The 144,179-nt window shown below is 40.5% G+C and overlaps 1 protein-coding gene across 1 annotated transcript; it reads left to right on the top strand.

The window, feature by feature from the left end:
- Window positions 1-6,784: 6,784 nt before the first annotated feature.
- LOC126174881 (corepressor interacting with RBPJ 1) lies at window positions 6,785-98,729 on the top strand. Its single transcript, XM_049921299.1, has 7 exons — window positions 6,785-6,983; window positions 7,591-7,685; window positions 44,457-44,606; window positions 47,475-47,575; window positions 86,602-86,747; window positions 94,506-94,603; window positions 97,907-98,729. The coding sequence occupies exons 1-7, from the start codon at window positions 6,912-6,914 to the stop codon at window positions 98,367-98,369; spliced, it is 1,125 nt and encodes a 374-aa protein (XP_049777256.1). The 5' UTR covers window positions 6,785-6,911; the 3' UTR covers window positions 98,370-98,729.
- The last annotated feature ends 45,450 nt before the right edge of the window (window positions 98,730-144,179 follow it).

Here is a 144,179-nt window from a genome sequence, read left to right on the forward strand (position 1 = left end):
TGCAGAACACTTCTCTTGTATTATCTGTGACTGTAGATTTTTTGGCATCTCATTAATGCACTTTCAGCTGACAAAATTATTCTATGATGAAAAACTCTCTCTTCTACTAATCCAATCTGGTAAGGGTTCCAAACGCATGATTAAGAGTCAAGAATCAGTCAAACAAGTGTTTTGTAATACCATTCTTTTGTGGATGAATTATGTTTCCTGAACATCCACCACTGAATCTCAGAATGGCATCAGCTTTTTCTTCAATACTGACTGTAGTATTTAGGAGATAGGTTGATTAAAAGGGAAACCAATGCTTATAGTCTTTGTAGGTTCAGAGAAAGCTTCTGATGAAGTTGACTGGAACACACTCCTTGAAACTCTGACGGTAGTAGGGATAAAAAGCAGATAAATGAAATGAGCATATGGCATCATTGGTCGGGAGGCCCCAGTTGGGGATGTTTGGCCCCCATGTGCAAGTCTTATTTCATTCAACACCACATTGGACGACTTGCAGCCAGTGATAAGGATGAAATGATGATGAGGACAACACCCAGTCCATGAGTGGGGAAAATCTCCAACCCAGCCAGGAATCGAACATGGGCCCACTGGCATGGGAGGCAAGCACAGTACCACCCATTCAAGCAGGAGGACTAAAATGCAGGTAGCGAAAAGTTATTTATAACTTGACCATAAACGACACTGGTGTTATAAGAGGAGAATCACTGAAAGGGAAGCTGAGAAAGGAGTGAGACAGGCTAGTATCCTTTCTTCAATGTTATTCAGTGTGTACATGAAACAAAGACAGAAGGCAACAAATGAAAATTTGGAAAATTTATCTGAGTTTTGGGAGAAGAAATAAAACTATGAAGTTTGCCAATAACACAGCACTGCTTTTGGAGCTGGCAAAAGACTTGAAAGAGTGCATGCATGGAATGGATAGTGTGTCAAAAGAGGATGTAAAATGGCCATCAACAAAAGTAAACCAAGGGTAATTGAATGTAGTCGAATCAAATCAGGAAATGAGGCAACAATTCGATTAGTAAATGAAATTTTAAAGGTGTAGCAAAAGGACTAGCAAAGTAACTGACTATGTCTGAAATAGAGGGGAAATAAGATGCAGAATAGCAATAGCAAGAAAGGCGTTTCAGAAAAAGAGAAATATGTTAGAATCAAATAGAAACTTAAGTGTTATATCTTCTCTGACCATATTAACTTAGAGTGTAGCATTGAACATGAGTGAAATTTGGAGTTTAAGTAGTTTACATGAGAAGAGAATAGGGGCATCTGAAATATGGTGTTACAGAAAAATGTTGAAGAATAAGTGAGTAAATCGGATTACTAATGAGTGGCCTTGAATTAAATAGAGAAGAAAAGAAATTGTCACAATTTTTCTAAAAAAAAAAGGGGATAGGGTGATGGGTGATATCCAAAGGCAACAAGGAGTCAGTTTAGCATTGGAGGAATGTTCGGGTTTAAAAACTGTAGAGTAAGACAATGGAAACAGGCAGGTTCAAATGGATGTAAATCTCAGCAGTTATCGAGAGAAGAGTCTTGTACACAATAGAGTAGTATGGGAAGTTGCCACAGCCAGTCTTCACAATGAAAACAAGACAGATGTATAAATTATATTGCGAAGGAAATGAGTGAATTGAAGTCTTTGGTATCACCCATTAGCTTTTTGCAATAACAGTGTTCTGAAAGAGACACCATGTTTGCGTATTGGATTCGAAAGTTAGTTTGTTTTGTATTAATCATTTTTGTGTTAATTTTTATGGTGTTATTAGAGGGCACTTTTAAGTGGGTGGTCCCTGGATTTGTGTCATCTGGTGGCAATGTTTTGGTATTTGCATGTGTGGTGAAAAATGTTCAGAATTCGCTGCTCTGATATGTTCATTTCCTTGAAATGGTTGCAACAGTGAAGTTTAGAAGTCACAGGTTACAGTGGTAGGTGGTTGGTATGGAATCGAATATTTGCTTTTTACATAAAATTTATGTCATTGTGGAGTAGTTTATGTGCTGAAGTCACAATATTTGTCTTGCCAATATTACTGTTTTACAGTCATTTGGCAGTTACATGTGTTGGTGTAACAAAGGTAAGAGGTAGAACTCAATTTGTCATGTGACTTGGTTTGGGATGCCAAGACTCTGAGTTCCTGTTGGTGGCATTCAATTCATCGTGTGACTTTGTCTGAGATGCCAAGGCTTTCAGATCCAGTTGTTATGCGGAATTTTTCTTTATATATACCTTGTTTCTCTCGTGTCAGTTTTAAGAAAGGTGTAATAAAGCTATAGCTCTATTTACACAGGAACTTTATCTGTTATCTACAGAAGACATCATTTCAGGAATACAACTTTCAAAGTCGATACTTTTATAGTTGTCATAATGCAGGTTTTCCTTTAACATGCTCGAACTAGCAGAAGGGAGATCATGGAGGAAGGTAACTATTGTTAAAATTATTATTTTGATCTCGTGGTCTGGCACATTCAGGACATATATTGTTCTACTACAATCTGGCAATGATTTTCCTAAATCATTTAATCGAATGCCACAATTATTCCTCCAGCTAGAGTGTGTGGTATGGTATCTTTTTTGCACGCATACCTCTGCTGATGCAGTCAGAGTTTGGATGCTGCGCGGGACTACCATACGTCTGCAGTTATGCCGACATGCCCGCATTTTCGACGTTTAATGTAGCGTCTGAATGCACTTCTACGATTTCGCGTTGTTTTGAGAATTATGTTCTTTCTATTTTCAATTTCCTCTCAAATGGTCAACAATTTACACACCGGTACTTCGGTTGTTGCATTACATTATTTGTTAGTTTTTTTAAAAACGATCGATTATGTCACTAAAAACGAATATATCTATGTATATTACTTACAATCGATGTTTAGTTCTTTTTAGCTTAAGGCCTCCGTAAACAATCAAACAGTTTATCACACTGTACTATGTTTGCCAAACATCTGACAGAGTATGGTGCTGTTTGGTGTGTGTCAAGCATAGATCCTGTCTGCAAGAAACTTTTGGAAAAATGCTCGTTTTACAAGTCCCACAACCGTAATGACATTTCGACGACTGCATGATCGACTTTGCGACAAAGAAGAATATGAATAGTTGGAAATAAAGAGACAATAGTTCTGAGAAAAAATACAAGTTTTATTGCAACTCGTTTAAGCCACAGCATTTGAAACTGTATTCTTAGGCTCCAGCCTCAACACAGTTGGTAAACGCCAGATATTCGGAAATAAAGAGCCAAATATTAGTAAAAAGGCAGAAAATGGATTTTATTGCTGCTTGTTTTAGTTGCATCAGTGCCTAACCATTCCATAGGAAAACGCCACACATTCGTACATAAACAGCGAAACATTTGTGGTTCAGAAGAATATGAATGTTAATACTCCTCATTTCACTCGCAGCAATTTAAAATGTCCTCTTAGATTCCAGGCTAACCACACACTCAAAAGGCGGCGCATATGTGGAAATAAAGACGCATATTTTTGTGAGAAGGAAGAATATGTATTTTATTATTGTTCGTTTCAGTCGCAGGAATTTAAGATATCCTCTTAGGCTCTTGCCTAACCACACAATTGGAACTCGCTAAATATTTATTTCATCCTTCGTGCTCGGACCAGACAATGTAAATAACAAACAGTATTGTAGAATACATTTATTACTTTCAGTAGAAAGTAATAGAACGTGTTAATAACACTGAAAAAATTGCATGTAATGGGATGCGAACCAACAACTTTCGATTTCAGCAACCACGACGTTATTCATTACACTAGCACTTAACCATGCGACGTCTGGTCAGGACCATTATATTCTGTCTTGAAGGCTTGTACCGTTGATGGCTTATGAAGTGAAATTTAAAGACAATGGTGATGCGTTTGTGATAAATTTTCAGTGATTAGCCATAATGAGGAGGCATACTATAAATTGTAAAGTAAGTGTTTTATTCTTATTTTGTAAGTTGTTGACGATAATAATTCTCTCCTAAGAGAGCACTCTTATATGAAGGCACTGGCTGTCGATAAATCGTTACGTGACATTTTATTACATAAATAATTATAATAAATCATTCCAAGAATGACGTGTTTCTGTGAATCTTTGGAACGTGTATGCAACCTTCTGAGAGGCCAGTATCGAATGCCAACATCAGTCGATAGCCAATCATGCTGTTGTCGGAAACGAGAGTCCCGAAATTTTGATTGAAGAAAAGTTTGGCAATAGGGCGGACATTGTTTCGTGAAAATTGTTTTATTATAATTTATCTCACTGTATCGTGAGTCTCAATTGTGGAAATTACTATCAAGGATAAAAAGAAAAAGCACTGACCAATACCAAAATGTTAGAGGTCTCATTTTTTCCAGCCATATATTACGGAGGATTAGGTTCTGAACAAAATATTTCGTGCATAACATGCATGCAATAAAATTAAAGAAACTGAAGTTTTCCGGTTCTTCCACAGGCGATGTGGTCTATATTTTAATGAACTGTCATTGGAGCCGGCCGGTGTGACCGTGCGGTTAAAGGCGCTTCAGTCTGGAACCGCGTGACCGCTACGGTCGCAGGTTCGAATCCTGCCTCAGGCATGGATGTGTGTGATGTCCTTAGGTTAGTTAGGTTTAATTAGTTCTAAGTTCTAGGCGACTGATGACCTCAGAAGTTGAGTCGCATAGTGCTCAGAGCCATTTGAACTGTCATTGGAGGACCAAGTAGATGAGGGTAAATTTTCAGTGTGATGGAGATGTAGCTCTAAACAAGTTATTAAACGCTTTACTGTCCATCTGCAGAAACTGGTGCAATCACGAGGTTTTAAGTGTAACATTTCCATTAACAGGTTCATTTGTATACTTCTTTCTCTTAAACCTTTCCCTGGAGCAGCATCTTTTTTCTTCCTCTTCTTTACACGCAGTGGCAGAGTCTATGTTAAGAAACTCTTTATATGCATTTGTAGCCATTCCTACCAGTGCCAAAATAAGCATATATGAAAAGTGTCTGCTTCAAAACTCAGATTCAATTGACGATCATTTTTGCTACCTGTGAGGGGTTTGTTACACACCTCCATGGCTACATAAGAACGAATTTGATAGACAAGTTTACTCTTTTACTAGTGCCTTAAGGTGTTTGCAAAAGTTCCATTGTCCGCTCGAAAAAAGTTGATGTAATCGTCGGTTTATGAGAGTAATATTTCCCTTAGCCAATTTTCATGGGCGAATTTCTCATTTTAAGCGATTCCCTGGACCAGCAGCTTGTTTTCTTCTTTCAACACAGTACCAAAGTCAGTGCCATGACAACTTTGTTTGCATTTGTGGCCATTCGCACCACTGTCAATATACGCACGAACACTAACAGTGTGCTTCAAAGTGAGGTTTAACTGGCAAACTTTTTTTTATACATGTAAGGGTTTGTTTGACTGATGCTTTGGCTAGGAAACAGCGCATTTGAAAAACAAGTTTGCTCGTATCGATTACCTGGGCTACGCTACAGAGGAAAAAAAATCTAGCACCGCTAAGTACTATATGACGTCGGTAATACGCTATTCTGCCCTCTCACGGAGATCCGGACTAGAACCATCCTAAAATCGTGTTGGTCAGTGGCGTTGTGGGTGTCCTCATTTTGGGCGAAAAAAATAAAGAGCTACCATCTGTTGCGCAATATCACCAGTACCGTTATACTCGGGTCACACAAGGAACTAAGTTCTCTGTATTTATTCATTCACACTGGTTTCATAAACTCCATCATGGAGAAGAGCCATCAGGAACGTAAATGACAGGCAGAAGTTGCTACTGCTGGTGTCTTACGTAAAAATTAAGCTACATTTATATTTACGGTAGAAACCGTCAGTCTTCGCTTCCCTCCAATGCAGCTTGCATATACAACTCATGCAACGAAGACTCAAAACTCTCACAAACTAAAAGCGCTCTTACGATAAGCAAATACATGTCACTAAACCACTGCGTGCAAAAACTGTAAAGTTATAAACCAACAATAAATCTCACTACCATTCTTTCGCAAAAAACGACAGCTGCACCTAAAAGATTACCAGTACTTCAGAAAAATTTTATACGAACTTATCTTAGTAACTCATGCTCCCTATGGCATACAGTACAAAGAGCGTCTGACCTCAGGACGTGGACGTCAATATTTCTCAACGTGTGAAGCACACTACTAATCCTCGTGTTCAACGTGCACTATTCTAACCACGATTGCCACGCAACAACGAAAGTAAATTTCGCGGAAAATACTACTCTCAACCAGATGACTCCACGCTGCATGACGTACCCGCTTATAACAAAGCCTACCTTCGACAAACTCTCCTCAAGAAGTGCTAGTCATCCCAAAGTTTGAAGTTAGATGGCGGGTCCAGAGTTCTTACGCAGACCCAATGGAGATTTGTCAAAGTACTCGATAAGAGCAATGATAGATCCGATATGGAACCCTTTCATACAAGCTTCCAATAATGACTATTTGAGGATGAAAATTTTTAATGTAAACTGCAACACGAGGTTATAAAATATTACAAAATTATTCAAAAAAATACAAATATTTATTTTAGTTTGTGAGTACCTATTATCACATTCCATGGAGTTCCGCATGAGCTAGTGGCTAGTTTAAGAGTCTCTAAAGCGTGATCTAATTCCTCGAAAAAGTTGAGCCGGAAAAAATCTTTTCTCAAATGAGATCAAAAATATCTCTCAAAACTTTACCGAATCACAGTGCAATAGTCGTGATGAATAGCGATAGTTTGGTAACTCGAATGTATTATATCGAACTGTGCAATCGCTGTCACCTGTCACAGGCCTTTCAGTGTTTTGGAGAATGGAGTAGGACAGGGAGAGTGGTTGTGGAATAGTGTTTACGTTGTGTATTTTTATTGTTTATTGTGACTAGTGTTAGTGCCAAACACATATAAAAGATGGGGAAAGGATTTAATAATTATATGTGTAAAAAGTTTTTCCATCCTGCCTCTCGAGATAACTTAAAGAGAGTAAGCGTTTTATGATAGCTCACCAACAATTTCGTTTATCGGAAACTTGAGTTATACCACAAATAGTATGTTATTCTTGATAACCTCTTGTGTTCCGTAGAAGAATTTATATCATGGTAATGTGTAAAATGTGGCGGATATAAATTAGTAACTCACATTTGTATATTTTAAAAAAGATTTAGAGATGGTCAGCGTGCAGCGATGTGAATATAAATCAACTCGTTCAACATCATAACGATTTATCATGAAGAGGTTCCATGGAACATGAAACCAAATTATCTGCATCTTAGAAATTCTTTATTTAGAAATGCAGATACAATGTCACAATTTTGTTTGCATGAAGTTAAAGCATTATACCACATTTGACTGCTTTTGTATTCATTCCCATTTTGAGTATATTACAAAACAGAAAATATTAAAAGATATTGTAAAAGTCATTGCATAGTTGCACCGTGTTACTGTCCTCATTTAATCCAACCAATAAATTCCAACAAGCATCTGTCTCAATATGTAACCACCTATAACACTGTCATTTCGGTATATTGCTTATAGAATTGACACACGTACCTCAATTATTGCTTCAAAAGATGTAACTTTATAATTACAGGTATGGATGGCTGAACAGAAAGCTGATTCTTATAAGAAAAAGCAAGAAGAACTTAGAGTACAATATGAAAAGGAGCAAGATTTGTACACCAACAAGTAAGAATATGTAATTTACATGTAATAACAGTGTAGCACTTTTTATTGTCACAAGTAAATCTGTTCTGGCCTATTGTTAGTATGTATTAATCACATTCCAATTTTCATGTTTATTTTAACACAGCAAGTAAAAGAATGTCTGCCCTTAACTGTTGAAGAATACTAATCATTATAGAATGCTCATGCAAGATTGAGCTAACCTGAGTTGTTCTTTGTTTCATGCAATTAAAGTTCTTTTTTACTCTGCAAGAAAAATCAATCTGAGACCAATCATCTTGTGGTGCAGTTTTTTCTTGTTACGTTTGTGCTTGCTACGAAAATGGGATGAGAAATTCCACCATATGCAAGACACCTGTTTTCCTGTTTTGTTTCACCCATACATGTTTCAGCTCTTCTGTGCTGTCTTTAGTGGGTTTAATTTTTATTTTTAACTGTAAAATTGTTGTTAGGCCCACATATTAACATTTTTGTTCTTTATAACATTATGTCAAAGTTCGATTTATAGCTTAATTGGTGAAAATTGGATGTATGCATTAGTTAATATATCTTACATGATGCTATTGTCCATTTATTTTGGAAGCTATTCTGCTACACAGTATACAACTTGTCGCCTGCAAACAGCAAAATGTAATTTATTTTTTGTTTGTTATGCATTTACGAACGGAACTGAGTCTGTATAAAATTTTTTGTGTGTAACTTACAGTTTTGCGATTGTGGTGCATTCTCCTGTGTTTTTGGTGAAGTAAATAGGCTTACTTCGTGACCTATGGTCGCTTGGCACTGCAGTTTTTTGATTTCTCGAAACATAGGCAGAGTTTTCGTTGCCATTACGTGTTGTTGGGGCTGTGTGGTATTCATTTGTTTCATAGCATGTTTGGCTGAGTGAGGCGTGCAAGTTTGAATTGTATTTGTCAGTTTCAAAGTTTGCTGGGTAGTGGTTGTGTGCTATCAGGTGGCCTGCAAATTTTGAGTGGGAGCTATGCATTTCAGTGCTCTGAGGTGTTCTGTATACCTGGTTCTGAAATTCCTACATGTTTGCCCACATATACAGATTGACAGCAGTTGCAAGTAAGTTGGTATATACTGGACTGGCTGTATTTGTCAGTGTTGGTGGTATTTCTTCCAAGTCTGCTTTGTATTGTGTTGTTGGTTCTGTATGCAATGTTGAGTCCTTGTTTCTTTATTATATTACCCACCCTGAGTGTGACTTTGTTTTTGTAAGTCATTATGTGCCATTTGTTGTTTACTCTCAGCTGATTTGTTGTGTGTGTGTGTGTGTGTGTGTGTGTGTGTGTGTGTGGTGTGTGGTGTGTGTGCGTGTGTGTGTTCTGTGGTTATTTGTTGTTCGTTTTTATATTTTGTGGTTTACTTTGTATACTCTCCATTCTCCTGTGCAATTTGTTTTATTGTGTTCAGTTCTTGTGTGTAATCATGTTTGTTCATGGGTATTTTGTTCAGTTTGTGAAGTAAATATCTGAAGCTGGCTTCTTTGTGACGTCTGGGGTGATTGGATTCGGTAGAACAGTGTCTATGAATAAAGATTTTGAGTTTATGTTCTTAACAGTGCGCTTACCAAACAGTGTCGAATGTTGATAATTTTGTGTGCAGGTGAGTTGACAGCCTTGATATATCTTTCCAAAGCAAACATTTTCCATTATAGGTTGAACAATTTTCAGCTTATTTACTATTGGCCAGTTCGGACATCATAGCCATAGCAATCTACAAAATGTATCAAACAGAGATAGAACAAAACATGTAACGTAAAAAAAATGGACATAAAAACACACAAGTGGCAGAGTTGTCAATTTAATGTTGTATACAGCCTAGTACTTGCATTCATACACCTCTACGCAGCATGGTGCAACAGAGGAGATACAGAAATCAGTCCACCAGCCCACATGCGAAACTATTTTAAAGCATTAACATTATTTGTATCAAATAGTAACATAATGTTTTTAATCCATGCTTGCATGGATTGGGGGGGGGGGGGAGGGGACAAACCAGCGTATCGGGGTATTTGCCCTATGCGGCAATTTCGTGGAGGGGGGGGGGGGTCGTCGGCAAATTCATATTCTCGAAGGAAAAAATGTTGTCTCACAAAGCACCTAGCATCCAGTGCATGTGGGTCTGTCAATTATTCATATGATTTTGAAACGCGTCCCTGTTGGTTTGTGAACATTTTTCAAGACATTCAAAGTTGATTTCTGAATGAATCGTAAGTTGATTTTTGAATGTGTGATATCTGTGCCAGGGAAATCCACATTGAATCAAGAAATAAAGAACTTTCCAACCGACAAAAGGGGACTGGGCTATACAAGCTGAGCCGAATAAACCCAAATGGTTGAATACCAATCACTGTTTGTTTATGTGGTTGATTGGGTGTGCAAATGATAAGTGTTGTTATAATTATTAGCGGAGTCCATAGATTCAGACTATCAGAGTGGAAATAAACAACTAACAGGTAAGAAAGATTACATATTACCTTCCTGGTGTGTCCAAGAAAATGAAATTTTGGCTGAAAGTTTTTTGCCAGATTGCTACACTACTAAGTGCCAGTTTTACTGTCCCCAATTGCAGCCACTTAAATTCTATTCTGAGAATAGTGTGGAAAAATCATAGTACTAACACACAATAATGCCTAACTGGAGAATAAATGCGGGATAACTGAACCGTTGATTCTGGCAGGGTCAGTGAACTTAATCGGAGAATAAGTTTTGACAATGGCAGGAATAGTTACTGAATTAGTGATGACAAGAGTGTTTGTTAGAACGAGGAAGGAGAAGAAATGCATTACACAAATTATATGGAAGAACATGATGTTCCCAAATTTATATAAAAAAATTCCTACCACCACTGCTTTTCGATCTTGTGCTTGAGAAACTGGGATGTATGAGTGAAATGTGAAACTGTTTCCTGACATAAAACTTTTTGCTTGTAATAGGCCTAATAGGCATTTGATATTCATACTTCCTTAATTAAATTCTTTTGTGTTATTTATTTATATGTGGTAGATAAAAATTATCATTTGTGTCTAAACAGTCTCTTGACATGTGTTACAATTGCTGCAGTATTAGAAATGCCTGTTTCGTTTTATCTAGCAGACAGTTACAGAATAGGTGTAATCAAATAGAGAAACCACCCCACTCTTGGGTCTATTCATATTAACTGCTTTTCCAGTATAAGGTAATGACATTTTGATTTTTCATGTAACAAAACGTTTGATGAACTTTGATGAGGTAGCAGATTCTTTCACAGAAGGGAAAGCATGCCATGTAAAGTTGTAGCAAGATTAGAGAGAAAAAACTGCTGGGACCTACAGATTGAAGAAATGTGTACTGTCTTGCTTGTCTCTTGTCTGTACTGGTTTTATGTTGCCTATATTTAATATTATGTCACACAAAAGAGAAAGTTAATAGCTAAAAGGCAATAAAGAGTGGAAATTTTCTGAAGCATTCTTATTCTCCTGGTCACAGTTTATGAGTTTTTCTAAGTGGGTAGGGTGTCAAACTGGCTGACTGGGGATAGGACAGGAACCACAAGATATTTTAATTTCCACTGTCCTGATGGCTTCAATTACAAAATATATACATTTGAATTCCACATAGCAAAATACAGTGACATGCCGTAGAAGACTCCTGTGGGAAGAGGCATGGAACAGCACTTTGGCACACTTACAAGAAAATATTGTATATTACATTTCCTCGAACATACATGTTTCATACATGAAACTCTTCAGAAAAATGTGCACTACAAAATCAACACATTTTGAAAAATCCTTTTTTTTCCAAAATATTGTAGCTCTGGGGTTGTATACCTGTGGGAGAACTTGATGCTCTCTCCATCGGCAAAAGATTCTGGAATAGTCCCCCATTCAGATCTCTGGGAGGATACTGCCATGGGGAAGGTGACCATGAGAAAAAGAGTGAAGCTTCTGTTGGTTGGCTTATAAAAAATACAACTATTTTGAAGATGTACAGAGAATATATTGTCAGATATTTGTTCTGCACAAACACTTCACGGCATGAATCTCTGTCCCATCCCGTGTATATGTCTTATTGCTCTTTTCTGTAGTAGTAGTAGTAGTAGTATTCTTTTTAAATGCACATCAGCTGGACAGCCCCATGGCTCAATTCTGTGATTGAGAAAGGGGTAAAACGTTCCATAATATACTAATTTCAGTGCTTGGCTAGGAACTATCTTTGCGAGCTGGCTGAGGAGATATATGGCACTACTGACTTTTCCGCATACAAAATTAATGTGGTATGTCCACTGCAAATTTTCATCAACATACACACCCAGGAATTTACAGTTACCATTTTCTGTTGCAGAGATATTACACACACTATTCATATTGTTGTGATGAGAACTGCCTGTTTTAAATGTCAGTACTTGAGATTTTGTGACATTCACCTTGAGTCCCTGATCATTGAAGTATTTCGTTACTTCTATTACACCACTAGCAGCAAGAGATTCTAGCTCATTAGATTCACTTCTATACAATAAGATTGACGTGTCATCTGCATAGCTTACAATATGGGAGTTAATGGGTTGTGCAATGTCGGTAATATATATAAGGAAGAGAAAGGGTCAAAGGATTGAGCCCTGTGGTACACCTTATAATACAGGTTCGCTGGTGGACTGGGAGTTCATGATTTTATTATATAGTTTGTATGACAATTTAGTGCTTTGCTTACGATTCAACAGGTACGTTGTTAGAAGATTCATGGCTTGATCCCCAATACTGTAAGATTTTAGCTTTTTAAGAAGTACCCTATGGTTTACCGTATCAAGTGCTCTTGTCGGGTCCAAAAATATACTTGCAGTCTGCATCTTCTGGTCCAACAGACAGTAAACTTCATGGATGAATTGTGTAACTGCTGTGGTTGTACTTAGCTCTTTTCTGAAGCCATGCTGCGAATCTACAAGCAGTTTATGTTTTGTGAAAAAGACACTTATCTGAGAAAGGACAATACTTTCGATTATCTTACTAAAAATGGGAATTAATGATATTGGTCTATAGTTGGAGACATCTTCCTTACTTCCCTTTTTATACACTGGTTTCACTACACTCACCGAGCGAGGTGGCGCAGTGGTTAGACACTGGACTCGCATTTGGGAGGACGACGGTTCAGTCCCGAGTCCGGCCATCCTGATTTAGGTTTTCCGTGATTTCCCTAAATCATTCCAGGCAAATGCTGGGATGGTTCCTCTGAAGGGGCACGGCCGACTTCCTTCCCTAATCCGATGAGACCGATGACCACGCTGTCTGGTCTCCTTCCCCAAACAACCAACCAATCACTACACTCATTTTTGGAACCGTTGGATTCATGTTTTCTCTAATGCTGCAATTAATCAGGTGAGCAAGAGGTTTAGATTTGTTTTAAGCACGCTTTAGTAATAGCACTGGATACACCATCCCATCCAGACGAAAAATTTTTCTTTAGCATGTATATTGCCCTGTGAACCTCCTGCTCATTCACTTCCACAAATTCAAATTCAGTACATTGGGTGATATGGCATCGGGTCTCTACCTGTGAATCTATAATATGGGTTGATTGTTCACCAGAAATGTAATAGTTATTAAAAATATTACATATATTATCTGGGTTTTTTTATAATGTTACCATCACGTCTTATGCTGAATGGTGCCATGTTCATCTTGTTGGGACCTTTTTGGTATTTGTAACTAAGCTTCCAAGATGCTTTGCTTATGTTGTCAGACTGTTCTATTGTTTTGCTGGTAATCTGCTACCTTAGGTTAACAATTTCAGTTTTAAAAGTTTGCTTGGCCCTATTGTATTTTTCCTTGAAAACCTGCATAGTAGTAGCTTTATAAAGCTGGTTTAGATCATGTACTTGCTGTCTGAGCCTAATCAGATTTGTTGGGAGTTTTAGTCTAGGATTACTTCCATTTTGACAGTGTTTAACTACCTTCTGGATTTCTCTGAGTGGACAACTATATTCATAATGTTGCAGTAGCACTCTGTCTTGAGGCCACAAGTGGCCCATCGGGACCATCCGACTGCCGTGTCATCCTCAGTTGAAGATGTGGATAGGAGGAGCGTGTGGTCAGCACACCGCTCTCCCGGTCGTTATGATGGTTTTCTTTGACCTGAGCCGCTACTATTTGGTCGAGTAGCTCCTCATTTGGCATCACGAGGCTGAGTGCACCCCGAAAACTGGCAACAGTGCATGGCGGCTGGATGGTCACCCATCCAAGTGCCGGCCACGCCCAACAGCGCTTAACTTCGGTGATATCACGGGAACCGCTGTATGCACTGCGGCAAGGCCGTTGCCAATGTTGCAGTAGGATTGAGTAGAATACGTTCCATTTCTTATCTGACGCTTTTACCTGGTACACAGACTCCCATTTCTCATTCATTAGTTTGTCTTTAAGAGCATTAATATTTGAGGAATTCAGCATTCATTTCTGTAGCACAATTTTTGGTATTTTAGGCACAACTGAATTTTTGTATTCTATCACCTGACGGAAGTGGTCAGAATAAGGAAAATCTAGGTTACTGTAATTTACCTTATCTATAACATCTTTGTTGATTATAGGATAATCTATTCTAGTGGAACATGTCAGTCACTCCGGTGTCAGAGTTCACTATATTTACAAGATTGTATGAGGTCAGTACATCACTGAGTTTCAAGTTTACTATACTATTTGAGTTTGCATCTATAGTAAAGTAACCTAATATAGTAAGGTCATTAGAACCGGTCTGACCAACAACACTACTGAATTTATCCATAAACAGCATTACATCAGCTTTTGGTGGCCTATATACTCCAATCGCTTTATGCTTTGGTAACTTAAGATCATTACTGTGGACTGCAGTACCTGTCATTTCAGTTGATCCTTCTTTGGTGTGGTGTTCCAGAAAGGATTTTTTTTTAGCTTCTATATCCTTATTAACATAAACTGCCACACCATGACCTTTATGGTTTTGCCTACAATAACTATTTGCTAGCATGTAACTTTTTAATCTATAATATAGTACATGTAGTGAGTGTTCCTCTATGAATATTTGCAGAATGTCTAGTTTGTTTCAGAGATATTGCACATTTAAGTGCATTAACTTTAAGGGTGTTATCCCTTCTTGTTTATTTACCATCTTGCATGAATCAAAGTTGTTTGAATTACACTTTTTATGACATTTTGCATACAATGGTTTTTTAGAACTGACCTGCAATGACTGATAACTTATTTCACAGCCTGACTTTTCTTTGCGTGAATGGGACTGTCATATCCGAAATACATCCCTGAAAACTTTTATTATGATCCTTTATTCTAAAAAAGTCTCGTGGTTGTAGTCAAGAGCAGTTGGAGCTTTCTCCACACTGTCTTTCTCACACAGTTTGCTTATGTGGGAAACTAGCTTGGCCTTCCCTTTCCTGTTTAAGTGGAATCCGCATTCATCACGACTCATCTTACTTAAGTCTATCAAATGTACATGGCTAAATTTATCACACCGGTTCTTTAGCTCGGAATTGTAGTGTTGAATCTCTTTGTTTACACGTGACCACAGTGGTAAATCATGTCGCACTGGCACGTTTGTGATGACAATGTTTGTTTGAAATAGTTTTGGTAATATGTTACAGAAGCATTGCAGGGCTGTCTTGCTTTTGTTTTTGTATACGTTGTTGCCACCGCCAGTAATCACAACATGAGTGGCTTTGTTCAGTTGACTTGTTTCTGTTGTAATATTCTCCACCACTGCATTTAACATTGCACCAGGCTTGATTTTTGCAAAAACTGAATGCTTTGAAGGCATACTTCCACGAAAACGTTTGGATAGATCTTTTCCATGACTGTCGGTACACAGAAGGAACCCTTTGGTGCTTCTTAAGGTTGGTAAGTTCTTTTTTGGTTCTTTAGTGGGAGTTTTGTGATTACTTTCTGGTTCGATTATGTCTGTTGTGTTACTACAGTCCGCTACTAGTGCTGAGAATTTGTTTGATAATGGTATCACTGGGGCTGTACTTACATGTAGTTCTTGCTTGTTTGTTTTTTTCGGCACGCGCCACATTGTCTGCTCAGAATGACTATTAACAACGGTGTTGTCTTGAGTTAGGCGATAATTCCAATCCAGTGCTTTATATTTAGTTTCCAGCTCTTGATATTTCCTCAGAAGTTCTTGATATTTTGTATTGATTGACACCAAATCATCTGTTAACAAGCCTATTATTTTTTCTTTTTTCTTTAGCGTGTTTGTTATTTCGTTTTCTGCAGCACTTACGAAGCACTGTTGGCATGTCCAGTCATGTTCGTCTTTTATATAATTCAAATTGACTTTGACACATTTATCGTGGTACCAGTACTTGCAGTCGGCACACAGGATACCTCTTTTTGACCTTCTTCACGCAAATTTTACAAACCTCACAATCACTTTTTAAAGAAACTGAGACATCACTACACAAAAAATGTTCACTTGACGCCATCTTGCCAACATTCTACAAGTCATGACATGGCATGTCAGTTGTGTATGTCTCACAATATACCATCTGACTTTTGGAAAAATATCATCCACACAATTCCAAAGATTGTAAGAGCCGACAAGTGTGAGAATTGTCACAGTCATTTTAACAGCTCGTGCTCCAAGTTGCTGACAAGAATAATATACAGATGAATGGAAAAGAAAATTGAGAATGTATTAGATGACGATCAGTTTGGCTTTAGGAAAGATAAAGGCACCAGAGAGGCAATTCTGACATTGAGGGTTGTAATGGAAGCAGACTAAAGAAGAATCAAGACATGTTCATAGGATTTGTCAACTTGGAAAAATCATTTGACAATCACAAATGGTGTAAGATGTAGTCTTTCAACTCTAGTGTTTAGTCTGTACATTGAAGAAGCAATGACAAAAATAAAAGAAAGATTCAAGAGTGGAATGAAAATTCAAGGTGAAAGAGCATCAGTCATAAGATTCACTGATAACACCACTATCCTCAGTGTAAATGAAGATGAATTACAGGATTTGCGGACCTAAATGAACAGTGTAATGAATACAGGATGTGGGTTGAGAGTAAATTGAAGAAAAACAAAGGTAATGAGAAGTAACAGAAATGAGAACAGAGAGAAACTTAACATCAGGATTGATTGTCATGAAGTGGATGAAGTTACAGAATTCTGCCAGCTAAGCAGGAAAGTAACATGATCGTCGGAGCAAGGAGGACATAAAAACAGAGTAGCGAGGCAAAAAATGGCATTCCTGGCCAAGAGAAGTCTACTAGTGTCAAACATAGGGATTAATTTGAGGAAGAAGTTTCTGAGAATGTGTGTTTGGAGCACAACATTGTATGGTAGTGAAAGATGGACTGTGGAAAAACAGGAAAAGAAGAGAATTGAAGCATTTGAGATGTGGTGCAATAGAAGAATGTTGAAAATTGGGTGTACTGATAACATAAGGAATGAGGAGGTTCTCCGGAATATCGACGAGGAAAGGAATACATGGAAAACACTGACAAGACAAAGGGACAGATAGTAGGACATCTGTTAACACATCACGGAATAACATCCAGGTTACTAGAGGGAGCTGCAGAGAGTAAAAACGTGAACGTAAACTGAGGCTGGAATACATCCAGCAAATAATTGAGGACATATGTTGCAGGTGATACTGTGATGAAGAGTTATCAGAGGAGATGAATTCATTGGAGATCGCATCAAACCAGGCAGAAAACTGATGACTCAAAACAATTAACAAAGGTGCTACAGGTTGGATATAGAGGAATGTTCGATACAAGTTGTTGGTTTTGAACAGTGACTTAGGAAAAATGTGAGAAATGTTGTAAACAATGTGGCAACTGTAATGTGACATTATTGCAGATTTTTCTTTTCAATCAGGCTAAGCTACAGTTAATTCTGTCACCACAACCCTGTTTTCTCAGTATCACGTTCATTGGTTTCATCACTCACAACCAAACAGTTACCTTCCAGCCTAACCTATACCTTGGGCAAGGCTACAGATCAGTCTGTCATCACACCCAGTCTTTTTTATTTTTATTTATTTAAAACAGTGAATGTATGCATGAAAGGGTGACATGACAGCAGCGATTAACATTACATCGTTGGCCAAAGGCGATGACTCATATTAGACATTCCTCTTGACCTCTACAAGTTTATATTGATAATGTATATCTGTGTGTTATGCATAGATCTCCCTTCTTGGCACAAGGAAGAGGGATAATTACATGCTTCATTCCTGAAATGTAATAGAATGACATTAGTTACAATTTTATAACTAACTAAACCAAATACAGAAATGTCACCTGTGTATTACATACAGTGAGGAGTATAAAATCCACATAGAGAGCCCCACTTATGTCATCATTGTTGTAGAGTTAAATGAGCAGCATATCGATGGTAAGCAATGAAAACCTTGTGACGCCATTTTGTTAAATTTTTCAGGTGAAGCAAAGCAAGCTTATTAAAAAAATAATATTAAGTGCTACATGTATAACTATATAGTAGAAGCCTAGTTATAGACAAATTAGAGAAATCTATGCACTCTCAAATCCCCCTTTCATGATGGAGTTACTGATTACTGTAATTGTGCGAATTTTCAGACAGACAGATTGTGTTACGAGGTTTTCATTGTCTACCATCAATATGTATCTGTAAACAGCATTAAGCAAACCTCACTCCTTTCCCATATCCTCAATTTCCTCTCCTTAGCTGGACTATTGCACTTGTGTGTGTTGTAACACTGTTTTTAAATAGATAAAAAAAATTTACTCACCAAGCGGCAGCAGGACAACACACATATAAAAATAGGTTTTAGGTTTGCAAGCTTTTGAATCCAGTGGCTCCTTCCTCTGGCAGAAGGGTTGAAGGGGAAGGAAGAGGGGTGAAGGAAAAGTACTGGAGACCCAGAGCCCCGGGTCAGGGGAGACTTACTGGGCGGTTTCTGTCTGGTAAGTCTTCTCTGTCCTAGGGTTCTGGGTGATATTTCTGAACTCTGTCCCTGCTCCTAAACCTCACCAGTCCTTTTCCTTCACTCCTCTTCCTTCCCCTTCCAACCTTCTGCCAGAGGATGGAGCCACTGGATCCGAAAGCTTGCATATGTAAAAAAAATTTTATATTTGTGTTGTCTTGCCACCGCCTGGGGAGTACGTTTTTTATCCATCCACTTACATTGTATTGTCAAAAATTGATTATTTTCATTGTTATAATGTTGTTTTTATTTATATATTGTTAATGTAATTGTACAACACTGATGATGCTACTGAAATTTTGTATGTGGTTTTATGCTACTCATTGTATGTAATATACAGCTGACATTCTTGTTATTAGGTTTATTTGGCTATGGCTTTGTGACTAATATTACATGTTCTGTAATGCAGCCATAATAATGTTTAATCGTTTCTTATTTCTTTAATTACATCTTCTTTGATGAACTAGTGAGATTTCATGTTTTGTAACACCAATGTTCACTTAATGCTGATTTTAGATACGTATGAAAAGGCTGATGTACACTTACAGTGTCAGTGGCTCTTGGGTTGTGTACTGATGTTGGCAGTTTGTTTGTGTGGGTTGTAGGCAAACGGGTCATACTATCTGGTAGCCAATGAGAATCACTGAATCTTCTTTTATAAGAAGATATTAATTGATTACATTTGTTCTTGATATGCAGAGTGCCAGAATAACTTTTACTGGTATGATTATTATGAACTGGTGTAGTGCCCACTGCTTCACTTGTGTAGACTGCATTGTCTAGCTAAAGCTGTAGAAGCATGGTGTTTTCCAAATATACTTCCTCCAACAAAGTGATTCTGGTAGCTGGAGTTGAAAGTTTTTGTTAATCCTGCCTTTTTAAATTATTGTGGTGATGTTACCATAGAAATTTGTATTCCCTTATACACGCATTTCTTAATTTCTAATTGAGATAATAAAATATTTTCATGAAAACTTTCATCCCCATTGCACCCAACCTTGGGGGTTAAATTTCCAATTTTTGTTGTTTCTATGAGAAACCAAATATAAATTTTCATAGATTTAGTTTTGAAAATGCCTTCATAATAAGATACTTTCATAAAAAAACACTAAATCATATTTTTTTGTCATTTTTTAACAAGAAACCAAATACTAGTTTTCGTAGTTCTAGCTTCAAAATTGCCCTAATAACAGCTATATCCCTTATTAAATGGTGCCTGTGGCATAAGATCAACACCCTCTCCAAATTTCAAGTTTCTGTTTTTAGCAGTTTGGGCTAGGCAGTGATGAGTCAAACAGTCAGCACATTTCCTGTTATATATAATATTTTATACTTTGTTATGGAGTTTCGTACTAGATGAGCTGACAGCAATGCTTCACAATTGCTTAATAATTATGGGAATTGGATATACACTGCAAACTCCCCCCCCCCCCCCCCCCAAATCCCTCCCACCTGCCGGTTTCCTCCTCCCCCTATCTTCGACCATCTCTTTCTTCTTCTTCCCTCCTCTCTCTGCTCATCACCTCCTACCTCATCTCTCTGTCCATCCCATCTCTTTGTCTATTCTCCCCCCCCCCCCCCCCAGCAGTCTCTCTCTCTCTCTCTCTCTCTCTCTCTCTCTCTCTCTCTCTGTGTGTGTGTGTGTGTGTGTGTGTGTGTGTGTGTGTGTGTGTGTGTGTGTGTGTGTGTGTGCGCGTGTGTGTGTGTGCGTGCGCGTGCGTGCGTGCGTGTGAAAAACATGTAGCCTGTGTCCGACCAAATGCTCATTACAGTATCATGTAAAAATTTGAACTTAATTGGCCACGAGCTTTCAGAGACATGTATATTTATATATTATATAGATTAAAAAAATATTTAATCTGTGTCTGTTCAGATGTTCCTTGATATCGTATACATATTTGAAACAGATCAGTCAAGTTCTTTTTGAGATTTGTGATAACAAGGTTTTTCCTTTATATATAACATTTATTTTTGTATATTATATGTATAATATATGTCCATCCAAATACTCAGTAGAGTAGTGTGTTAAATTTTTAAGTAAATCAGTCGAGTAGTTTTCGATATTTTTGGTAGCAACCTTAAACAATGACTTGTGTTTATACAGTGGTATGGATGATGATGACGACGACATCACCACTCATTACACGTGTGAACAGACACAAATAATATGAAATGTGATTGCAGAAATAATACAAAACTAATGGGACAACTGTGGGAATTGGGCTTAATTGGCTGGGATGAACTAAATACACGACAAGCGCCTAATATTGAAGACATACTGGTACAAACACTAACACAAAAATCAATCAAATGAAACCCTCAGGAATCAACAAAACAACAATGTCAAACCTGATCAAAAACTGGTATCAGAAATTTCATTTATTCAGTACAGCTCAAAGTAAGTCCATAAACCCAAACATAGCTCCAAAACATAGGACCGAGAATTTCACGTGGCCTGTATAGCTCAAATGGAGTGTATAATGCCATGACTTCAGACATAGCCAGTACAGGAAATTTGTATTTACCTATATAGCAGAAACAAAATCCACACTAGCACAAAACCACATACAACTTGACAAATCCAGTATTTAATAGTTCACTTGACCTATATAGCTAAAACGAAATCCACAGTACTACAAGACTAAAACTCTCCCATATAATTAATGTTGAAAACCTAACCTGACCACTGTAGGTAAAACAAATTCCGTGATACCTACTTCTCACAATCCAAAATAATTACCAAAAACTAACAACACTGCCCAAAAATTCATTAAAAATTGCATTGAAACCAATGTTGATATACAATACAAGAAACATCCAGTTATGCACGTAAACACACATGTTGTTGTGATCTTCAGTCCTAAGACTGGTTTGATGCAGCTCTCCATGCTAATCTATCCTGTGCAAGCTCCTTCATCTCCCAGTACCTACTGCAACCTACATCCTTCTGAATCTGCTTAGTGTATTCATATCTTGGTCTCCCTCTACGATTTTTACCCTCCACACTGCCCTCCAATGCTAAATTTGTGATACCTTGATGCCTCAGAATATGTCCTACCAACCGATCCCTTCTTCTAGTCAAGTTGTGCCACAAACTTCTCTTCTCCCCAATCCTATTCAATACCTCCTCATTAGTTACGTGATCTACCCACCTAATCTTCAACATTCTTCTGTAGCACCACATTTCGAAAGCTTCTATTCTCTTCTTGTCCAAACTATTTATTGTCCATGTTTCACTTCCATACATGGCTACACTCCATACAGATACTTTCAGAAACGACTTCCTGACACTTAAATCTATACTCGACGTTAACAAATTTCTCTTCTTCAGAAACGCTTTCCTTGCCATTGCCAGTCTACATTTTATATCCTCTCTACTTCGACCATCATCAGTTATTTTGCTCCCCAAATAGCAAAACTCGTTTACTACATGAAGTGAAGTGTCTCATTTCCTAATCTAATTCCCTCAGCATCACCCGACTTAATTCGACTACATTCCATCATCCTTGTTTTGCTTTTGTTGATGTTCATCTTATATCCTCCTTTCAAGACACTGTCCATTCCATTCAACTGCTCTTCAAAGTCCTTTGCTGTCTCTGACAGAACTACAATGTCATCGGTGAACCTCAAAGTTTTTATTTCTTCTCCATGGATTTTAATTCCTACTCCAAATTTTTCTTTTGTTTCCTTTGCTGCTTGCTCAATATACAGATTGAATAACATTGGGGAGAGGCTACAACCCCGTCTCACTCCCTTCCCAACCACTGCTTCCCTTTCATGCCCCTCGAGTCTTATAACTGCCATCTGGTTTCTGTACAAATTGTAAATAGCCTTTCGCTCCCTGTATTTTACCCCTGCCACCTTTAGAATTTGAAAGAGAGTATTCCAGTCAACATTGTCAAAAGCTTTCTCTAAGTCTACAAATGCTAGAAACGTAGGTTTGCCTTTCCTTAATCTTTCTTCTAAGATAAGTCGTAAGGTCAGTATTGCCTCACGTGTTCCAGTATTTCTACGGAATCCAAACTGATCTTCCCCGAGGTCAGCTTCTACCAGTTTTTCCATTCGTCTGTAAAGAATTCGTGTTAGTGTTTTGCAGCTGTGACTTATTAAACTGATAGTTCGGTAATTTTCGCATCTGTCAACACCTGGTTTCTTTGGGATTGGAATTATTATATTCTTCTTGAAGTCTGAGGGTATTTCGCCTGTCTTGTACATCTTGCTCACCAGATGGTAGAGTTTTGTCAGGACTGGCTCTCCCAAGGCCGTCAATAGTTGTAATGGAATGTTGTCTACTCCTGGGGCCTTGTTTCGACTCAGGTCTTTCAGTGCTCTGTCAAACTCTTCACGCAGTATCTTGTCTCCCATTTCATCTTCATCTACATCCTCTTCCATTTCCATAATATTGTCCTCAAGTACATCACCCTTGTATAGACCCTCTATATACTCCTTCCACCTTTCTGCTTTCCCCTCTTTGCTTAGAACTGGGTTTCCATCTGTTCTCTTGTTATTCATACAAGTGGCTCTCTTTTCTCCAAAGGTCTCTTTAATTTCCCTGTAGGCTGTATCTATCTTACCCTAGTGAGATAAGCCTCCACATCCTTACATACCATGCAATAAAAAATAAATAAAACCATGAAAACATATTTACCAACCAAAGTCAACAATGTAGAAATCTAGCAATCTAATGATAGCAAAAATACTATGCCATCAATGCAACCTCTCAAATGATCAGCCTAGACCTCTGCAACCAGGATTCCCTCTGGATTGCATGCCATGCGTTGTCCTGCTGGCATTGCAACAAATATTGGTTCCTAGTCCGAAATGCAGAAACGATGATCAGTCTCAAACCATCTGCACAAATGAACACTTCACATATGGCAGTTATATCAAGTTTTTTAATTGTGTTCAATGTGTCCTCCGTCGCAGCATGCAGGGACCACTCATTAACTTTGTTATCGTATCCACAACTAACAAAAACTGAAACATAAAATTAAATCTCCTTCCATAAACAACACACCACACTAATGAACCCAAACCCGAAAACAAATATATTTCCCTGATGAAATTTTCACTCTGCAGCGGAGTCTGTGCTGATATGAAACTTCCTGGCAGATTAAAACTGTGCGCTGGACCGAGACTCAAACTCGGGATCTTTTCCTTTTGCGGGCAAGTGCTCTACCGACTGAGCTATCCAAGCATGACTCACGACCTGTCCTCACAGCTTCATGTCTGCCAGTACCTTGTCTCCTACCATGGGAAGGGAAGGTAGTAGACGAGGTACTGATGTAAGTGAAGCAGTGAGAACGGGTCATGAATCTAACCTAACCTAATCTATTTGGGTAGCTCAGTTGCTAGAGTACTTGTCCGTGAAAGGCAAAGTTCCTGAGTTCTGATGATGTCGGTCTGGCACATAGTTTTAATCTGCCAGGAAGTTTCATATCAGTGCGCACTCTGCTGCACAGAAAAAATTTCATTCTGGAAACATCCCCCAGGCTGTGACTAAGCCGTGTCTCCGCAATATCCTTTCTTCCAGAAGTGCTAGTCTTGCAAGGTTCGCAGGAGAGCTTCTGTGAAGTTGGGAAGGTAGGAGGTGAGGTACTGGTAGAAGTGAAGCTGTGAGGACAGGTTGTGAGTCATGCTTGGGCAGCTTAGTTGATAGAGCGCTTGCCAGCGAAAGGCAAATGTCTCAAATTCGAGTCTTCGTCCGGCACACAGTTTTAATCTGCCAGGAAGTTTCAAATATGTTTCCGTAATTGTCTACATCAAAAGCATATATCCCATCACAATCTCTTTCAGTATTATTCATACAAATAGCACTCATGAAGTCCATTAAATAACTAACAGCATTCACAAACAATATAGGAACAAACATCAAACATCCCACACCAGGGCATACCACCACAAACTCATCACATGCACTCTGCAGACATGATACAATTCATATATGCCACACCACCATGATCCCCCCTGCGAGTCCGGGGATTAGAATAGGCCCGAGGTATTCCTGCCTGTCGTAAGAGGCGACTAAAAGGAGTCCATCCCCCTCACGGGGGTAGTTAGCGCCTGCGTCCGGAGACGGACGGTTCCACGACCTATAATCGTGGTCTTTTTGGTTTTTCACTTCTCGTTTCTTCCTTCCTTTTGTTGGTTCCTTTCTTTGCTCTTCTCCACCTCACTGTCTTCCTTACTCTTTCCCTTGACTTCTCCTTGCCTTCTCATTGCCTTTTTCTCCTTGCCTTCTCATTGATTTTTTCTCCTTGCCTTCTCATTGCCTTTTTCTCCTTGCCTTCTCATTGCCTTCTTCTCCTTGCTTTCTCATTGCCTTCTTCTCCTTGCCTTCTCATTGCCTTCTTCTCCTTGCTTTCTCATTGCCTTCTTCTCCTTGCTTTCTCATTGCCTTCTTCTCCTTGCCTTCTCTGGTCTCCGCCTCGGCGTTTGAGACAGTCTGTCCTCTTTCTCCCTCTCTCTCTTCTTTTTCCTCTTCTTCCTTCCTCCCTGTGCGTGCCTGAAGGCCGACCCACGCGTTCGCACGCGTAGCCGGTGACGGGGTAACGCGTAAGTCCCCGCCCTGGGTAGACATGTAAGGCACGCGCGTACCCCCTGGTAAAGGCCAGGCCCGGGGAGGGGTGATTGCCTGAGCTGATACCTTCTGACCATGCCGATTGGTCCCTCCGTCTGTTTCTCGGGAGGTGTGACCTGAGGTGTAAACATTCACCTAAGGCGGGAGTGCCCTCTGAGAGGGTCCCCACAAGGAAGGAGCGCGCCATCGGAGACGCTGGCAATCATGGGGGATTCCTCCGCAGTGGATTCTACTCCATCTCTCTCGACTTCGACCCAAAAACGGAAACGTGACCAGCCAACAGTGACAAAAGTACTACCGCCTGCCCCACAGTTCCTCGTAGTTTCTCGATCTGAGGACGGAAAGGATTTTTCCTCTGTCAACCCTTTCGTTATTCAGAAGGGCGTAGATGCCATAGCCGGATCTGTCAAATCTTGTACCAGGTTGCGTAACGGCACCTTATTACTAGAAACTGAGAGTGCCTTTCAGGCACAAAAATTGCTTCGGGCCACCCTCCTGTACACGTTCCCTGTCCGGGTGGAGGCCCACCGAACTTTGAATTCGTCTCGTGGTGTAGTCTATACTAGCTCCCTCGACGGATTGACTGACGAGGAGCTTCAATCTTTCCTCGCTGAGCAGGGCGTGACGGCTGTCCGTAGGGTCATGAAAAAGGTCAACAATGACCTTGTACCGACCTGGACACTTTTCTTGACCTTTGATAGTGTTAAGCTGCCATCGCGCATCAAGGCGGGCTACGAGGTTATTTCTGTTCGCCCCTATGTCCCGACACCTACGCGCTGCTACCAGTGTCAGCGTTTCAATCACACTCGACAGTCTTGTTCCAATGCGGCTAAATGTGTCACTTGTGGCAGGGATGCCCATGAGGGTGACTGTCCACCTCCGTCTCCTCGTTGTGTGAACTGTCAGGGTGACCATGCCGCATCCTCCCGCGACTGTCCTGTCTATAAGGACGAACGCTGTATCCAAGAAATTCGGGTCAAAGAGAAAGTGTCCACCTCGGCTGCTCGCAAGCTATTTACTAGTAGGAAGCCCACGCTGCTCCCAGCGGGGAAATACAGTACTGTCCTCGCCTCTCCTCGGACTACCCGGGAGGTAGCAACCCAGACATGCGATCTGACCTTCAGCACCACGGTCGTCCGTTCGGCCAGTGCTAAGATCGCGCGGTCGACGTCTCCTCTTCCTCCCATCACCCCACAGACACCAGCCCCTTCCTCAGCCTCTGCTAAGACGAAGACCCCGAAGTCAGATGCACGGGCCTTCAAGAAGGAACCATCCCGTGCAGACTTTCTCCGTACCTTGACCTCCCAGCCTTCGACCGGTACTCCCACCAAACGTCCTTCCAAAAAGGCGCATAGGAAGCACAGTTCTCCTTCTCCGCCACGGCGCATTTCTTCTCCTGCGCCACCCAGCGGTTGCCGCCCCAGGCCGTCATCCGTTTCGCCTGGCCGCACCGCTGGTAGCCGTACATCTGGCCGTTCACCGGCGGAGGAAGCTCCCCCTCCCGGCCATCCTCCCGAGATGGCCGATGACCCTATAGACCCAATGGACGATGACTGTCCGCCTACTGATAGCGGCGGCAGTGCTCGCTCGAAGCCAGGCCCTAAGCGGCCTTCGAGGTGACCCCTTTTCTCATCTTCCTTTTCTTACGATGGCACTTATTCACTGGAATATTCGCAGCATTCGCTCCAACAGAGAGGACTTGAAGTTGCTGCTCCGCTTGCACCGTCCGCTCGTCGTAGCCCTCCAGGAAACGAAGCTACGCCCATGCGATCAAATTGCCTTGGCACACTACACCTCTGAGCGTTTTGACCTACCCCCTGTGGTAGGTATCCCAGCTCATGGAGGGGTTATGTTGCTGGTCCGGGATGATATTTACTACGATCCCATCACGTTGCACACCGGCCTGCAGGCAGTTGCCATCCGCATTACTCTCCCCACTTTTACGTTTTCCTTTTGTACCGTTTACACTCCATCGTCATCTGCCGTTACCAGGGCAGACGTGATGCAACTTATTGCTCAGCTACCTGCACCATTTTTGTTAACTGGAGACTTCAATGCCCACCATCCCCTTTGGGGCTCTCCAGCATCCTGCCCGAGGGGCTCCTTGTTAGCAGACCTTTTCAACCAGCTCAATCTTGTCTGCCTCAATACTGGCGCCCCTACTTTTCTTTCGGACACATCTCACACCTATTCCCATTTAGACCTCTCTATATGTGCTCCCCAACTTGCACGCCGGTTTGAGTGGTATGCACTTTCTGATACATATTCGAGCGACCACTTCCCGTGTGTTATCCATCTCCTGCAGCATACTCCCTCTCCGTGCTTCTCTAATTGGACCATCTCCAAGGCAGACTGGGGGCTCTTCTCTTCCAGGGCGACCTTTCAGGATCAAACCTTCACAAGCTGCGATCGTCAGGTCGCACACCTCACGGAAGTCATTCTCGCTGCTGCTGAATATTCCATCCCTCACCCTCCTTCTTCTCTACGTCGCGTACCGGTCCCCTGGTGGACCGCAGCATGTAGAGACGCTTTACGTGCTCGTCGACGTGCTTTACGCACATTTAAACACCACCCTACAGTGGCGAATTGTATCAATTATAAACGATTACGTGCTCAGTGTTGTCGTATTATCAAAGACAGCAATAAAGCCAGCTGGGCTGCTTTCACAAGCACCTTCAACAGTTTTACTCCTTCTTCTGTTGTCTGGGGTAGCCTGCGCCGGCTATCTGGCACTAAGGTCCACTCACCAGTTTCTGGCTTGAAGGTCGCGAATGACGTCCTTGTGGCCCCTGAGGCTGTCTCCAATGCCTTCGGCCGCTTTTTCGCAGAGGTTTCGAGCTCCGCTCATTACCACCCTGCCTTCCTCCCCCGCAAACAGGCAGAGGAGGCTAGGCCACCTAACTTCCGCTCCTCGAATTGTGAAAGTTATAATGCCCCATTCACCATGCGGGAACTCGAAAACGCACTTGGCCGATCACGGTCCTCCGCTCCAGGGCCTGATTCTATTCATATTCAGATGCTGAAGAACCTTTCTCCTGCGGGTAAAGGTTTTCTTCTTCGTACATACAATCGCATCTGGATTGAGGGACATGTTCCCGCATGCTGGCGCGAGTCTATTGTTGTCCCGATTCCTAAGCCGGGGAAGGACAAGCACTTGCCTTCCAGTTATCGACCTATCTCGCTTACCAGCTGTGTCTGTAAAGTGATGGAGCGAATGGTTAACTCTCGATTGGTTTGGCTGCTCGAGTCTCGACGCCTACTTACCAATGTACAATGTGGATTTCGTAGGCGCCGCTCTGCTGTTGACCATCTGGTTACCTTGTCGACCTTCATTATGAATAACTTCTTGCGGAAGCGCCCGACCGCGGCTGTGTTCTTTGATTTGGAGAAGGCTTACGACACCTGTTGGAGGGCGGGCATTCTCCGCACCATGCATACATGGGGCCTTCGCGGTCGCCTCCCTCTTTTTATTCGTTCCTTTTTTAATGGATCGACAGTTCAGGGTACGTGTGGGTTCTGTCCTGTCCGACACCTTTCGCCAGGAGAATGGGGTGCCACAGGGCTCAGTTTTGAGCGTCGCTCTCTTCGCCATCGCGATCAATCCAATAATGGATTGCCTCCCAGCTGATGTATCAGGCTCCCTTTTCGTGGATGATTTTACCATCTATTGCAGCGCGCAGTGTACACGTGTCCTGGAGCGCTGTCTTCAGCGTTCTCTTGACCGTCTTTACTCCTGGAGTGTCGCCAATGGCTTCCGTTTTTCTGCCGAGAAGACGGTCTGTATTAACTTCTGGCGCTACAAAGAGTTTCTCCCATCGTCCTTACGACTCGGTCCCGTTGCTCTCCCAATCGTGGAGACAACCAAATTTTTAGGCCTTACCTTTGACAGGAAACTTAGCTGGTCTCCACATGTGTCATATTTGGCCGCCCGTTGTACCCGTTCTTTAAATGTCCTCCGTGTTCTCAGTGGTATGTCGTGGGGAGCGGATCGAACCGTCCTACTTCGTCTATATCGGTCGATCGTCCGCTCCAAGCTGGATTATGGGAGCTTCGTATACTCCTCTGCACGGCCATCCATCTTACGCCGCCTCAACTCCATACAACATCGGGGTTTACGACTTGCGATCGGAGCATTTTATACTAGTCCCATAGAGAGTCTTCATGCTGACGCTGGCGAATTGCCACTCACCTACCAGCGCAATATACTGCTTTGTCGGTATGCCTGTCGGCTACTGTCAATGCCCGACCATCCGTCTTATCGTTCCTTTTTTGACGACTCTCTTGACCGTCAATACGGGTTGTATGTCTCTGCCCTGCTACCCCCTGGAGTTCGCTTTCGTCGACTCCTTCAACACCTTAAATTTTCACTCCCTGCAACCTTTCGAGTGGGCGAGAGCCGCACGCCACCTTGGCTCCAGGCTCAGGTCCGCGTTCACCTTGACCTCAGCTCGCTCCCAAAAGAGGTCACCCCCGGTTCGGTCTACCACTCCCGTTTTTTGGAACTTCGTTCGAAGTTCATCAACATGACTTTCATTTATACAGATGGCTCTAAGACCAATGACGGGGTCGGGTGTTCCTTTATTGTCGGGGCACAAAGTTTCAAATACCGGCTCCATGGCCATTGTTCGGTCTTCACAGCTGAGCTCTTTGCCCTCTACCAGGCTGTTCTTTACATCTGCCGCCACCGACATTCTGCTTATGTCATCTGCTCTGATTCCCTGAGCGCCATCCAGAGCCTCACTGATCCGTACCCGGTTCACCCTTTCGTACACCGGATTCAACGCTCTCTTCAGCAGCTGGTGGACGTCGGTTCTCCGGTTAGCTTTATGTGGGTTCCTGGCCATGTCGGTATCCCTGGGAACGAAGCTGCAGATGCCGCGGCCAAGGCTGCGGTCCTCCAGCCTCGGACAGCTTCTTGTTGTGTCCCTTTGTCCGATTTTAGCAGGGTCATTTGTCGGCGCATCTTATCGCTGTGGCATGCCGATTGGGCTGCACTTACCGACAACAAGCTTCGGGCCTTAAAACCTCTTCCCGTGGCTTGGACGTCCTCCTCACGCCCTTCTCGGCGGGAGGAGGTCGTTTTGGCCCGGTTAAGAATTGGACACTGCCGGTTCAGCCATCGCCATCTGCTGACGGCTGCGCCGGCGCCGTTCTGCCCATGTGGGCACTTGCTGACGGTTAGACACATTTTAATGTCCTGTCCAGATCTTAACACACTGCGCCTCGATCTTAACCTGCCAAATACTTTCGATGCCATTTTAGCGGATGACCCACGAGCAGCTGCTCGTGTTCTTCGTTTTATCAATTTGACAAACCTCGCTAAGGACATTTGATGATGTTGTTTTTTAATCCTATGCTTGTCAGTCTGTCTTTTATCGTGTTTTCCCTTTTAGTTATTGTTGTCAACTTGTGCCTCGCGGTGCATTCTTAGAGTAGTCAGGGCGCTAATGACCATTGAAGTTGTGCGCCCTAAAACCACAAAAAAAAAAAAAAAAAAACCACCATGATGTATTATAACATGGCCCAGTTATGTCACTGGTCAAAGCAGACAGATGATACCGAATACTTTAGTTGGGCTAAGAAAACCTGACATGCTGACAGATTGGCCTGAAGCACAGACTGAGGCCCAGGTTAGGCTGGAATGTGACAGTTTGCTGTGTCTCGGTGAAGCCAACAAATCTCAAAACAAAAATTTGATTGCAGCATTAGGTTGATGTGTCAATTTAGTCCAACATATTGGCTCATCATTGCAATAACTTACTTATATGCCATATTCCTGTTTTGTGATGATGTGATTAAATTCTATCTTGATAAAACAAAACAACAGCCAACTTTATTTATGAAACACAGAATAGTAGCAAACAAGCATTCTGATTCATTTTATTCAGTTCCCACCATTCATCATGCAAAGTGTTACCAACATTGACATGCAGTGTAACAGCCACCAACCCTGTAAGTGCACTTTTACATGTCCAATTCATGTAATTGTTCAAGAATTGATGATGCAAATGAGGTTTTTATGTGGCACCTCATACTCACTTTATGGAATACACAGTTGACATTCTTGTTATTAGGTTTATTTAACTATAAATTTGTAATCAATGTTACATGAATTATACGAGGGCAGTTCAATAAGTAATGCAACACATTTTTTTCTGAAACAGGGGTTGTTTTATTCAGCATTGAAATACACCAGGTTATTCCCCAATCTTTTAGCTACACAACACTATTTTTCAACATAATCTCCATTCAATGCTACGGCCTTACGCCACCTTGAAATGAGGGCCTGTATGCCTGCACGGTACCATTCCACTGGTCAATGTCGGAGCCAACGTCGTACTGCATCAATAACTTCTTCATCATCCGCGTAGTGCCTCCCACGGAATGCGTCCTTCATTGGGCCAAACATATGGAAATCCGACGGTGCGAGATCGGGGCTGTAGGGTGCATGAGGAAGAACAGTCCACTGAAGTTTTGTGAGCTCCTCTCGGGTGCGAAGACTTGTGTGAGGTCTTGCGTTGTCATGAAGAAGGAGAAGTTCGTTCAGATTTTTGTGCCTACGAACACGCTGAAGTCGTTTCTTCAATTTCTGAAGAGTAGCACAATACACTTCAGAGTTGATCGTTTGACCATGGGGAAGGACATCGAACAGAATAACCCCTTCAGCATCCCAGAAGACTGTAACCATTTTACCGGCTGAGGGTATTGCTTTAAACTTTTTCTTGGTAGGGGAGTGGGTGTGGCGCCACTCCATTGATTGCCGTTTTGTTTCAGGTTCGAAGTGATGAACCCATGTTTCATCGCCTGTAACAATCTTTGACAAGAAATTGTCACCCTCAGCCACATGACGAGCAAGCAATTCCGCACAGATGGTTCTCCTTTGCTCTTTATGATGTTCGGTTAGACAACGAGGGACCCAGCGGGAACAAACCTTTGAATATCCCAACTGGTGAACAATTGTGACAGCACTACCAACAGAGATGTCAAGTTGAGCATTGAGTTGTTTGATGGTGATCCGTCGATCATCTCGAACGAGTGTGTTCGCACGCTCCGCCATTGCAGGAGTCACAGCTGTGCACGGCCGGCCCGCACGCGGGAGATCAGACAGTCTTGCTTGACCTTGCGGCGATGATGACACACGCTTTGCCCAACGACTCACCGTGCTTTTGTCCACTGCCAGATCACCGTAGACATTCTGCAAGCGCCTATGAATATCTGAGATGCCCTGGTTTTCTGCCAAAAGAAACTCGATCACTGCCCGTTGTTTGCAACGCACATCCGTTACAGACGCCATTGTAACAGCTCCGTACAGCGTTGCCACCTGTCGGAAGTCAATGAAACTATACGAGACAAAGCGGGAATGTTTGAAAATATTCCACAAGAAATTTCCGGTTTTTTCAACCAAAATTGGCCGAGAAAAAAAATGTGTTGCATTACTTATTGAACTGCCCTCGTATTTCAGAAGTGAAGCATGTAATTATCCCAATTTCTGACGCATTGAAATATAAACCCCTAGTGTCTTTGGTAATATCTTTGCTATACATTAGAACAGCTGTTTTGGAGTTTGGTCTGCATGTGGACATACTAAGAGAATAAGTTGATGTATGGAAGCATGTGGATTTTCAGTGGTTGGATGTTAAATACATACTTAATATTGTACATGGCCATCCAACATGTAGTGTAAACATTGTTCTCATCTGATACATATCATGTTAGTTTTTATAAGTGGTTCATATGTAGGCTGGTGGATGTTGCATAGAAGTATACCTATGTAAGTTAGTAGACTGCATCCAATATTAACACTTTCGAGACAGAGCCAGGATCTCACTTGGCCACTGAGTATGAAATCTTATGTTGACAACTCTGCCATTTGGTGTGTTTTTATATAGATTTGTCTATACAAATTACATGTTTTATTTTAACTGTGTTTGCTATGTTTTGTTGGTTGGTTGGTAATGATTATGAAGTCGAAATTCGCCAATAGCAAACAAACTGGAAATTGTACATACAGCTCATAATTTACATATTTTCTTTTGAAAACTGTTGTATGTTGTTTTAGTCATGACACTTGGATCACACACTGTTCTTAGTGATTAATATGTGATATGCCTCACACAAAGCTATACATACTTTGTCAATATAATAAAGGAAACACACACACACACACACACACACACACACACACACACACACACAATTGTACAGTACCTTTTTGTTTGATTCCTGAAATAAGTGCTCTTAAATATTTATCACCATCATGAAATGCTTTTGATTTGTTTTTATACATTATATTTGTCTCAGAATAATTGATTGACAACTAATATAAAATTCTTGGGTTTCCAGCTGGATGGGTTTGTTGAAAAGCACAAGTTTTTGTTGGCTGTCACTCCCATTATATTGTGGCAAAGTGCCAAAGCAGCACCTTATATAGATAATACCTAATACCAGTGTCACAAGGCGGATGAGGATCGAGGGAGAGTCCGCATGTGAGTCCCAGCATAATAGGTCAGCTTCATCTAATGTGTCTAGGTGTCTCTTAGCTGGAAGGATTTGTTGTATATTGTGGCCCGTAACTTGTCCCAACCAGAGCTCTCTTGGTACCTGCTTTCTCTGTTAATGAGGCCATTATTAGTCCTGACTTTGATGTTTCAGGCTTGCTTACAATGTAGTTCTGAAATCCACTGGCATGCTCAAAATTCAAACATATAGCTTTCATCTAAGCTGTTTTCAGCAAATGTCAGTTTATCTTTCTGCCTGGGGCAAATGTACCTGGCACAGTCAAAGACATGCTGCAGAAGCAGTAAACAGTGTTATGTCTGCCATGCATACTACAGCCTAAGTTCACAGAGTATATTGTAGGCACCAAGTGTGTGATGTCTCACTGGACTCTTGTTTGAATCAGCTAGATTGCCAATTTTCCATGATGGTTGGAAGAATGTTTTAATATTGTTTCTGCAGTATCAGTGTAACCTAGTTTGTTGACGGTCAGTGTGGCAGAAATTCCACAAGCTTTTTCTGTTCCTGTGTTATTGCAGACCTACATGTTGTCTGCATTATCTTCTTAATTTGTGTACTGCTGTAACCATTTCTTCAGAAGATCTCTTCAGATGTTGTAGTTTGCTAGACAGACTTTCCAGGTCATTTATGGCCCAAGCTGTATGGACAAGAATTCTAAAAACAGTGTCATATTGGGCTGGCTGGTAGGAGCTAGATGCATGAAAATACAGGTGTTTGTGCGTCATTTCCTGTGTTGAGTCAGCTAATGAGACATCTTGATTCTTCCATACCAAAATGTCAAGAATTGGGAGACAGCCATCATTCTCTACTTCCATAGTGAATTTATTTTCTCACAATTGGCACTGATGTGTCCGAAATATTCATCCAGGGTGTCCATATCATGTGGTTACACAACTAGGACATCTATGTACGTGTACAAATGCTTGAGTCTGAGGTATGCCTTCTCAAATTTTAATTTTCTCAAAACACTGCATGTGTAGATTGCCTTATATCTTCTTCTATGGCAGACTGATATTTCCACCACCCACTTCATACTCACAGAAATGCCCACTATGCTAAAAGTAAATCATGGTGTGAGAGTACTGCAAAGTACTGCTACTTGTGGCTTGATAGTTCTCCGCATGGGAGACAAAATGCACTAATTAAGGCTTCAATAATTTGATGTGAGCTGAATGTGATAATTGTTAAATATTGGGGTGTAACTAATGATGTCCTCTCAGACAGCAGAGGCTACCAAGTGAGCTCTTCATTGGACCATTTCTGACCACAGTATGCTATGAGTGTCCACAAGTCTAGAGATATCTAGGTGACATGTGAAGTGGAGTGTTATTGACCACACTGGGACTCAAACAGGGACCCATCTCCCACCCCACCCCTTGTCTCCATGGACACTCACTCTGGTACCACGCGCTGCAGAATTTGAATCTGTGCCAGACGGCATGGAGGTCGAAGACCCCTAGAGGTCTCTGCATCATCGCGCTGTAAGCCGTGGCGGGGCACGCCTCCTGGCCCACATTTAGTGTGAAGGCACCACAGTGGAACATGTGGTCCTAGCGGCCAATAGCGGCACCCCCAATCATGTATTTAAGCGCCTGCCTCTTGCTCAGCCAGTCAATCTAATCTTGCATGCGTCTCTGGACTTATCGCCTTGCCTTAGACAGCTTCTTTACTTTTTTGTTTTGTGTACGAGTGGACATGGTTTTCTTGTGATTCTGTTGTTTCGATCTTGTTGTTGTTAGTTGGGTCCTTCATTGGTCGTGTCCGTCCTCTCCCATTTGTGTCATTGTTCTCAGGCTGCTCAGTGGGTCCTGCCGCGCTTTCCGTTCTGTCAACCCCGCGACCGTTCCGGTCGCAGTTATAACACTCACTGTCCAGGACACATTATTGCTAAAAATTTTTTAGCCACTCTCAAATCTGAGAATCTATCCATATGCTTGGACCTTAGTTAAGAGTCTGCAGTATGACAACTATGTCAAATGTTTTCCAGAAATCAAGGAATATGGAATCTGCCTGTTGCCCTTCATTCATGGTCCACAGAATATCGTGCAAGAAAAGAGCAAGCTGAGTTGTGTACATGAGCGATGCTGTCTAAGTTCGTGTTGATTTGTGGATAGAAGCCTTTCTCTCTCAACCAAATTTATTGGATTCATACTTAGAATATGCTCAGTAATTCTGCATCAAATTGACGTTAAGGATATTGATCTGTAGTTTTCCTAATTACTCTTTGTATATACTGGAGTTTTTCTTCCTAGTCTTTTGGGACTGGACGAGAGATTTGCAATAAATACCAGCTAACAAGGCCAATACTGAAGAGTTCTCTCTGTTAAACCAAATTGGTGTTCCATCTGGATGTGATGGCTTATTTGTTTTCAACTCTTTCAACTGCTTTTCAATGCCAAGGATGCCTAGGATGTTCACTAAACAGGAGTTTATGTGGCAGTGAAATGATGGTATGTCTGTGTGATTATCCTCGATATGTAATTTTTTGATGTGATATTTAAAACGCCAGCTTTCCTTTTGCTGTCTTGTGTTACCACTATATCAGGCTGGACTCACTTAGCCATTGCATACCCATATTCCTGTGTGGGGACAGCAGCCTGCATGAGGCGAGCTAGCAGTTGATCTCACAGATCTCTCCATTCTGTGTACTGTTCTGCTTTCATTCGTCCCTATAACCAAAAATCTGACGATGTGTGTGTGTTGTTCTAAGAGAGTGTGGTGAAATGAAGTGAAATGTCGTGTGGCTAGGCCCTCCCGTCGGGTAGACCATTCACCTGGTGCAGGTCTTTCGAGTTGACGCCACTTAGGCGACCTGCGCGTCGATGGGGATTAAATGATGATGAGTAGGACAACACGACACCCAGTCCGTGAGCGGAGAAAATCTCTGACCCAGCCGGGAATCGAACCCGGGACCTCAGGATTGACATTCCGTCACGCTGACCACTCAGCTACCGGGGCCGGACTAGAGAGTGTGGTGATCAGTAAAGATACGACTAGAATGGGGCCAGGGCCATTACGTAGTCTTTTGCAGAGCAGTGTTGGTTGCACTGGGCATGAGACAGGGAGATATTAAAGAGGATGTGTCAGCAGTTGGGTATAAACATCCAAACGAGGGAACAGTGTGTTTCACAGTTAGTTGAAGTAGTTATTTCAAATCTTTGCGTGAATGTAACCACAGAATGCACATGTATTCAATAAAATCACCATTAACCCCAAAAGTTTTCAAGTTATTCACCATAGCAGTAAAAATAAATTTGTGGCACGATTTACCACTGAAATTATGGTGTGAAGTGATGTGATAGATACATCTGAATCACTACTTATATTGTTCAGTAAATACAGGTGAGCTGTTTTTTCTGACATCACATTTGTTGGCTTCACTAATGCAGAACCAACTCACCACCACTTTCGAAGCTAAACCATAATCCAGGCCGTGGACAATGCTACATATCAGCCTGTAACTACCTTTGTTTCAAAAAAGTAACAAATAAAAGTATCAGACCTGTATTTGCTACTACTCTTCATGACCCACCGTAACAAGAAATAATCTACGAATAATATCAAATCGTTTCAATATCGGCACTCAGAATAATCACCTCTTTTTTCACCTTTCATTTATTACTTACAATTACTCTACACTGACCCTCTCCCCTCCCCTCTCCTCTTTAGTCCACACACAACTAAAGTATTGCCAACATCTGTACCATAGAGGAAGTGTTCTGTCTTTCACTGCCTATTAGGCTAAATGAAATGGAAATGCTGTTTTGCATTATGGAATGTGGAGTGCTGAAAGTACATTTCTATTCTCATGGGCAGTAGAAATCATCTAGTTGTTCAGTTAACACATTTTCCAAAACAGATATATAATTGTCCTGTAATTCATTTGTACAAAATAACAGTGACGTCTATATACATGCTCTGCAAGCCATGGTGAAGTGCATAGCAGAGTTACTTAGCATGGTACCACGTGTTGGGGTTTCTTCTCATTCCAATCAACTATGAAGCACGGGAAGAATTACAGCTTAAATCCTTCTGTGCATACTGTATTTAGTGAGATTTTATCTTCTTAGTCCCTGTAGGTTTGATAACTATGAGGCTGAAGAATATGTCCAGAATCTTCACTAAATTGCTGCTCCTTGAAATTGAAGTAGGCTTTCTCAGGATATTTTGCATCTATATTCCTGAGGCTGGATATTCAGATTTTTCAACATTTCTGTGACCGTCTCCCATGATTAAAACAAAACTGGGATCATTCATACCACCCTTCTTCATATACATTCAGCATCCTGCTGTAGTCCTATTTGATATGGGCCCCACACACCTGAGCAATATTCGAACATGAGATGCACAAATGATTTGTAAACAGTCTCCTTTGTAGACTGCAGCATTTTCCCAGTAACCTAGCGATGATCGGAAGTCGGCACCTGCCTTACCTGTGACTGACTTATGTGATTATTCCATTTCATATCCCTATGAATTGTTACATCCAGGTATTTGAAGGAGTTGACAGATTCTAATTGTGAATCATTGATGCTGTAGTCATAGACCACTGCATTTTTCATTTTGTAAAGTGCATAATTTTACATTTCTATATATATAAAGTAAGATGCTATTCTTTGTACCACTTTGAAATCTTATCAAGATTTGACTGAATATTTATGCAGCTTTTTTCGGACATAACTTCATTAGCAAACTCGGCACAAAGGATGGGGAAGGAAACCAGCTGTAGTGTCTAAAAGAACCATCCTAGCATTCACCTAAAGTGATTTGAAAAACTCAAAGAAAAATTTAACATGCTTGGGCGGATGAGGATTTGATCTGCCATTCTCCTGAATAAGAATCCAGTGTGTTACTACTGTGCCACCTCACTTGGCCTCTTTGTATAAGTCTAGTATCTCCTGTTACTCATTTTTGGAATGGGTCCCACACAATTGAGTAATATTCTAGGATGGGTGAGAGGAATATTTTTTAAGCTGTCTCCATTATAGATTCTCTACAGTTTTCCAGTATCCTACCAATAAAATGAAATCTAACACCTACTTTACCTACTAGTGAGCCTACGTTCTCATTTTGTTGCTACCAAGTATTTGTATGAGGTGACTGGTTCCAATTATGACACATTGATTTTGTTATAAACTATTACATTTTAGCATTTTGTGAAGTGCAGAATTTTACTTTTCTGTACATTTAAAGCAAGTTGCCAATATTTGCACCAGTTTGCAAGCTTATCAAGATATGATTGAATATTTCAACTACTCCCTTCATACATTACTTCATTATAGATAACTATGTCAATTGATGTTGTTATTAATATTGTCTGCTAGGTCATTATTGTCTGCTAGGTCGTTATTGTACAACATGAACAACAAAGGACCCCAATACGCGTCCAGGTGCCACGCCTAAAGTTACTTCCTTCATTGACTCTCCATCCAAGGCAACATGCTACATCCTCCCTACCAAGTAATCCTCAACAGAATCATTAATCTTCAAACAGTGGAAGATCTGGGATACAATAACAACAAATTGAATAAAGATAAATTAATGCTTACTACATAAAGATGTTCAGCACTGTACAGGCACTTTTTACAATTTAAAGTAAACTAAGCTTATTGCACATTTAATGGGCCCATCTGCCTCTCAGTGCCTCCCCTCTGTGGTGAAAAGCTGTATATTCTAATTCATGTTGCAGTCATAAATTTCGATAACCCAGATGATCATACTTTTGTTAATCAGTTTTGGAGTGATACCAAGTAAAACTGTTTTTGGAAGTCAAGAAATACTGCATCTGACTGCTGAGATTCATAGCTTTCAGAATATCATTTGAGAAAAATGCCAAGTTTGGTTTTGCATGATCGTTATTTTTGGAATCCACGCTGGTTAGCATGGAGGATATCATTCTGTTCAAGATATCTTACTGTGTTAGAGTTCAGAATATGTTGTTGGATTCTAAACAGGTGGATGTCAGTGCCATTGGACGGAAGCTTTGTGGATAACTTCTGCTACTGTCCTGGTAGATGGCTGTGACCTGTGTTTGGTTAAAACTGGAGCTAATTCTACAGCAAACTCTGTGTAGAATATTATAGGGACCCATTTGGGCCCTGGAGCCTTGTTAAATTAAGCTGTTTTTCAATGCCACTGACACTAAAATCTACATTAATCATCTTTGCAGTGTTCCAAGAAGTGAACTGGGGCAGTACATCTGTATCTTCATTTGTAAAAGAACATTTGAAAACAGAATGCACTGTTTCTGCTTTTACTTTGCTGCTCTCAATTTAAGTTCCTGTGTTGGTGTCATCCATGAATGTCTGGACACAAACTTTGGCATCACTGGCAGCCTTTACGTATGAGCAGAATTTCTTTTGGTTTTATGACAGATCTCTTGATAAGGTTCTGCTGTGGTAGTCATAGCCCTCTTGACATCTGAACGTGTTTAGTTCAACATCTCTCTGCCTAGGGCCCCCTGATTTGCCTTACATCTACTATGCAAAAGTCAGCTGTTGCTTGAGAAGTCTTTTTACAGTGACTGTATACCATGAAGAGTTCCTCCCATCATGAATTGATCTCCTAGATATATAACTATCCAGCATATAGTCAACTACTGTTTTTTTTTTAAACTTGAGCCACAGTATTTCTGTGCACTCTTAACTTCCTATACTTAGTATTGTAAGAGCTCCATTGCTTTTTAGAAGTGCATCAACACCTATGGATATACAAGGTGGATGGAAAGTTTTTCCCTCACATTTTTTAGAATATTTTTATTACACAGAAGTTTTTCTATTAAAACATGTCTCTGCATTTAAATGAATGACTTGGGCAGTCATTTGTCCACTTGTCAGTATTTTATATGGTGTTCCTGATTATGGAGACATTCTTAAAGTCATCTGCCAAAACTCTCTGCAAGCACTGCTGTCTTTTCACAGGTGACTTGAGTTCCATTCTTCCTGAACATGTATAATAAATTGGTCTCTGCTACGTTAACAAGGTTTGTTGCAGACTACATCCTGTTGTCTGACCCATGTGAACTGTTTCTCTCTCTTACATAAGAACAGCATTTCTAGATTTGGAAAAGGCCATTCTAAACTGCTTAAGAAGAGACAGGAAAATTTCTTTGCCAATAATAATGACCATTGATGCTCCTTTTTGGATTTTGCATCAACCACATGCAGTTTAGTTTTTCCATAGCCACAGATGCCCCTCAGTACCCATTATCTGCAATCCTTGCTTTGTTCTGTGGGCTGGGCCAATTTTCTGTGTTTCATTTGTGCAGATTTGACCATTTTGTTTGTTGTGCTTTGGATAAAGCTCTCCTGAAGACTCGTCTGTAAATGAAATGTTCATCCTTTTGCTCTTTCCTTCAGGGTTCACATTGCACAAACCACCAGACATTACTCTTTTACAAAATGCATGACAGTCGACAAGTTTTTTTTTTCTGATAGCGTGTGTTTCGTTGGCTAGGAATAAGCATGTTTTCCCCAGGATTATCTATGCGTAAAGTCTGTTATAGTTGTCCTATTGATGGTCTTCTGTCTCTGCTGCTAGTCATCAGACATTTGGTAACTGCCCAAGTACCAATGACAGTTTTATCCTTTGCTGAAACTTCCTGGTAGATTAAAACTGTGTGCCGGACTGAGACTTGAACTCCGGACCTTTGCCTCCACGGGCAATTGTTCTTCCGAATGAGCTACCCAAGCACTACTCACAACCTGTCCTCACAGCTTTAATTCCGCCAGTACCAGATTTTGTTTTTAATGTTTGGTGTGTGTTTTTTTGGTCCTCCAGCTCCTTCACTGTCACTGACATTGCCATCTCCTTTTTTAACTCAAAGTCTAATGATTTTTGATGTTTGAGCAATTTTTGTGCTAAGACATTCCTCTGGTATGTAGACCTTGAATCTGGGAACGAACATGTTCATGTTTTGGTCCCATTTTTTAAATTACACCCTTAAAGGATGAGAAATGCAGGTAACTACAGAGAAATATACAGATAAAATTAAAAATTAGTTTAAACAAGGAATGTACAAATCCATTAAATCAAAGAAAATTAAACTTTCTCCAATCTGTCATTTTTATCTCCCTAATTACAATTTAGATATAACATAAATTATTTTTCTGTTCTTCCATTAGGTGGAAACAGTTGGAAAACAAAAAAATTGAATGACAAACTTTCATTAACTTACCAAGCTCAGGTATGTTAAATTTATGAAAAAGATCAACATAGAAGAAGGGCACTACTGCAACAGTTGCCAGAAACAGAAAAATAAGTGTGTGAATGTGTTCACTATGACTCATCAAGTAATTCAGACTTGCATTAAAGTTTACACAGCCAGCAATGTCAGTTGGTATAAAGGAGTCTTATCTCCACAGAGCATCAAAACTCAGGGACTCTGTTAAAAAAGGGAGAAACTTTCTGACCATCCTGTATAAATTATGGTGACGCACTGCTCATTGCTACAGAAATGAGCTTTGAAATATATTTTCTTCTTTGGCTTCAGTTCTGCATGATGGCTCCATCTTCTGTTTGATCTGCTACATTTATTTCTTCCTCCTGGGTGATGGTGGGGTATTTTTTTTTTTTAAGATAATCTTGCATTGGTTGTCCTTTGTAAGAACTCCATAACTTGTTTTCATTGCGGCCTAATCTCCACATATTGGTTTCGGTCATTGTTTGTTTTGATATTCATTGTGTAATATCTTAGAGGCAACTCATTACATTCATGAATGAATGTATTAATCATTTGCTCTGACAAGGCTATGACTTCCTAAATTCATGCCCTGAAATGATGTCTATTCTGTCTGACATTTTGCCCATCACACCTAGAATAGCTTTTTGTTGCTCACCCAATCTCCACAGTATCCTTGTTAGAGCCAATGCTCCTTCTACCCCCATTTCCCTACCCTATGGCACATTCCCCTGTGACTGGCTGCACTGTAATACTTGCCCTATACCACCACCTGTACCAGCCCTGGATCTGACAAAACATATATGATCAAGGAGAGAGCTGCCTTTGAAACAAGGCATATTGTGTACCAACTGCTTGTAAACACTGTTTGGCCTTTTACATTGGCATGACCACCACCAAGTGCCACTGGCCCCAAAAACCTGCAAAATCAATACCTTTTTTTATATGTGTGTTCTCCTGCCATCACTTTCTATCCAATTTCATTGTGTTGACTGATTGAATTCATTACTTGTTTTTCCGTACTTTCTTGTAAGTGTTGACATCATTCATTATTGAGATTTTCCAACCTATATTGCTGTCTACTTCTTGAATGTGAAATGTTCAACAACAGAAAAACTCAAAGTGGTTAACTTATTAACTGGTATTTGTTCTTAGAATTAACTAGCATCACATGAGAATGCTATGACATTGGTTCTGCTTTGGTTACAGTATTGATTCCCAAAGAAACAATTACCTGATGTTTCTCTGGGATGCACTTTGAATCTCTTACATGTACAAGTCCCAACAAACGAAATACAAATTCAACACACTGTTTCATAACTGCAAGGATATTCAGACCAAGATTGTTCAGAGCAAAGAAGTAAGGAGTAGTTGGACAATATGGGAGTGGTACATCACCAGGTAAAATATAAATTAATTGAAAGTCTATGAAATATGTCTTGACTCTGAAACAATTGAGAATAGAACAGATGTGTATTAGAACTTTTTTGCTTGAAGTCATCTTTTTTGTAAGTGCAGGAATATTGACCTTTACTCTAGAAACATATAATTTAAGTGTAAAGTAAAGTACATATTTAAATTAAAGATGGTACTGGAAAGCCCAGGTAGAATACAAATAATGGAGAGTAAAGGTGACCATTTATTGTATACCTGAGGTACTGATGAGTTGTCAGAAGCTAATTTGTTGGTCAATGAAGGGTTATGTCAGGTGTTGTGGTGAGAGGACAAAAGGGGTAGGTTATGTAGTTCAATAACAATGGACTTGTTTGATGGCTGGCAAACTTCATAATGTAACCAAAATTTGACACCCTTTTCTCTCTCAATTTTTCAATGACAGTGCTGTTGAACATGACATATCAATTGTGGTTGACTCTCTGTAATGTTCATTTCTATTATCTTCTAACCCATGAAGCTTATCAATTTTTTTAAAGTTATATTGTTCTTCTATCTGAACTATAAATGTCTGCTTCTGATTGTTATTGACGTGAGTGTTAGGGTAATTCTTCAGTGTTTGGTGATACATTACTCCAGCTTTTTTACTGAACTGTTGAATAATATATTGAACTCCTCTTAATGTGAAATTTATGGTGCACAGCTGATTCTATAAGTGAAAGTCTATTGCAAGGGACTACTAATGACATCAATCTAAATTACCATTTTTTTTTTTCAAGTAGAGAGGTTGACTGTGATTAATTGTGTACAATGTATGGACATCGACATGTCAAACAACAATGTGGTTCTAGCTTGTCTAGTTGTTCTACGTACTACAAATGACTAATATGTATGTTAGCATGTGGTCATAATAATATGACTCCACAGTGTATTGCCAGTTTGCGTGCATGCAGTTCATTGCATTACGTTTTACATTTTAGTGTGTGAATTTAGATGGTTGGTGAATTAGTTCACTTCGCTGAAATTGTTGTCTTGATGTATTATGTTAATCTTGTTACCAAATAGTTTGAAGATTTAGTTTCATCGCGGACTTCGTGATTTGACACTGATACGTAAGTTAATATTTGTGTATTCTTTTGTTGTTAATAATTTTTTTTTGTTACCAGGGCGTTGCTGAGCAAGGAGAGCAAGGACAAACTTAGTGTCAATTTTATGTATGAACCACCTCCAGGAACTAAAAAAGAACGTGAAAGAGAAGACGATGAGCCAGAGTATAAATTTGAATGGCAGCGGAAATTCAATGCCCCAAGAGAGGAGTGAGTACTTATGAATGTAAATGCATTACTTTTAATTCTTCTGTTTATCCACACACCCAAAATAGTTGACACTTGGATTTTCTCGTATGTTTTCTGTTGAAGGAGAATATTTCCCTTATTAGAAGCTACTTGCACAAATTGATTTATTAACTAGACAGTTAGCCAAGCTTGTCCTTCATATTGCTCACTTGAGGTTTATTGTAAGATAATGTACAATTTTCCTGCCTAAATTTGTGATACTTGAGTTAAATCTGCCTTTTGTGTCAATGCTTTAAAGTATTCCTGTGGTGCATCTCAAGGTATCATTGTTTACACACTGTAACAGTAATGAAAATTTCTGGATGGAAAAATAAATAAAATAGAGAAAGTCAACCACTTACCTGTAGAGAACTGATGTGTCATACATAGAAACATGGTATAGAAAATGGTTAACACTAGCTTTCGAACCCTTGCCATTTTGCTTGTAAGGGTATGTACATTCACACACATAACCACACAGACAGTCAAATGTACATGCTTATGGTAGAGACGGACTGATTATTGAATGTCAGTTATTGAAATCAGTTACCTGGGTAGATGGAGGTAGGGAGGGTGTAGGGAAGGACACAAATGGCAAGGAGAGGGTAACAGAATAATGCGAGGCAGGTCTTTTGCCAGTTGACTAAGCAGTGCACAAGGTGAACAGAGTTCAGAGGGCAGCGTATAGAAGGGTTAGAAAGAGAGGGAGGGGAGGGGAGGAAAGGAGATGATGATGATGAAGAGAGACACAAAGAGAGGAGAGAGTAAGGGAGAGGGGTGGAAAAAAGGGAGGAGAGGGAGAAAAATGGGAAAGAGAGAGAGAGAGAGAGAGAGAGAGAGAGAGAGAGAGAGAGCTCACATAGGGAAGGGGGGAAGAGTGGTGAAGGAAGGCAGGACATGATGGGGATGGGGAAGGAACGGTGTGGATAGAAGAATGGAAGAGAGAAATAAAAAGGTAAGATAAGGCAATGGGAAACCAAGTTAACAGAGGTTTAGACCAGGGAGAATGCGAGAGCTCAAGATATGCTTGTTTAAGTCATTAGAGTTGTGCACTGCAAGTTTGGCAACTGTATGGTAAAATCTGCAGTTTTCCACCATTTTGGAACTGCCATTCACACTAGTGAACAGTTGGGTAATTGGATACTTTTATGTCTACATGCAATGCTGTACAGTAATTGCAGTATAGCTAATATATAATACGGCTGCTTTCGAACATGGCCATACTTTTTATTGGGTGGCAGATGCCTGTCTCTCTACTGCAGTAGGAGGTTGTAGGTGGATGTGTGGGATGGGTATTGCACCTGAGTCAACCACACGCAACTGACCCATGGGGTGCAGGATTGTGAGCAGGATTGGAATAGGAATGGACAAGAATATTCTGTAGGTTGGGTGGGTGGTGGAACACTACTTTGAGTGATGGGGGGTAGGATTTTGGGTTGGATATCCCTCATGTGAGCATGACAGGAGGTAATCAAAACACTGGTGTAGGTTGTGGTTGAGCTTTTCAAGGTGATGGTGATACTCAGTGATTAGAGGAGTGCTGGTTGATGCCTGATTAACAGGGTTACTTGTGTCAGAGGAGGAGATGACACGGGACATGTGATTATGGATGAGTTGGACAGGCTATTGTCTCTCAATAAAAGCTCTGGTAAGGCTATTGGTATATTTTGACAACTTTCCACTGCAGATATGTTGTCCATGGGTGGTGAGACTGTATGGGAGGGACTTTTAATATGAACTGGTGACAGCTGTCAGAATGAAAATAGTGTTGGTGGTTGGTGCACTTGATATGAATAATGTATTATGGAGCCATCTGAGAGGTGGAGATCAGCATCTAGGACGGTGGCTCTTAAGTTGAGAAGGACAAGAAGGGTGTTGGTGTATAAGGACATGACATCAACAGTGAGTAACAAGCAGTCTGTGGAGAAACAGTGAAGGAAGTGAGGAGTGTCTTGAGTGTAGGATGGGGTGTCTTGAATGCAGGATGTAGGCCATGGAACATTTCCTTTTTTTCCATTGCCCTCCTTCATTTTTCTCCATCCCTTCTCCCTTGCTCTCCCTCCCCCTCCTTGTCTCCATCCTATCACCATATTCCTCCCCCCCCCCCCCCCCCCCCACCTCTCTCTATCCCTTATAAGCCCTACCCTCGGAATTCTGTTTGTCTTGTTGTGCAGCTGCTGAGTCATCTGGCTACCCCTCCTTGTATTTTACGTACATTTGTGTGTGTGTGTGTGTGTGTGTGTGTGTGTGTGTGTGTGTGTGTGTGTTCTTACTAAAAAAGAAGAAAAGAAAGAGAGAGAGAGAGAGCAAAAGCTTGGAAGCTAGTGTTAACTGTCTTTTGTTATGTATTTTTTTGTGCTACAAGCCAGTCCTCTATATGTGAGCAGTTGCCTTTCACTTATTTTACATACGATTACACAGTCTTTGTCTTTAAATATTTGCCAAGCATGTATGTTTTACTGGGAAATTTTTATGTACCTTCGGTAATTAACTTGAATATCACAGTTTGAAAAATTGAGTTTATCACTTTCTCTTTCAGAGTTAATCACTGTACAGAAAACTGCACTCAGGAGCAGTCATTAACTGGAGAGAAAAAGATAGAGGAGGGAGTGCAGGCTGTGTCTGTGTGTGTGTTTGTGGGGGGGGGGGGGGGGGGGGGGGAGGGGGAGGGGTTGCGCTGAGTACCTCCTTTGTATAATGAACAGTTGGCTTCCCTTATAAGTCATTCAATCTCCCATTCAAGATTTCATATTATTGAAATAATGATGTTAGTTTAGAACTGGCTGTTTCTTTTTTCTTAAAAACTTTTGCTAATAAAAGTTGTGTTACCATAGATGTTCTTTCTTCTAGCTACTGTAAAGGTGATTCAGAAATTCGGGACCAACCATTTGGTATACAAGTGCGTAATGTTCGCTGCATTAAATGTCACAAGTGGGGACACATCAACACAGGTACTTCTGTTTTTATTTTTTTATGTGGCTATGTAATATCATACTACACCATTCAGTGTGGTGTTAATTAGCTAAAACTGAGAACTGCTGTATTTTATTCATGTTAAATTGTGTAATGTGTAATCTTAACTTTTTGTGCAGTTGTTTGTCTTTTTCCAACTGTTCATCATAGATGAGTTATGTTTACATCAGCTGACACTGAATGCACCACCAGTTTCAAAAATATCATTCCTAAAAAGATTACAAGATACATCAATTGTAATAATTATGCTGGCTATAATAGCCTCCCTAGCAGAATATCAAAATTTTACATGGACTTGATAAAACTACCATTGATCTATTTTTCTAAATGGTCATTGGTTCTGGGCCTGGTTGCTAATTGACTTACTTATGTAGTATATACTATATATAGTATAAAGGACCTGGAAGAGCAGCTGAACGGCATGCACAGTGTCTCGAAAGGAGGATATAAGATGAACATCAACAAAAGCAAAACGAGGATAATGGAATGTAGTCGAATTAAATCAGGTGATGCTGAGGGAATTAGATTAGGAAATGAGACGCTTAAAGTAGTAAATGAGTTTTGCTATTTGGGGAGCAAAATAACTGATGATGGTTGAAGTAGAGAGGATATAAAATGTAGACTGGCAATGGCAAGGAAAGCACTTCTGAAGAAGAGAAATTTGTTAACATAGAGTATAGATTTAAGTGTCAGGAAGTCTTTTCTTAAAGTATTAGTACGTAGTGTAGCCTTGTATGGAAGTGAAATGTGGATGATAAATAGTTTAGACAAAAAGAGAATAGAAGCTTTCGAAATACGGTGCTACAGAAGAATGCTGAAGATTAGATGGGTAGGTCACATAACTAATGAGGAGGTATTGAATAGAATTGGGGAGAAGAGAAATTTGTGGCCCAACTTGACTAGAAGAAGGGATTGATTGGTAGGACATATTCTGAGGCATCAAGGGATCACCAATTTAGTATTGGAGGGCAGCGCGGAGGGTAAAAATCGTAGAGAGAGACCAAGAGATGAATACACTAAACAGACTCAGAAGGATGTGGGTTGCAGTAGGTACTGGGAGATGAAGAGGCTTGCACAGAATAGAGTAGTGTGGAGAGCTGCATCAAACCAGTCTCTAGACTGAAGGCAACAGCCACAGTATAAAACTACCGTATTTACTCGAATCTAAGCCGCACTTTTTTCCAGTTTTTGTAATCCAAAAAACCACCTGCGGCTTATAATCGAGTGCAAAGCAAGCGGAAGTTCTGAAAAAAGTTGGTGGGTGCCGCCACAACTAACTTCTGCCGTCGAATATATGTAGCGCTACACATGCGTGCTTTGTAGGCACAAAGATAAATACTGGCACCAAATCCTCTGCGTCAGTAAATGAATTTAAAAAAAAAAGGTGGAAGACGAGCTTTTGTTCTCCACCCCGAGTTTCGACCACTGCATTTTCATACATTATCCAACGAAGTAAATACAAATTCCGTATTGTTCATCTTCGAATGTAGCAGCATTTCAATGTACTACGAAAATCTGACTGGCAAGACTGTTTGGGATGTTTGTCAATATGGCCAACTCTACGTTATGAATTTTTTCTTACCTGTGAGAAGAGATTGTTGCTAATAGGAACGTTATGAATAGTGAATCACTTGCAGTATTCTCTTCACCATAAGAATAACACAAATATAAACATTTTGCCATGTATTCTTTTGTGTTTGCTGCTATCTCATTAAAATCCTGTCTGCCTAATAAACTACAAAACTAGAGTGAGACAACAGCGAACGCGGAAGAATATACATATCATGTCATTTTTATATTCGTATTATTCATATGCCGAATAGTGATACACTCAGAAATGAAGCACAGCAATTGACTAGATTTTTAAATCTGAGATGACTTTAATTTCTGTGCCGAATGTAATGTACTAAAGAGGCGCCTGCAAAGATTTTCAAACGGAGAAAAATTTTCGCTAAACTCTCGTTCGGAACATCTTCTATCATACGCAGTGTATTATTTGGTTCTTGTTGATCATTTTCAAAGAAAGCAGCAGTGTAAGTAGCAACAAATAGCAGTCTCTTGCCATTGTTTCGCTAATGAGCCAATTCCTCTTTTAATTGTAAGCGGCAGTAGTGCGCACAAAAGCAAGCGATGCCGCGAGCGGCGACAGGCCACAAACATGCACTATCAGAATGCAACAAACAATGCATGACACAGTACAGTAACGCATTTTCAGCTTAGAGTGACGTAAACATCTATAATAAAGAAAACAGCGCTTATCAGATCAAAGAAAAATAAGCTATCAATTCAAACCAGACAAGGCACGTGAAAAAGGGTACCCGTATAAATACGGACGGAGCGCCTGACGCATAGCAATAGCTACCTGGTACAGCTTAACTGCTAAGATTACAACTCGAACCAAACTACTGTAACTGTATCGTCATTCATTCGACCTAAATTGTGTCTCATATTGCAATGGACCAACTTTGTTTCAATTTGGAGGTGCGGCCTAAAACTTTTCTCTCCCCTTGAATTTAGAGTCTCATTTTTCAGGTGCGGCTTAGATTCGAGTAAATACGGTAGACATAAGCAAATCGTTTGAATTACTGACCCATTTCACTCCTTCCAGTCTGTTCAAATGTTTTTGAGAAAGTGGCCTAAGATACGACACTGATTCACATATCTGTGTAGACCTTATTATCTGTCTCTCAGTTTGGTTATTGTAAGGGGTCCTCTACAGAGGAAGCAATACAAGAATTCATGTACGAAGTCTTGCAAGAGATAAACAAGAAAAATTGTCCTGGTGGTATATTCTGCAATCTTGCCAAAGCCTCAGAGTATGTGGATCACAAAATTTGACTTGACAAACTAAAATATTATGCCATTAGTTGGAATTCCTCTTGTATGGAAACAGTCATTGTATGTATTTATTTAAAAAACAAAGATGATGTGACTTACCAATCGAAAGCGCTGGCAGCTTGATAGACACAGAAACAAACACAAACATACACACAAAATTCAAGCTTTCGCAACCAACGGTTGCTTCATCAGGAAAGAGGGAAGGAGAGGGAAAGACGAAAGGATGTGGGTTTTAAGGGAGAGGGTAAGGAGTCATTCCAATCCTGGGAGCGGAAAGACTTACCTTAGAGGGGAAAAAGGACAGGTATACACTCGCATACACACACACATCCATCCGCACATACACGCCTTTACAAATGTCTGCTTGTGTCTGTGTATGTGCGGATGGATATGTGTGTGTATGCGAGTATATACCTGTCCTTTTTTCCCTCTACGGTAAGTCTTTCCGCTCCCGGGATTGGAATGACTCCTTACCCTCTCCCTTAAAACCCACATCATTTCGTCTTTCCCTCTCCTTCCCTCTTTCCTGATGAAGCAAACCGTTGGTTGCAAAAGCTTGAATTTTGTGTGTGTGTTTGTGTTTGTTTGTGTGTCTATCAAGCTGCCAGCGCTTTCGTTTGGTAAGTCACATCATCTTTGTTTTTAGATATATTTTTTTCCCACGTGGAATGTTTCCCTCTATTATATTTATTTATTTATTTATTTATTCATCTTACAGTGTTATAGCGTTTGTTATCTTGTTGTTGTTGTTGTTGTTGTGGTCTTCAGTCCTGAGACTGGTTTGATGCAGCACTCCATGCTACTGTATCCTTTGCAAGCCTCTTCATCTCCCAGTACCTACTGCAGCCTACATCCTTCTGAATCTGCTTAGTGTATTCATCTCTTGGTCTCCCTCTAAGATTTTTACCCTCCACACTGCCCTCCAGTACTAAATTGGTGATCCCCTGATGCCTCAGAACATGTCCTACCAACCGATCCCTTCTTCTAGTCAAGTTGTGCCACAAACTCCTCCCCAATTCTATTCAATACCTCCTCATTAGTTATGTGATCTACCCATCTAATCTTCAGCATTCTTCTGTAGCACCACATATCGAAAGCTTCTATTCTCTTCTTGTCTAAACTATTTATTGTGCATGTTTCACTTCCATACATGGGTACACTCCATACAGATACTTTCAGAAACGACTTCCTGACACTTAAATCTATACTCGATGTTAACAAATTTCTCTTCTTCAGAAGCGCTTTTCTTGCCATTGCCAGTCTACATTTTATATCCTCTCTACTTCGACCATCATCAGTTTTTTGCTCCCCAAATAGCAAAACTCCTTTACTACTTGAAGTGTCTCATTTCCTAATCTAATTTCCTCAGCATCACCCGACTTAATTGTACTACATTCCATTATCCTCATTTTGCTTTCGTTGACGTTCATCTTACATCCTCCTTTCAAGTCACTCTGCATTCCGTTCAGCTGCTCTCCAGGTCCTTTGCTGTCTCTGACAGAATTAGAATGTCACCGGTAAACCTCAAAGTTTTTATTTCTTCTCCATGGATTTTAATTCCTACTCCGAACTTTTCTTTTGTTTCCTTCACTGCTTGCTCAATATACAGATTAAATAACATCGGGGATAGGCTACAATCCCGTCACACTCCCTTTCCAATCACTGCTACCATTTCATGCACCTCGACTCTTATAACTGCCATCTGGTTTCTGTACAAATTGTAAATAGCCTTTTGCTCCCTGTATTTTACCCTTGCCACCTTCAGAATTTGAAAGAGAGTTATTCCAGTCAACATTGTCAAAAGCTTTTTCTAGGTCTCAAATGCTAGAAATGTAGGTTTGCCTTTCCTTAATCTTTCTTCTAAGATAAGTCGCAGGGTCAGTATTTAATACAGTGAAAATAAATAACTCAAAAAATATATAAACATAGTACGTATCTATGGGTTTGGAGGATAGGACAGGTGGTTGGCCAAGGCGTTGAACAAATCATCCTGGCATTTGCCTAAACCACAGGAAACCAAAAGCAAGGTTGCTGGGCAGAGCCAACTCCATCCTCCCAAATGTAAAGCCAGCTTCTTAACAACTGCACTGCCTCTTTTAGATGGTCACTATTGTACAACATTCTGTCATATAAACACAAACAGACTTCATTGCTGCACATGCCAAAAGCTCCACTGAAGACTCTGGATCCCAGAATGTGCTGCTACACCCCATGCACTAACTCCAGTCTGTTTGGAAAACTGGGGATGGAAGACGTTGCAGTGTTGATATTACTACTAAGTCAACTGCAACAGCTTTGGAGCAGATACCTCCTCGTGATGTTCTCGGTTATCGGACGTTCATGGTAACCATGTCTCAAGTTCGTGGTGTTGGTGAAACATCGACTAATTTTTTTTTATTGATAAACCATTGTGTGTTAGGACACGCAGGTCTTGTAAACTCTCTCATGATGATAATATTTGTGTCTTTGTCTGTGGTAAAGGTGTTTATATGAAATGTAAAATAGTTGGTGATATGACTGTATATAATAGTATGTAATAAAGTGGTGGTACATCCACTGAACTGTAGACATAGAGCTGTACCCTTTGTTTTAATAAACTACATGACAGCAAAAAAGAAACCTGGTGGGTCAGTATGAATGACCCATTCCAAACATTCCACACTCTAATATCTTAATATCACTCGTGTGCTCGGTCCCCTTGTTATTAGGCTGCCCGCTCAGTTGGCGTCGCGCATACTAGAGCTCCTATGCGCGACGGCGGGATAAGTGCATCGCCACAGTCGAATAATTTTAAGTCCGTGACCTTGGGTGACGTGTCGTCTATAAATAGCGTGTTTCCGGTAGCTGACACACAGTCGGCAGCATGCCTTGTTGTAGGATACATCGTGTGTTCCGATGGAAGCCTACTATTTACAAATCTATTTTGGATGTGGAGACTGAGTATAACATGAACGTCGGTTCGTCCGTTTTGGTTGATGTGTTGAAAGGACAGACTGTTTTTCGAGGAGGTCGTTTTGATTTTACTTTTTCTGTTACTGACAATCCTGTTGGCCAGTGTTGGTTGACTGTTGCGATAATTCATATTGATACTACTACTAAGTCGACTGCAATGTCTTTGGAGCAGATACCTCCTCGTGATGTTCTCGGTTATGGACTGCAATATGGGATGATACAGGATGTTTCGTAGAATTTTGTGCACCATGTTCACAGGCTTGGCCAAAGTCTGGGCAGTTGCCTGTCCACTACATGTTTGCTTGCCTCTGCTTGACCCCTCCAGCGGTGCTGTGCCCACATCTACTGATGTCGTATCAGTTGCTTTCCTCCCTTTATAAAACTGCAAATCAAAAGCACCTGCATTTTTGAATTTACCAATAGTTTTCTCCTTATCCTTGGCAAACATTGGGCCAACACTTTTTTTCATATCCATTAGTATCCAGAACTTCTGCAGAACTATTAGCACAGAGTCAATGTTCTTGTAAAAGGACTTTACCAGCAACACACAATTCTACATTGAGACAGTCATGCATCTCAGATGCAGTGTTGTCAACTTCTAAAAAATGTTCCCCCATAGGATCAATTCGAAATCCCCCTAAATTTTCCTTTGAATGACCTAAAAATTCCAAAAAAACATTCGGGTAGGAAGAAATGATGATTTTATTTACATAGTTGTATTTTATACAATGCCACTTGTATTGATGTAATGATAAACGGACACTGGCGAATTTTTTAGACTAATTCTTAAGCATTGTGATGATGTTAATTGATATAAAAATAGACATTTTTATGTAAGGATGTTTGATTCATTATTTGAAAAACTTAGTAATGCTGTTTGTTAACAAACTTCGATGTTAGTAAATCTTAGAGAATAATGATAGTGGGAAAAAAATAACGCACAGTACGAATTCTTCTAATTTAACATGAAACAAAAATATTTCAGAAACGATAGAAATGTGCTCTGATTTCAACTTATAAGACATCGAATATTTCGGCAAAGGCTTAAGTATCATGTTGCGTTGTACTATTTCCTGCGCATTTGTGATCATACATATTGACGTTGAATATTTCGAGCATACGAGTGGATGGAACAAATTTGACACACGAACCACAGTCTCTTTGCAATGTAAATCTTACCATCATGATACTTTGAAGTACTTCAAGAGACAGATTATTGTGTAATTTATTTTTAATTACACTGTACGTCAAAAAAGCACATTTGACACTTGCGTTTGATATTGGCAGTGTGAGTTGTGCCATAGAAACTTTGGCTACATTTCCAAAATGCTTTTCTCCAGCAGAATCACAATCTTGAAATACCTCAGTATAAAATTCAACAGAGATGGTTACATTCGACCATGACTTATTCTGCAACTGATTCCATTCCAATTCTGTTTCATTTTTGTCACCGTATAAGTGAGTTCTGTACATTTTAGTGAAAATGACAGACACACTTGGTTTTATTTGAGACAATGCAACTTGAGGATGAAGATAGGCCATCATCTTCAGAATAGACAAATTATTGGGCAATTTTTTTTTTTTTTTTTTAATTTCTCGCTCCAAAGTACAGAGAAATTTCTTGCACCATTCTTTGATCTCGGGTAAGTCTTTTTCGTCGATATTTTGTGCAATGGAATGAAATGTATGCATTAGATGGGTCTCGAAATCAAAATCCGCTAATTCACTGTCACTCACTTTCTGTAGGCTCAATGATACAAGTTTTTGCAGTAGACTTTTGAACATAAAAAATAATTCTTTGAGCAACTTAGTAGGTTCCACGTGGTCACTTTGGAAAAGTAAATTCAGTTGTGTTACACTTTTCAGTACAAATGTTAAGAAGACCAGGAAAGCTTTGAATGGTAATCTTGTCACAATATCGTAAAGCTGTTCAGCCATAAAGCATTTATCTTCCGATTTAGCAAGTTGACAACACTGCTCAGATGCAAACTGACGAACAGCTGTACACACCATATCTTTTCTGCAACTTATGGCACCATCTGGTAGTAAAATTATTGTTAAATTTTTTTGTATCCATAATGTTTCTCCCTTTTTCAATAATATTCCATTCAAATTTGGTGTGATTTTGAGCAATGGTTTGTTTTTTACAGTGTTTTGGCTCTGCAGCTTTAATTGTTATCACCCTGTGTATTAAAATCATAATTGACCTAATATATTACTCTGAGGAACACCTATATGTATAGGTTTCTTGTCTGACAGTTGTTTTACTAAAAAAATTGTCACCAGCAGATATGTGAACACTCTTCATCTTCTGCATCCTATCTTCCAGGTAAAATTGAAGCCATTCCTTTGGTGTTCCTCTTATAACTGGTGCTTCTAGTTTGTTTAGTGGTATGTTATGGTCAATATTGGCAAAAGAGTCAGACAAGTCTAAGAATATACCTGTGACGCAGTCGTTCTTGTCAAGAGCAAGTACCACTTCTTTGGTCTTTGTAACAATGTACCTCGTCCACTTTGGAAACCAAACTTTGCATCATTTTAAAGTTATAACTTAAAGATGTAACTCATTTGCCTATCCTTCATGATTGATTTATTACTTTTTTTAAAGGGAGCTTGTATGCTCTCTCACCAAGTGAGGTGGCTGTGTGGTTAGCACACTGGACTCAAATTCAGGAGAACAATGATTCAGATCCCATCTGGCCATCCAGATTTACATTTTCTGTGATTTTCTTAAATCACTCCAAGCAAATACCAGGATGGTTTCTTTGAGATGGAACAACCAGTTTCCTTACCCATCATTTTCCAATCCGAACTTGGGCTCCATCTCTAGTGGCCATGCTGCAGAGACGGGATGGTACACTCTAATCGTCTTTCCTTGTATTCTCTGTATGCACATCTTCAGAACAGGAACAGAAACTTCATTTATACCTGCTGACTACCTGTTTTTAATTGCTGTATTGTCTTCCTCACTTCAAGCCCTGTCATGGAAATGGATGGCCTGGACCTTTGCTACGACTGCTACCTAGCAGCAGTATTCTTTTCTTCCTAATATTTGCACTTCTCTTGTACGCCCTTCTCAAGGGCAGACACAGCTGCACATTTCGTACTCCTACACCATCGTGAAGGTCTTCTCTCCTCAACTCTGGCAACTGGAACATGTTGCTGGTAGACACAACGAAACAGTCAGACCATGTCCTCTTCCTATGAGCCTTCTTACCAATATCCAGTCCCCAATTTCCCCCATTGCCTCCCTTCATCCTCACTACCTCTCTCACAGTTTGATCCACATGTGCCTGAAGGGCACAGCCCTACATTTCTTGATCCTCTATTAAGCTAGTCTTGTTGCATATTTTGCAGTTCCAAGTGAGGGCCTCGGTAACCTCCCCATAGTTCTCCCACTGCATCTGCGAATGAAACCATTTACTACAGCACACACATTGCATCCCACTACTTACTTTCTTACGGCAACTCCCATTATATCCACTCATGATCTAATAAAATATCTATAGCAAAGAAAAGAAATGTTAAATATGTGAAATTAAAAAAAATATTACATTTATTTCACTATAAAAAGGCCTCCAATAACTGTTGAGTTTGCTACTAGTGTGATTTCAGTAACATCAGACGGATTTAAGCATAATATTTAAACATACTGTTAAGCAGAAGTTGCATCTAACAGAAATTGAAAACAATACGAGAGAAGGAAAGTTGCTACTCACCATATAGCAGAGATGCTGAGCCGCGATAGGCACAATAAAAAAGATTCACACAATCATAGCTTTCGGCCATTAAGGCCTTTGTCAGCAGTAGACAAACATACTCACGCGCGTGCAACTTGCACACACATCTGCAGTCTCAGAGAGCTGAAACTACACTGCGATCAGCAGCATCAGTGCATGATGGGAGTGGCGACTGGGTGGCGGTAAGGAGGAGGCTGGTGCGGGGAAGGGGAAGGATAGTATGGTGGGAGAGGCGGACAGTGAAGTGTTGCAGTTTAGACCGAGTGTAGGAGAGAAGGTGCGGAGGAGGCCGGGGGCTAAGTAGCGGAAAGGAGAGAAATAAAAATAAAAGAAATTAAAAGACTGGGTGTGGTGGTGAAATGACGGCTGTGTAGTGCTGGAATGGGAACAGGGAGGGGGCTGGATGGGTGAGGACAGTGACTAATGAAGGTTGAGGCCAGGAGGGTTACGGGAACGTAGGATGTATTGCAGGGAAAGTTCCCACCTGCACAATTCAGAAAAGCTGGTGTTGGTGGGAAGGATCCATATGGCACAGGCTGTGAAGCAGCCATTGAGATGAGGGGTATCATGTTCGGCAGCGTGTTCAGCTACAGGGTGGTCCAGTTGTTTTTTGGCCAGTTTGTCGGTGGCCGTTCATGTGGACAGACAGGTTGTTGGTTGTCATGCCTACATAGAATGCAGCACAGTGGTTGCACCTTAGCTTTTAGATCACATGACTGGTTTCACAGGTAGCCCTGCCTTTGATGTTATAGGTAATGTTAGTGACCAGACTGGAGTAGGATGTATGGGACAGGTCTTGCATCTAGGTCTATTACAGGGGTATAAGCCATGAGGTAAGGGATTGGGAGCAGGGGTTGTGTAAGGATGGACGAGTATATTGTGTAGGTTTGGTGGACAGCGGAATACCACAGTAGGAGGGGTGGGAAGGATAGTGGGTAGGATCATACTCCCTGTGTCAGTTCCTGTATTTTTGCGTGTTATCTCCCGCACTTTTCCGGTGGAACACGATCTTGCATCTCTAACTACGAACCCCTTCCCACCCCCCACACTTTCTCCCTCCTATCCCTGTTCGCACCCACTAAATCCACCTCATCCAGTCACATCTACCGTCCCCCTTCTCTACGTTTATCCGCCCTCAAACCTGCTACCCACAGTAATATACTTATATTTATTAATGATTAGTTATTCTCTACTTTGACCTTTGTGACTTCTCCCCAATTTTAGTGCGTATTCGCCTTCCACTATCGTCATCTTCCTCAGATTTCATCTCCTTTTTTTTCCCCCTCTGTGCATCCATTTTCTACTTTTCACACGCATTTGGGTGTATTTTTGCTTAATTTTACAGATGTAATTCTACTTTTTTACGTATTTTTGCACATTTTTGCACCACCATGAATGCTTGCTCCTTCCATCTGCGTCAATGCAGAAAAGTTTCCTTATCCCTAGCCAGATCCCAGTCCCACATACTGTTCCTGTGTTGTTGCTTGGCTCATGAAATCCCCCCTAATGGCCTTACTATCAAATTACCCATCTCTGGTTGCCACCCCTCCTTCCGCAGTGACCTCCACCTGTTTAGATTCTGCCAATCCTTAGCCCTCACCAACGTAGTCCTGCAAAACCATATCAACCAAGCCCAATCCTCCTTGCAATACCTTCTCTCCATCCACAAAATTCTCCTGCTATGTAATCCCAGATTCCTGGAACCCATAACACACATTGAAACTCTCGCCCTGCAGGAACTTGAGCAACACGCTCAACACCACCTCAAAAAGCTCTCCATCCTGCTCACTTCCTACTCCCACCTCAGAGTACCACTGTCCACCACTTCTACAACCACCTGAAAACCTCCCCCACACCCCCTCGTAACTGACAAACCTTGTCTCACAGACCTACTACACTTACCCAACCCTCCGAAACTCACTCCCACCGCCACACAGAACTCAAATCCTAAACAGACCCGCAACACAGTCATGAACCTTAGTCCCACAGAAATATCAGTCCTTTCCAAAGCCCTCACCTTTTGCCCCACTCCCAAATTCAGCCATGCAGGACTAGTTAAAGACCTTCTTCCCTTCTCCCAGTCCCAACAGTGGAAAGACATTTTCTCCACCAACCCGACCAATCAGAATCAACCAATAACCAACATTGAACCTTGCCTAACTCAGTTCACTCCTCCATTCAACCGTGATCCACCCCCACTGCCTCCAAATCACCCCCTGTTAACTTTCCAGAAAATCGTATCATCGAACCTTGTCTCATCATTATTCCCCAAATCCCTCAACATGTATAGTAACCTTACAGGCGGAGAAAGAACCACAGTCCACCAATTAAAAACTGATCCTGATCTTATAATCCTACCTGCAGACAAAGGCTCCACCACCATGGTTTTGAATCGCAAGGATTACGGGGCAGAAGGACTCAGTCAGCTGTAAGATACTTCCACCTACAAACCATGCCACAGTGATCCCATTCCAGCAATCCAGCAGGATCTCCAGTCACTACTCAAATTCTTAGGCCCATCCCAGAACCTCTCCCCCGAGTCCATCTCTCTACTTACCCCTACCACTCCCCGCACTCCCACCTTCTACATGCTTCCTAAAGTCCATAAACCCAACCATCTGGGACACCGCATTGTGGCCAGTTACTGTGCCCCCAATGAGAGAATCTCTGCTGTCATAGACCAACAAACCTATCCTCCTATATAAAAGATACCAACCATTTCCTCGACTGACTCTCCACAGTTCCTCTCCCTTTACCACATGGTGCCCTGCTCGTCACTGTTGATGCCACCTCCCTGTACACTAACATTCCTAATGCCCATGGCCTTACTGCTATTGAACACTACCTTTCCAGGCGCCATATGGATTCCAAACCAACAACCTCCTTCCTAGTCTCCATGACCAACTATATCCTCACGCACAATTACTTATCCTTTGAAGGCATTACCTACAAACAAATCCGTGGTATGGCTACGGGCACCCGCATGGCACCATCCTATGCTAACCTATTCATGGGCCATCTAGAGGAATCCTTCCTAAAAACCCAGAATCCTAAACCCCTCACCTGGTTCAGATTCATTGATGACATCTTTGCTATCTGGATTGAAGGTGAGGACACCTTATACACATTCCTCCAGAACCTCAACTACTTCTCCCCCATTTGCTTCACCTGGTCCTACTCTGCCCAACAAGCCACCTTCCTAGATGTTGACCTTCGCCTCAGAGATGGCTACATCAGTACCTCTTTCCATATCAAACCTACTAACCACCAACAATACCTTCACTTCGACAGCTGCCACCTGTTTCATACCAAGAAGGCCCTTCTGTACAGCCTAGCCACCTGTGGTCATCGCATCTGCAGTGACAAGCAGTCCCTCTCTAAATATACCGAGGGTCTCACTGAAGCCTTCACTGACTGTAATTATCCTCCCAACCTTGTACAAAAACAAATCTCCCGTGCCTTATCTTTCCAGTCTCCCACCACCTCCCAAAGTCCCACAGTCCGGCCACAGTGGTGCATTCCCCTCGTAACTCAGTACCATCCGGGACTGGAGCAACTGAATTACATTCTCCACCAGGGTTTCGACTACCTCTCGTCATGCCCTGAAATGAGAAATGTCCTGTCCACTATCCTTCCCACCCCTCCCACAGTGTATTCCGCCATCCACCAAACCTCCACAATACACTTGTCTATCCTTACACAACCCCTGCTCCCAATCCCTTACCTCATGACTCATACCCCTGTAATAGACCTAGGTACAAGACCTGTCCCATACATCCTCCTACCACCACCTACTCCAGTCTGGTCACTAACGTTACCTATAACATCAAAGGCAGGGCTACCTGTAAAACCAGTCATGAGATCTAAAAGCTAAGCTGCAACCACTGTGCTGCATTCTATGTAGGCATGACAACCAACAACCTGTCTGTCCGCATGAATGGCCACCGACAAACTGGCCAAAAAACAACTGGACCACCCTGTAGCTGAACACACTGCCAAACGTGATACCCCTCATCTCAATGACTGCTTCACAGCCTGTGTCATATGGATCCTTCCCACCAACACCAGCTTTTCTGAATTGTGCAGGTGGGAACTTTCCCTGCAATACATCCTACGTTCCCGTAACCCTCCTGGCCTCAACCTTCATTAGTCACTGTCCTCACCCATCCAGCCCCCTCCCTGTTCCCATTCCAGCACTACACAGCCATCATTTCACCACCACACCCAGTCTTTTAATTTCTTTTATTTTTATTTCTCTCCTTTCCGCTACTTAGCCCCTGCCTCATCCGCACCTTCTCTCCTACCCTCCGTCTAAACTGCAACACTTCACTGTCCGCCAATCCCAGCATACTATCCTTCCCCCTCCCCACCCCAGCCTCCTCCTTACCCCCACCCAGTCGCCACTCCCATCATGCACTGATGCTGCTGATCGCAGTGTAGTTTCAGCTCTCTGAGACTGCAGATGTGTGTGCAAGTTGCACTTGCGTGAGTGTGTGTGTGTACGTGTGTGTGTGTATGTTTGTCTACTGCTGACAAAGGCCTTAATGGCCGAAAGCTATGATTGTGTGAATCTTTTTATTGTGCCTATCACGGCTCGGCATCTCTGCTGTATGGTGAGTAGCAACTTTCCTTCTCTTGTATTGTTACATTCCATCCTGGATTTTCCGTTGTTAGAAATTCAAAACAACATGAGTTATTTTCTAAACATTATACAGAGATACCAAATTACTTTTGAGACAAGAAAAAAGACACTAGTGTAGCTATTCAAAGCAAAAATTATATATAAAAATACATGAGGAACATGCACATATTGTAATAAGTGTTGGTTTAGTATGGAAACAAAAATCAGACCTGGGTGAAGACCGTCAGAAATTCAGTGTACCAATAAACTTTCGATATAATAACCACTGAATGTACTGCAAAACATTTTCATGATGTGAAACAAAAAAATTCAATCAAAAAGTATGATAAAAACTTATTTTTTGATGAGCACTGTAATCATGCTTGTCACTTGGCTGCCATCTCGCCAAAGTTTTAACAGAAAGCAGAAGAGTGTCATTGACAGGCTGTGTTAACAAGCATGAAGCTAACCTCAGAATGGTGGAACATAATGTTGGATCCCACAAGGATGGGTACTGGGACAATTCCTTTACTTAACCCATGTAAATGATCTTCCAGTGACCTAATGGATGAGTCAGAAAATTGTATGTTGCGGATGACAGAATCGCGCTACTGAAAGATCCAAGCTCAACCTTAACCAGACACAACTCTGCTGAATGGGCAAATAGTTTGTCTTATTCTGAAAAAAGATTAGTTTATGCAATTTCAGCCAAGCAAAAATGACTGCTAGCACCAGACATAAACATTACTGAACAAACTGCAGTTCATAAAGATGCTGTAATGATGATGATGATAATGATGATGAAGTAACTATATTAAAGCAACTGAAGATTGGTAAAAGCTCAAAATCTGCCTTGGCATAAATAAAAATAAACAAAAATGTGGTTGGTTGTTCAGCATGTTATATCCTCATTGTGTTGACCTAAAGAGAAACTATTTGCTTATTTTTGCATAATTTCATGTCATGTCTTGTGGAAGTATGTTCTGGGGTAATTGTATTTAGAGTAAGAATTGTATTTATTCAGTGGAAGTAAATAATAAGAATACTGTATAAAGTAGGCAACCATGTTTATTGAAGAAGCCTGTTCAACATAGAAAATGTGAGGCACCTTATTGTGAAAGAGTCAGCTGAGTGTGACTGACACTAATATTTTCATGCTAGATCACATCAGGCAGATGTGGATGACACCCTTTATTTCAGAGAAATTGTGTGACTCTCATCTGGCTGATATAAAGTGCAATTTTATTGTGCAGGCAAAGGCTGTCCCCCTCTCCTGAAGCTTTGGACTCAGTGGTCATGGCCTTGTGCACAACAGAAGAAATTGGTTTGAATACAGCAGACACAAAATGTACTATATGTGCTTCACAAATAACACGTTTATTAGTATCAAAAAGTGGAAAGTTCAGGTTCGATTACCAACAATATTATGAAAAGGATAGATTGCTACTCACTGTAAAGATGGTACTTTGAGCTGCAGCCAAAGTCTTCTTCACACACACACACACACACACACACACACACACACACACACACACACAAGCGAGTAAACCTCATGCACCCATTTGCTATCTCCAACCACTGTCAATGTCTAACACTCTTTTCGTTGTGCCTGTCTGCAACTCATCTTGTAACCTTTATGATTAGCAGCAGTCTGTCCTTTTCTCATTTTTTGTTTTGGTAGTAGAGATACGGATGATGATTTCTGAAGCAGCCCAAACACATGAAAGGCTGAATGTGTAACAGTCTTTTCATTGTGCCTGTTGTAATCTAATCTTCTCTCCTGTCTGCAACTCAAAGTGTCATCTTTATGGTGAGTAGCGATCTATCCTTTCCTATTATTTTTTTTAGTATGTTATGTGTACGTGAAGGTCTGGTTTTCATTTTAGTAGAAGTAGTACCGATGACTTCTGAAACAGCCCAAACATCCGAAACACTAATTTTCACAGTCCAACTAGAAGGTACTATCTTGCATTACTTTTTTATAGTCACTCATTCACACTGTGCCAACAACACTTTCGTTCATATGTGGTTTACCAATCTTTCCTCTTCCTCTGTTTCTGTTTGCTGAAATACAACAGCTGTGTATGTTCTTAGTATACCCTTCATCATCTGAATCACAGGACTCCACATCTGATATGGAATAGTCATTAGAAGAAATCTCCTAATCACTGATAACTTGTAAAATGCTATGCACTACTTCTTCACTCAACTTTTCAACAGCCATCTTGCGCACACTAAAGGTATGATGCAAACTAATGCTACCATCTACACTCAACCTCATTGTTGTTGAGGTAACACCCACATTATTGGCTGTGCCTGTTACAAATCAGGTTAAAACTTCCAAAAAATATTAGACATTAGATACCTGCCGAGGTACCAGTCACTTATGTTTAGCGTGGCCATGTAACATTATAACTCCACGTCAGCTACATCTGACTAACACATTCTGTTACTTTTATGTACCTGTCCTAGGGTTTTGAAAGAAGTGTGAAATTCACAAATATTTGCTTCTTTCACTGCTACCAAGTTTGACTAAAAATGAAGTGGCTGCGGGATGTCTTATTTCCAAAAATACTGTGGCAGCCAGAGGGTGAAGGGTGTCACCTACAGTTGTCTGATGTGGCATTTGACTGACATGATGGTCAAAATCTTAAGGATCTTGGAAGTCTTACACTCATTTCCCAATGCATTCACTCCTTTATGCAATTCAATATTATCCATTACAGGTGTGAAGTAACAGCCATTCAGTTTTTTTTCAGTAATTAAAGTTGAATAAAGACACTTCGGACTTTAGGTCCAAGTCTTACACTAAAATCATTGTGGCTGTCCCATCTCACACCACACACTACACCACACTGCGTCTTACTGCTCTGCTGTGGGCTCCAAGTGTGTCAAGTTGACACTTCAGCAGAGATTAAGGAATGGACATGTTTGCAGCATTACGTGTAACTGCAGCAATTGGCTCAACCATAATGCTGTTCCATTGGTACCTGCTTTTCTTCATTTCTTAATCATACTATTGCCAGCCACTAACTACTCTGTCAACGAGATATTACAATTTATAATCATTTATCTGCCCTAAAAATAATTCTATGAAGTTGCTAAGAAATGTCATTTCATTGTCTTTCACTTGTGTGTTCATAATATTTCTATGTTTCTTTTCGTGAATAATAATATCCAATTCTTCTAGCATGTCAAGTTTGCTCCCTTTGTTTTCTGTGTGCAAGATTTGTAAGTGCTGTTCTGTTCACTGAGTATATATCAACAAAATTCTTGTTACATGTATGAGAACAACTGTTCAGTGTATGATACTATGGCTCTAATTGATAACATGAAGGAGAAGCCAGTCACTGATGATTCCCATTTGGTTTCGCTAGATGTTAAGAATACATACTCCGGTGTTTTGGTTATGAAACTGTAGAGGTAAATGACGTTAAACACCATAAACTTTCAAGACAAGAGACCAGCGACTTAATTGAACTATTGAACTTTCACAGGCGTGGACTATGTCTGACATTTTTAGCAATGACCTAGAAGACAAAGCTTTAGTCTGACCTAACCATTAAGGATACAATTGTTTATTATAAATGTTATGTAGACAATACTTTGTTGCTTGTTGGCCGTTCCGATGAGGTATTGATGAAACAGTAAAAAAGTTCAGTGACACCCATATCAAAATTAAGTTTACTGTGGAACATGAAATTGACAGCAGTTTACAATTCCTTCTACATCTATATCTACATCCATACTCCGCAAGCCACCCGACGGTGCGTGGCAGAGGGTACTTTGAGTACCTCTATCAGTTCTCCCATCTATTCCAGTCTCATATTGTTCGTGGAAAGAAAGATTATCGGTATGCCTCTGTGTGGGCTCTAATCTTCTGATTTTATCCTCATGGTCTCTTCACGAGATATACGTAGGAGGGAGCAATATACTGCTTGACACCTTGGTGAAGGTATGTTCTTGAAACTTCAACAAAAGCCCATACCGAGCTAATGAGTGTGTCTCCTGCAAAGTCTTCCACTGGAGTTTATCTATCATCTCCATAATGCTTTCGCGATTACTAAGTGATCCTGTAACGAAGCACGCTGCTCTCCGTTGGATCTTCTCTATCTCTTCTATCAACCCTATCTGGTACGGATCCCACACAGCTGAGCAATATTCAAGCAGTGGGTGACCAAGTGTACTGTAACCTACTTCCTTTGTTTTCGGATTGCATTTCCTTAGGATTCTTCCATTGAATCTCAGTCTGGCATCTGCTTTACTGATGATCAACTTTATATGATCATTCCATTTTAAATCACCTAATGCCTACTCCCAGATAATTTATGGAATTAACTGCTTCCAGTTGCTGACCTGCTATATTGTAGCTAAATGATAAAGGATCTTTCTTTCTATGTATTTGCAGCACATTACATTTGTCTATATTGAGATTCAATTGCCATTCCCTGCACCATGCGTCAGTTCGTTGCAGATACCCCTGCATTTCAGTACAATTTTCCGTTGTTACAACCTCTCAATATACTACAGCATCATCGGCAAAAAGCCTCAGTGAACTTCCGATGTTATCCACAAGGCTATTCCTTAATTTGAATGTTAAAAAGCAGGGCAGTAAGCACACATTTACCATTTGCAGAAAAGCGACAACTGATGCTGTGATTACTAATGATATGTGCCATCCGCAGTCTTATAAAGAACCATCCTTCCATGGTGTAGTGCGAAGTGCATTATACTGACTGCAGCGTGCACTACGCCAAGATCAAGAAGGATAGAGGCACGGAACTAAACATCATCAAAAAGATAGCAGTTAACACTAGTTTCAAAGCATATATTATTAATAAATTGCCGCATAAAGGTAATAAGCACCGAAGGAATAGCTTTAACTGAGATTAAATGAAAATGGTCATGAGTCTGTGCCCACAAAAGACCATGAACATTTTTAAACCCACAGTATTAAAATAGTGTTCCTGACAAATAATCTAATTAAGTATAACTTCAAGCATGATGTTGGTACAAAGATAAATAAGTTCAAGTTTATGAAATTTAATGCACACCCTTGATGCAGGGTATATTGGACAAACGGGAAGAACAATTGATCAGGCACAAGTAAGAGAAAGTTGCAGTCAGATTAAGTATTTATGACAAATCAGTTGTTGTGAATCATGTGTACAAGACAGGCCATCCCATTAAGACGACGACTCACAAAACTTGCTCATAGAAAAGAAAGAGAGGAAACTTGACGTGTTAGAAGAACTGGAGATTGCCATTTGCAAAGAGAAGCACGGCAATATTCTGAAGGCACAAATGAAAGACAACGAAATGATATGAAACTTCCTGGCAGATTAAAACTGTGTGCCGGACCGAGACTCAAACTCGGGACCTTTGCCTTTCGTGGGAAAGTACTCTCAAGGCCCTGAGTTTGAGTCTCTGTCCGGCACACAGTTTTAATCTGCCAGGAGGTTTCATATCAGCTAGAGGCTGATGATCATCAGCTCAGAAAATGAGGAAGAGCATTATGGTTTAGCCAATAAGCTGCAGTTATACAGTAATGCTGTGGACATGTCAGTTCACATTAACTTCCATACAGAAGTGTCAACTTGACACTTTTGGAGCTCACAATAGAACAGAGTGGCCTGGTGTAATGTGCAGTGTGAGATGGGGCAACCACTGATAGATGTCGAAGATTTTTATCTAAGAAAAGAACCCAGAGCCTATTTTATCTTCTTTACACTGCAGTTGATATTTTAGCGTTTTATCTTTAGAAGCTATTTTTTATTCCTAAATTGTTTTTGTTGCTGACAGTAGGAATCATTTCAGTGGAACTGTGATCAACAAAATCACAATACCAGATAAAAATATAATTTTCATATAGACTTTGCCTCCTTGCCTGGGGTTCATGGTGGAGCTATGTGCTTTTGGTGCAAAGATATTCATTAAGATCCCATGTATCATAAAGCAATCAATTGAGAAGCCCACCCCACTAAAAAGAAAATCAAAAACTTACCTCTCTAATTACTTGCCAGCTAATGTGACTATTGTTGTGACTCGCCGATTATTCAAAGTGCCGCCGCGCAATTACGTACGTCCTCTACGTGCGGCGCTGTCTGCCAGCCACGCAGCAGCTGCGCCACCTAAGCAGCCAGCCGAGCAGCGGCCGCTAGACTGAGACTCAGTGTTTAATCGAATGCCGACTTGTACACAGGTCAACTTACTCAGTGACTTATATGTGTTGTTGTCCGAAATATGTGTTAAATTTGAAGATATAAAAATTGGCGACGAGGTAGTGGATTTTTCCTTTTCACCGTTGACTCACAGGGTTCCATGGCTACTGTCGAGCAGCTCTTGCAATATCTCCTTGAACAGCAAACGCTTCTAACGATTCGCGATCGCTATCAGCAAACGCTTCTAACAGCGGCGATTCGCGATTTCGTCGCGGCATCAAATGCGGGGCGTTTCTCGTCGTTGGCTGTACCTCCTTTTCCACCTTCCGACGAGACGGCGGAAGACTGGTCTGATTATGAAAAACGTCTTCGACAGCACTTCTTGGCATTTCATGTCACGGACGAACAACCATGTAAGTCTCTGTTCCTTTCCTGGATTTCACCTCAAATGTATCGGTTGTTGTCGCAGTTGGCTCCTTTGAAGGATCCTGCGTCTTTGTCCTTTTCTGAAATGTGCTCCCTTCTGTCTGTCTATTTTCAAAAGCAAACGCATGTGGTAGCCTCTCGTGTTGCCTTTTATCGTTGTCAAAAACAACCAAATCAGTCCTATCGCGCTTGGGCTTCTGAACTTCACGGCCTCAGTCGAAAGTGTCAATTTGTTACTGACGTTCACAAAGAATCCTATGCCGATTCCATGGTACGGGATGCTATTATCCGGTCGGCGCCCGACAAAGAAGTTCGGCAACGTGCCCTTCAGTTGGCGAATCCGACTCTAGATGAAGTTCTCTCCATTGCGCAGTCTTTTGAAATTTCTCGCGCCGCTGGGGCACAAATAGAGGCGTGGGGTGACGTCGGGGAAATACAACCTCTGTGCGCTGTTGACGACGCGTGCGGCGCGTCCCCGCCGGCCGACGTGGCCGCAGTACGCTCCCACGCGCAGCCTCGGCCTAGCCGTAAACAACCCACTAAGAAACTGCAGCAAAATCTCCGGCAACTTCCTTCATGTCCGCGGTGTTTTACGAAACATTCACGCGAGGATTGTCCCCAACGTTGGGCTGTGTGTCACAATTGCAACAAGAAAGGTCATGTGTCTTCCCTTTGTAAATCTGACCGCATACATGATGTTCATGAACATGACGCTGATTCTGATTCTGTGTTGTCTGTCAATTGCACTTCTTCCCTTTCAGGGAAGTTATTCCTCACTGTCCAAATCCTTGGTCGAGATGTTCGCATGCAAGTGGATACCGGTTCTGCTGCCACTATAATTAATTCTCAGACGTATCTTCAGCTGGGTTCTCCACTCCTGTCCCCTGTCACTCGGCAATTACGGACGTACAATAAACAGAAGATTTCTCTCTTGGGACAGTTTAATGCTGAGGTATCTTACAAATCCGTCATTCGCACTGTTCCCATATTTGTGGTCGACCAGAGCAACGCAGAAAATCTTTTTGGTTTCGATGCTTTTCGCGTTTTCGGGTTCTCCATAGATGACTCTGTCAATATTGTCTCTGATGCTATTCCTTATGCTCAACTGGATTCCTTGTCGACGACATTTTCGTCCCTTTTTTCTCCTGGGTTAGGCCGTGCAAACGACTTTGAAGCTCATATCACGCTCAAACCCACTGCTCGGCCTAAGTTTTTTCGGGCTCGGCCCATTCCTGTGGCCCTTCATGATCGGGTAAAACGGGAGTTGGATCGTCTCACTGCTTCAGGGGTCTTGCTTCCTGTCACTTCCAGTGAGTGGTCCTCTCCTGTCGTTGTAGTTGCTAAGCCCAATGGTGATATTCGTCTCTGTGGCGATTTCAAAGCCACTGTAAATGCTCAATGCCTCATCGACACTTACCCTATGCCCCGTCCTGAAGAACTGTTCACTAAACTCGCTGGAGGACAGTATTTTTCTAAAATTGACCTGTCGGAAGCTTATCATCAACTTCCTCTCGACGCTGCTTCCCAGCAGTTTCTGGTCCTTAACACGCCTTTCGGCCTCTATCAATACCAACGCTTGCCATTCGGGGTTGCTAGCGCCCCTGCTCTCTTTCAGCGATTCTTGGAACAACTATTGCTCCCTGTCCCGGGGTGTATCAATTACATGGACGACATTGTTGTCACTGGCTCCACCACTGAAGAACATCTTCAAAATCTCCACGCACTTTTTAATGTCTTACAGACTGCCGGTCTTAAGTGTAATCTTCAGAAATCACAATTTTTTCAGGCATCTATCACGTACTTGGGGTTTCAACTCTCTCGGGATGGTATTCGTCCGCTTCAACACACTGTTGCTGCGATCGATGCCCTTCCTCGCCCTACATCTGTTAAGGAACTGCAGGCTTTCTTGGGGAAAATAGCATACTATCACAAGTTTTTACCGTCTGCGGCGTCGGTGGCTCAGCCGTTGCATCGCCTGTTGCATAAAAACGTGCCTTTTCACTGGTCCGCGTCTTGTGATGCGGCTTTCCGGAAATTAAAGGCTATGCTGAAACAGGCCCCGTGCCTGGCTACTTATCGACCTGGCCAACATCTTGTTCTTGCCACAGACGCCTCTCAATACGGGGTCGGTGCAGTCCTTGCGCACCATTTTTCTGACGGTTCGGAACAACCCATCGCTTCTACCTCCAAAACACTCACGGATGCCCAACAAAAGTATTCTCAAATTGAGAAAGAAGCTTTGGCCATCATTTATGCTCTTCATAAGTTTGGTGTTTTTCTCTATGGCTCAAAATTTCATCTTGTTATGGATCACAAACCGCTTGTTTCCTTGTTTCATCCGTCAACATCACTTCCCGACAAGGCTGCACACCGCCTCCAGCGTTGGGCTCTTTACTTGTCCCATTTCAATTATGAGATTCACTTCCGGCCAACGGCTCAACATGCGAATGCTGATGCTTTGTCTCGCCTTCCCATGGGTCCTGATCAGGCATTCGATAGGGACGAACTTTTGTGTTTCCACCTGGATGTTGCCGAGCAGCGGGTTGTGGACGGGTTCCCCATCACTGGGGACAGGCTGGCGGCTGCTACGGATTCTGACCCTACACTCTCCCGGGTTTTACGCTGTATTCAGAAGGGTTGGCCAGATCGCCCGTCCGCTAAGACTTCTGATCCGTTGCGGAACTACTACACTTTGCGCTACCGCCTCACGGCTAGGGATGGTGTTATCCTCCTCTCCACTGACAATGCTTCGTCGCGTGTTGTGGTACCTGCGTCTTTGCGTGCTTCGGTCTTGCGCCTCCTTCACCAGGGGCACTGGGGTGTGTCTCGCACAAAATCTCTGGCACGCCGTCATGTGTACTGGCCTGGCATCGACTCTGACATCGCACACATGGTCGCTGCCTGCGGCCCTTGTGCGTCACAGGCCGCTGCCCCGAAGTCATCTTTGTCACAGTGGCCTTCGCCTAAGAAGCCCTGGGAGCGCATTCATGCTGACTTTGCGGGACCCTTTTTAGGTACTTATTGGCTCCTCGTAATTGACGCCTATTCTAACTTTCCTTTCATTGTCCGTTGCACGTCGCCTACCACCGCGGCAACCACCAGTGCTCTGGCTTGCATTTTTTCTTTGGAAGGCCTCCCCTCTACTCTTGTTACTGATAATGGTCCGCAATTTGCCTCTTCTGACTTTGCGGATTTTTGTGCTCGTCACGGCGTTACGCATGTCACGGCCCCGCTGTTCCATCCACAATCCAACGGTGAGGCTGAACGACTGGTCCGCACATTTAAGGCTCAGATGCGGAAACTTCTGACTTCTTCTGCTGCTGATGACGCGCTTCTCCAGTTCCTGCCGTCTTACCGTTTCACCCCCATGGGCGATCACAGCCCGGCTGAGCTCTTACATGGCCGACAGCCCCGCACGCTACTTCATCTTCTGCGGCCTCCCACCTCACGGCTGCGGGTGCCTTCACTTGGCCGGTTCACCGCCGACGACCTCGTCTGGGTGCGGGGATATGGCAGGCGGCCAAAATGGAGCCCAGGCCGCATCTTACGACACCGTGGCAGACGCCTGTATGAAATCCAGACGGACACGGGCGTTGCAGTGCGTCATTCGGACCAGCTTCGGCCTCGGGTGCCAGCAACGCCTGTTCCGAATGCCGCCACACCACCTTTGGCTCTACCTGATGCTCGGGATCTTGGCATCTCTCAATACTCACAACACAGCCCTCTCACCGTCATCGCGATGCCAGCACCAGAACGGACGCCACCAGGAGACGTGCCCATGCAGGAACCGGAGGACCGTCCTCTGTCAGAGTACATCTACTCGCCTCCTCCTCCAACAGACGCCGACACATCGCCCATGTCTCCTGTCATATCAACTGGACTTGCCGCAATGGGCAGATTGGTGCAGGGGGCCCCAGCAGATTCAACCCCTACGTCTCCTGTTATCTCAACCCGTTATCATCGGGGACACTTCCGTCGGTACGGGAAGCCTCCTCCTCGAGACTTTACGGCGAGTCAAACAACGCCTATGGACGTTAGCCATCTCCAGGACACCTCCATCAAGACCAGTGCAACAATTTCAAAGGGGGGAAAAGTGTTGTGACTCGCCGATTACTCAAAGTGCCGCCGCGCAATTACGCACATCCTCTACGTGCGGCGCTGTCTGCCAGCCACGCAGCAGCTGCGCCACCTAAGCGGCCAGCTGAGCAGCGGCCAGCTGAGCAGCGGCCGCTAGACTGAGACTCAGTGTTTAATCGAATGCCGACTTGTACACAGGTCAACTTACTCAGTGACTTATATGTGTTGTTGTCCGAAATATGTGTTAAATTTGAAGATATAAAAACTATCTAAATCAATAGTTCCATATGTGGGGTAGTTACCCCTAAAGAAGTGAAATGAAATCATCTAGGGCTAAAAATAGAAAGGGTTCAATTATTGTTCACTCACAGAACCCGCATAGTTTTAAAAAATTTACATCACTACTTCATTAGACTGATAATTTTTAGACAGGTAGGTAATTCTAAAATTGTCAACGAAGGGCATAAATATACAACATGATGTGGCAGAGACCACAGCGATTGTATTAATGACATTATATGAAATTCATGTGTAGTCGGCAATGATAGCTATCTTCAACTGGCTACTTGTTTCGGGGGGCACGTTCGTTATAGGCTCCAACGAGTTATTCGGTCACTCATTGTGCTTCGTTCAGAAGTCAGTCATTTGTTCACCAACCAAGTCAATGGAATACATGAAGTTAATGCATCTGATTTCAATGCTTAGTCAATGTATTTCAGATTGTTAGAAGAAACATAGAAGAAAATGAGTGAAATATTGCTATTCAAGTGCCAACTGTTGTGTGAGAAATTGCTAATTTACAATACTTTCTTTCATTTATTATTGCACATAAATAGCAGGATTGATAAGGTGTCAGTGGATGTGGAAGATTTTTTTATTTGTATTTGTGGTGCCACTGAAAAGGGGACCACATGAATTTCCCTTCACCAACTTGATTCATATTGACAGGGTGTGTAGGATATGGATATGACTTCAACATATATAAGTAGAAAGACACAACTCACAACAATTTTTGAGAAAATTGGGTTTGAAAATTTTAGGCAAGTGTATATATTTTGTATGGTTGCTAATATGTAACAAGTCCATAGCTGAGCAAATAAGCACTTAGTTTCATAAGCGCAAGGTCTGGATTGAATCTTGCTGCTGGTATTACTTCCTTGCACTTAGTTTTATAAGCATGAGGTTTCTGTATCAAATCTCACTGCCATCTTTTTATGAACTATCTGCACCAGTACTTAATACTGTGCTTCGTTGGGCATGGTATGCCGCAAATTTGTGTGGTGATCAGCGACCATTTATAAATGTAAATAAAGTTTCTTTTGCAAATAGATATATTGAAAAAACCATGCACATGCAAAAATTTGATGTACCTTACATGTGATGTATGTTGCAATAAATATAGTTTTCCATGTTTCTACAGTCAGTATCATCCTGATTCATGCAGTGCTGCAGTTCGGAATCACGGGACTGCTACGGTCGCAGGTTCGAATCCTGCCTCGGGCATGGGTGTGTGTGATGCCCTTAGGTTAGTTAGGTTACTTATGACCTAAGATGGTGAGTCCCATATTGCTCAGAGCCATGCAGTGCTGAATAGGTTACACATTATAATCTTCACAAATGTAGATGTAATAATGTAAATAAAATGACTACACTGATTTGATTGAAAGTCCTCATGTATCCTTTTTTTGATTTTCGATCTCCTTCAAGAAAAAACATTTTACTCATTTTTTTCATGTTAAATATTATGAAAAAGTAAATGAATGATTAAATATTGATGCTTTTCATTGTCTTAAAAAATTTGTTGTTAGAATTATATGGGATTGAAAAATAAACTGCCAGCATTGAGATTTGATCCAGAAACCTCCCACATATGAAACTAAGTGCTTACTTGCTCGGCTGCGGATCCCATGAACACTGGTGGTCCTACAAAGCTTACAGCATAAGCATGCCTATAATTTTCAAACTCAATTTTCTCAAAACTGCTTGAAAGTTGCCTGTTCCTGTTTATGTATGTTAAAGTCCCAGTCGTGCCCTACACACTCTGTTAGTATGAATCAAATCGGTGAGGGGAAGTTTGTACTGCCTTCTTGTGAGCAGTAACCATAAAAAGATCACCAGAAATGACATTCACAATTATAATCCAAAAATTACTTCATAGTAGACAGAACTGCCTTTCTTTCGTCCACCGCTCGTGGTCTCGCGGTAGCGTTCTCGCTTCCCGAGCACGGGGTCCCGGGTTCGATTCCCGGCGGGGTCAGGGATTTTCACCTGCCTCGAGATGACTGGGTGTTTGTGTTGTCCTCATCATTTCATCATCATCCAGGAAAGTGACGAAATTGGACTGAGCAAAGATTGGATAATTGTACGGGCGCTGATAACCACGCAGTTGAGCGCCCCACAAACCAAACATCATCATCAGAACTGCCTTTCACTTATGCTTCAAGCTGGCTTTTTAACTACAGAACAAAAGTTGCGCGTGCACACATGCGCACACGTCTATGATTTCAAATATGGCCATAATTGTAGTTGCAAGCTGGAGATAAAGAGAGAGGAAAATGCATAAAGAAATCTGCGCGAACTATTTTGTTACAATATGATCACTGACGTAAAAAGAGACAGTGTTGACTATCATCTTGATGCAGTGAGTGACTTTGTTTGCAATCATGACATCTAATCATGCCTCGAAAGATAGCACACAGTTTACTATGTACCACTGTCTGCTCTCACCTTTATCATGATGCTTGAGCTCCCCAAGCCACCTCCTGGGCAGAGCTGATCTAGACATGTAGCCTGTGACAACACTCCTCATGTAAAGCATAACAAACACTGACTCGTTATTCAGATTCAGTGCCCATTTCTTTGTCATGTACTCTTTGTGGTACACTTTTTAGCCCTGTAACACAAAGAATAATGTTTGTATCTAGGTTTGGTTGTAGGAAAGGAGATAACTGGCTGTTGAATCATCTTCTGTGCTGTTTAAAAGGTTTCTTTGTATAAAGGAACCAAATCTGCATCTTATGCTGAAGTAGTTTTTCGGAAAATGTTTGACTTCTGCATAAAAAACTACCGTATTTACTCGAATCTAAGCCGCACTTTTTTCCGGTTTTTGTAATCCAAAAAACCACCTGCGGCTTAGAATCGAGTGCAAAGTAAGCGGAAGTTCTGAAAAATGTTGGTAGGTGCTGCCACAATTAACTTCTGCCTTCGAATATGTGTAGCGCAGCACAGGCATGCTTTGCAGGCACAAAGATAAATACTGGCGCCAAAACCTCTGCGTCAGTAAAAAAATTTTAAAAAAAGGTGGAAGACGAGCTTTTTTTCTCTGCCCCGAGTTTCAACCACTTCATTTTCATACATTATCCAACGAAGCAAATACAAATTCCGTATTGTTCATCTTCGAATGTAGCAGCATTTCAATGTACTACGGAAATCCGACTGGCAAGACTGGGATGTTTCTCAATATGGCCAACTCTACATTCTGAATTTTTTCCTACCTGTGAGAAGATATGGTTGCTAATAGGAACTTCTATGAATTGTGAATCATGCGCAGTATTCTCTTCACCATAAGAATAATACGAATATAAACATTTTACCATGCATTCTTTCGTATTTGCTGCTATCTCATTTAAATCCTGTCTGCCTAATAAACTACGAAACTAGAGTGAGACAACAACAAACGCGGAAGAATATACATATCATGTCATGTTTATATTCGTATTATTCTTATGCCTAATAGTGATACAGTCAGAATTGAAGCACGGCAATTGACTAGACTTTTTAAATCTAAGATGACTAATTTCTGTGCAGAATATAATGTACTAAAGAGGCGTCTGCAAAGATTTTCAAATGGAGAAAAATTTTCGCTAAACTCTCGTTCAGAACATCTTCTATCATACGCAACCTATTATTTGGTTCTTCTTGATCATTATCAAAGAAAGCAGCAGTGTAGTAACAACAAATAGCAGTCTCTTGCCATTGTTTCAATAATGAGACAATTCCTCTCTTTTTAAAACTGTAAGCGGCGAACTCATTATCAGAATGCGACAAACAATGCATGACAGTACAGTAATGCATTTTCAGCTTAGAGTGACGTAAACACCTATAACAAAGAGAACGGCACTTATCAGATCAAAGAGAAATAAGCAATCAATTCAAACCAGACGAAGCACGTGAAAAAGGAAGGGTACCCGTATAAATACGGACGGAGCGACTGACGCATAGCAATGGCTACCTGGTACAGCTTAACTGCTAAGCTTATGACTCAAACCAAACTACTGTAGCTGTATCGTCATTTATTCGACCTAAATTATGTCTCATATTACAATGGACGAACTTTGTTTCGATTTGGAGGTGTGGCCTAAAACTTTTCTCTCCTCTTGAATTTAGAGTCTCAAACTTCAGGTGCGGCTTAGATTCGGGAAAATTTTTTTTCCTTGATTTCGAGTCTCATTTTTCAGGTGCGGCTTAGATTCGAGTGCGGCTTAGATTCGAGTGCAGCTTAGATTCGAGTAAATACGGTAGATCTATAGATTAGGGATTCACATCGCCAAAGGATTTGCTGCAGTGTTAACACCGGTTCCCATCAGATCACTGAAGTTACGTGCTGCCGGGCTGGGCTGGCACTTGGATGGGTGACCATTAGGTCTGCCGAGCACTGTTGACAAGCGGGGTGCACTTAGTCCTTGTGAGGCAAACGGCGGAGCTATTTGATTGAGAAGTAGTGGCTCCAGTCTCGTAAATTAACATATGGCCAGGAGAGTGGTGTGCTGACCACATGCCCCTCCATGTGCGCATCCAGTGATGCCTGTGGGCTTAGGATGACACGGTGGACACGGTGGCCAGTCATTACTGTTGGGCCTTCCTGGCCTGTTCGGACAGAGTTTACTTAGGGTGTGCATGTTTTTTTAGGGGTTTGCGTAATTTTTTCCGCCATACATTGTCTTATTCTTAACACTGGTGTTACCGACTGACGGTGGCTTTTTCATCTTTTTTAAAGGACATGATACTCACCACTGTAGGACAAAAAATAGTAAAGGGAAAGGTGGTGGTTATCTATATACCCAACTTAAGAAAAGTGGTTACAAAAATTATCACAGTAGGTACATTCCTCTCTTACAATAAATCATCAAAAAGACTAAAACCGATTTTGTACCACTACGGATTTGCTCCTTGATTAGCAGTTCTGGAGCCATTTGACTGAATGCATGTATTTTCAATTCCTCCAAGATGTCCAAATTGTTTCCCTGACACACGGTGTGCAGAATTGTCATGCTGCTTTCTAATTCCGCCAGCATATGGCTTTTATCTTTTAAATGGGAACCTAATGTGCTACTTTGCTCACATACCTGTGTTGTTTAAACCCCTTTTTGAACTCTCACCCTGTTTGTCCCACATAAAAACATTCACATGATGCGCACTTTATTTTATGTACTCCCATCTTACAAAACTTTAACATGCAGTAAACTTTTTGGCATATTGATAGCCCCAATAGTAAACCACGAGATGGGACAAATGTCTTAAGATTTTATGTTTGATGAATAGTCAAAAAGTGCAATTGCAAATCTGAACAGATCCTTTTGGAATCTTCAGCAAGTCATGCCTTTCCTAGACAAAATATTTTTTCTGCAATTTATAATGGACTTTGTTGTACTTTGTACTACTGCAAGGTGTGTTTTAATGTGCCTAGGTGCAGACACACAACATGTACTTTTAGTTGCTGTTGGTTACGGTTGTAATTTTTAGTAAACATATCGGCATTTGCACAGCCGCAATTCCATAAAGTGGTGCCCCCTTACACCGTGTGGTTTACCTAGCAAGTGCAAGCACACTGAAGCAGCAGTTTTTTGTAGTCCTTCTCATGATGAACATTCCCATTTTCCAAGTTTAAATTATATGGCACGCCTTTCGGTTCGTGAATGTATGAGTAAGGAACAAGATGTAAAGTTATTTTTGCTATGAAATGGTTTTTTTTACACTTAGTTTGATTTTGCGCTTTATTTTTAACATTTGATGTTAAAAAATGTATAAGTGTTATATTGTTTTCACCAGGAAATCTGATGACTGGCAAAGCCTGAAACATGTCATTTGGAATAAATGCACCAAAAAACAACCAGTACCTGTTTGTTTGCAACTATTCAGCTTTTCTAAAATCCAGTCATCTGTATTAATAGTAATGGTCACTTACCTCTACTGGCAGGTTCAGGCTGACATCCATCCAAATTGAATGTGGTATGAGTGCCCTGCTTCCTCTGATGTTACAACGGGAGGAACACGTGTGGTGTGACATGCTCAATGTGGATGCATTTAAACATATTCTGTAGCTATTACACACAAGACTGGTAAATATATCTTCTCTGGTGAGAAAGAAAAACAGGTCTTTTATGATTATAAAAAACGTATTTTGATATGTTAGCTACATTTTGTACACAGGAATGTATAACCTAAAATGCACCAACTGAAAAGCGGAAGCACTGCTTGTATACATTGATGGATTCAAGAGTTGCTCAAAGAAGGAAACAGACATGGGCATGATCTTGTTGACACCTTTGAAAGTGGAGGACACAATAGGATTCAGAAATTCATTGAGGATGACTACACAAGATATTTAAGTATTTTGTGTTTTCTGATGACTGGAGATTGCTTTATGAGTTTGTTGCATTTGTTCAAGGGGTACAAAATATATCAACAAAAGTAATCAGAGTTTGGTTACTCTTGTTTGCTTCATTGATTTTGCACTGACACCACTTTGTAACCCATTGCCAAACATCATTTTGTTTTTATTTGATAATTATTGTCCTTGGGGTATCACAACTCCCATTTTTCTCTTCAATGATCTATAAGTTGCTTGGTTTCTTCACGGTTTCACTCCATACTTAATGAGAACACACTGCAGCAACAACAGTACAGTCAGTCAAGAGGTCACTTCATGAGCAAATAGAAATCTGTTTATGAAACATGTGGTGTTGTGACTTCCTACACTATATTCTGTGTAGCAGCATAGTTGAGATTCACTTGTCACTGACTTACGTCCATACTAGCAATGTTCTGTAACATTAAGTCTGAAAATCTTATTCTGGATAGGATTCAAAATGCCTGCAAATTGTCCCGCAAGCACCAGATTCAAGATGCAATGTCACGAATTGAAGACATAAGTCATGAACTTATTTGAGCTACAGTTCGGATGCAGCTGTGCTAAAATGATTTGCAGCTTTGCATCCCAGTGCATACTTGGCTTAAGACTGCTGCAGCTGCACATTTATTATCTCTGTATATCTTTCTTGGATGTAAACGTGGTGCTCACGCCCTGCCCAGGTCTTCTCTTTCCTTTGCCAGGTAATACAAACCAATGTTGACATCTATATCAGACTTAAGATGAACAGAGTATAGCAATACTATGTTGATGGTTTTGAGATTACATCCAGTTGCTGATTTTGAGATTACATCAGTTTGCAGTTAAAATAAGGGGCATGTTTGAAAGAAGTCATGTGGAGACTAAGTTCGTGCATGGATTCTTCAGGCGACTTTTTCCAGTTAACAGAAGCCATCTAGAACTTCATACGGAATCTGTCTTCAAATTTTTGAAACCAAGAAACCTCCTATGGTAGGAGAGGATGCCATGAAGTCTTAAGAGAGCAACATGTTGAAAAGTTAAACTAGTCAGAATCAGAAGTTGTATCGAGGCCATGAGTTTGAGTACAGTATCAACTATACATGCTTCAAGTTCAAGATATTATCAGAACTAATAGTGATGTTTTGACACCAGCAGTGAAAATGTGCATTCACATATAAGTCAGCACTTACCTTGATAAATTCTGTCACTAACTGTTTTCTTGAACTGTGGAAATGACAAGTAAATGCCAGAGTTTTATGTTTTCCATGAGTGAAGGAATATTTTTAGACTGAAGTTCAATGCAAAGGAGAAATTTTTGCACGGTGTCAAGGTAACACTGAAAATAAATTTCTCTAACACAGAACTAGCAAATTTTGGAGAAAAACTGGTGCTGAGTACCCACTATTGTCAGAAAAAGCAGTAAGATTGCTGATTCCCTTCCCCAAAACTTATAGTTTGCAAGTGGATTTGTGACTATGGCAGCAATGAAAACAAAAGCAAGGAACTGATCGAATTTGGAATCGGAGCATTGCCAGAGTCCAAACTGAATGTAAGAAAGATTGTTACATATAAGCAGTACGAAACATCTCACTGACTTTCATTATTTCTTGGTTTAATGTAAAACCATAAAAATTTTTGTTTTCTTTATTGAATGTCAATGAAACATTGTGTGTTCTGCCATAATTTAAAAACAGGAATGCTCAAACAATCTTTTCGGATCTAAACTTTTGTTAGATAGTAGACTCGGGTATATTGGTTTGTGTAACTTTCGCAGGAAGGTTGGGAACCAGTGACCTAGAGTTAAGGATTGAAAAATTTTGTTGTTATGCGACTGTGAGAGCAGTTCATTGTAAAGCTGCTTGACAAATACATTGGTGACCAAAATTAAAGCAACAAATGGAAATTTTGCAAGGTTGAATTTATTTTACCACAAAACAGTGTAAATAGGTAATAGTAAAGTAGAAACAATGTAAAAAAAATAAAGAACATAAATAACTGCAAATGCATAATGGTAGACAAAAATGTTCTTTATTTTTTCTAACTTAATGGAAAAGCACACACATTCCGGCAACTGGTTAATGTGCTCAGGGGTGTGACCACCTCTGGCAGCAGTCAGGCCTGACAATGTCAGGGCGTGCCGTGAATGACGTCATCAATCTCATGTGGAGGCAATAATGCCCTTCATCTTACAGAGCTGCTTGTAAGTCTTGTAGAGTGGTTGGTGGATGCTGACATGATGCAACCCGTCTCCCTTGTGCATCCCAGACTTGCTCTGTGGTATTGTATAAATCTGGGGAGCGAGCAGGCCATGCCATGTGTGCAATATCTTCTGTTTCCAAGAAAACTTCAAGCACCTGAGCTGTATGAGGTTGAGCATTATCATCCATCAGAACAAAGTCTGGGTCCACAGCACCTCGTAACAACCACAAGTGAGGCCCCAAGATCTCATCAAGATACCTGATAGCAGTTAAACCCTGCCAATTCACCTACAAAATTTCATGAAGAGGTGTTCGAGTGATCAACATAATCCCTGCTCACACAATTAGGGTTCTTCCTTAATACTGGTCTCTTTCCACAATGTTTGGGTCCTGAAATCGTATTTCACATTCCCTCCAGATGCAAAGCCATCGATACTCACTCTCCAGAGCAAGTCTGGACTCATGTATGAAAAGAACATTGCCCATTGTTCAACCGCCAAAATGGCATGTCGACTACTGTATTCTAGACACTCCCTTCTGTGAAGATACTAGAGGTGCACATACAGCAGGTCTCTGACAAAAAAGACCACTCTGCTGAAGCCTTCTTTACATCTTTCGCCTCAATACAGCACGTCCAGTGAGTGCTGCGAGGTCAGAAGTCAGATGCCAGTTGCCGTGCAGTACTAACATGGTATCATTATGTTCTTACAGCCAAATAACAGTCCTCTCTTTCTGATATCACATATGGTTGGCCCAGCCCTGGTTTTCAGGATACAGTTTTGTTCTCTATACACTGTCACGACATCCAAGAAACAACAGAATGATTCACATTCAGCCATGGGGCAAAATCAGTTTGCAACTGTCCTGCTTCCATTCTTCCTGTGACCCTCCACCGCTGAGTGTCTGGTAGGCACTGTCTGTGACTGTGCACACAGTGATTCTGGATGTGGGGTTACCCGGGAACACTACTCCATTTGATAGGTGCCATGATGTCATCGTTGGCATGGTTGCCCATTGCCCAGAGTGCCATCTTCCACGCAGAACACGGTCGTATGGACATCTGCTGACAGTGTGTGTGGTTATATTGTGAATTAGGAAAGGATGGGGAAATAGCAGTTTGTTGCTTTAATTTTGAGCACTAATGTAGTAATATGTTGTAGAGAGGACTCTGTATTTATAGCATTCAGTCTTCGAAAATTACAGAGCAGTCAAGTAGTTAAATATTAAACTACCAGTAGGAGATAACAGCAGATATTTAATATATAGCTAAGTAAGCAGCAACTTTTATGTGGAGTAGCAGCTTTCTGTGTGATTTCATAGTTTCTTTTTAACTGTCATGAGCACTAACAGTATTACACAGTGTAGTGATAGTTTATTCTTAATATGGTGTACATATTAAATTTATGACATATCTGGATCTTTTATTATTGACTGGCTCTGTATCCCTAAAGGTTTCTCTCTTTAATGGGATAGGATCTACAGAATATGATGGACGGATGGAGGAACACACACATACAGTGATGATTTTTCTTATTCCATTGTGTGAGCTTCATATTCCATTGCTTTAGATTCATATGTTTTTCATTAGATTTTAATTGTGGGCAAATGTGTTTATACTACTTACAGACCTCTGTAAACTATATTTGGTAAAATTTCTTAATTAGAAGTAATCTCAAGAGAAATTAGGTTAAGTTGTCCCTCAGTTGTATTGGGAAGATTGGAATCATTAAGTACATTTCTTGGATCATTACTGAGGCTTGAAACACCAACTATATTTTGTTGTGTCATTACTTAATATACTGTACAGTGACTGATTGCTTAAATTATTGCTCTTACTATTACTGTAGTAGCCACTATTAGCATTGATGGTTCCTCGAGTGCCCTACAAAAATGCCTATCACATTAAGTTCCTTTTGCTTAATCACAAAGGCCCATATTACATTGTCAAATATCTTAGATCAGTGATAAAAGCACTTCAGTACACCATTAAATATTTTATGAAAAAATAATTGATAATCTTATTGTACAATGCATTACCAGCCTAACCTCTAACAAGTTATAATTTTACAGCTTATTTTTCATCTTGATTTTTTTTTCTAGTTGTTAATCATTATTATAATTAAATGTTGAGACTTAGGCAAGCAGTCTGCAAGTTTTGCTGCTATCCTCTACTGTCATTTCCTGTGGCAGTCGAGCTCCAACATGTTCCATTGAGTTGATTTTATGTGATATTGGTAGCACTTGTGGAGTGGGCTCTTTGCCAAATTAGTTCTCGGCGGTGTTAATTGGTGTAAAACTTCCTGCTACTTGTTCTGGCCTCTTCTGCAAGTGATCGAATGTTTTTGTTTCTGCCATGCAGAAGTTTCCACTTAATGGGTTCAGCTTGGGAATCACTGTCAAGAATAAGCAGTGAAGCTGCATGTAAAGATGGGAATGAAATAACCCCTTTGATGATGTGACATCTTATCAGTCACAGGTATTAAAAATCATCTCTCATATTAGCGCCAGGCTTTCATGGCAGTTAATCCTGCTAACTGCTGGTGTTGGATTTTTGGTAGTACTTGTTCATCTCCACATCTTGTTTGGAAGATCAGGATGCTAAGAATTTGCCCAAGTCAGCTTTTCTTCTGGCAGAGCTCATCCAATTTCCGTACATCGTCGAGCAGCTCGTTGCCGTAGATGATGTAAAGTGATGGCTGAAATTCATTCAGGGCGATTGGCTGGAGGTATATTTTCAGGTTTTCAACTGAATTGACAATTCCATTTTGTGCATAATATTTCAGGGACTGACCTGCTCATCATCTTTCACTTCTCTAAGCAGTGTTCTTGTATGCATTCCTTGCCTGGGCTCCAACTAGTTGATGAGACGTGGTGCACTATAGACTATTCAAATGTTTTGGGGTACTTCCCGCAGATTGTGTGGTAGGAATGGGACATTGGTAGTGGTGGGGGCTCAATTGCGAATGAGTACTCTGTGATAGGTGCGATCCAGTTCAACAGCTGCAGCCTGCTAACAAACACATACCTTTCATAACAGCTAGTGAGTCTGCGAACAGCTTTATTAACTGATTATGTCAGTATGACAAGCAATTTGACAAGGAATAGCCACATAGACAAAAGATCAACCAAAGCCACAAGATACGAGGAAGAAATGTCTTGTTGTTGTTGTTGTTGTTGTTGTTGTCGTGGTCTTCAGTCCTGAGACTGGTTTGATGCAGCTCTCCATGCTACTCTATCCTGTGCAAGCTTCTTCATCTCCCAGTACTTACTGCAACCTACATCCTTCTGAATCTGCTTAGTGTACTCATCTCTTGGTCTCCCTCTATGATTTTTACCCTCCACACTGCCCTCCAATGCTAAATTTGTGATACCCTGATGCCTCAGAACATGTCCTACCAACCGGTCCTTTCTTCTTGTCAAGTTGTGCCACAAACTCCTCTTCTCCCCAATTCTATTCAGTACCTCCTCATTAGTTATGTGACCTACCCATCTAATCTTCAGCATTCTTCTGTAGCACCACATTTCGAAAGCTTCTATTCTCTTCTTCTCTGAACTATTTATCGTCCATGTTTCACTTCCATACACGACTACACTCCATACAAATACTTTCAGAAATGACTTCCTGACACTTAAATCTATACTCGATGTAAACAAATTTCTCTTCTTCAGAAACGCTTTCCTTGCCATTGCCAGTCTACATTTTATATCCTCTCTACTTAGACCATCATCAGTTATTTTGCTCCCCAATTAGCAAAACTCTTTTACTACTTTAAGTGTCTCATTTCCTAATCTAATTCCCTCAGCATCACCCGACTTAATTCGACTACATTCCATTATCCTCGTTTTACTTTTATTGATGTTCATCTTCTATCCTCCTTTCAAGACACTGTCCCTTCAGTTCAACTGCTCTCCCAAGACCTTTGCTGTGTCTGACAGAATTACAATGTCATCGGCGAATCTTAAAGTTTTTATTTCTTCTCCATGGATTTTAATACCTACTCTGAATTTTTCTTTTGTTTCCTTTACTGCTTGCTCAATATACAGATTGAATAACATCGGGGAGAGGCTACAACCCTGTCTTAGTCCCTTCCCAACCATTGCTTCCCTTCATGTCCCTCGACTCTTATAATTGCCATCTGGTTTCTGTACAAATTGTAAATAGCCTTTCGCTCCCTGTATTTTACCCCTGCCACCTTTAGAATTTGAAAGAGAGTATTCCAGTCAACATTGTCAAAAGCTTTCTCTAAGTCTACAAATTCTAGAAATGTAGGTTTGCCTTTCCGTAATCTTTCTTCTAAGATAAGTCGTAAGGTCAGTATTGCCTCATGTGTTCCAACATTTCTATGGAATCCAAACTGATCTTCCCCGAGGTCAGCTTCTAGCAGTTTTTCCATTTGTCTGTAAAGAATTCGTGTTAGTATTTTGCAGCTGTCATAAAACAAAAAAAAAGAGGGAAAAATATAGTATAGGACACAATGTTGATATTAAAATTCTAGAAATGTAAAATAAAGAACATGTATCACACAAATTATGTGTCAGCCCCCTGACAATCTGTTTGTCCCATGACAACCCGTTCATCAATATTACCTAAATATAAAGTTTCCTTCCCGTGACTCCGTGTCTCTCTTGAAATCGTAAATCTTTAGGAAGCAGTCTCCCCCCCCTTTATTCTCTTTATTGTGCAACTGGAACAGCTTGTGGTTCCTGCAATCCTCTTAAGCACATTTGTAATGCGATTTTTACTTCCTTGTGGCTCTTCTGATATAAATGTAATGGAATAGATGTTATGTAAGATAGTGTGTGACATTACAGATGGAGTTTTTGGAAGTGACACCCAGCACATTCATAGAACTTTAGTTGCTGGATGTCACACACGATGGATGTGCGGTGGAAATGTGCACAGATGTCAAGAATTCAGTAGCAATTATTATAGGCACTTCATAGTAAATTGTGACTTTAGAATAACTAAATCACAGTAGCTCTCCTGATTGCTCATCATTTTTTCAGCATCTGTTTTAGTATTAGTTTCCCTCTACCAGTAAGGAGGAAAGAAAATGTAAAACATTTTGAGACCTGTGATTGTACAGTACTACATATTGGTTATGACTTCAAGTTGCTGTGTTATGACATAATTTGCTCCTGTATGGCATGTAATAAATTATTTTACAGTGAAGTTTACTTTTTAAATTCACTGCCTTGGTATTCAGTTTCGATGGGATTTTTACTAAATGTAAGATTAAATATGTAAATGAATCTCTGTTTGGATTAAAGTACATGCATGGTAAATAAATATGTATCATTTAATTTACCTGTTGGGAACAGCATTTCCTGTCACTCCTTAGCGTCACGTCAATCATCTTACCAGTTCTCTTTTATTTCAGATAAGGAATGTCCTATGTATAATCAGTCATCAAGTGCTGAAAACACAGCTTCTTCTCTTGATACTCATTTGTTGCTACAGCAGATGAGGGAGGATGGACTTGCAATGAAAAAGAGTGCACTTTCTCTCCAGCAGCAGACATCACAGGTTTGTTTCATTAGAAGATAAATCATTAACAGAGCCTGTTTAAATTTGTCCTTGAAAGTTGGAATCTCGTGTTGAATACAAAGGTTTCCAAAAAATGTATAGACATTCCCAGGGGATTGAGGGATGAGACAGTTTAAATATAACTCTAAACTGATACAGACATAAGATGATGAATCCTGATTACCTCCAGCAATTATCTGTTACACAATAGGTCATCATCAGTGTCCAGTCACTTATGATGAACGTGAAATGTTCTTTTGTAACATAAAGTGTTCTTTGGTAAAGATTTCTCAATGCATCTCTTGTGATTGCCACTTATTGCTTTTCACTTTTTTCCTGACATTGTGCCCATGTGGTTAGTTACCTATGTTGCACAATGTGGTTTGGGATTCCAATAGATAAAGTCTAGTGATACTAAATGCGAAGAATGTGGGAAAACCCAAATCCTCCTTTCAATCTTTCCCTTTACTCAAGGCAATCTCATATATCATTAGTAATATCTGCTGTTGTCACTATCATAGAGCACACAAATACAAGGGTGGTTTGAAAAGTTCTCGGAATCACCACAAGAAGTCTGCACTAGCGCAAGAGTTGTTCACATGATATTCATTGGACTGTTGCCTGTAAACACATGCCATGTCACTGCTCTTCCAAGAGAGCTGTGGCAGTGACATGGCTCTGTTGTCATTTCTGCGTAGTGATTTGCAAAGGTGGAAAAAATCGAGATTTGAGCAGTGATTAAGTACTTTGTAAAGAAAGGAATGAAAGCAAAGGACATTCATGCTGATTTCCAGAATACACTGGGGGCTCTGCTCCTTCATATTCAACTGCTGCCAAGTGGACAAACGAATTTAAATTTGGTCAGGAGAGCTTAGATGATGATCCGAGCAGTGTTCGGCCAAGATGTGTCACTATTCCAGAAATCATTGCAAAAGTGCACAAAATGCTCATGGAGGATCTCTGATTGAAAGTGCATGAAATTGCTCACACTTGCCAGATGTCATCTGAAAGGGTATATCACATTTTAACTGAAGAATTAGAAATGAAAAAAATTATCTGAAAGATGGGGTGATGCAACTCTTGATGCTGGATCAAAAACGTGCTGTCGCCATGGCAAGATTACATGAACTAAGGTATGAATTGTTGCCAACCCGCTCCCCCCCCCCCCCCCCCCCCCCTATTCACTTGATATGGCTCCATCAGACTCCCATCTCTTCCCAAAATTGAAATGTTTTCTAGGTGGACAAAGATTCACTTCAAACGAAGAATTGATAGCCAGAACTATTTTACAGGCCTCGAGGAAACTCATTTTCGAGATGGGATCAAGGCACTTAAATATCGGACAAGTGCATTAATCTATAAGGAGACTACATTGAAAAAAAAAAGTTTCAGTGATGTAAGTACTTTTTATCTATTCCGTTCCAAGAACTTTTCAAACCACCCTCGTAGCATGCCAAAGAGATGTGTGGTCAGATACACATGACGAGTACTACTTGCACGTACATGAAACAGTGGTCCACGTAAGACCTTGAGACGACATCTAAATCACTTTAATTTTTGGTATTATGACTTTCTTTTCCACTAGAACATGTATATTACTTGTGTAATAATTCACTTAGTTCAGTATGTTTACTTTTTCTTACGGCTTAAATTAAACCTTATCAGGGCAGAAAATTTCCTTAATGATCTCCTCTTCTTGCATCATGTTTGGAAACTAATCTTTGTACTGAGTTCACTGGTCAGGGTTATCTTTAATTAAGATTTATGAAACTTTTAGGATGTGCTCTTTAAGCTTGTCTGTTTTAATAATTTTGTGTGTGCTGATTGACTACATCATCAGATGCACTCCTGCAGTGATGATGGAATATAATCAATACACCATAGATAAAGAAGCAGTACTTTTTGCTGTACAGTGTCTTGTCTCATCTTCCCTTGTACTCACTGCTTGCATTTCAAACTCATAAGTGCCGAGATTGTTTAGCTGACTTCCTATACTCAAGTCCCCATTCTCATTAACTTTGTCAACACTCTATTTTCCAGCACCACTTTATAAATTGCTTGCAAACAATAGTCATTGTTGTGTTTGGGTATCTGTGTGGTTGTGTGCATGAATGTGTGTACATTTGCTAGAAAAAGAGCTATTGCTCGAAAGCTATAATCCTTTCATCATAAGAATAAACCTGATAAACATTGCACTATGTATTCTTCCACACTTCCACATTTTCTGGAACCTCATTAGATTTCCGTTTCACGTGGGGCTGCAGCCAGGCTGTCTCGAGTCTGTCAAGTAAGATAATAAGGGTACGTTTTGTGCTGTGTGTAGTGCGCACATTGACTTAGTGATAATACAGGACAACAGCTTTGCCATCGCATTTAACTTGGACAGCACTGGCCGGTCAGCTGGTACAGCTAGCCTACAGTAACATGGCCAACTGCAGTTCCCACTAAAGAGAGACGAGCACAGGAGCAGTACAGCTTTGAATGTCATTTAATTTTTAAGCAGTATGAAATAATACACTGTAAATCTCCCACAATACACTCCTTAGATGACTAGATGAAAACCGCGACATGTTATAGGTTTTAGCTAACATATTATTGTAATTAAAAAGCAAGAATGATGAAAATTCCTGAGACTTAACCATAGGGTAATTTTTCTGCATAAGCTGCGTGTAATGTAAGAGAGTATTGAAGGATTTCACTGTATAGTTAAATATTGAAGCCACTGAAGATATTACTTACAGTCAGTTGTCTCGTAATCTCTTAGCTCCTTCCTCATCTGAATCCGAGAAATACATTTCAGTTCTGGAAGTGTCACCTACTACGTTGATAACGAGTCTGTCAACAACAGAATTCACGAAGCCAACGTGGTGCAGCATTTTCTCTTCTTCTTTTAAGATGAGTCATTCTGCCAGCATTCAGCAATGACATATGAAAAAGCTGCGTGCGTTAGTTTCAGTACGTCTGGCAGCTTAACAGTCTTGTTACTTCTCGGGCCAAATCCTGTGGCTTGGCTCCAGCCTCAGTTCTGTTGGGTTCATATTGTAATGGTACAGCAGCAAATGTAGAAATGCAGCATTTGTATTTTGTGCTGGATGCTGTGAAAATGGTTGTTTCTCATGTTTCTACGATATTTTATAAAACGATGGACATTCTCCAAATAAAGAGGATTTGGTTTCTCATTTATGCCTTAAAAATTAAATTGTTATGTTTTCTTAATTTAAACAACTTTTATGAACAGTCTTTCATAAAACACGATAAATTAATAAAAAATTTGTATTTTAAATTTAAACAGGAATTTTGTGTCCAATATGTAATTAGAAACAAGATGATGTGCGTTATTCATAAAAAATGATGATGAATTTTATAATTACAAGATGTAGGTATTTCAAATTGAATGAGAAAAAAAAATGTTACTGGGGAGATTTGAACCAACACCTGAACAACTGCAGTTGGTTCACATTCCATTATGCTACCGACAGCACTACACATTCGTTGTGGATTTGTGTATCAACTGCATTATATACAGCACTGGGAAAACTTCAAAGCGATTATATCTGTAAATTTGTGAAAAACATTAAGAACACAACCTATTTCTCGGCACTTTCTAACCATGTTCCACACATGTGTTTCACTATAGAACAGAAAGCAGCCTCAGCCATTTTCATACTGCGCATTAACAGTGTGACAATCAGAGCACAAAGCTGCAGAGACTGTGACTATATGTGATTTTTGAAATAAAAACTACATAGCTAAAGTGTGATTAAGAAAATGTTGATGGCTATTAATACATTTGAATATATTTAAGTTTCACTTAACGTAACTTAGTAATATGACTTACCAAACGGGAAAGCGCTGGTAGATAGGTAAAATAAAAAACACACAAACACACACACAAAATTTCGAGCTTTCGCAGCCCCCGGTTGCTTCGTCAGGAAAGAGGGAAGGAGAGGAAAGATGAAAGGATGTGGGTTTTAAGGGAGAGGGTAAGGAGTCATTCCAATCCCGGGAGTGGAAAGACTTACCTTAGGGGGAAAGAAGGACAGGTATACACTCGCGCGCGCACACACACACACATATCCATCCACGCATATACAGACACAAGCAGACATATTTAAAGACAAAGAGCTTGGGCAGAGATGTCAGTCGAGGCGGAAGTGCACAGGCAAAGATGTTGTTGAATAACAGGTGAGGTATGAGTGGCGGCAATTTGAAATTAGCGGAGATTGAGGCCTAGTGGATAACGGGAAGAGAGGATATATTGAAGGGCAAGTTCCCATCTCCGGAGTTCGGATAGGTTGGTGTTAGTGGGAAGTATCCAGATAACCCGGACGGTGTAACACTGTGGCAAGATGTGCTGGCTGTGCACCAAGGCATGTTTAGCCACAGGGTGATCCTCATTACCAACAAACACTGTCTGCCTGTGTCCTTCCATGCGAATGGACGGTTTGTTGCTTGTCATTCCCACATAGAAAGCGTCACAGTGTAGGCAGGTCAGTTGGTAAATCACGTGGGTGCTTTCACACGTGGCTCTGCCTTTGACCGTGTACACCTTCCGGGTTACAGGACTGGAGTAGGTGGTGGTGTTGGGAAGGTGCATGGGACAGGTTTTACACCGGGGGCGGTTACAAGGGTAGGAGCCAGAGGGTAGGGAAGGTGGTTTGGGGATTTCATAGGGATGAACCAAGAGGTTACGAAGGTTAGGTGGACGGCGGAAAGACACTCTTGGGGAGGATTTCATGAAGGATGGATCTCATTTCGGGGCAGGATTTGAGGAAGTCGTATTCCTGCTGGAGAGCCACATTCAGAGTCTGATCCAGTCCCGGGAAGTATCCTGTCACAAGTGGGGCACTTTTGGGGTTCTTCTGTGAGAGGTTCTGGGTTTGAGGGGATGAGGAAGTGGCTCTGGTTATTTGCTTCTGTACCAGGTCGGGAGGGTAGTTGCAGGATGCGAAAGCTGTTTTCAGGTTGTTGGTGTAATGGTTCAGGGATTCAGGTCTGGAGCAGATTCGTTCGCCACGAAGGCCTAGGCTGTAGCGAAGGGACCGTTTGATATGGAATGGGTGGCAGTTGTTATAATGGAGGTACTGTTGCTTGTTGATGGGTTTGATGTGGACGGATGTGTGAAGCTGGCCATTGGACAGATGGAGGTCAACGTGAAGGAAAGTGGCATGGGATTTGGAGTAGGACCAGGTAAATCTGATGGAACCAAAGGAGTTGAGGTTGGAGAGGAAATTCTGGAGTTCTTCTTCACTGTGAGTCCAGATCATGAAGATGTCATCAATAAATCTGTACCAAACTTTGGGTTGGCAGGCTTGGGTAACCAAGAAGGCTTCCTCTAAGCGACCCATAAATAGGTTGGCATACGAGGGGGCCATCCTGGTACCCATGGCTGTTCCCTTTAATTGTTGGTATGTCTGGCCTTCAAAAGTGAAGAAGCTACAGCCTAGGCCTTCGTGGCAAACAAATCTGCTCCAGTTCTGAATCCCTGAACCATTACACCAACAACCTGACAACAGCTTTCGCATCCTGCAACTACCCTCCCGACCTGGTACAGAAGCAAATAACCAGAGCCACTTCCTCATCCCCTCAAACCCAGAACCTCTCACAGAAGAACCCCAAAAGTTCCCCACTTGTGACAGGATACTTCCCGGGACTGGATCAGACTCTGAATGTGGCTCTCCAGCAGGAATATGACTTCCTCAAATCCTGCCCCGAAATGAGATCCATCCTTCATGAAATCCTCCCCAAGAGTGTCTTTTCGCCATCCACCTAACCTTCGTAACCTCTTGGTTCATCCCTATGAAATCCCCAAACCACCTTCCCTACCCTCTGGCTCCTACCCTTGTAACCGCCCCCGGTGTAAAACCTGTCCCATGCACCCTCCCACCACCACCTACTCCAGTCCTGTAACCCGGAAGGTGTACACGGTCAAAGGCAGAGCCACGTGTGAAAGCACTCCCGTGATTTACCAACTGACCTGCCTACACTGTGACGCTTTCTATGTGGGAATGACCAGCAACAAACTGTCCATTCGCATGGATGGACACAGGCAGACAGTGTTTGTTGGTAATGAGGATCACCCAGTGGCTAAACATGCCTTGGTGCACAGCCAGCACATCTTGGCACAGTGTTACATCGTCCGGGTTATCTGGATACTTCCCACTAACACCAACCTATCCGAACTCCGGAGATGGGAACTTGCCCTTCAATATATCCTCTCTTCCCGTTATCCACCAGGCCTCAATCTCCGCTAATTTCAAGTTGCCGCCACTCATACCTCACCTGTCATTCAACATCTTTGCCTGTGCACTTCCACCTCGACTGACATCTCTGCCCAAACTCTTTGCCTTTAAATATGTCTGCTTGTGTCTGTATATGTGTGGATGGGTATGTGTGTGTGTGCGAGTGTATACCTGTCCTTTTTTCCCCCTAAAGTAAGTCTTTCCGCTCCCGGGATTGGAATGACTCCTTACCCTCTCCCTTAAAACCCACATCCTTTCATCTTTCCCTCTCCTTCCCTCTTTCCTGACGAAGCAACTGGGGGTTGCGAAAGCTCGAAATTTTGTGTGTGTGTTTGTGTGTTTTTTATTGTGCCTATCTACCAGCACTTTCCCGTTTGGTAAGTCATGGAATCTCTGTTTTTAATATATTTTTCCCATGTGGAATGTTTCTTTCTATTTTATTTATAACTTAGTAATATCTAATACATAAGTAGGACCTACTTCCAAGAGCATAACAATACCAGTGTAAGTGTGCTGCGGCTACTGACCATTCATTGTGTTTGTGTTCATTTACATCAGGTTTATTCTTATGATGAATGGATTACAGTGTAAATGCTTTTTCCTGCTATGTGTTTCTGTGCTCCATGCAGCGGCCTGCTGTAGGTGATTGATTGCCTTTCCGTTATTGTAAATATTGCTCCATCCAGGAATTTTCATTGTTGTTTTAAACTTCATTATGTCTCTGAAAGATATTACCGTTTAGATTATAAATACAGTAAGGAAAGTTGGGGCTGGACACAACATCCAGCGCAAAGTAGGTGTGTGCGTGTGCGCATGTGTAGCAAAATTTCCACTCTTTTGCATGTATTTGCTGGTGATGTTAATAATTTGTAGCAAAACGTGGAAACTGATGAAGCATCCAGCAAAGTTTAAACCTGGTTAAGAGGATGTAAGGGCAATCTGTTTACCATTATCTGAAAAAATACTTAATACGTAATTAGTTTCAAACATCTTCATTGGTTGATGTAACAGCAAAAGCAATCAATTTTTGACAAAACAAGGTAACCGGATAGATAAAAAACTCTTCTCACCAAGCAGCAGCGGAACACACACACAAAAGATTATAATTAGAGAAATTTCCAAAGCCAGTGGCTCCCTCTTCAGACAGAAGGATTGTAGGGGAGGGAAGAGGGGTGAAAGAAAAGAATTTGAGAGGTCTAGGAGAAGGGTGGATTTCGGGAAAGTCACCCAGAGCTGTGAGTCAGGGGAGACTTACCAGACGGGATGAGGAGGACATACTTTCCTTCTCATCTCATCTGGTAAGTCTCCTTTAGAGTAGGCGATTGAAGCTGCAACACTGTGTGCCTCAACCAGATAAAAGCTGTGGTTCTTTTCATATCATTTGTTGAATAAAGTATTTAGTTGTAGAAGAAAATTTGAAATTAGTCATTACTGGAAACCCCTACATATTATTACTAGATTTCCAAATGAGATAAAATTTATATTTTTACATTACCGTTATGGCTTTTGTTTCCAGAGGTCAGTGAAAGTGGAGTCAGATGACGATAAGCTGAAGGCATCAGATGTTGAGATGCTGAAATCCCTGTCAAAAAAGCAGAAGAAAAAGCTTTTGAGGTAAGAAATATCGAGTTACTTTGCTGATAGCATTAAGTTGTGTTCCAAATGCAGGGTGAAAATTGATCATTGAATTTAGAATTGTAAGATTTTTCTTACTGCTGTCTGTGTAATATATTAACCCACCTGACTAAGTACACTATGTGATCAAAAGTATCCAGACACTCCCAAAAACATATGTTTTTCATGTTAGCTGCTTTTTGCTGCCACCTACTGCCAGGTACTCCACATCAGCGGCCTCAGTAGTCATTAAACATCATGAGAAAGCAGATTGGGGTGCTCCACAGAACTCGTGGCTTAAACCGCGGTCAGGTGATTGGGTGTCACATGTGTCATATGTCTGTATGCAAAATTTCTGCACTCGTAAACATCCGTAGGTCCACTGTTTCTGATGTGATAGTAAAGAAACATGAAGGGACACATACAGCACAAAAGCGTACAGGCCGACCTCGTTCTGTTGACTGACAGACACCGCCGACAGTTGAAGAGGGTCGTAATGTGTTATAGGCAGCAGCTATTCAGATGATAGCACAGGAATTCCAGACTGCATCAGAATCCACTGCAAGTATTATGACAGTTAGGCAGGAGGTGAGAAAACGTGGACTTTATGGTCGAGTGGCTGCTCATAAGCCACACATCACGCTGGTAAATGCCAAATGATGCCACGGTGGTGTAAGGAGCATAAACATTGACGATTGACCAGTGGAAAAACATTTTGTGGAGTGACGAATCACGGTACACAATGTGGCAATCAGATGGCAGGGTGTGAGTATGGCGAATGCCCGGTGAACGTCCTCTGCCGGCATGAGTACTGCCAACAGTAAAAATCTGAGACGGTGGTGTTATGGTGTGGTTGTGTGTTTCATGGATGGGGCTTGCACCTCTTGTTGTTTTGCATGGCTCTATCACAGCACAGGCCTACACTGATGTTTTAAGCACTGTTGAAGAGAAATTCGGAGATGGCGATTGAATCTTTCAACACAATCAAGCACCTATTCATAATGCATGGCCTGTGGTGGAGTGGTTAATGACAGTAACATCCCTGTAATGGACTGGCCTGCACAGAGTCCTGACTTGAATCCTATAGAACACCTTTGGGGTGTTTTGGAATGTCGACTTTATGCCAGGCCTCACCATCTGACATCGATACCTCTCCTCAGTGCAGCACTCCATGAAGAATGGGCTGCCAGTCCCCAAGAAACCTGATTGAACGTATGCCTGCGAGAGTGGAAGCTGTCATCAAGCCTGAGAGTGGGCCAACACCATATTGAATTCCACGAACTTCTAAGTCATTTTCAGCCAGGTGTTTGGATACTTTTGATCACATAGTGTATTTGTTTTCATACATCAGCAGCAGCTGTGAACTTTGGTGTGACTGCTAAAATGTGGATGCTTATGTACTTTAACCAAGTACTAAAAGTGTATTTAATTGGTTATAATAAATTTGGAGACATATTTTACAGTGTTACATGTGTATCAATGAATTAAAATGACAGCTATGTGCACTGTGTGTAGACCAAGGCATTATACCCTCTCTGCAGTTTCAACCTAGTTAGTTAATTGTAAAATTTGACTTTGGTACGTATTTTTATCCATATACATCTCATATGGCTCCTCTAAGCCATACGGACACACCTGTACAGCTATGATAATACAATTGGAAGAAACTCACACATCAGTTTTTGCACCTGTTTAATGAGTGGGTGCTCAGGCTAACAAGAAGTGTAGGGTAGAAACCCAAATAGTACAGGTACTGAATAGCTGCTGAAGCCATTGATGAAGCATGTAGCAATTTGCAACTTGTTGATCAAGTGGATGGTAGAGTTTCTAGTTAGCTACAGTTTGTCGATGGTCACTCATGTAGTTAGGCAGCTGTTTAGTTGTCATACTCGAGTTGAATGCTGGATAATATTAGCAGCACAGCTGATATGACATGGCTGCTTTCACAGATGGCTCTACATTTGACAGGAGAAGAAATGTCTTAAGGATTCAGAAGTTTGTTTTTGAAGGAAATGATGATGAAGTAAACAAATTAGCAGCTGATAGCCCCTGAAAAGTAATAAAATATTTTTAGTTAGGGTACTGAAATGAAAACAGAATTCTCTGTAATTTACTGAGAGACAAGGATGTTCACTAAGGTAATTCAAATCAATTTGGTTACTTGTTGCAGAAATCGTGATAAGAAAATCTTAGGTTGTTTTGACAAATTCTATCAGTTGATGTAAGGACATGATTAATGCAGGTCATAACAATGTATTGGCTGACAGATACACATTACAGTTTGACAGTGTTTGTTTACTGTGCACAGTGTCAGTCTTATTTGGTATCTTTGATATGTACTCGTATCCTGTAATACGGTGACTGGTGTATAAGAGCAGATAATAAATGTTATTTTGATGATGACATGTAATTTAGGCATGTACAACATTTTGTGACATTTCAGCTTTCACTTGAGAATAGCTATAAAGCCAAGATCATGATTGTGTGAAATAAATAAGTAGTAATTTACAGTCATGTGGTGGAAATTTCTTTCAATAAGTTCTTCACGACAGTGGTTCCCCACAAAGGAAACCTCTGAGGAAAAATACTGTATGTCTTTCCTAAGAGTCACCAGATGCCTTTTCTTTGGTCTTTCTGAAGGTACTGCCAATAGTGTACCAAAAAATGTCTTCTTGGTTCTCATTATAAAGTAACTTTCCTTAAGTGTAATTTTAAACACCCAGTTGTTGGAGCAGCTATGATTAGACTGGTATGATATTCAGTAAAAGAATATTTATCATCAGTGACAGACACACGAGGCTTAATCAGTCTTTTTAACAATGAATTGTTATGGCTAAATCTGCTAGTGAACTGAAGCATTAATTGTAGACAATTATTTTCATTATGATAGGTTTCTTTCAGAAAATAAGATTTTATTGTTGGACATTGGCATACGGTAATATGCCAAAAGCTGATTTAAACCACAATTTTGTGTGCTGAAAGATGAATCTAGAATATGGGTACACAGATGAGTTGGCAAGAAAGGAAGAAGTAAGACTGATAGATGTGTTTTAAAATTCTCTCTCTCTCTCTCTCTCTCTCTCTCTCTCTCTCTCTCTCTCTGTGTGTGTGTGTGTGTGTGTGTGTGTGTGTGTGTGTGTGTGTGTGTGTGTGTGGAAAAGAGGAGGAGGGAGTATACTCAATGACATCCAGTTACAGTCATTACTGCTGATTGACTATGTAAAGAGTTGTTTCATAATTTCCAGTGCTGCATTTTAATTGTTAAGTATGGTGTTTCTGTAGCTCTTTTTTTTATGTTTTCAGAGCTTTACTTAAATTGGAAAAAATGGAAAACGGACATTCAAAGGAAAAGAGGAAGAAACACAAAAGCCATTCAAAACACAAGAAAGAGGATAATACAGACAGTTCTAATTCAGATGGAGAACAAAAGCACAAGAACAAGAAAAAGAAATCAAAGAAAACATCAAGCAAGAAACATACTGATAAAGACAAGAAGAAACAGAAGAAAAAGCAGCACAACCATAGCGAACAATCGTCATCTTCTACCTCAAGCTCAAGCAGTAGTAGTGAAGACAGTAGTAGTGAAAGTGAAGCAGAAGAAAACTCAAAAGGAAAATCAAAGTCAAAACATTATCATGAAAACAGAAAATCTGAAGATAAAAGACACCCAACCTACAATGATGAACAGTCTGACTCAAAATTAAGAAAGAGAAAATCAATAGAAAACCACGAGGGATCTTCAGAAAAGAGGCAACGTAGATCTTGATTTCATGCCATGGTCAGAGAACATTGGCAACAGTTTTCATTACAGATCAGTTTGTTTCAATAGACAATAATTTATAAAATTTTCTGGATTTATTTGGAATAAGAAATATCATGTGAGAAGTAGTTGTTGGAGAATATTTGTGTATTAATTCCACACATCATTGTTATATTAATTGTTTTAAGTGATACTTTGTGACAGCCCTTCCATCTGTGAAACTGAAGCAGCCACACTTTGTGCAAACTGAGATTTGTGTTTAATTAGAGAATTCTGCTAGTACTGTGTTATATATAAAGGTTTCTTTTATTCACAGAGTAAAATGTAGAAAAGGAGCTAATGAAATAAAATTGATGATGATTTGTATCGGTGGTTAGATTAGTAACCATGTGATCACCCTCAAAATATCATTTGTCCGCCGCTCGTGGTCTCGCGGTAGCGTTCTTGCTTCCCGAGCACGGGGTCCCGGGTTCGATTCCCGGCGGGGTCAGGGATTTTCACCTGCCTCGAGATGGCTGGGTGTTTGTGTTGTTCTCATCATTTCATCATCATCCGGGAAAGTGGCGAAATTGGACTGAGCAAAGGTTGGGAAATTGTACGGGCGCTGATAACCACGCAGTTGAGCGCCCCAAAAAACCAAACATCATCATCATCACCCTCAAAATAATTTATGTTTTTAGATGGCAAAATATTGCATTTTTAGACTAGCTATAGTTGAAAAATAATGTGAATTTGCTAATTTATGCGATGAATATTTTACCATAGTGGTCAGTCTTCCATTACAGACTGAGAAAAAAGTGTATGAACAACGCAAGTACAAAACAAAGTAATTTTTTAGGTTTTGCAGGCATTGCCCCACAGCTCATAAAAATTTAAAGAAAGTTATTTTTATGTATCAGAATGAACAACTTATAAACAAGCCTTTATTTTGCTACTAGGTTCAGTCTCTCTGATTATTTTCAGGTAACATAAAAATTGTTCTTGCAACCTATATGCATCACTCCTGTAGTGACATGAATAATAAAAATAAAGTTGTAAGAAGCCAGTGTGTGTCACTGTCAACAAAAAAGTATTTGTGCTTTAGTTTACTCTTATTACATTGCCTCATTTTGTTTTTGCTGTTGTGTGTGGAGTGTTCTTTACATCCGATAAACTGAACAGATGATTTCTATCACTGATGATTTTTGTTTTATGGGCATTAGGTTGTGGTCCAAAGCACCTTTCAGTGCAACTTCTCTTCTCTTAATGCTAGAGATCTCATCATAGGCTATAAAGACACAAATAGTATTTTCAGACTTCCACAAGTTCAACAAAATGAACTATTTGTGCATATTACAAAAGCAGTTGTATTACGACTTTATCAGATGGGTGCTCAAGTTCATGAAGTTCTTCATACTCCTCCCCCCTGATGTCGCTCATGTGTTGGCAGTCACAGGCATGACACCACTGACAAGACGGTGTGGGTAATGTACTGTTTTTCTTCCACCACCAGGCCCATAATGCTGCTGATGCAGAGGAGGCATATCTACAGTGTGTGGCCTTAACACTTCGGTTTGCCAGATGTAAGTGGATCTTCCCACTTTCAACAAGTCCAAGGCTGGATCCCAAGCCTTGCTTGGTTGGAAAGATTTTTTTTTAATTTTTTTAAATTTATTTATAAATTTACTGTACAGCCAGATCTCTATGGATTCTTTGAAGATTCAATCCCAAAATGTGTTAGCCTGTTGTAATTCTGTTATAATTCATTATATATCCTCTAGATATGTTGGTTTCTGGAGTACTATGCTATCGTTAACAGACCCCCAACAAAGCTTTCATTGTAGATGGCAGGTGAAATATACACTTGACATTATAATTTTTTCTGGAGAATTTTTCCGATTTTCTCTGATATGTTCACTGGCATAAGGTCTACATACTATCACAGCAGCTTTTTCTTCTCTCTTTAGATGATGTTATGTAACTGGTGTTACAGAAAACAGTCTGTAGATGCTGTAGCTCCACTGCTAAACTGTTGTAAGTCAGGGATTTTGTAGTCTCGATGCACTAGTGCTTTTAAAGGACTTCTTGTTGCAAGAGATAATGTAAATAGAGCATGTCCAAAAATGGAAGTTGGTTATTTTCTTCTATACGTGCTATGAATATCATGTTTTGGTGCAGTGAGTTCAGACGTAACAAAGTCTTGCAGAGGTATCTGTCATCCATGCAGCCAGATTATGAACATTATTATCTATGAATTGGTTGCATTGTCGTCTGTTCTCATGTAGGCACCAACTCAACCGTAATATACCCAATTGCGAACAAATGGAAACTATGCTCAGGTGAGCTGCAGAAATCTTCAGCCAATTCTGAATAATACTCTAAAAATAAATTTACTAATTTTTTTATGTTATTTAACAATTATGAACTCATGTTAAACCTTTCCCCCAGTCTGTATTATTTAGTGTAATCGTTTTTCTGCAAGAGTCAGTTATAGCATATCAGGCAAGATTTCTTTTTATCCTTGAGTTGCAGTGCCATAAAACTTGCAAATATCTAGCAATTGGTGAACTTGACAAAAAAAATTCAAAGAGAAAAGTTGTATAGCATTAAAATGTGTTTTCAAAAATTCAGAGAAGTGTCAAAGAACCTAGTTGGTTAGTAAATATAATCATTTATCAGTTTTATGGAAATTGATTGTTAATGACAATCAGTCTTTTTCTTTCCATTCAGTGGTTTATTTTTTCCACTTTTGTTGTATCATTTACTTATCAGTACAATCATTGTCTGGATTTTGTTGCTCTGCTGAGGAATACATTTGTTTCCTGCAAGCTGTTCTGTTGGCCACTGCTAAATCTGGCACTGGAGGAGGCATCACTCATCAACTGACCAGAAACAATGATAAACGTGCAGTTTTGGGTTAACTGTACTGCAGTCACTGTTCACGAAAAGTGCAGTAAATCCTATTAGACGGATCAGTTTGCTACAACCAGTACAGTGTTAAATGAGTCCCACTTTTATTGTCCATCTGTTCAAAAATTTTACCTTAAACAAAAGGCATATTGTGTGGGGAAAGCACATCATGGGATTACATCAAATATGAGGTGAAGAAACCAATTTTTAAAAAAAGTTGTCTATGATGTTGCAAAGAAATTTTCAGATCAGTAATTGAAAGAAATGACTGGGGCACTTGTGAAATTTTGAGAGGGCATTTTGAAAATCTTGTTGTTGAAGGTACATACCATGGTAATTGTGCAAAAAGAGCATCAGGAACTCATCTGAAATACTGACACTGCTGCTGTAATCCTGGAGGACATTAGCTCACAAGTTTATGAAGTGGAGACATATCTCCCTTCAGACAAGTTCTGGATAAAGTTGAAAGTAATATTCAGATTCACTTATATTACCTCTCAGAATGATCATCCATCCAAAAAACAAAGGAGACCATTCAAAGCTAAAGAAGACAATCGGTTGCCTTTCAGATTCTGTTATTTTAGCTGTAAGACAAAGAGCTATGTTTCTAATACACTACTAAATCTTCAGAAAATGACATACAAAAAAATGGATAAAGAGATGTTGCAGATGTGCTGTCAGCTTTTGAATTAACCTAACAATGATATCAGACAGTTTGAAGTATGCAGAAAGCAGTAGAAATCTCTTAAGCAATTCTTTTATCCAGTTTGCATTCAACGAATTGTTCCATGATAAAAGATCTTGAGGCCAGTGTGCCCATGCAACATTATGTCTGGAACACCACAACCTAACTCCTGGACTTCGAAAATGGTCGTGTTTGACGATTTTCCTGGGTGTTCTCACCTCTCACTATATGAGGGATGTCCAGCATTGTTGATCATCATCATTTTTGTGGTCCAGGTGTTATGTTGTGGTGGTCCAGGCATAATGTTGCATGGGCGTACTGACCTCCAAATCTTTGAACATGACACTCACTGGTCAACTTTATTATGACTCTGTACTCCTTCCCTATGTGCGTGAACCTTTTCAAAGCTGCATTTGGCCTTTTTTTTTTTATCATTTTAATGGATGAAAATTTGCAACCACATTGAACGGTGCTGGTGGAGAAGCTTTTAGGAACGAGAGAATATTTGATAAATGGACTGGTCTGGCCATTCCTCTGATTTAAATCCCATCAAGCAAGTGTGGGATGTGTTGTGAAGGCATACTGCAGCATGTCCGCATGCACCAACAGCTATCGAGTGGTTGTCAACAATGCTGTTGGAGGAACCTTGTGGCCAGCGTGGGAGCACATTGCAGAGCATGCATTCTCTTCTGTGGTGATCACAAACCATTTTAAGAACCATGTCCCACCTTTTGCTATGTCCAGAGGACCAACATGAATGTGGTGAATTCATTGTAATTGTTGTTGTTGTTGTTTTCAGTCTGAAGACTGGTTTGACTTTTTATGTTACACTATCCTCTGTGAGCCTTTTCAGCTCATAATACCTACTGCAATCTACATCCTTCTCAGTCTGCTGACTGTACTCATTTCTTGGTCTCCCTCTACGATTTTTACCCCCAACATTTCCCTATAATACTAAATTGGTGATCCCTTGATGCCTCAGAATGTGTAGTACCAATTGTTCCTTCTTTTGGTCCGGTTGTGTCACAAAAATTTTTGTCTCTCCCAGTTCTGTTCAGTTCCTCCTCGATAATTATGTGGTCAACATTTCGAAAGCTTCTATTCTCTTTTTGTCTAAACTGTTTATCGTCCGTGTTTCACTTCCATGCATGGCTACACTCCAGTCAAATACCTTCAGAAAAGATTCCCTACACTTAAATCTCTATTCAGTCTTAACAAACGTCTCTTCTTCAGAAACTCTTTTCTTGCCATTGCCAGTCTACATTTCATATTCTTTCTACTTTGGCCGTCATCAATTATTTTGCCACCCAAATAGCAAAACTCGTCTACTACTTTAAGTGTCTTGTTTCCTTATCTCATTCCCTTCAATTTGGCTACATTGCATTATCCTTGTTTACCAAGTGTGGTGGTGCAGTGGTTAGCACACTGGGCACACATGAACTCGCACTTGGGAGAATGACAGTTCAAACCTGTGTCTGACCATCCTGATTTAGGTTTTCTACGACTTCCCTTAAATCACCTCAGGCAAGTGCTGGAATAGTTCCTTTGAAAGAGCACAGCTGATTTCCTTCCCCATCATTCCGTAGTCCAATGGGACCGATGACGTCGCTGTTAGTCCCCCCCTCCCCCGAAACCAACTGACCAACCATTATCTTTGTTTCGCTTTTGTTTATGTTCATTTTACGTCCTCCTTTCAAGACACTGTCAATTCTGCTCTTCCAAATCCTTTGCTGTCTCTGACAGAATTACAGTGTCATCAGCAAACCTTAAAGTTTTTATTTCTTCTCCCTGAACTTTATTTCTTCTCCTTGAACTTTATTTCTTTTTGTTTCCTTTACTGCTTGTTCAATGTACAGATTGGATAACATCGGGGACAGGCTACAATCCTGTCTCACTCCTCAACCACTGATTCCTCGACTCATAATTGACATCTGGTTTCTGTACAAGTTGTAAATAGCCTTTGGCTTCCTGAATGTTACTCCTGCCACCTTCAGAATTTCAAAGAGGGTACTCCATTCATCATTGTCAAAAACTTCACTGTACTATAAACGTAGGTTTGCCTTTCCTTAACCTATCTTCTAGGATAAGTCGTAGGGTCAGTGTTGCTTTGCGTGTACCTACATTTACCCAGAATCCAAACCTGTCATCCCTGAAGTGCCTTCTACCAGTTTTTCATTCTTTGTAAAGAATTTGTGTTAGTATTTTGCAACCATGACTTACTAAACTGATAGTTTGGCCGGTCTCTCATCTGTCAGCAACTGCTTTCTTTGAAACTGGAATTATTGTGTATTTCACCTGTCTTATACAACTTATACACCATATGGAAGACTTTTGTCATGGGTGGCTCTCCCAAGGCTATCACTAGCTCTAACGAAATGTTGTCTACTTCCAGGGCCTTGTTTTGACTTAAGTCTTTCAATGCTTTGTCAAATTCTTCACACAGTATCATATCTCCCTTCTCATTCTTCATCTATGTACTCTTCCATTTCCATAATATTTATCTCAATTGCATTTCCCTTGTACAGTCCCTCTATATATTCCTTCCACTTTTCTGGTTTCCCTTCTTTGCTTGGAACTGGTTTTCCATTTGAGCTCTTGATATTAATACAGTGCTTCTCTTTTGTTCAAAGAACTCTTTAATTTTCCTGCAGGTAGCATCTATCTTACCACTTGTTCTACATCCTGACATTTGTCTGCTTAGCCATTTTGCGCTTCCTGTCAATCTCATTTTTTAGATGTTCGTATTCCTTTTGCCCTGCTTCAATTATTGCATTTTTATTTTTCTTCCTTTCACTGATTAAATTCAATATCTCTTGTGTTATCCAATGATTTCTACTCCTACTTGCCTTTTTACCTATTTGATCCTCTGCCACCTTCACTATTTCATCTCTTAAAGCTACCCATCTGTCTTCTGCTGTATTCCTCTCCCCTGTTGTAATCATCTGTTGCCTAATATCCTTTTGCAGTTTCATCAGTTTAAATCTACAGTTCATAACCAGTAAATGATCAGAGTCTACATCTGCCCTGGAACTGTCTTACAATTTAAAATCTGGTTTCTAAATCTCTGTCTAACACATAATGAATCTGAAACCTTCTGGTGTTTCCAGGTGTCTTCCACATATACAGTCTTCTTTTACGATTCTTAACCCAAGTTTCAGCAATGATGAAATTCACTCCTTTTCCCTAGTCCTCATTTACCAACTATTTTTACTTCTTTTCCCTACTATCGAATTTCAGTCCCCCATCACAATTAAATTTATGTCTATTCCAATTGTCTGAATAATTTCTTTTATCTCATCATAAATTTCTTCAATCTCTTCATCATCTCTGGAGCTAGTTGACATATAAAGTTGTACTGCTGTGGTAGATGCGGGCTTCGTGTGTATCTTGGCTGTTATAATGCGTTCACTATGCTGTTCATAGTAGCTTACCAGCATCCCTATTTGCTTATTCAGTATTAAACCCACTCCTGCATTACCCCTACTTGACTTCGTATTTATAACCCTGTATTTACCTGACCAGTAATCCTGTTCCTCATGCAACTGAGCTTCACTAATTCGTACTATATCTTACTTTAACGTATCCATTTCTCTTTCTAACCTATCTGCCCAATTAAGGCTCAAATGGCTCTGAGCACTATGGGACTTAACATCTGAGGTCATCAGTCCCCCCAAATTAAGGGATCTGACATTCCACACTCCAAACCGTTGAACGTTAGTTTTGTTTCTCCTGATAATCACATCCATCTGAGTAGTCCTGACCTGGAGATTGGAATAGGGGACTATTTTACCCAAGAGGATGCCATCATTTAACCATGCAGTAGAGCTGCATGTTCTGGGGAGAAGTTATGGCTGTAGTTTCCCCTTGCTGTCAGCCGTTTCACAGTACCAGCACAGCAAAGCTGTTTTGGCTGATGTAACAAGACCACATCAGTCAACCATCCAGAATGTTTCCCCTGCGACTAATGAAAAGGCTGTTGCCCCTCTTCAGGAGCCACACATTTGTCTGACTTCTCAACAGATACCCCTCCAATGTGGTTGCACCTGCAGTATGACTGTTTGTACAGCTTAGGCACTCAAGCCACTCCACCAATGACAAGGTCCATGGTGCATGGAAGGGGAGGGAGTGTCAGTGTAATTATTGCTTCTGAATAAAAAAAAATTTCATTTCTGTTTCTCTAATTGCATGTTTCTTTCAGTTACTCCTGTACTATTCTGTAGCAGTTCTTTCTATGTATAGTCCAAGTTTCAACGAGGTATATTATATGGCAGTGACACATCGTGCAAAAGTTACTTTTTGTCCTTAAGTTTTGCACATCGAAGTATTATCTCGATGCATGTGATTTGTATTACATTGTTAAGTGGTAATATGTACTTACCAGATAGGCTTTTGTCACTTTCTTAGACTTGTTCTAAACCCACTTTGGTGCTGTACTACTTTTCTCTTTGGACAATTTTGCATCAAATTGGCCAGTTCTCATATATGTAAAAGTAGAAAAGTAAACATAAAAAACTGAGTTTATCATATGGAACAAACTAGCCATTCCTCCATCCTACATAACATTATTTAAAATACTCACCACGATAATTACATTTCCACAGTTTCCAGGAAGTGCAACGACGACAGCAGTTTTAAGCTGCTGCTGTGTGAATGAATTTCTGTGACAATTAGGGTAATCCTCATGCAGGGGCAGTTCTACCTGAGCTTTCGTGGACTCCAGACAAACGACATTCCTTTGAGGCTCAGTCCACACATTGGTGCCAATATTTTTGCCATTGCTGGCGCATCGGTGCTGTAAGCTCCTCGTACATTATGTCACGCTGGCAATAGTTGTGGTTTGAAAAATGCAGTAATTTTGAAATAAAGAGGACATTTGTTAACATATGAGGGGAGGGAGGGCTGGGAGTTTGTTGAACCCCCTAAGCTCTCCCCTCCACCCTCTATCTATGCTCATGTTGCATTACCTACCCCTATAACACTGCACAAGAGCAAGCTGATTTCTGCAGATTTTTTGTTAACCAATTGCCTTTTCTTTTTGATAAACCCTTTCTATTATAACTTGTGAGAGAACATAAGTTATGCTGTTGGGTGGTTATGGTTTCAACACAAAAGATTCAGCTAATGCTGCTTTAATTTTGCTTTATTTACGAGAGCTGCCACAATGGGTGAGGTGGTGGTGTGGTTAGCCCATATGAATTGCATTCCGAAGGACCACAGTTCAGACCTTATCTGTCTGTGTAGATTTATATTTTCCATGATTTTCCAAAATTGCTTAAAGCAAATGCTGTGATGGTTCGTTTGAAAACGCGTGGCCGATTTTCTTCCCAATTCAAACTTGATCTCTGTCTCTAATGACCTCATTGTTGACAAGATGGTAAATCCTAATCCTCCCTTCTGAAGCTGCCATAATTCTGTCTGTTAGACACATAGAGCATAAATAAATATTATAGGCCTACAGTTTTCTGAGCAGTAGAAAACTCCATGTGAAAAATGCAAGTAATGTCATTTGCAGCTTTGCTGACATCACAATTCAAACTTTGAAAAGGATATAGAAGTACTAGAAGTAAAGAACAGTACATGAATAAATTGGATGTAACTTTATTCCTGAAACTACTTCTAAAACGTTCTGTGCTTCTGGGGCAGGGGAATTAATAACACAACAAGAGTGTCGAGATACCACAGTCAGTAACTACACAGTCAATGCAGATGGTAGAATAACAGGATTAAAAATTGCAGCAGTCATTTTATCTCATTTAATATTTTTACTCCCGAAATTCTTTCACTGATGGATATCATCTGAAAGGGTTCCAGTTGTCTAAATCAGAACATTCAGTTTTCTCAGCTTGGACAATGCGAGCAACGTTTAACAGCTGATGCTAATGAAAACACAGAAAAGTTCAGCTACAACACACACATTTCCTTGATGTTGAATCCTTCATGTACATGGAATTACTGAAAAATGTACAGTGTCATATCTTCACCAGTGTTACCATTTTTTTTTAACTCAGTCCTATTTACAGTGAAAACTGGAGCAATGGTTTAGTCTCTACACTCTCAATAGGGAGGAGAGTGCTTCAAATCCCCATCCAACCATTCGTATTTAGGTTTTCCATGATTTTTCAAAATCACTTGTGTTAAACACAGTGATGATATCTGTGAAAAGGTAATGTATGATTTCCTACCCAATCCAAGCTTGATGATTTACCTCTATAAAAAGTTAAACCATAATCTTTATTCCTCCATCCATTTTACTTCGGGAACCATCCCTTCTGTTGTATCCATGAATGAAAGTACAACAAATAATAGAAGGCATGAGCAAACAACACAGTTTATTTCTATACAAGCAAAGACAGAAAAAATGTACATAAGTTCAATGGCTGGGCTGAGAGCTGAAACTGGGACAGTAAGTGGCAAACTCCATGGAAGAATCCGGTCAGGTTGCAATATAGTAGAAATCCCAAGAAAGTCCAGTACCAATCAGAGTAAAAGTCCAGACGAGGTCGATCTGAGTGGTGAGGCAGCAGAGGTAGCACAGTGTAGGGTGATAATGCAAGTGTGTGGTGCCACATGCACTTGTCGGGCCCTGGCAGCCTATGGATATGGTTGCTGGCAGTGAGTGCTCTGGCATGCCCAACGTGATTGGAGCGGCATTAGCGTGTAGCTGTTTCATGATTGTATGCTGCTCAGGGCCACTGTGATACTGCAGAGGCAACTACACTACTGGCCATTAAAATTGCTACACCAAGAAGAAATGCAGATGACAAACGGGTATTCATTGGACAAATATACTATACTAGAACTGACATGTGATTACATTTTCACGCAGTTTGGATGCATAGATCCTAAGAAATAAGTACCCAGAACAACCAACTCTGGCCGTAATAACGACCTTGATACTCCTGGGCATTGAGTCAAACAGAGCTTGGATGGCGTGTACAGGTACAGCTGCTCATGCAGCCTCAACACGATACCACAGTTCATCAAGAGTAGTCACTGGTGTATTGTGACGAGCCAGTTGCTCGGCCACCATTGACCAGACGTTTTCAATTGGTGAGAGATCTGGAGAATGTGCTGGCAAGGACAGCAGTCGAACATTTTCTGTATCCAGAAAGGCCCGTACAGGACCTGCAACATGCGGTCGTGCATTATCCTGCTGAAATGTAGGGTTTCACAGCGATTGAATGAAGGGTACAGCCACGGGTCGTAGCACATCTGAAATATAACGTCCACTGTTCAAAGTGCTGTCAGTGCGAACAAGAGGTGACCGAGACGTGTAACCAATGGCACCCCATACCATCACACCGGGTGATACGCCAGTATGGCGATGGCGAATACACGCTTCCAATGTGCATTCACCGTGATGTTGCCAAACATGGATGCGACCATCGTGATGTTGTAAACAGAACCTGGATTCATCTGAAGAAATGACGTTTTGCCATTCGTGCACCCAGGTTCGTCGTTGAGTACACCATCGCAGGCACTCCTGTCTACGACACAGTGTCAAGGGCAACTGCAGCTATGGTCTTCAAGCTGATAGTCTATGCTGCTGCAAACATCGTTGAACTGCTCGTGCAGATGGTTGTTGTCTTGCAAACGTCCCCATCTGCTGACTCGGGGATCGAGACGTGGCTGCACGATCCATTACAGCCATGCGGATAAGACGGATAAGATGCCTGTCATCTCAACTGCTAGTGATACGAGGCCGTTGGGATCCAGCACAGTGTTCCGTATTACCCCCTGAACCCACCGATTTCATATTCTGCTAACAGTCATTGGATCTCGATCAATGTGAGCAGCAATGTCACGATATGATAAACTGCAATCGCGATAGGCTACAATCCGACCTTTATCAAAGTAGGAAACGTGATGGTACGCATTTCTCCTCCTTACATGAGGCATCACAACAACGTTTCACCAGGCAATTGCTGTTTGTGTATGAGAAATCGGTTGGAAACTTTCCTCATGTCAGCATGTTGTAGGTGTCACCACTGGCGCCAACCTTGTGTGAATGCTCTAATAAGCTAATCATTTGCATATCACAGCATCTTCTTCCTGTCGGTTAAATTTTGCGTCTGTAGCACGTCATCTTTGTGATGTAGCAATTTTAATGGCCAGTAGTGTATATACAGGGCTTTTGTAACACGCCGACTGGCGGATCAAGATCTAACTCAAAATGACAAGGGGTCGTACTGTGCTGCTGGTGTACGGCTTTCTGCTGTGCAAAATTGCTTGAGCAAACCAATCGACTACTACGGCTGATCATAGAAGATTCCAGTAGCAGCGGGGGATGTGGAAGGAGCCTCCACGCGTGCATTATCTGAGATAAGAGGCCGAGAATCATGTGTCAGATAATGCCGGCGTCCCCTGGAAACGTTGCCAATCCTTCCAACACCGGAAAAGCAAAACCAGACATGAAAAACTAAAGAAAAGTAAGTCCAGTAGCAGCTGAGTGTCTCGCAAACACTTCAGGCCTAGCTAGTACAGTAGTTGCACTCTTAGACAACAAACTGAGGACGGATCAACCCTTTGGTGATTGGCAACTGCAATGATAATACACACCTATGAGACAGTCGACTCAAATGTTATATAATAACAAACAGCATTTTCTCTATATGCAAAATTCGAGGTCGTACAGCAATTCTACACCACAAATAGATAAACTCAAATATCCAAATGACATTGACAATCGCTATCTACCAGCTATGACGAGTCTAGCAGAATAAAGCAACAACACACGTTATCTCCCTATCATCCAAAACAAGACACCAAAATTATTCAGTATGATACCTGTTTATATTATGTCAAGCTAAATCGTAAAGCCAGCTTGCAATTGTCCTCACAAGCAACAACTTCCTTCCAATGCAGAACAATTTCTCTGGAACTGCCTCATAATCTTTTAATAACTTTATGCATTCATCTCAAATATGAAGTGAGTGCAAAGACCGATCATATTAAACTCATATTGGGACAATGTTTATACCAGGATAAAGATAACTGAAGAGAGAATTTTATTTCTTTCTGTGTAGTCTAATGTTGCTACGTAAATAATGTTATACAATGTATCCTACAGATTAACCACACCATCTTTGTGAATATGATTGCTGACTTTTCGTAACAACTTCAAATAACTTCAGTTCTGATTTTCTGTCACTTAGAACTTTTCTTACGTAAATGTAATCTTGTTAGCTTTTATTAGTATTGGACTCTTGTGTAGTTCACATGTACCAAAACAATTAAGTGATTTTTCACTGAAACCAAAACTTCCTAATACCAGTTCGAGGTTATGCTACACAAGAAGCTAGTAATGTCTCTGAAACTTAAACCTTTGCTTTCGTCATTTTGTAAGAGTTTCTACTGATTCAGATTTATGTAATAATACTGTTTTCTGAGATTATTCATCTCTCAATTTCAACCAAATAAGTTTCCCTTGCACTTTGAAATTAAATATCCTTCCAACACATCACTTTTAGGGGGACACTTAAACTTGCAATTAGGTATCTCAATACAAGTTGAAATCTCCTAAGTGGTCAAATGCCAGCAAAGACTATACCCTCCTCACAGAAACGGAAATTCAAGAACAAACAAAAATATAAACAAAAAACCTTGTCACTTCTACTAACCAAGTTTTTTGTTCAGTTACGTGTTGCTTGTAAATGGTTCCTTTTTGTTCCCGTTGCGTACTAACTCCACCTGCTGGTGGAATCTCTCATATCAAGGTGAAACAGTTTGAACATCCAAACAACAACCAAAAATGTGTTCAAGGCTTTCCCTCCTTGATACATACCAGTCACTACCAAACCGCTCCCAAAAACAACTAAGAGTCCAATCACCTCTGGGTGAACGCAACCACTAATCATACAACACGAACAGGAAATCGGGTTCTACCAATTCCCTAAAAAATCATCAAATGTAAAGCTCTCTCTCTAACACGGTTCACGCTGTATCTACAGCAAAATAACCACTCCTTCCTCCCAAACCATCCATAGGATGACAACCAATTGACCACCCGAAAACACAATTTTGCCAAACCACTGTCTAATCCGCGACTACTTCAAAGTCCCGGAACCTACATATATTCCATAGCTTGGACTTGGGAGGAAAACTACAGTCACAGCTACATCTATCAACAGGGGCTAAATGACAAAGTTGCCACACTGTCTCCGTAAATTGCACAAAATACTACACTGGCTTCACCAGCCAAACTCCACCTCTCCAAAGCCTTAAACACCAACTGCGATGCCTCTCTACAACACGCATTGGGTCGGTACTATATCCAACCTAGACCTACCCTGAAATTAACTTTATCAGTAAGAGGTCCACTGGGGAACCATTCACATGAACAAACATGTTTTATCGCCTTTTAATGCTTTACACATATATGCTTATTGTACTTATCAGGTTTTATTGGCTATTTAGCAGATTGGATGCTCAGCAGTTGTAAAGGCGAATGAAATCCGTAATTTTGACACACCACACTGTGCCAGCACAACCCAGCTGAACGACACTGCTCATGAGCCGGAAACTGCTGTCAGTGGACTGTGTGATGTGTGACCTGTAGCCATGTGATAACAAGCTCCATGGTGTAGACTCTGATGATACCACATGTCTTCTGCACTTGGTTTAGTACTCCCACACAGTTTGATGCTATTAATACAACTGCTTTCCTAGTAAGCAGAAAAACCTGATTTTGAATTACTAACAACAATTAAACATGGTACTATGAAAACAGTAAGATTCTGCGTACCATATGCGTTGGTACAGAGGAACTATTTCAATATGTATGATGGAGCTATGTCTGTTGAACTGAGATCAAAGATGTATGATAACGTCAAAAGGCAAAGAGTTTTGGTAAAATAAAGTGTCCAGGGCAATCTTTGACATTATTTACAGAATTTCAGGTCACGCTGTTGTGATGGACTGTGCATTGCTATCATGGAAGAAAGCAAATATGTGAAGGTGAATGGTAACCATGAGACACTGTTTACACTCGTATCAAGGAACTAGGCACTACCATCGTGTTGTATTTTGCTAATCCCTGTATTAAGTAACAGATGTGAAAATTACCGAACAATCAGTTTAATAAGCCACAGCTGCAAAATACTAACACGAATTCTTTACAGACGAATGGAAAAACTAGTAGAAGCCGACCTCGGGGAGATCAGTTTGGATTCCGTAGAAATACTGGAACACGTGAGGCAATACTGACCTTACGACTTATCTTAGAAGAAAGATTAAGGAAAGGCAAACCTACGTTTCTAGCATTTGTAGACTTAGAGAAAGCTTTTGACAATGTTGACTGGAATACTCTCTTTCAAATTCTAAAGGTGGCAGGGGTAAAATACTGGGTTATTACAAATGATTGAAGCGATTTCACAGCTCTACAATAACTTTATTATTTGAGATATTTTCACAATGCTTTGCACACGCATACAAAAACTCAAAAAGTTTTTTTAGGCATTCACAAATGTTCGATATGTGCCCCTTTAGTGATTTGGCAGACATCAAGCCGATAATTAAGTTCCTCCCACACTCGGCGCAGCATGTCCCCATCAATGAGTTTGAAAGCATCGTTGATGCGAGCTCGCAGTTCTGGCACGTTTCTTGGTTGAGGAGGTTTAAACACTGAATCTTTCACATAACCCCACAGAAAGAAATCGCATGAGGTTAAGTCGGGAGAGCGTGGAGGCGATGACATGAATTGCTGATTATAATCTCCACCACGACTTTGTCATCGGGTGTCAGGGCTTGTAGCAATTGTAAACGGTAAGGCTTCTGCTTTAGCCTTTTCCGTAAGATTTTCCAAACCGTCGGCTGTGGTACATTTAGCTCCCTGCTTGCTTTATTCGTCGACTCCTGCGGGCTACACGTGAAACTTGCCCGCACGCGTTCAACGGTTTCTTCGCTCACTGCAGGCTGACCCATTGATTTCCCCTTACAGAGGCATCCAGAAGCTGTAAACTGCGCATACCATCGCCGAATGGAGTTAGCAGTTGGTGGATCTTTGTTGAACTTCGTCCTGAAGTGTCGTTGCACTGTTATGACTGACTGATGTGAGTGCATTTCAAGCACGACATTCGCTTTCTCGGCTCCTGTCGCCATTTTGTCTCACTGCGCTCTCGAGCGCACTGGCGGCAGAAACCTGAAGTGCGGCTTCAGCCGAACAAAACTTTATGAGTTTTTCTACGTATCTGTAGTGTGTCATGACCATATGTCAATGAATGGAGCTACAGTGAATTTATGAAATCGCTTCAATCATTTGCAATAGCCCTGTACAGGGAGCGAAAGGCTATTTACAATTTGTACAGAAACCAGATGGCAGTTATAAGTGTCGAGGGGTATGAAAGGGAAGCAGTGATTGGGAAGGGAGTAAGGCAGGGTTGTAGCCTCTCCCCGATGTTATTCAATCTGTATATTGAGCAAGCAGTAAAGGAAACAAAAGAAAAATTCGGAGTAGGAGAAGAAATAAAAACTTTGAGGTTCACCGATGACATTGTAATTCTGTCAGAGACAGCAAAGGACTTGGGAGAGCAGTTGAATGGAATGGATGGTGTCTTGAAGGGAGGATATAAGATGAACATCAACAAAAGCAAAACGAGGATAATGGAATGTAGTCGAATTAAGTCGGGTGATGTTGAGGGTATTAGATTAGGAAATGAGACACTTAAACTAGTAAAGGAGTTTTGCTATTTGGGGAGCAAAATAACTGATGATGGTCGAAGTAGAGAGGATATAAAATGTAGACTGGCAATGGCAAGGAAAGCGTTTCTGAAGAAGAGAAATTTGTTAACATCGAGTATAGATTTAAGTGTCAGGAAGTCATTTCTGAAAGTATTTGTATGGAGTGTAGCCATGTATGGAAGTGAAACATGGACGATAAATAGTTTGGAGAAGAAGAGAATAGAAGCTTTCGAAATGTGGTGCTACAGAAGAATGCTGAATATTAGATGGGTAGATCACATAACTAATGAGGAAGTATTGAATAGGATTGGGGAGAAGAGAAGTTTGTGGCACAACTTGACCAGAAGAAGGGATCGGTTGGTAGGACATGTTCTGAGGCATCAACGGATCACCAATTTAGTATTGGAGGGCAGCGTGGAGGGTAAAAATCGCAGAGGGAGACCAAGGGATGAATACACTAATCAGATTCAGAAGGATGTCGGCTGCAGTACGTACTGGGAGATGAAGAAGCTTGCACAGGATAGAGTAGCATGGAGAGCTGCATCAAACCAGTCTCAGAACTGAAGACCACAACAACAACAACATGTATTAAGTACTGACGTCCCAAAAGTGAGCAACTTGGTGCATTAGATTTGGGTTTCATCCGAAGAAACAACTTTTCTGCAGTTCCTTATAATCTGATATTCGTAACCACTGTGTGGGTGCAGCTGCTTTTGTCAACAAACTTTCATGAAGTGTCACTAGTCATCCACACTGTTGTGGCACCCAGTGTTCATACTCATACTGAGAGAGCAGCTTGTGTAATCTGAAGTGCATTAATCTTATCTATTACAGAAATTGAACCTGCAACTGTGGTTAAAATAGCAGTTAATTAATGTTGTGACCAGTCACTTTATAATATTTTTAAGAACATTAAACAGTATAAATGTCAGCAAGGAAAACAGAGTGCTAAAATGCATTTGGAAAATCCAGGAAGGAATATAGTATTGTAATTAAAATGCACTTTGTTCAACAAGTAGTTGTTTCACAATTACTTGTTAAACCAAATGCATCTTTATGCTGTGTTCCCCATGTTGGTGTTTAATGGGTGCTATACTTACAAAGTACTATACTTACAATTCCAGAATAGCTGCACTTGGTATAAAATGTGAAGCGTCCGTAAATACCTTCTGAAGATGTGTCTTCATGGCTTGGAAGTTAGTTAATGAAAGAGTAAAAGGTTTTAACAAACATTTTAAAACAACTAGTGTTGGTATTATACAAAGCATCAGCAGTGGCACAATTTTACCTTCATACCAGTGACTAGCTCCACTTGTTATAAAATGTGAAGTACCTGTAAATCAGATAACGCACGTAATAGCAAGACTTTGGCTGTCAAAATTTAATAGTAAACTGCTAAAGCATTCATAAGAAATTTCCTTAATTTACTGCCCTCTAGGAAATTGTCATATTCATTTTATTCTCAGAATTGAGACCGAGATGAAACCTGAAGTAGAAAGCTCTGAAATATCTAATGAGGCATGCAAAGTATATCAAAAAGAGAGGTTATACTTCATAGCAGGGAGAGCGCAGTACAGTAGACAAAAATATTTTCTCTATGGAAGTTGAAATTAAGTCTGTGAAGGTATCAGGACACAAATAACTGGCTTAGGTGAACTCAAGTTCATTGTCAAATATTTATACCAGCCACCTCATTCTGGAGTAAATGTTGTAGAAACATTAAAAGAAAATCGACACCCAGTAGAGCGGAAATACCCTGATCATGCAATGTTAATTGGAGACACTGCTGTTTTTCTGGGGGAACGCTGGGGGATGCGTACCCCTAAACTTTTTCGTCGATAGAGTAATTTTTTTTACGATGTTGAGAACTTGGAAGAGGGCCAAGATTTATTTCACAGACGTAAATTATTTATTTCATTGTTTCGTGTTGATAATTGCGATACCAATGATACCAGTGCAGTTTTTGATGGGAAAAGCGATGTCATTGACGGTTTCAAGCATTTCTAAGCTGCAGCAACCGTTCTCGACAACTGAATCGCTGGCAGCCAGTTCGACAAGCATGTAGTGCCCTCACCCACTAATAGCGGGCGATGGTGATGCTAAATGGATATGCGTACGCTCAAACATTCAGCAGACATCTTGCTACTGATAGCAAGAGTAAAGTAAGACGGCATGAAGACTACAGCAGCCATGAACTAAAGCCATTTTGGAAACTGTTGTAATGCTATTAATGTAAGTTACACTGTAGTTTTATAGTTAAATAAATTTTCAGCTGTGTTAAAATTTGGGTCAGTTGAAGCACGGGATACCACTCATCATCTATGCCATTTCAGAAGCTAAACAAGGTTACAAAAGGTTTTTGTAGTGTAGTTTCTATTGTTGTTAATGATAGGTGTGGATGGTTTTTGTTGTATTGTGTCTTTTAGTCGCGTTTTGTAGCTTAAAATATGTGTTCGGTAATATTTCCTTGTATTGTTTTGTATGTCGGAGGGTTGATTGGACTCACCTGTTTCATTTGAAGTGTATTATAGGTTAATTGAAGTGTACTCTCCCATTTTCTTTTTATTGTTCAGGGCTTGATGGGAATCGCATGCTTCATTTGAGGTGATGTAAACTGAAGTGTTCTATACCACATTCTCTTGTATGTTTGGGTGTTTCTCAGTATTGCCTGCTTCATTTTAGCTGTAGTAAAGTCAACTGAAGAGTCCGATACCATTTTTTTTTTATGTCGACATGTTGATGACGTCATGACTAAAAGCAGACGGGTGGTATCTCATGCTTCAGTTATAAGTAATTTTCGTTGCATTATATCCAGTGTCGGAGTACACACAAACTTCTTTTTAGAAAAAAGCACTGGTTGGAGGTGAGTTTAACCTACCGAATTTAGGCTGGACCTTCTATGGATTCATTGCAGACAGTCTCATGCAATAGCTCTGAACACATTTTCCAAAAATTTTCAGAGTAGTTAGTCAACCCATGCAAAATGGAGATATTTTAGACCTTGTAACTACAAACAGGTGTGACATTATTGACAGTATCAGTGTAGAGACAGAGATTACAGATCATGAGGATGTCATAGGAACAACAGTTACTAAAGTTTATAAATCCATCAGAAGAGCTAGGAGAATATCTATGCTAGAAAGAGCAGATAAATAGCTGTTAGCATCCTACTTAGACAGTGGACAGACATAGTCTAGTTTCAGAATGATATATGTAGAGGAATTATGTGCAAAGTTTCAACTGATTGCAAATTGCACTCTGAAGAGGTATGTGCCAAGGAAGTGGATTAGGAATGGAAAAGACCCAATATGCTTTAATAACAAAAGTCAGAAAATGCTGAAGTAGCAGAGCCTGTTGCACACTCTGGTCAAAAAAGGATGTGAAAATGTTGGCAGGCAAGAGTTAGTAGAAAAAAAATCAATGTGCAAAGCATACAACTTCCACCATTACATTAGCAAAGGATCTTGCCGAGAACCCCAAAGTTCTGGTCTTACTAAGATCACTAAGTGAGTCAAGGACTTCTATCCAGTCGCTTGTCAACCAGTCTGGTGTGGTAATATAAGACAGCAAAACGAAAACTGAAGGTTTAAAATCTCACATTTCAGAAATCATTCATGCAAGATGATTGTACAGACATAATATTGTTTGACAGTCACACAAACTCCCACATGGAGGGCACAGAAGTAGGCATCCCTGATGTTAAGAAGCAGCAGAGAGAGTTGAAAACAAATTAATCACCAGGTACAGAATGAATCCCAATTCTGTTATACAGAGAGTACTCTAGGGCATTGGCCCTTTACTTAGCTTGCATTTATGCCGAATACCACAGCCAATGCGAAATCCCAAGCAGCTGGAAAAAAGCACAGGTGACTCCTTAATATAAGTTCGGTAAAAGAATGGTCCCATGAAATTACAAATACACGTCCCTAACACATCCACAGCAGGATTCTTGAAAATATTGTAATCTTGAATGTAATACATTTCCTTGAAGACAGAATTAAGTGTCCACAAAGCAGCACAGATTTAGAAAACATCACTCATGTGAAACTCAACTTGCTCTTTTCTAGCACAATATCCTGTGTATCATTGATGAAGCCAACAGAAAGAGTCCATACTCCTAGATTTCTGTATAGCATTTGACATGGTGCTCTTGTGTACCATGTTAATGAAGGTCTGCTCATAGGTATTAAGTTCCCACATAATTAATAAAATATTATATAGAACAGCCTTGAAAGCATAGAAACACTTTTATCCTTAAATGGTAACCAGCTTCAACCCAGTGTGGACCATCTTTGGACCATATTGTGTAACTGCTGTATTGGCTCTAAGACAATTGGCAAGACGTATTTATGGGAAAGTAATATGTTGTCTACCTCTACCCAGAAAGTGCTCTCTCAAAATTTCAATAGTAAATCTCTCCATGATGCACAATGCCTCTCTTGTAACATCTAACAAATGAGGTTGTTGCGCATCTCTGAACACTCACACGCCGGCTACACAATCCCGTGATGAAACACACTGCTTTTTGTTGGACCTTGTATACTAATTGGGCTGCTGCACTCATTTTGAAATGCTTTAAACGTTTTTGGTTAGTTTCATATGATGATAATATAAGTATTTAAAGCACATTCATTATTAAAAGAATTAAGTGTCTTAAAACGTTTTTTGAGTTGGATTGCTTTTAATTTACCTCCCTATACAAGAGTTAAATACATTAAAAGTTTAATTAATTGAAATGTACAAGTTTTGATATTTTATACTTTCTTCTTTTAGTCATTTCAAAAGGATTTTTGCCAGCCAGCAGCCATCCAGCTGAGGTAGTGTCAGTCAGCCTATACTATGAGCTACTGTAGATGCGCAGTGATTGAAAGCAACTTTTGACAAGCCAGCACCTTAGCACCTAACTGACCAAATTTGTATGACTGTGGATGTGCAAAAGTTTGTTTGGTTGTATTTCGTTTTGTATTGTGGCTTGTCATTACTCATAAGTAGAGTCAGAAGTCAGTTGAGCTGAAAAAGACACTGCTGCAAAAAAGGGTCAGAAACTGGTTCCATTCACTAAATGAATAGTGCCAATGAAGTCAGAAGGATGTGAAGGTGACGTTGAGGCTTCCATTACTTAGCAGGATCTGTATTCTCAGAGGGAAAGTGTGCCAGTGGGTACACAGTTCCATTTATAATTGATAAAGGTTGATAAAGTGCAGATACTGGTACTTAAGAATGACACACTCATGCAAAAATGAGTGCCATTTTTCAACATTTTGCAGATGTTGATATGCAACAATAACATTGTGTAGAAGCATCTGTCGCACTGGCAGTGCAGAGATGAGACATCATTGATGAAGAGAGAAATGACAGGAAGGGTGGCATTTGCATTGAGCAAGAGTATACACAAAAAAGTGTAAGTGATAGTTTTAGAACAAGCAATAGTACAGTGATAGAATTGTTTCTGAAACTGGACACGTTTTACTGGCTAGTCTGACAGGGAATGAGAAAGCTTTAGATTTGAGTATCGGTCTGTAGAGTGAAAAATAGTACTTCAGCATTTTAGAGGGAGAAGACGATTATGGGGATATTGATAGTGATGCACATCACTGGCAAGCAAAGAGAGGTATATCTGTGGGCAGAGAAAAGTCTTCAGTGCTTCTAAGCCATGACCCAACGTGGATGTGTCAATGTTTCATGCTTTGTAAACAAATAATTTATATGATCAACACTTTCAACTCACCATTTGGACATTCCCTGTCACCTGGTAGGGAATTCAACCACAGTGGTGACCCTTCGTCAACAGCAAAACATGTTGTATGCATTTTTGTGTCAAACATCTCATTGTGCAATAACAATGCAGCCATATTTTGTTTTGAATACAGCTCCATGGAACATCACAAATGCAATTAATGCATCTGAAGTGTACTAACAGTGCAATCTTTGTGTGGATATCAACCTATGATAAAATGTGAGTGTACCACAGCTATGAATGCTATGGTACCAACCAACAATACTCCTACTATGTCACAGCAATGGCAGGCAACAGACAACTTGTTGCTAGACTCTGAGCAGGAATGAGTAGGAATCAACTGGAAACTCACAACAGTGGGCATACAATCACCAAGTGAAACCTACTTCAAACTGTGATATGCCCCATGAGTCAGCCATGTCACCCACACCATGTAATGTGACTGGACATCTACCCACTTCACACATACTGTTGTGTCCTTGCCAGTTGACACATCAGAGCTGGCATGCCGAGACAGTTTCTGAACTGGTGCCATGGACAACACTTTGAAGATCGCCACCAGCCACAATCACGGCCCAATCAGCAACCTCCACACAACTGCCAATGAAATGGATTTCTGTATTGTGATAAGTGGCGGCCACATGTAGCAATGGATGATTGATGTTCAGCGTTGGAATATGACAGTTCTAGTATGGAGTTCCAAGGTTGCAGTTCGTAGTGGAGATCACCCTGTGAGACTTAATCTACAAGTAGAGTCACCAATAGCCTTTTCATAGGGACAAGTGTTTGCTACAATGATTGACAGTGCACTCAGGATGCACATAGTCTTGTTGAGACTGTATTCAGTAACGCACACCTTGACAGGCCACTACTTAGTTGTAGCTGTCCTGAAGCACATCCAGCGAATTTCTGTACAATTTTAGTTAAGAATAGCAGTATAATAAATTGTATATGTGCATGTCACTAATTTGTTTGCACTGTCAAATTCCTCCGTCCACCTCACAATACCTAAACCTAGTACGACTTGCATGAGCCATTCTACCCGCACAACCTGTACACATCACATATCTACACAGCTGGTCTGGTACTATGGCGTACTAGGAGCCACATTTGTTACCGCACTGTGATTCCAGCAAATTCTCTCCTCACCATTACCAGCTTGGCTGACTGCAACTGCACCACATCACAGCCATTATCTACCTCACAGATTCAACTCTCAACCTAAAGTGCCACCATTCCAACCTGTACAAACCCACCTCTTAGTATGCCACTGCAGAGTGTACATTTGACTCATTGAGTGCTTTATGGAGATCCGTGGTCTAGGGCTCCGGGGGGCGAGGATGGTAGAGGGGGGAACTGAGTGACTGGGTGTGAACCCTGCCATTGCTTAAATTTGGAATAAAAATCATCAGCGTTGGTGGCCAAACACCTCCAGCATAAGAAGTCACCCTCATTCTGCAACTGGATGAGCAAACAGAGGTTCAGGGCACTATAATGCTGTTGGGGTGGGAAACTGCCCCTAAAGTGGAAGAATCAGATATAATCAATGGCATGAGGATACAGAAAGCAATGGAAACCACTGCATTAAAAAAAAAACATAATGTGTATCCTCAGGACATGTGGCCTGTAATTGCAAAAGTGGCTTGATGATCTCTCCACTGGCAAAAGTTTCCGGAATAGTCCCCCATTCAGATCTCTGGAAGGGATCTGCCAAGAAGGAGATGACCATGAGAAAAAGAATTAATAACAAATGAAAGGATAATGTTCTAGGAGTTGGGGCATGGAATGTCAGTAGTTTTGAACATGGCAGGAAAGCTAGAAAATCTGAAAAGGGAAATGCAGAGGCTCAATCTAGGTGAAGTGGGGATCAGTGAAATGAAATGGAAAGAAGACAATGATTTCTGTTTGGATGAGTATAGGGTAATATCAACAGCAACAGAAAATGATATAACAGGATTCAGATTCATTATGAATAGGAAAGTAGAGCAGGGAGTGAGTTATTGTGAACAGTTCAGTGATAGGGCTGTTCTCATCAAAATCAAGAGATGTGGTGCTACCAGAGGGAGCTGTAGATGATAAAAACTGTAGAGGAAGACAGAGATTGGAATACATCCAGAAAATAATTGAGGATGCAGGTTGGAAGTGCTACTCTGAGATGAAGAGGTTGGCACAGAAGAGGAATTCGTGGTGGGCCACATCAAATCAGTCTAAAGACTGATGACTCATGACCCAATTTGTCATCCTGATACACATGGTGGCATAGTAGCATTGCCCATCCACAACAAGTGCAACATAGCCAGATCTGCACTGCTACAAAGGCTTTCTTGGACAGATGAGTAGCAATAATAATAATAATAATAATAATAATAATAATAATAACAAAACAGTGATGAACACTTGGACAACAGAACACTGTCACTGCTTTGGCAATAACCCCGATCTACTCTAGATATTAACCTCATGCTGGATGTTGCTCGGGCCACTCTGTATCACTAAGTTTCCACCACAACTACTACTGTCAATGATACCACAAGAACTGAAACCCTGGAAAATGATTGACTCTCATGGACAGAATTTTCACTATACTACAAGATAGGCACCATATAAATTACAGAGACACCATACCATTGCAGCACATTACTACTTGGATGCCCACAACCCCTGATAACCCCCTCCTCCCCCCCTCCCCCCACCCCAATCTGGACTGCCATAAGCAGAGCCAAGGATGGCTGGCAGTCACTGCCTTAAACCCAGGCACCAACCAGCAGGGTGCACGTCACCACTCTCACAGTGGGCAACACTACACTGACTGCTGCCATTGCCTCAAGGTCACAACACTGCTAGTACTATGCCAAGTTTGGTAATGTCACATGCAATTGCTGCTCTCCCTATGGGTTCCCAAACTTCAAACGTATGCTGCCATAGGTGCATCAACCCATGCAGAGACGTCAAGCTGGCAACAGTCATTTCAGGCTACAAACCTGGGAGGCTGACTGTACATCTTTGACTGTAATTTCAAAAAGCACTCTTTGGTGGACACAGGATCCAATGTTAGTTCATGAACATTCAACAAAATTCAATGCTACAACTTCATGCGGCTAGTAATTCAATGATCAAGGTGCATGGATGCACTCACTACACACACACACACACACACACACACACACACACACACACACACACACACACACACCCCTTGCAACTATCACCTAAACACCAACTCACACTGACCTTCTACGTTATCATCACCATGGAACTGGTTGTGGAAATCAGTTTCCTCCATCACTTCTGCCCCTCAACAGACATCCAATAAGCTTCACTCTTGCAACACGATTAGGGGTACCACATCACAAGGTTGCTCACCCTGATAGCCCCATCCTCATCCTTTTGTGACACAACACATTACCTATCCAGGCAGTAGGACCATGATTTTGCACATGTCAACACACTCAAGGGATGTGTCACAGTAGCAGAAGAACTATCCTCAATACATCAGTGCTATGACCACTGCCATACAGCTTCCGATGCACTCCATGCTGAGAACATGTCTCTCCTACAAGTAATTGAAAACACTCCTACAAGTCATTGAAAACACATCAGCTACTCTTGTGCTGGTATGCAAACACCTCCAGGTGATCTCACACACCCACTGCTCTGACAAACATGAGAAAGTGTATGTGATCATGCACCTTCTGACCAATTACACACCATTACCCATGCTCCTAACTGCAATGTAGCCAATGATACTGAGCACACACAGCAACTTTAAGGTTAGTATGGTTAGTATTGTGCACCCTGCCTTGATGTGCAAGACATGGACATAGACTGCACTCCCCTCCTCTCCTCTACCCACCATAAAGATGCAAGAGTGTCTGATGTATAATGGCACTGTGCTTTGTATCTGTCATGATTGTATCTGATTAGCCTCATTACTAATGATAAAGGGGTGTAAGATGGCCAAAGGATCTGCCACCACAGGAATCTGGACAGACAATCAAAAGATTAGTTTACACAAGTGAACTTTAAGTAAACATATTGTACTCAACTTGTGGGTGAAGAAATGCTACACTGTTGACAGCTTGTGGCAGCCGTGGCTATGTATAAGCAGAGGCCCAAGATGGGCATGCATATATGTACACTGAATGTTTGCCAGTAGAACTATCAACAACTTGTACCAGCTAGAAACTAGAAGTAATCTTGAACTAGAAGACTGGTGCCTAGGTGGTCTTCATTGATCTGCTGCAGCCACAGGAGTCTTTGATGTACTGGCTCTGGCAGTATCAATAAGCTACGACACTATGTGCCTCCTCCCCGAACCTCTTCACCACTATTGTGTAGTGCTGCAACAATTGTGGAGGCCTAGGCATGGATGCAGGATATGATGAGGAGAGAGGAGCTGAAGATGAGGCTGGTGCCGAGCACTTCACCATGCCTCGGCATTCACCTTGAGAGACAACTGAGGAGCAAAAAGGAGGGCATGCCCCAGCATCCAGTGATGGTGCAAGGTCTTCTGGTGGTCAAACTGCAATTGTGTTTTGAAGTGGTGTGGTGGCTCTCTGCCCAGTGTGGAGTGGAGGGGACCAGGCCTGTGGGCATCTGCTGTCCACTTGGCAACGAATGGGATGCAGGGTTCAGGCCATAGGTTCCGTGCCAGACACTGGTGGTATGAGACCAGTGGCAGCCAGAGGGGATGCAGGCTACATCATTCAGGCAGGGAATCTGTGGGGCTTGGGGTGGTGGGGACGCTATGCCAAAGCAAATAATACTAAAGCTTAATCTATATATGGCATCAACAACAAGTAAATTGAACAAAAGTGGCAAGCAGGGATCTGAAACAGACATATCCACAAGCATAGGGTGACGAGACGTCCGGATTAATCCGGACATGTCCTCCTTTTTAGCTCTTTGTCTGGGGTCCGGGCAGATTTTTACAGTGCTCGGCTTTTTCGCAAAGTTGAGAGTAATACAGTTAAATTTACAATTCGGCCCATTTTGTTGCTATTTTCTTAAATACTTTAACTATTGGCACAGCCTTCGTGATAAACACGTATGAAGGTGGTGTTAGTAGATGGCACCAGAAGCGTTGATGTTATCGTTGATCTGCCTATAAGCAAATGCAAATATCGATTATTTAAAATTTTCATTTCGTATCTTCACTTTGTATTGGCTTAGCTTCCTGTAGTGCATGTGTGATTTGTGAGTGTAATTTTTAACCGAGTGAGTTACGTAAAATATTTGGCTATGCCTAAACGAAAGTGTAAATTTTCTGATGCCCTTTCCTGCAAATATCCGGCTTTAAGAAAGGGAGAAATGAATTTGAAGCAGAATGTAAGATATGTGGAGCTAGTTCGTACATCCCAGTGGCCAATAAAGGTAAGAAATAGCTCGACTGATTAACTGTCATGGTTTTATTTCATTGTTTCATAGTTATTCAATTTATTTGTATTCGGAAGGTTAATGTGCAGTTTACATGTCGTCAGCTGCTGCTTGAATTGTAGATGTTGGTTACGGTGCGTCGAATGAAGGAAGGTAAATGGTCTTACGTTTTTCGCTTTGTAAACAATTCCGTGTTGTTGACATAACAAAACAATTGACGCCACACTGTCACCACAACGAATGTTTTTAATTTTTTTATATTGCTCATTTAACCATCACCTGACCATCAGTAACAATTAACTACTAGTTTTATCGGTAATTCCCGGCAGTCACGTGACTTGTCCAAAGCTGACAAGTGGTATCCTCATCTGCAGTTGACCCGTTTGATGTATCATCTTTTTTCTTCCTTTTTCCTCCTTTCTGAAGCTGTTTGTCCTCCTTTTTAAAGAATTGCATCTGGTCACCCTACACAAGCACAAATTGTAAAAGCACAACAAAAATGTCCGAAAAGCAATAAGAAATAGGCAACAAAGGAAATTAAATGATATGGCATTGACACGGTTTGTTGCCAGATGTTATGATGTAGTCAGCTGCAACTATGTTCTGAGGATCCAAATGCTATGTCCCAGTTGCTAATGATAAATGGGTGGAAGATGGTCAAAGGATATGTCCATGAATCTGGAAAGTCAAACAAAATATTTGTTGACACAAGAGCACTTTAAATAAATATATCAACAATATAGGAAAAGACAGATTGGTACTCAATGTAAAGCAGACATGTCAAGTTGCAGACAGGTATGATTAAAAGATACTCACATATAGCTTTCAGTCACAGCCTTCATCACTAAAGAGAGACACACATGTAACATTCATGCACACACACAGGTTAGATTAGATTAGTACTTGTTCCATAGATCATGAATACGACACTTTGTAATGATGTGGAACGTGTCAGGTTAATAAAAGGTGTGTCTGTACAAGATATTACATTACACAAAATATTACATGACACTTAATGTTTTTAATTTTTATTTTTTTTTATTTTTGTGTGTGTGTGTGTGTGTGTGTGTGTGTGTGTGGTTTGGGGAAATTACCCACTTTCTACATCCAAAAATTCGTCTAATGAGTAGAAGGAGTTTCAATTAAGAAATTCTTTTAATTTCCTTTTAAATGCTGTATGGCTATTTGTCAGACTTTTGATGCTATTAGGTAAGTGACCAAAGACTTTTGTGGCAGCATAATTTACCCCCTTCTGAGCCAAAGTTAGATTTAACCTTGAGTAGTGAAGATCATCCTTTCTCCTAGTGTTGTAGCCATGTACACTGCTATTACTTTTGAATTCATTCGGATTGTTAATAACAAATTTCATAAGTGAATATATATATTGTGAGGCTACAGTGAAGATTTGTAGCTCTTTAAATAAGTGTCTGCAGGATGATCTTGGATGAGCTCCAGCAATGATTCTGATTACACGCTTTTGTGCAATGAACACTCTTTTACGCAATGATGAGTTACCCCAGAATATGATGCCATACCAAAGCAGAGAATGAAAATAGGCGTGGTAAGCTAATTTACTCAGACATATATCACCAAAATTTGCAATGACCCTAATAGCACAAGTAGCTGAACTCAAACGTTTCAGCAGATCCTCAGTGTGTTTTTTCCAGTTCAACACCTAATCAATGCATACACCTAGAAATTTTTAACATTCTACCTTAGCTACCGATTTCTGATCGAAATCTATACTTATTAATGGTGTCATTCCAATTACTGTGTGGAACTGTATATAGAGTGTTTTGTCAAAGTTTAATGAGAGCCCATTTGCAGAGAACCACTTAGTGATTTTCTGAAAAACATTGTTTACAATTTCACCAGTCTGTTGGGTGTGATAGCTATACTTGTATCATTGGCAAAAAGTACCAACTTAGCATCTTCGTGAATATAAAATGGCAAGTCTTTAATATATATTAAGAACAGCAGAGGACCCAAGACCGAACCTTGTGGCACCCCATTCTTGATTGTTCCCCAGTTTGAGAAATCACCAGTTTTTTTTACACATTATGTGAACTGATTACTTCAACTTTCTGCACTCTTCCAGTTAGGTATGATTTAAACCATTTGAGCACTGTCCCATTCATACCACAGTACTTGAGCTTATCTAAAAGTATTCCATGATTTACACAATCAAAAGCCTTTGATAGATCAGAAAAAATCCCAACGGGTGACTTCCGGTTACTCAGAGCATTTTATATTTCATTAGTGAAAGTATATATAGCATTTTCTGTTGAAAAACCCTTCTGGAAACCAAACTGATATTTTGTTAAAACTTTATTTTTACAAAGGTGTGAAGCTACTCTACAATACATTACTTTTTCAAGAAGTTTGGATAAGGCAGTCAGAAGAGAGATTGGGCGGCGGTAGTGGTTGACATGAGAAGTATCCCCTTTTTTATGCATTGGTTTAACAATGGCATACTCCAGTCTATCTCGGAAAATACCCTGCTTCAGAGAGCTATTACATATGTGGCTAAGAATCTCACTTATTTCTTGGTAACAAACTTATATTATCCTGCTGGAAATGCCATCAATTCCATGTGAGCTTTTATTCTTGAGAGAGTTTATTATCTTCCTAATTTCAGAAGGAGAGGTGGGTGTAATTTCAATTGTATCAAATGGTGTGGGTAAGGCCTCTTCCATTAACTGCCTTGCTTCTTCTAATGAACATTTAGAGCCTATTTTCTCTACAACATTTAAAAAATGATTAATGGAAAATCTCATATAAAGATGTGAAACAAATACTAACAAAGAGATAGAGGGGCTGGCCAGTACTTACTTCAGCTCAGTACAGCCGATAGATACACATAAAACAGAACCAAAAATTTATGTTCCTAGCTTTCGGAACAAATGTTCCTTCATCGGGGAGGAGAGAGGGGAAAGAAAGGGAAGAAGGGAAAGGAGATTCAGTTACTCACAACCCAGGTTATGAAGCAACAGGGAAAGGAAAATAGGGAGGGTAGCAAGGATGGAGGCATGGTTGTCAGAGGGAAGCCAAAGATATTCTACTGTAAGTACTGTGCCAGCTTCAAACCAAAGAGGATGCATACAGAAGTAAAGAGGTATATAGTATAAAGATAAACACAACTATGTAGAATGAAAAGATGCATGAATGGCTAAAGAGGAAAGGGAAAGAGGAGAGGACTGAAGAGTAAATTCCAGCATCCAGCATCTCAGGTCAGAATGCAACATCACATGGGATGCACGCGGCAATCTGGAGGAGTTGGGGAGGGGATGGCGAAGGGATATTAGTGTATGGGTGGGGAGAGAAATGAACGCTGTCTGGTAGAGTGTTCCGGGACTAGGCTGCCAACAGGCGCAGTGTCAGGAGGTTGTGGGGTAGGGAGGTGAGAAAAAAAGGAATGGAAAAGGAGTGGAGTGGGGAAAGACAGGCAGATGCATTGGGAGAGGGTTGCAAATAAACAGGATGTGAAATGAGAATGGGGAGGCGATGACAGGACAGAGGAGATGAAAACTATTGGGTCGAGGGTGTGGGGCCATTATGTTACCGTAGGTTGAGGTCAGGATAATTACAGGAGCAAAGTATGTGTTGTAAGGATAACTCCTATCTGCGCAGTTCAGAAAAGCTGGTGGTGGCGCAAGGATCCAGATAGCTCGGGTAGTGAGGCAGCCATTGAAATCAAGTGTGTTATGTTCTGCTGCATGTTGTGCAACAGGGCAGTCTACTTTGCTCTTGGCCACAGTTTGGCAGGATCCTTTCCCAACAGTGTACAGCCCACAAATTACTCTCAGCAGTGACGCACAAAATACGAGACCCACCTTCCTGCTGAGCCCATGTGGGTGTATGTCTGAGACATATGATAGTTGCTAGCTGCCTCCGCACTCTGCTACAAATTATCATCAGTCCTCATGAAAACCTGGCAGTCGTCTGTGAAGAAGACTCAATGACACTGATACACATTTGATATCAAAATGGCCATTCCAGATGTTCCCTTGCCTACTTTCTTCACTGACCAAGTGGCTACTAGGGTTTGTACAGTCGTTCATAACAAACACCTGAAGACCCAGTGTGATGCTGACTGTAGGTGACCATCAAAAGACAATTCTTCAGTGTTTTCTGTCTCATGATAGTGGTTGATTACTCGAATCAAGTTGCTATGTTATACACCAATAAGGTGTTGACTTTATGCACTGACAATACTGTTTGCCATAGTGTAACAACATGTACTCAGCCTGAGCTTGAAAATGGCTTTTTGAGGCATGTTGACAGACTTTGACAGACTGAATAACATGCACAAGCTGCATTATCTTATATACGATTCAGAACACGTGCTTTATTGATCTGCACTAAGAATGTAAGTTCACTTATACTTTCATCACATGGGTGGCTGTATGCAGAGACAAAAATAAACGCAGGCTATGTGAGCCACAATGTGGTGAAATACTTCTTTTGAGCAATTTTTAATTTTTCTTTGGGCTGATTCTGAATCTGTAAATCACAACGTTGCCTTTTTTGTTGTAGTCCTAAATGAAAATTTCCAAGCAACACTACAAAAACATTATTTTTCGAGGTGTTTTTGCAGTGTGCAGTTCGAATTTGATTGTATGTATGTTGTTCAGTCACATCAGTGTAACCAACTGTGAAACGTATGAATAACCACATTTTGCAGCACAGACCACAGCAAGATGTTCAGGGAGTGAGTTGATAAAGTACTGGAAGGTACCAACAGAGATGTGGAGCCATGCCGACTCCTGTGCTGTTTCCAGCTGCACTAGGTTTCTCAGCTGAGGAATCACAAGATTCTCTATTGGGTTTTAATCTGGGGAGTTTGCTAGCCAAGGGAATGTAGTAAACTTGTCTTGTTGCTCTTTGAACCACACAGGTACACTGCAAGCTGTGTGGCACATTGCATTGTCCTGGTGGTAGATGTCATCTTGCCGAGGAAAAACGAACTGCAGGTAGGTGTGGACATGGGCCCCAAGGATAGGTGCATACTTGTTTTGATACATTGTGCCTTCCAGAATGATGGGATAATCCAGGCAATGCCACGAAGACATTCCCCAGACCAGAATGCCCCCTCCTCCAGCCTGGACCCTTGCAGGGGTCTGCTTTCAGACTTTTCACGGTAGACATACCAATGGCCATATATCCAATGGAGCATAAAATATGATTCATCTCAAAAGGCCGACTGCTGTCACTCAGTAGACGTTCATTGGCTTGCAAATTCGAGTCTTCTTCACTGATGAACAGCAGTCAGCATTGGTGCACGAATCAGACACCTGCTGCGCAACCCCCTGCCCCCTCCCTCACAGCAACAGCAATATTAGCTGAATGGTCATTGAGGAGACAGTGTTAGTAGCTCCTTGGTTCATCTGTGTGGTCAGTATCTCAACAGTTGCACGTCTCTTTGGCCATACACGTCTCCATAGCTGTCATTCCCCGTGTTACCTATGGCCCGTGGTGCACCAAAATTGCCTCGGCGCTGGTTTTGGATGGCGCCATTTTGCTATATAGTATACTTTAAACATGACGGCGATCTGTTTGCAGACATAGCTATTTCAGAAATACCTTCCGTCCTTGGCCCGAAAGTCAATTATTTACGCCACGTATTTGGACGTCAAATAAATCACTCCGTTTCCGAATTACGGCAACAGTTTCATGTTTCTGCATCGCCTGATACGCTTTAGATACCCTCCAATGTTAGTTATGCTACCTGTCGTCTGTGGGTGGTTACTGCACATTGACATCGAACATAGGCAGTTGTCACATTCATGTGACTGGTATAATTTAAAGCAGTCGGGTAGAATGTCTGGTCTTTGGTGATATACTGTTCTGAGTTTGTTCTTGCGCCCGTGTCCGTGCAGATATTAAAAAGTTCAGAGTACAGATTTCACTCTTGCAGTAATCCCCAATTTGTGGAATTTTAATACTCCAGTGACAGCGCCGTGTGCCCCGCACCTTTCAAAAGCATAGTGGTTAAGCTACTGGACTTGAACGGGGTAAAAGCAATTTTAAATATGTTTCCCCAGTCCGAATTCAGGTTTTCCTACATCATATAAAGTAACTTGAGCAATCAATTTCTGCAAGCAGTTACCGAGGTGTTTACATCAGAACGAAAACTTGCGCACATTATTTCTACAAGTTGTTTCACCAAGCTAATTTCAGCAACTTGCTGCAAGTACTTGCAAAAATGTTTCCACTAATGTTACGTTGGGAGATAGACACAGGAGCAGCCCAGATGCAAAAGTCGCTAACTATATGATAAGTGAAACTGGGATAATCGTGAAAAACTCGTTCCATCCAAACTATTAAAGTTAAGCACTTAATTTTTTTAACAATAGGTAAGAAATTAAGTAATTACTCAGTAATAAAGGCTGAAATCTGCGATTATGTTTTAGACGTTAAAATCGTAAGTGAAATATCGACTTAGCGATTTCTGCACCCGATTTATGCAGTTAGCCGGTTTTGCAAACGTATCGATGCAATTACTCTATTCGATCGTATGTTAGGAATGACACAAGGATGGAATTTAGTTATTGACTATAAACGTAAAACATTTAATTTCAAAGAGAAGTCTGAAAATTCTAAAAAACTGTCATATAAAGGAAAAACTGACTTATTTAACATCAAAAAGAGAACAAAAATGAATGTTTAACATTAGGTTTTTTTTTAAAAAAGAAGAGACACCATTGTGCTTTTGACATCACAAAATACTGTAGAAAATAAAATAAGTTCCAAATTGCATCTTCGTAAATATCGAAAAAATATTAGATAATGAAAAAATTGGCAGAAAGTTGCATCTTAATTAAAACAGCGACAAAAAATTATAGAAAATGAAATTGGATGAAAATTGCTTTTGAGTGCCATCGACCTCAACACTATCAACTCAAAATCGTTTCAGCATTCTTCCGAGTTCTGAGGGTTGGCAGGAGGGACCCTGGGTGTGCTTACCTACGTGTCGAACATCTAGCTGTAGAATTTGAGTTTGTTCAAAAATGGCTCTGAGCACTATGGGACTTAACATCTGTGGTCATCAGTCCCCTAGAACTTAGAACTACTTAAACCTAACTAACCTAAGGACATCATGCACATCCATGCCCGAGGCAAGATTCAAACCTGCGACCGTAGCGGTCACGCGGTTCCAGACTGAAGCGCCTAGAAACGCACGGCCACACTGGCCGGCTTGAGTTTGTCATTGGTCGACCAATCTTCAGTAAAGTGGAGCTGCAGAAGCTTTTTGATGTCTCTGAGTTTCGCTTCTGAAAGTTCTAAACATTGTTGTTAAGCCATTTGCTTTGCGTAAATTTTTTCCTTTGTTCAGGATGCACTTCCCCTCTACAGCTTCAAAATTGTAGAAGGGCTCTCCAGGCTGGAAAAATCTTCATGAACCAAACCTACAAGAAAACCCGGTGAGTGGTGTCAAAAATCATTCCATTGGGAAACAGTCACTATTATCCTTTAAAATATTACACCATGATGTGCAGTCAATGTTTAATAAGTTACTAGATATAGATCTCTTCCTAAAAACAAAGCCACACTTAGATGTTCTCTGTATTACTGAACATTGGTTTACAGAAGACAAAATTAAAAAAACGCCACTTGGCGAATTTACTCTAGCTGGTTATTCTTGTCAGAACAAAAGTAAGGGAGGTGGTACAGCAATCTATGTCAAAAAATATTTAAGATACAAAAGCCTCACAAAGTACAATAATATGCAAATAGAAACAGACTTTGAATTCTCCTTAATTATCTTAACAGACTATAACCTATTGATACTGAATGTATATAGAGCCCCTGATGGGAACATCCAAACCTTCAAACACTCCCTCGAAGCACTACTCACAAAAATTAACTCACTAAACAAAAATCTATTAATAAGTGGAGACTTTAATATTGACTTCCTCACACCTGGAAAAAAACAAAGATGAATTGTTGAATATTACAAATTCATTCAACCTATCCCCAACTGTAAACACACCAACCAGGATCACAAAAAAATCAAAAACAGCTCTAGATCAGATTTTCATAAACGCAGACAAATTACACCACTCAATCGAAGTCATCAGCACAGGTTACAGTGACCATGAATCCCAAATACTAACAGCGAATTTAAATTACATAGGACAATATCCCACAATAACCAAAATGCAAAGGCAGTTTAATGATGATAATATAAGGCTTTTTAACTATCTGTTAATGGCTGAAAACTGGGCAGAGGTCTATAAAGAAAATGATGTAAACTACATATTTAATTCCTTCCATGAAACATTTCTCCACCACTTCAATACTGCATTTCCACTGAAATCCAGGAAAATCGGAAACAAACACACAAACTCATGGGTAACAAAAGGGATAAGGATTTCCAGCCAAAAAAAGCGTGACTTAAAAAATCACATGACACACCATGATGTTGATGATCAGTTTAGGTCATATTGTAAGACCTATTTTGCAATCTACAGAAAAGTTATCCAACAAGCAAAAAAAAATTATACAATGATAAATTTATAAAGGAATCTAACAATAAAATGAAAGGCTTGTGGATAGTTGTAAAAAATGAAACAAACAGTAAGCAGCAGGTTATAAACAAAACATTAAAACTAAACCTAAATGATGAAGTCACATCAGATCCCCAAAAAAATAATAAATGGTTTTAATGACTATTTTAGCAAAATAGCAGAAAACCTGATAAAGAACAACTGCCACAGACCAAATACTCAACACCAAACACTAATAGAAACCATACTAGTACAGGCATCAATGTTTCTTCACAAAGTCTCCAATACTGAAGTACTTACAGCTATAAAAGGACTAAAGAATAAGTACTCGAGTGGTAGTGACAACATTCCTGATTTAATTGTAAAGAAATGTGGAGAATCCATTGTAGAACCCCTAACCCACATAATAAACGCATCCTTTGCAAATGGAGTTTTCCCTGACCTACTAAAGACTTCTAAAATTACCCCACTTCACAAAAAGGGTTCTAAAAATGGTGTAGCCAATTACAGGCCCATAGCACAACTCAGCTCATTCTCAAAAATATTTGAAAAATTATTTTACACCAGATTGGAAGACTTGACTAATAAACTGTCCTTATTGACAAAACACCAACATGGTTTTAGAAAGCAAAAGACAACTACCACAACTATTTATGAGTATCTCAACAAAACCTTAAAAGCACTGGATAATAAGGAAATCACTACTGGTATCTTTTTAGATTTATCTAAAGCCTTTGATGTAATTGACCATACCATACTCCTTAAGAAGTTAGCAAATAAAGGTATAAGAGGAATTGCAAACAAATGGTTAGAATCTTGCCTGTCAAACAGATTTCAAAAAGTTGAAATTAATTTTGAAAAAAAGAATACAACCACCCATCGATCTACTGTCCACTCCTCTGACACAATGCCTATTAGATATGGTGTGCCACAAGGCTCAATCCTGGGACCCATACTGTTTCTGCTATACATTGATGATATAAGCACGAAGCGTGCTACAGGACATACCACACTATTTGCCAATGACACAAGTATACTAATAACGGGTACTGATACAGAGGACCACAACCAAAAAATTAAACCGCTTATGTCGTCACTCAGCAAATGGTTGAACGAGAACAAACTGATTATAAACATTCAGAAAACAATGTACATCAACTTCAGACTCTCATCCCTAAAACAAGAAATGCCTGATGTGATTCTAAATAACCAAGAGCTTATTTATGTGTGTGGACTCTGTCAAGTTTCTTGGCATATGGCTTGAAGAAAATCTTAAGTGGGAGACTCACACAAATTATATCTCAAAAAAGCTCTCAACTGTGTGTTACATTTCAAGGATACTCAAAAAATCAGTCACAAAATCTGTTCTCATACATGTATATTATGCTTACTTCCATTCTACATTACAGTATGGAATCATATTTTGGGGGAACTCACCTGGAGGTAGATATATTTTCCAAATGCAAAAAAAGGCAATACGCATAATATGTAATCTAAGACATAACGAATCATGCAGACAACATTTCAAAACAAATGGCATTATGACACCTGCTTACATTTATAATATCGTCTCATTTGTCAAGTCATACCTGTTAAACAATGACTGCACACTAAAATTCAATGGAGATATTCATAACTATGCAACAAGGCAGCAATCTGACCTACATATGATTCAGTCCAGAACTACCTGCTACCAAAAAAGTGTTTTAAATGTTGGGATACAAATGTATAATAATTTACCCAATGAAATCAAAGCAACAAAGAACCCAAGAGCCTTCACACATTAGTTAAAAAAATATCTCTTGGACCATTGCTTTTATGCAGTTGATCATTTTTTTGAAAGGGGTTAAAAATGTAAACAATATGATAAATGTTCAATTAGGTCTGAATATTATATACTGTGCATGTCTATGAAATATACTGGATTATTATATACTGTGCATGTCTATGAAATACACTGGACTACTTTACTATTACATTTGTATTGCCTGTTTGTATTTTACCATACAACATTTGTATTTACTGTTTTGTTAAAGATAGCTAACTTCCTCATTGCAAAATTATGTAAAATCAATTTATTAAATATTACTTGCAAATATGTTCTCTTGACCTATCCAATATCGTATGTACAACTTTACAATTCTATGATTTGTATTAACTGTTTTGTTTAAGATAGATAATTTCCTTGCTACAAAATAATGTAAAAATCAATTTGTAAAAATTACTTGTAAATAGCTCTCTTGACCTATCCAATATCATATGTACAGCTGCACAATACTATGATTGCCTGGATCAATAAAAATACAATACAATACAAATGCCAGTTACCAGTAACTTTATCTGAGCTTTCCGCATCTTATTTCCAATCTTGAACAGGATATTCATTTTGTCCTAGACGTACTACCGTTGTCAATTTCTCCATATGCTGCATGTATACAAATGGGTTTTCAAGGAAGCTCAACTTGCGGAATTGTGTTTCAATTTTACAAAAAACCGCATTAGGTAGGATGAAAGAGAGACCTAATATTGGGAACTACAGTTCTGTTTCTTCTAGACTGATGGGACCTTCGAGAGGAAATAGGCGACATATAGAATGCTGATCATCGTCCTGTTTTTAATCTGGCCCCACATCCGCCGGAAAACAATCGAAGTTTTTCCCTCCTTCCGAGTTTTGGTGGGTTAGTCTATGGTCAACCATTGACACTATTTCATTTTCATGTTGCATCCAAATATACGAAAACATTGTGTCGGTATTCTGGTGGAACTCCGAAGATCCTTGACAGGTCTGTAAAGTTGTAAGGGCACATTCAATGGCAGTAACAGGCCGTTTGGTCAGGCACTTCTTTGACAATCGTACTGAGAGTCACTTCAACTTCACTGTTTTCTTTCAGCTTTGTGTAGAAGATGTCAGCTCTCGTTTTGTCGACTTTCAGCTGGGTTTGCACGCACTCCTTTTCGGCGCTTCTTTTTCCAACTTCAACACGATTTTCCATCGAAAGAATGTATGAAGGTACCAACGTATGAGTCACCAAAGCCAGTACCGAAACCTTGGCAAAAAATGATCGTGTAGTAATCGTATTTGATAACATTTTCAAGGTTCTCTTCACAATACATGATCCACATCTTGATTATGCTCAGTTCGTTACTTAAATGACTCTTTGGGTGTTGGTTCCTCGGGGGTAGAGACGTTTTAAGGTGTTGAATTTCTTAGTGTGATGTTTTACACACTCTTTTCTCGCTCCATACACCTTGGTTCTTCTGTTGCATGCTCTCGTCTCAGTGGGAACTGCATCTTGGTCTAAAATTTTGTGGCACGATCTGGTGACCCTATCTATCTTAATTTGTAAAATTGACACAAAAGCCACTTCGCAAACAGCAACATTTTCGATCTCCTGGCCCCTCTTTTCAGTAAAGAAAAATGGGAGTTGATGGTTCTTTTCCTTTTTTCGTCCTCGCCGGATCTTCTTTTAGGGAGTATGGTAGAGACACACTGAGCTACATAGTTTCTCTACCACTCTCGTCTTTTTTCTGGTAAAACTTTTGGTGATTTTTTCTTGCCTTGCACGGTAAGTTCATTATGTGTTAGTTTTCCAAAGAGATGTTTCAAATCAGGCGTCTTTGAGAAGGCGTTGGATTCATATTTGAAACAAAGTCCCATGCTTAAGTAAATACAAGCACTAAATGATGACTAGGGGGAAGAAGCAGTGATCAACCAAGCAAACTGTGCACTCACTGTAATCACACATGTAGAATATTAGTATAACAGCAGAGATAATCTTGGTTACACTCTCGCAGAACATTGCAACATCCACAGATGTATAAACACAGAAGAACCACAGCATCACTTAGCATGATACATCAGAATATGTAGACCTAAGAAATAAATTCATTATATTGCAGGTATTAGTAAATGAACATTTGCCACAAGTATTAACTGAACATGGTCTGAAATGTAATGAAATTAGGTATTATAAACTAGATGATTAAGTAATGGTACACAGTTATTACAGGAAACAGCATAAGGCTGAAGGTGTGGCAATCTATGTGCAAGAACATATTCAGTCTAAGAAACTTACATTTATTGAGCAGTATAGTGAAGAGGGGATATGAGAAGCAAGTGGTATTGCAATTCATTTAAAAGAGCATGGAGTCAATGTAGTAAAACATAAAGTGATAGGAATAGACAGACCATCTTGTGAAGATGTAATCCATTTTCTCAACAGCTTCAATACCACAATTAGGCAAACTAGTCCCAAAGACCTTACTATACTTGGAGGCCTTAACATTGATGCAAACTCCAGCAACATAGCTAACATGAAACTTTTAGATGTATCACCTTCATACTATATTAGTAATACAGTTACCATGGATACCAAGGCCTCAGATTCTACTTCTACCAGGATAGATTATCCAATAATTAACAAAACTGCTGAAGACACTGCTAAGTACAGTAACACAGACTTTCATTACTCAGACCATCATGCGTAAAAGATAGAATATAGAAAAACAGCTCCTAAAATAATACCAAAAACTTTTGAAAAGAAACGAGTTATGAGCAATAATAACACCAACTCTCTGAAAATTAAACTAGCTGAGGAGAAGTGGGGTAGAATCTACCATGTGGAAGGATCAGATAAAAAATGGGATGTGTTTTATAACATTCTATTGAGACACATTGATTCTTGTTGTCCCATTAAAGAAATGCACAGAGGGCCAGTACACAGATAGAGTGGAAGTAATAACAAATTCAGACTTCCAGCCAGCCTTGTTAAACCTAGGCACAATATGAATGACCTAGATGTCCTGTACAAATCAACAAGACTACACACTCTTAAACGAAAATATAACACTACTAAGAAAACCTTTAAATCAGAACTTTCAAACCTAGGAAAACAAGTCCACAGTAATGAAATCTCATATTCTACAAATGTAAGCAAGATGTCCTGGAAACTGATCAATAAGTATCGAAAAACCTCCACAGCTAGGTACAGCAAACCCATGTGCATTATACAGGATGGTAATATTATAAAAGAACCAAAAGCATTATATAACCTTTTTCATAAACATTTCATATCACCAACAGGAAATAACCACACGCTTTAGAAATGTATCCAGAGATACCAAATCACACCCTACAAGCAGTGAGTTTTGAATATGAGGAGATTAAATAAAATGATATAAACATGATAATTCCTACATTCAAGAACGAATACTCAGTTGGATGGGATGATGTGTCGAGTGTAGTAGTTGAAAAATGCATAAAAGAAATATTTAAACCTCTAACGTACCTCATAAACTGCCGTATTAGATAAAGCACTGATCCAAGTAGTCTAAAAATAGGCACCGTCAAGTGTGGTTACTTTGGGCCAGTTTTTCATGTTTTCACTTGCACATTAATTAATAAAAATGTAATAAATGGGTTTTCAATGTCAAAATTTAGTTTTAACCAATTAACAAAGTTTGAAGAAGTAAACTACATCAACTTGTTTTAAAGAAATTATCTTTCTTTATTTTTTCACTATTTTTTAAATGTTGAAACAAAGTAACCCCTGCTTGGAGCTACTTTGCACCACTCACCTGTTTTAATACAAAATTGAATACAAATCACATGTTAGACTGTTGTAACCCTCTACACAACGTTCAGGTAATGAAATGACAATACAAAGCAGCAAAAAAAAATGCTTATTTACATACCTATAAAAACAAAATTTTAGTTTTGATTTGAAAAACATGAGAAACCTTTATTTTTGTTCTACAGGGCTTTTTAATGCTAATTTCTTATACCAACTCAAAATCAGCCATCTCAGGAACATTAAACCGTCCTCATTTCATGAGTTTGGGAGGGATGATTTTTTTCGTCATGTCAGTCCACTCATAAATAAGAATTTCCTTTTTGTTGGTCCACTTCCAGGACTTTGTGGTCTTGCTCATACAGTCTACTGTAAGGCATAGCTCTCCCCTATTAAGCAGTATTGTTATCAAACCTGGCTAGTGCTTTCCTTCATACATGACAATAACAAAGTCGCCTTTTTTCATGTTACGTTTTAATGATTCTAGGTCTGCCGGCCGGAGTGGCCGTGCGGTTCTAGGCACTACAGTCTGGAGCCGGGCGACCGCTACGGTCGCAGGTTCGAATCCTGCCTTGGGCATGGATGTGTGTGATGTCGTTCGGTTAGTTAGGTTTAATTAATTCTAAGTTCTAGGCGACTGATGACCTCAGAAGTTAAGTCGCATAGTGCTCAGAGCCATTTGATTCTAGGTCTCGTGCCGGTGGTGTTTCCTTGATAGGCTCAATAGTACCTACCACTTCACCGAAATCTTCAATTCACTTTCAGTTAAAGAAAGGTGTGAGCTGTCATCAGCAGCCCTGTCATTATGAAGACTGTAAGTACTAGTGTTACCTGATTCGCTTGCTGGTTCTTGCTTTCTACACTAGACCACTATTTTCAGCTTAGGTATAAAAGTTCATGCAGCTTCAAAGTCCATTTCATTTTTGCTCGACTCATCAAACAACTCTGAACAAAAGCTTTTTCAGCTGGAACATCCAGCTTCTTACGTTTCTGAGTTGGTCTAGTACTTTTTGTCACATCCCTTCTTTTTTCTGCAAGGTATTGCATGACACGTCCTCCACTTACACTTTCCATAGGGCTGTTGAAGCTACCACGTTGAGGCAAGCGCTCCAGTACTTTGGTTCTGTCAATAGGTATGTTACCTATTTTTTTTTTAAATCCAGATATCATATTTTCCTTTGTCTCTAAATATAAACATTCAGCCAGCTGTTTTAGCAGGAAATTGATGCTTGGGCAAGCCTGCCACTGACTTGATTTTTTCCTTCCAAAAAGTCAATATCTTACGCCATTCCCTTTTAATAGGACCATCGTAGGTGATGTCCAATGGTTGGATGATATGTGCTGAGTTCAGTGGCAGACACACAAACATTACACCATTATCCTCACAAGCTTTTACAATTTCTAATTTGATATGGGAACTTACGTTGTCCCCAATCACAATCTTGCCACCAGGCAGCTTTTTCAAGTGTGGAAGTAAGGTGGTCATAAACCAATCTTCGAATGTCTCAGAATCAAACCATCCACTTTTTGCTCTGTTGTACCTGCATCCTGCAGGACCACCTTTAGTCCATGTAGATCATAAATGCTCAGACTTATACATCATGTAGGAAGGTAACATCTCTCCACAGCCACTTCTACAAAGCATTAAAGAAATACAAGGCTTTGTTGACTCCATTATACTTTCAATGTACTTCAGCCCCCTTTTACAAATGATCTTGCTTGCTCTAGGGTCATCTCGCGGGTTCGTCTCGTCATAATTCCGTAATTTCTCCTCTGGAATGTTACTGAGCACAGTTTGCACGGTTTCAAAATAACCATTGACAACGGTTTCATCAATAGCAGCCCTTACTCGTTTGATGTTGCTTGCTGTAGACACTGTTAACTTAAGGTGACTTCTGAATGACGCTGCCCAATTGGGACCTGGAAAGTTGCTTTTAAAACTGTTTTCAAGATAGTATTTTATGGAGTATCTTAAATCAAGATCAGTGATAGGAAATCCAAATGTAGCTAACTTGTCAATATGAGCCTTTTCTTGATTGAAGACTGTAGGATGGCCATATTTCTTTGCAGGTAGGCCTACTGGTACCAGTAACAAATAGGTTTTAAGCTTATTTATTATTGTGCTTTTATGTACGAGGGCTGTTTTTTTTTTTTTTTTTTTCAGCCTTCGATCGTCCATCTAAGCAAGTAAGAGGTAGGGAGGGGCCAGACCTGCGCGTCATGCAATTGCGCAGCTCCCCTCATTTTCAGCTGCAGTTTGTCAGTTGTAGCCGAGCTACGTCCTTGTAGACATGGCAACAATGCTCGATGCCCCCGCCAAATGTGAGTTACGAAGTGTAATCCGTTTTCTGCAAGCTGAAGGATGTAGTGCTGCGGAAATCCATGACAGACTGAGCAACGTGTATGGTAACAATGTTATGAGTGATGGTAGTGTACGGGAATGATGTCGAAAATTTAAAGAAGGACGAACAGACGTCCATGATGAAGGTGGACAAGGTCGCAAGTCTGTCTCCACTGTAGGCCTCGTTGAGTGTGTTGATCAGGCGGTGAGATGCAAACGAAGGTTTACAATTAGCGAACTGTCTGATGAATTTCCAGACATTTCAAGATCTGCTTTGTACACAATTGTGACTCAAGACCTAGGCTATCGGAAACTGTGTGCACGTTGGATCCCAAAAATGCTGAGTACCGACCACAAAACGCAAAGGATGGCGTCAGCATTATCGTTTTTCACACGTTATGCCAATGAGGGAAACGTTTTTTGAAGTCGATTGTTACTGGCGATGAAACGTGGGTCCTCTATGACAATCCTGAAACAAAGGAACAATCAAAGCAGTGGATGCACACAGCTTCCCCAAGCAAGCCAAAAAAGTTTAAACATTCACTGACGAAAAGAAAAACAATGGCCACTGTGTTTTGGGACCATAAAGGAGTGCTGCTGGTGGACTTTATGGAGCAAGCTATGACGATAACCAAGGAAAGTTTATTGCGAAACTTTATGTCGTCTCCGCAGAGCCATTCAAAACAAACACAGAGGAATGCTTTCATCTGGCGTTGTTTTGATCCATGACAACGCCCGACCACACAGTGCCAACATGACAAAAGACCTCCTCAAAAAGTTTAAATGGGAAGTATTTGAACATTCACCATACAGCCCGGACCTAGCAACAAGTGATTATCACCCGTTCCGAGAACTGAAGTCATGGTTAGGTGGGCAGCGCTTCGCTACTAACAAAGAACTTCAGGACGCTGTCAAGACTTACCTGTCCTCACTGGCGGCAACATTCTTCGAGGAAGGCATTGAAAAGCTTGTGTCACGGTATGACAAGTGCCTCAATCGTTTTGGCGATTATGTAGAAAAATAAGTTAAGACTTTACTGTACTTTTGGTAATAAAATTATTATTTTCTGTTCATTTTTCTTTTATTTACAGCCAATCGGAGGTTGAAAAAAAAAACAGCCCTCGTACATTGTAATACTGATTTGCACTTCGTCGTGTTCTTACTCCACTTCGTATGTCCTTCAATAAAGCTTCCAAGATCTCAATATTATAATCAGTATACTTTCTTGAACCTGGCTTTCTATTGTACATTATCATCATTCTGCAATCAGCTACAGGACAAACACAACCAAAAAAATAAACCACAACAGTAACATATACAATAACATTAGTAAAAATATTTGTGTTTTAATTTGGAAGTAAAAAGCGTATTTTTAAATTGATGGGGCTACTTTAGTTCAAATTAGGCCTGGTACAAAGTAGCCCTGAAAAACTAGTTTTAGGTGAAGTTTACAAAAAGTTAAACATGTACTGTTTAAAAAAAGAATAAGGAAAAACAATTATCACACATTGGTAACAGACTATGAAAGATGATATTTTGATACTTACCTTATTTTTACCTTGTTACTGAATTCGTCCACAATGAAAAGTTTGGAGGTAAACAAATCACACATCAAAACAAAGGTTTACAAAAACTCCAGTGTTGCCAGTGGTTAAAAATTTTAAATTACCCAAAATTATAAAAAACCCTCAAGTAGGGTATAAAATATATTTTAAAACCAAAAATACCAATATATTTTGTTATGTTTGTTCAGCCCAAAAATTTAAACATTTTTTTCTGTTGGACCAAAGTAACCCTGCAAAGACCAAAGTAGCCCAAGTCAGTGGCATTGTTAAACCACTGCATAAGAAGAGAAATACAAAAGAGCTTTCAAACTACTGCCCAGTATCACTGTTCACTACCTTCAGTAAGGTTTTTGAAATGGTTATCCTTTCTCAGCTCTCTGTTTCTTTTACAAAGAACAAATTGTTGACAGAAATACAGCATGGCTTTAGGAAAGTTTGGTGCACAAGTACTGCAGTTGCTGAATT

Source organism: Schistocerca cancellata, chromosome 3, assembly GCF_023864275.1.
Source record: "Schistocerca cancellata isolate TAMUIC-IGC-003103 chromosome 3, iqSchCanc2.1, whole genome shotgun sequence".
NCBI classification, from domain to species: Eukaryota; Metazoa; Arthropoda; class Insecta; order Orthoptera; family Acrididae; genus Schistocerca; species Schistocerca cancellata.

Excerpts from the sequence above, each read along its gene's own strand:
- LOC126174881 (XM_049921299.1), top strand. The coding sequence starts at position 6,912 with ATGGGGAAAGGATTTAATAATTATATGTGTAAAAAGTTTTTCCATCCT. Across the intron at positions 47,576-86,601 it reads GTGGGGACACATCAACACAG|ATAAGGAATGTCCTATGTAT; the intron begins GTACTTCTGTTT and ends CTTTTATTTCAG. Across the intron at positions 94,604-97,906 it reads CAGAAGAAAAAGCTTTTGAG|AGCTTTACTTAAATTGGAAA; the intron begins GTAAGAAATATC and ends TTATGTTTTCAG.